General features: G+C 41.8%; 3 protein-coding genes across 3 annotated transcripts; 1 reads left to right on the top strand and 2 right to left on the bottom strand.

The window, feature by feature from the left end:
- Nucleotides 1-1419: 1419 nt before the first annotated feature.
- Nucleotides 1420-28198, bottom strand: LOC137659559 (striatin-3-like). Its single transcript, XM_068394424.1, has 7 exons — nt 27940-28198; nt 15104-15207; nt 12414-12572; nt 5929-5988; nt 2196-2317; nt 1867-1951; nt 1420-1554 (listed from the first exon to the last, which is right to left on the bottom strand). Exons 1-5 carry the CDS (start codon nt 28156-28158, stop codon nt 2224-2226), a joined length of 636 nt encoding a protein of 211 aa, XP_068250525.1. The 5' UTR covers nt 28159-28198; the 3' UTR covers nt 1420-1554; nt 1867-1951; nt 2196-2223.
- Nucleotides 28199-29481: 1283 nt separating this feature from the next.
- On the top strand, nt 29482-37724 carry LOC137659558 (AP-4 complex subunit sigma-1-like). Its single transcript, XM_068394423.1, has 3 exons — nt 29482-29659; nt 31248-31409; nt 36119-37724. Exons 2-3 carry the CDS (start codon nt 31272-31274, stop codon nt 36410-36412), a joined length of 432 nt encoding a protein of 143 aa, XP_068250524.1. The 5' UTR covers nt 29482-29659; nt 31248-31271; the 3' UTR covers nt 36413-37724.
- Nucleotides 37725-42490: 4766 nt separating this feature from the next.
- On the bottom strand, nt 42491-95475 carry LOC137614340 (ruvB-like 2). Its single transcript, XM_068344110.1, has 11 exons — nt 95384-95475; nt 93612-93746; nt 76123-76298; nt 75594-75822; nt 65123-65232; nt 56832-56950; nt 55766-55878; nt 54094-54314; nt 47605-47743; nt 43055-43157; nt 42491-42668 (listed from the first exon to the last, which is right to left on the bottom strand). Exons 1-11 carry the CDS (start codon nt 95390-95392, stop codon nt 42640-42642), a joined length of 1383 nt encoding a protein of 460 aa, XP_068200211.1. The 5' UTR covers nt 95393-95475; the 3' UTR covers nt 42491-42639.
- Nucleotides 95476-108858: the final 13383 nt, after the last annotated feature.

Genomic DNA, 108858 nt, shown 5'->3' with positions numbered 1-108858 from the left:
TAGCAGGAGATTACAGTCCTCTCTAATCTCCTTGGAGATTGCGTTAAAGTTAATTCTAGGACGCGTCCTTCTCTGTCATTAAACTTAGGGAGAGGTGAAGGAGAGGGTTCAGAAGCTTGAGTACTAGAGGAAGGAGAGAGGGGTTTACCAGAACCATTCAACTTCATGGAAGATCTTGGAGGAGAAATATCTTGCTTAGCCTTCTTTTTCCTTCTCTTGCTACACTCAAGCCCCTAGATTGAGAGCCACAATGAAAATGAATAGAAAAATTATCAGCCAAGTTCACTATCACCATGAGTATGTACGTACACATCAGTTGCTCAAGTCAAATATGCTACTCGCTGAGATGGCAGGGGGGACGGGGCTTCCCCGCCACTGGCCTGTAACTACAAAAACCTAGTTATAAAATTTTAAAAGAAGTTTCCAGCTTTGCTGAAATCATACTCTTAATAAAGGACGAGGGTTTGTATCAATGTAGGAACAAAGGTCTATTATATTTTGAGTTGGTTAGGTTAACAAACACCTCACACACCAAAGCAACCTTATTATCATCTAATTTAATTCAACTTATCTTCTAAAGTTCTAAAAGAGGTTACTGTGCTGTACTACATATTACGTAAACAGTAATGCACATAATCTGTATTAGCTTTCTTGACTTCAAATATATTTTACAACCTTGAAAGCATCACTAAAAGCTGAATGTCTTCATTATATAATTAAGATTTAAAGGGCAAGAAACAAAAATTTAAGTAATATCATGAGACTATAATGCAGACATGATCCACAAAAAGGTAAAAAACCTAGGTAACATGCAAATTTTCATTAACTAGCCCTATCTTTCAAAAGATTGACAATTCAAAAAGAAATCTAAAAACGAGGTGTTGGAAGAGTAACAGGAGTAATGTTTTAACTTGTAATTCTATAACCCCATTGATGAATTCTTCCCTGTTCCTGAGAGAGGTGACAGGGTAAAACAAGATAGAAAAAAATACGACAACTGACTTGGGAAACACGCAACTAGCCTCTGCAACCGCAACAGATAGAAAATTCTACTTCATATCATAATGAACTTGAAAAGGTATACTGTACAGAACTAAGAAATTAACATTTCAGATAACTAATAGAGCTAGCATTGACTAGTGAACATCTCTGAAAACTGTTATAAAGAAACACCCATACTCTCATTTCATACCATAATAAGCATTAAATATACAAGGAAATAAGGAAAATGGCTTCAGGAAAGAGAAGCTGCAAAACACTAGTGAAACGAAACAAGAAAGTAATTAAGGGCACCTGTGACCACCAATCACAGGCAAGATCTTATAGAATATTGCTCCAAATAAACAGCCACTAAAGAAAATTTTCAAACCTCTGCATTGTAGTAAAATGACATTAAAAAAAAATATGTTTATTAATGGTGTGCATCAAATCTACAACACTCCCAAATAACTGTTCACATATTGCTTACCACCTTTGCTACATTACTCTTTATTCTATGTACATCGTCATCTTCGTCTGGCTCATCTACATCGTCGTCATCATCCATCTCCATACCTGTAAAACAGGAAAAATTAATTATGGCAAGCTAACATTACTTCAGTGTCAAGTGGAATAAAAATCAGACATTTTTTCATGTAAATAACCAAGAAACGTAAAAATGCAAGACAGAGCAATGTAAAAATTAACACTAAATCTTGGGATCGACACGACCAACAGAAATTAACAAGGTAATCCGAGAAAATAATCACATTAAAGCCCAATTCTAGTAAGTTTAGGAACATTAATTACTCTACTGTACCATAACCAAACAAAAAAAAATTAAACTCATTGACAATCTTCAACTAAAGCGAAGAAAAAAATACCTACCTTCTTGCTGTAAAAAGTCAAAATTGTCCATAACCGCTTTCTCCGCATCTCTAATCTGTGCCTCTAAAGTAGATGGTGGCTGTCCCTACATAAAAATAGAAGGTGAATGAAAATATTCAATTTTAAGTTTCCAGTTATGTCTCAGTCAAGATGTCAACTCACAAGCAGATTTTAAAATTCTTTACAGTAATCAAAGTTACTTCACAAATACAGTATGAAAAAGACTTTTAACATTTCTTTCTAATCTAAATATTTTGCATTGATGACACTCACTCTCACTCTCACACACTCTCTCATACTTATAGAAAATATTCATATTATTCACTCACTTTTTTCTGAACATAGCATCGGTTAGGATCAGGCTGTCGCTTCGTCGTATCGGACCCATTCATGGCCGGCGTGTTTGTTATGGTTTTCTTCATTTTCTCCTCCAGAAATGCCTAATAATGACCTGTCAAGAAAAAATTAAAATAACCAACTTCAAAACCAAGAGCTAAGCAGGGATGAATTAACTGTGAAAATAATTGTCTTATTTACTAAACTTTTCTACTCTGGTAAGATGTGATAAGATTTAAAATTTTTCTTCCCTGGTGAGATACTGTTAGCAATGTCTTGGAGCAAATTTTTTTTATGCCCATTCTTTCTCATCCATTCATGTACAGTAGGGTCCCGAATTATGCGAGAATTTGGTCGATTAATGACCTCGTGTAAATGGAAAATCGCGAATTTCGAAACACACAACTAACAGAAATAATTCCATTGCGGCCATGGCAACCAGCAATTTGCCTATTCAAATGTGTTTACTACCCATTTCCAATACTTTCTTTGTACTATACTGTATTTCTTTATAATATCAAATTGTTCTTGTAAATAAATAAAACATTTAATATACTTTAAAGTTCTAATAACTTGAAAAATGGTTAAAATTACAACCAGGATAGGTGTAAACACCATATATTTCCCGTTATAACACAACCCAAAATACAGACAAATTTTAATGTTTGTCATATCTATTGTATAATACAACTGGGGAATAGCAAAACCATCATTCTATAGACTAGCTTGTTGTATGATTGAAAATCCAGAATTATCAAAATAAAGGCGATTTTATATCATGCGTTTCCTAAACACGCTAAAAAAGCACAATAGAAAACGACAACCAATGTTTTGTTTACGTTTATCTCTGATCACAACGAAGAAACAGACGCATTTATACATCTGTGTTTTTGAATTGACAGCAATTTTACCAAGTATAGATTATATGTTGAATTTGTTATTACCAATGATCTAATTATTTTTTATTAGAACTTTCAAATAAATGAAATGAATGCCATTTATGAAATGTTTTTCTTTATGACGCCGCCTGAAACGGAAACCTTCCATTTGTTTACGCTCCATCTTCGATCATAATAAACAAACGAATGCATTAAACACACATGATCTAAGTCATAATTAATGATATTACAAACATTTAGTAAACATTATGTTATTACAAATATTTTACTTACCGTATCCATATAAATTCCTAAATTCGTAGCAAAGCTGGAATTTTTTTTTTCCTTATGCGTTTAATCCACAATAGCAAACTGCCGCTAATGACAGAGTGATAACTTACGATAATTCTAAACTGTTACGAAAGATAATTGTCCTTTCCATATCCAAAATACTTTTCCTAACTTCAGTTATAAGTCAACTTGTACCCACCTCAATTATGGATCCATATGCAAAAAAGGTAAAAGAAGAAAGTACTAGGCCTATTTTTAAAGTCACCGAACAATTAGGTTAACGCTATAACGTTCGATGAGAGAGAGAGAGAGAGAGAGAGAGAGAGAGAGAGAGAGAGAGAGAGAGAGAGAGAGAGAGGGGGGGGGGGATGGTTTTAAAGTACTAAACAATAAATATGATAGGTTATAACACATTGGTGTTTATGTAATATTAACTGTATAGATGGTTTGAATAAGTTAAGAAATGGTGTAAACAATTCTTTGTTATTGTATTCGCGCGGAAGCTAGACATCAGCTGATGTGATCACAGCCAAAAGTAAAACAAAAATAAGTTAGCAATACTCGATTTTTAAAACACACCCGAAATTTAACAACATAAGTACATGTTTTATTATAGCGCAATTGACATTTAAAGAGTAAAAATTTTCTGGAATAGAATGGTGTTTCCTAAAAAATAGTGGTTTGCGGACGAAATCGGTTACCGTATTTTAAGCTATGATTGAAATGGATGTATACACGGTATCATTTTTTCGTTTTGTATTTAATTGACTTCAAGAAAACCGATTTTGGTTTCTTCATCTATTTGTAAGTATTGTATAACGAGAGAGAGAGAGAGAGAGAGAGAGAGAGAGAGAGAGAGAGAGAGAGAGAGAGAGAGAGAGAGAGAGAGAGAATCAGCTGTTGTAATTGAATGTCGTGTTTTTGTTTCGTGTACCCCCTGAAGCGAGGAATTTATCGCCACAACTAACAATATTCATGTTAATTTCATTCTTAAATTCAAGTTGCCATATGTGAACTATGGTTTTATTTCTTACGGAGAGAGAGAGAGAGAGAGAGAGAGAGAGAGAGAGAGAGAGAGAGAGAGAGAGAGAGAGAGATTTCTGCCATCAAATCTCTCTCTCTCTCTCTCTTAGATTTTATTTTACCGTCTACTCTACAAAACCAATGTTTGCAAATCAAATGTATACTGTTTAAAATATGACAAAATATTGACGACTCGTTACCGAAGTTTAGGCTATTCACTGCCGATAAACGAACCCAGTCTACTCGTGAAAACCTTGAACGCCCAGAGGGAAAAATAAGGCTTTTAAATATACTGTACTAAACAAAAATAATGCTTTAATATACCATCATTAACACTACCATTACAATTATCGTAAGGTTGGAGAAAGATAAAGATTGCCGAGAACGTAACCACATTTCTGTTTACATTTTGTCAGCTGGACTCGCACAGTTAACAGTTGATTTCATTGTTGATGTGGAATTTTATCCTTAAATAGGCTACAGTATTCATTATGAAATTATGTTAATGAAATGTAATGTTAATATTGTTTTCTAACATTTATTATAAATCACCGTATTTAGGGCTACCAATATACTTAAAAAGACAATAGATTTGATACATTTTGTAGTGCTTGACTCGCGAACTTTGAACAGCCTCGCAGATACAGAAAATTTATTTTTGAAAAATAGCGATCGCGGAAAAGGGGAATCGTGTAATTCGAACACGCTTAATTCGGGACCCTACTGTAGGTAGCCGCCTCTAACTGTCTACCTGTCTACCTTACTGACGTCTCTCTTAATATTCTCCTTTCGGCACATGTCATTAAACAATCTTTCAGAATTGACCAAATTCTGAGACCCATTCCAGGACTATTAATGTAAACCAACCACTACCAACACGCATTTTCAACTTACTGTACTCTATCACCCTTTTAGCTTTGTCAAGCTGCATTTCATAAGGTAAATGCCTTGAATAACAGCATGAAAACAGGTTAATTGCGTAAACAAATCATGATAAAATTAGTGACAAGATCATCATCATTAAAATAAGGTTTAGGAGAAAAACAAATGCAGAAATTACATTCCAAATATCACAGAGAAAAAACTGCAAAATTTATACCCCATCTAATTAATGACAGCAAAACCAAGGAAAATTTAATCCACATAACTTTGAAATAGAACATAAATCAAAAATGCTTTTCAAGCAATTTGCATTTTCCATAACCATAAACTTGTGTGTGTTGAACATCTCTGCAGCTAAAATTGAAATGGTGTGTGCTAACAGGGGCACGGGGCTTCATCACCCCCATGCTGTTAACTACTGACACCTCATAAAGAACTTTCAACAACCATATTCCAGCTAAACTGATAAGATATTCCTATCAATGGACACAGGTTTGTTTTATATGTGAGAACAACTCCCAATTTTAATCATTGAACACAATCCACATATCTTAATTTTGCCTACTAAAATTTTTTACTTTCATTTCATACAATCTTTCAAGGATTTCCACACTTTTGCGAGTACAGAATGAAAAAATAGGAACTAGCTTACCTTACTCTATTACTTCTTAAATCTATAATTGTATCCGTGTAACCAATTTCTTGTAGATACCTGAAAAAAAATTAATTTCATTCAATAAAAATTAATCAGGAGTACAACAAAGATTAACAATATTAAACAGGAATTCCCCATGAAAGGAAGACAAATATTCCATGAGTTTATTCTTGTTTGTATTAAGAGGCCACAAAGAAAAGATTACAAAAAAATGGAGAATAAAAAGAAAAATACTAAATTATATTGACATTAGGGTAAAGGCCAGGAAAAAATAAAAATTCAAATTGGAATTAAAAGGGATAAATAACAGAAGTAAATAATATTGAAATAAAAAATAACCTTCGGTTTGGCCAACTACAATTTGATAGTCAAGAAATTAAGAGGGAAACTAAAAAAATTTATAAGGAAATGTTCCAGATTAATAATCAAGGTAAACCTTCATGGTCATAGGACACAGATCAAGAAAAAAAATTTACTAATCCCACAATGCTCAACTGACAAACTTTTACTCAAATATCTAAAGATCATGTAAATTTAAGACTTGAGAGATCAAAATGAAAAATCAGGCTCAATAAACACTTAAAATTTCAATATTTATTGTAAGTAAAAATATGACAAATTTGGAAAAAATCGGTATTTTTCCTTAACTAATATAAAGCTGTAGTTGTTTACATAGGATATCTCTTTTGGCAAAGCTGGAAGGCAGCCAATAGAAAAAGAAAATGTGACGTGGCAACCCTACCTTCCCACTGTTGTGGGTCACTAGGGTGTGCTGGGGGGGTATCCCCCACTTATCTCTACTGACAGCTCACGGAACTGCCTCACTTTTTTATTGCAGGCAGGACTTCAGGGGGACAGGTGATGGCGGGACAATTTTTGTAAACAAATACAGGTTTGTATTAGTTAGGGAAAAATACAAATTATTTCCAAATTTGTTACTTGTTCCCACGCTAACAAACCTTCCGTTGTTTACATGAGACGACTCACTCTTGGGTGGGTGGACATCCAGCTTTTGGCTAGCCATTGAAATGGGTTGCATTAGAACAATGTTGGATTGTATCTTAAGGTCCACCTTAACACCTCGCTAATAAACCACATGTGTGAGTTATTGCAGCCTATGCAAAAGAAAAAGGAGTTTGTAGAAAATAGCATCTGAACATCTGGGGAAGTTGAGTGTTCCCAATGATCCATCGCAAGAAAACAGTGGGGAAGTGAACAGTTAATTAGTTATTTTGTATACTCAAATACACAAGGGAAGTAATTCTTACCTGCAGAGGTTTGAATCCAGCCTGCAGTGGACCCAAGGAGCTGTACCCTAAGAGAAGGGAAAATGAAGAGAGGAGAGCCAGACATACTCTCATTCACTCCAGACTTAGCCTGGGTAAACAATGCCCTCAACCAGCTGCTGCTTGTCCACCAAGGAACCTGAGGTGTCAAACCCTTTATTGTACAGCCACCTAAGAGCCGATAGTAAAAGTATCGAGCCTTCTGTGGGGTAACGTCTTTGAGATAGTGGGCGGTGAAGGTTGTTTGCCGCTTCCACACACCCACTTGTAACACTTGAGAAACTACTCAAGACCAGGGATGTGCTGATGCCCCTGACATCATTAGCTCTAGGTTGCTGAATTGGAGGAGGGTCTTATTGGAGAGCAAACTCGATGACTTTACGAATCCCAGAAGAGATCATGTTCTCAGTGACCCCTCTCTTCGTTCTGCCCAAGCTTACAAATAAAGCTGAAAGCTGGAGTCGTTATTGCAGAACGTTTAAGATAATACCTCAAACCCCCTTACTGGGCAAATTAACCGTTGATCTGGGTCATTGGTTACAGTACGGAAACTCGCTATCTGGAAGGCCCCGAATCTAGGATCCGTGACTGATGGATTTTGAGTCTTAGCAATAAACTTAGGGACGAAGCCGAGTGTCACTTCCCGCCTTCCCCTTGAATGGGCAATGTCGTACGAGAGACTATGTTGTTCACTAACTCTCTTTGCTGACGCTAAGGTGAGTAAGAACACCGTCTTCAGAGTGAATTTACGGTCAGTTGCATGGCGTAGTGGTTCGTAAGGAGGACCCTTAAGAGACCTCAGGATGCAAACCATGTTCCAAGGAGGTCTAATCTCTGACTGGGGTAAGTGATCTCATAACTCCCTATAAGTCAAGAAAGCTCCAACGAAGAGGAAAGATCTACTCCATTCAATTTAAAGGCTAGGATTAAGGCCGAGTGATAGCCTTTCACCGCCGAAACTAAAAGGAGTTTTTCCTCTCGAAGGTAAATAAGGAACTTCGCTATTACAGGAATAGTGGTATCGAGGGGAGAGATACCCCTTCCATGACACCTACTTGGCCTGGTACACTGCCGTGGAGGACTTGCGTAGATGTTTGGACATTCTTTTCACAGCTTGTAGCGAAAGGCCTCTCTGTGAGAGGAGACGCTGGATAGTCTTCAGGCGTGAAGCCAAAAGAGACTGGACGTTCTTGTGATAGATGTTGGCGTGTGGTTATTTGAGTATATCTGGACGTGGAGGAAGTTCTCTCGGGTGATCTACTACCAGTTACAGAAGGTCCGAGAACCACTCTGCATAATGCCATAACGGAGCTTGAGGGTCATCATTAGACTTTTGGATTCTCTTGTCTTGTTGAACAAGCTCTCATTTCTAAGAGCTTTATGTGCTGGTACCTTAAGATTCGGACCAAGGGCCTGAGATCGTGTGGTGCAGCAAGTGACCACCCATCCTTGTTTTGATGTGTCTGTGAAGAGTAACAAATCTAGAGGAGGGATGAGAAGATCTTGGCCCTTGCAGAGCTTCTCTTCTGCCACCCACCGTTGCAGAGCGGTTAGTTGTTCCTGGCCCATTGGTACTAGGGTGGCTGGTCCCACAAGGACTTGAGATGCCATTGGAGGGAACTTACCTTGAGGCGACCGTTGGGAATAACACGGATCAGGGAGGTTAAATGGCCTAAGAGACACAACCACTGTCAGGCTGGCATGTCTTCTCATCTGAGGAAGGGACAAGCCCCTTCTCTCAGCCTGTGTATTCTGTCGTCTGATGGAAAGGCTTTTTGTGTGACATTGTCTATTAACATACCGAGGTACACTATTCTCTGTGATAGAAGCAGTGATGACTTATTGAAATTGATCACTATCCCTAGATCCTAGCATGTCTTGATGATGAAGAAGGGTCATCTTCGAGTCTGCCAGAACTAGCCAGTCGTCTAGGTATCTTAAGAGATGAATGCCGTTCTTGTGAGCCCATGTTGACATTAGGCTGAACACCCTGGTGAAGACCTGGGGTGCTGTTGAGACCAAAACAGAGAACCTTGAATTGATAGCGTCTTCCCTCGTTTAAGAACATTAGATACTTCCTTGAAGAAGAATGGATTGGGATCTGGAAGTATGTGTCCTGGAGATCCAATGTGCACATGAAGCCATTGGTCATACTACTTGAATGCCCATGTCTGCCGTCTCCCTCCTGAATGGAGTTTCAAGGAAAAACTTGTTCAGGGGGGAGAGATCTATGACTGGTCTCAATCCTCCAGTCACCTTTTTTCAACAGAAAAAGTCGGCTGTAGAAGCCTGGAGACCTATCCGAGAACTCTAGGAGAGAGCTCTTCTGCAGCATGGTCTGGTTTTCGACCCTGAAGGCCAGCTCCCTTGCTGATCACTTCGCATATGAGCTTAGAGGAATTGGATTACGAGTCAGAAGAGGAGGAGATATTGAAAGGGACGAGATATCCTGAACTGACAACTGCAATCGATCAGCGATTGGACTCGTGATGATGCCACCTCTGCCAGAGGTGTTGCAGGCATACTCCCACTGGTGGTCTGATGAAAGGATTACCCTCCCTGAGAGATGGCCGCCCCCCCTGCCACCTTTCCTTCTTCTGAAGGACTTCCCACCTTTCTGGTCCTTGGATTCAAAGGGCTTCTTAGACACCTTAGTCTTTGATATCGAGGGACGGAAAAGAGCTGGACTGATCTCTGGGTGGTCTTAGAGCCCTCCCATATGGCCAAGACTGATAACCTTGAGTCATGTCTCTATGAGGGAGAAAATCCTTGGAGGAGTTTCTCCACCTGTCACCTCCACTTTCGGCATTTGCCTGTGAAATCTTCCTATCACTGTATCCCTTCGCTTCAGAATTGCATTCACTCACAAGTTGACCACGTGGTGCGAAAGGAAATCCAAGGTCCGGGTACCAGACAGAAGGAAAGATTCCAAGGACCATCTGATCGTCTCCTTGGAAAGACCTGCAGAACGAACAATGTGGCTGGCCCAGAGACCCGAACCATAGATCGAGCCACCAAGCAGCCTGTATGGTATATCTTGCACCTCGCTCTATGTTGAGTAGCTCAGAGGTAGAAAAGGAGGCTCTCAAGGAGACTAGTCTCTGCAGTGGAACGTTCGATGAGAGAGACTACACCAACGGGTCTAGAATCTGGGTAGGACAAGGATCGTCCTGGATCTTGTAATACAATACTTCCTTTGGATTACAAATGGAAGTGGCTAAGATAGAGTGGAAGACTGTGCTCTAAGAGAGCTAGAAGCGCCTGCTAGCTGGGTGGCAAGGCGTTCGGATGCAGTAGAGCTGATAGAGGGGCGTTGCATAGGCAAATGCTTCATAAAAACACCTCAGGCTTTGAAAGGCACTGGAGGTAGTCTTGACAGGCTTCTCTAAGGGTTGGTCCATCTCATTTCCTTGTCCAGTCCGAGGTCGATTGGAATGAGGGTCAGGAGATGTAGCGCTATGTGCTAATGGAGAGCGCAGGCATCTATAATGTCCTCTACAAGAGGGTCTCCTCAATCAAGTGTGTTTAGAACGTTTAGATTGTAAGCCTCCGGTCACGGTCTTTCGATCGTGAGCGGATAGCTTGCGATACAGAATGCTTGCCTCGCAATCATGATCGTCTTGATCGAGAGTGCTTAGCGTGAGACTTTAAGCGTGAAGCTCGTGATCGTGAGCACAAAGCCTGTGATATTGACCACGAGCGCGAAGCCTGTGATCGTGATCGTGAGTGTCATGCCGGTGATCATGATAGTGAGGATCGTGATTGTGTGTCTCTAGAGGAGCGCTAAGTGGAACTTGAGCTTGAGCGTGAAGCTCTTGATCTTGAGTGGTGCGCCCTAGATCAAGGGTGTGTCCTAGAAGACTTACGACTAGGCTGCGAAGACCTACAGTCTTTATGGCGTGCGCGCGTAATGTTATCATGTGTATGTCCATGGAATGAACTTAAATTGTGAACAATCTCTTAAACCTTGTAAACAGGGTTCAGGCGAGTGTAAAGCTCATAAAGGTGATCCTGTTACAGGACGGGATGTTGTCACACACCCAAGTGAAGGGCAAGCAGGTGGAGCGCTTGTCATAGGAGGATCACTGTGCTCGCTAGAATCCTTCTGCTTAACCTCGTCAGCTTGCTGGGGCAGCACATGCAAACTTGAACCATCTCTAGTGGAAGAAACAAGGTTTATGTTAGGGTTAGGCGGCGATGTCGCCCTAGGTTGGAAATAGGACATCGTCAGCAGGAGGTAACTCTAAGGGCGAACGAGAGAGATCACGTCCGCGCGTGGAAGGGGCAGGTGAGGGTGAAAGGTGGACTTCACAAAGATTCAGGACAGATGATGTTGCCAAAGGGGACGGTTTTCTCCTTGCGCCCACTGAAAGAGTTGCAGAAGTTTCCCTCAAAGGGGAGCAGAAACCACCAAGGACGGCCAGGCCTGCAGCACATCTGCAAGGGAAAATGGCTCCCAAGCAGCTGTGAAGATCCTTCGCTAGGGAAGCATCAATCCCCCGGTACCCCTAAGATGCCAAGGAGTAAGTCGGTCTGCTCTCCTACTCGACCAACTCTCAGAGAAAGGTGGCCGAGGAGGAGCTTTGGGAAGCGATCCAGGGGTGCGGGAAGAAGAAACCTGAGCTCTTTTCCCTGTGAAGGCAGACTCAGGGGGAGATAGATCTCTCTTAGCTTTCTACTTCCTGCACCACCAGAACTTCTCCCACTGGGAAGCAGACCACTCCCGACACTTGTCGCAGGGCAAAAACTGCTCACAGCAACCCCCCCCTCCCAGTCAGGACAAAGCAGATGGGGGTCTGTGTTCACGGAGGATGTGAAGGTCTGCAAGGGCGACCTTCAAAACCAGGACAGGTATGCATGGGAGCATCAAAAGGAGCACTCTCACACCTCAAAAGAGGAAGGAAGCGCATATGTCTAATGGCAAGCTTTGGGAAGAGGTGGAGACCGGACACGTCCAATTTCAACCAGCCTAAAGAGAAAAGTGAGGCAGCTCTGTGAGCTGTGAGTAGAGATAGGTGGATGGGGTACCCCCGGGCAACCCCTACCAACCCACAACAGTGGGAAGATAAGGTTGCCACCTCTCATTTTCTTTCAGTGTATTGGCTGCCTTCCAGCTTCGTCGAAAGATATCTCCTATTTAAACAACGCAAGGTTTTTTAGTATGGGAACAAATAGAAAAGAAAAGAAGAAACTTACTGTCTCAGTAACTGTCTCGACTGCTTCCAAGACACGTTTGTATTGGTTGAGAGAATAGCATCTGTGTCTACCCGTACTTCCTCACCCCCGTCTTCGGATGGGGGATTCATATCCCCTTGAACCAAATCTGTGCCATATTTCAACTTATGATACTTGGCTCTGAAAAGATAACACATCAATAAAGATTAATCAACAGGTAAATATTAGAAGAGAGAGAGAGAGAGAGAGAGAGAGAGAGAGAGAGGAGAGAGAGAAAGAGAGAGAGAGAGAGAGAGAGAGAGAGAGAGAGAAAGAGAGAGAGAGAGAGAGAGAGAGAGAGAGAGAGAGAGAGAGAGAGAGAGAGAGAGAGAGAGAGAGAGAGAGAGAGAGAGAGAGAGAGAGAGAGAGAGAGAGCAGCTTACAATTATAAATAAGATTAAAAATCCCTTCAATTACCATTACAAAACTGTACTGCATTCATTTCCCTTAAAAAGAGTACAGGGGACAACAAAACTATTCAAATGCTATTCATTTCCCTTAAAAGGAGTACAGTGGACGTCAAAACTATTCAAACGCTATTTATTTCCCTTTAAAAGAGTATAGGGGTCATCAAAACTATTCAAACGCTATTTATTTCCCTTTAAAAGAGTATAGGGGTCATCAAAACTATTCAAACGCTATTTATTTCCCTTAAAAGGAGTACAGGGGACAAAAAACTTATTTTTAAACGCTATTCACTTCCCTTAAAAAGAGTACAGGGAACATCAAAACTATTCAAACACGATTCATTTCCCTTGAAAAGAGTACAGGGGACAACAAAAATATTCAAACGCTTCTTTAGTTGAATGTTTACAATTTTCATTAAATCCTTCCTATTTGTTTCTTTTCTTTCCCAGAACCTGAATTCATTTACAATAATAATTTCTACACTCCAATTTCAGTCTCCTTTTCTTTCTTAGTATACTTTACATCCAGGAGTAGGCCACAACTTACAACTTAGATTTTTAAAATTACTACAAATTCAATAACACATCATTGTGAGAAGTACTTTTAAGAAGCCATAAATTTAGCAGAGGTAATCAATAAATTCCAAATAAATTTAGAACATCCGACCATTATATATTACAACAGTAACTGACATTATCTAGTAACCGTAATCTCTTTACAAGACTGCAATACATTTCAACAAGACACACCAGAAAAAACGAAGTAAAGCAGCCATACTGACCTTTAACCTTCAATTTTAATGATACCGACTTGCAAAAAAAAAAAAACCCTCATTACCTCACATTTAATGCTTTTTATAAACTAACCATACCAGTATGCTACATAAGCTATTATCGACTTATATTGCTAAGTTGTAGTAATTAATTTACAAAGCATTATTGTACTTTACTCATCAAAAGAAAAACTACAATCTTTATAATGTATAAAATTATCTCAAGTTTCTTCTGTATAATCTCCTATCAATGCAAAGAACATATGATCTTTAGAGGATTAATAAAACACCCCCCAGAGATAAAATCCCAAAGCGATCTCCCTATCTCCCTCGACTAAAACGATCCAAATGCCAAGGGAATACAAAATAGCTCAGCAGCTTCAAGAGGGGAAGAGGCAGGAGCCGGGGAGGGGGAGATCCAAGGCTTATGGGATGTTCTACCTGCAGTTGTGATGTCAAGAGAAAACAAAGCTTTAATATTGACTTTAAAGAGCACAGTACGAAGGGAAAAGAACATGCTTCACATTACCTTTGATCTGTCATAACACACACACACACGTACACATGCACACTCAGACAAAATAGCTACTGGATGACTCAGTAAAAAACATGTCATGATGTCAAACATCTATAATGACATTAATGCTGTAGCTGTGCCTGACACAATACGAGAGGGGCTGGAGTTGGAGGAAAGGGTAACCTTTTACAATGTAAATAGAGTAATGATACAGAATGAGAAGAAATGAAATTATTGCAAAATGCATACACCGTTCATAGATTTTAGGAAAAGGGAATACAGTACATTACATAACTACAGTATCAATGAAAAACTGACAGTATTAAATTTCTTTTAATTAAGATTAAATAATCAATTTATATTTGAAAGAAAAAACAGAAAAAGACAGTGGCAATCAACTGTTCTTCTAACATGATGCGACTAAAATGAAAACTAATAACTTTGAATCATAAAAGATGTATGACATAACTAAATTAAAATGTCCCACTGAAAATATATCTCTTTACAAATAACATTTATTTTAATGCAAACTATACTTTAATTATACATTAAACGTCATAAAATATTCAAGTATATTAATGGATTATCTTAAGGTAACTAACAGCCATAGAATATATATCTAGTAGGTGGGGATGATATTTATGATTTCTATATCCACAAGTATGATTGCTAAACTTTACAAAACTAAACTCTAAGAAATAAACAAACTTTAAAAAGAACTGTGCTGTTTCAACCCTTTATGGTTTCCTTATAGCACAGTATAACCAATACTGATAATCTTTAATAGTCAAAGTTAGAATTAACATTAAAATAATCATTATTGAATCAACTGCAAGGTTTCCTTGAAATCAGATTAAAAGAAAATTACTTGAATTACCCTAAAAAAGTTTCATCAACCTAATGTGTGATGGTGGAAGGAAAATAAAAATTACTTGGTGGTATTGCACAAGAAATAACTTTTAAAGGTCTACTCACCTTTCTTGTTTTAAAGCATATTCTAACATTTTTATTCTTCTAACTAGGTCATTTTTTAGATTTTCTTGTCCTTTTCTTTCTCCATTGAGAAACGCTATCTTTGCCTGCAAAAGAAATTAATATAATTTCAATGTTTAAACTTTTGACAAACGGTTCATAAAAACCTTTTATTTAAAATACAGTATACAGTATTAAAAGTTCAATAAAACAATGATTGTACGTACAGTACTAGAACTAACAACATCAGTGAAACTAGGTGGAACTTATCATACATAGGTCTTCACAAATCTCCACAAAGTATAATGTAATAAGCTAACCATGGATTATGAGTATACAAAGGCTGAAATGGAATATGGGATTTAAGCTCAACATTAAGCACTGGTACCCCATGGCCCTTTCAGCACTTCAGTTAATTTCTAATAAATCAATTTGAAGAATGGGGTATAAAATAGAAAAATAAATTATAAAAATCGCAAATTATATAAGAAATTTGTATTTTTCCTAACTATATAAAATTGGTCTCGCAGGATTATATACAGGAGAGGGGGTTCCCAGCCCCCTCGTCCCGTCCCTTTTAGTTGCCTCTTACGACACGCAGGGATAACGTTGGCGCTATTCTAATTGTTTTTATACCCCCGCGGCCAAAATTAGGGGAAGTGCCTTGGTATATGTATATGTAATAATAATATAAAATTGGAAGTCCTCTATAAAAGAGGAGTATGCTTTCAGCATAGCTAGAACTTGGCTGTCAAGATTTATAATGAGGTCTTGGTAGTTACTGGCCGGTGGCAGGGAAGACCCCACCGCACTGGCACACCGAGTAGCCACTTTGACCTTCATCTAGGGCTTGTCATGTGGATGAGGCTTGAAATATAATGTAAAGGACTCAATTTCCAAAACAGGAAGGTAAGCCATTCTCATCATGCTAATCACCTTTATAAGAAAGAGCTAAAGAAGGGGTACACTCGTGGCCACCTGGATTCAAGATCCTGGCCACTATCCCCTGAACCCAGACAATGGAAATCTTTCATCCTTCATAACTATTAGCGACACTAGAAAAGATATGACATTTCCTAGTCACTTCACCTGAGCAAGTTCATTTTCTGAAGAAAGAAAAGTACTTTAAGGCAGGTTCATCTTCCTAAGTATGAAGTGTGTTTTGTGGCAAGTTCATCTTTCAAAGAGTGAAAAGCATTCTAAGGCAAGTTTATCTTACAAAGCACGAGAAGCGCTTTATGGTAAGATCATCTTTCGAAGAATAAAAAACGCTTTGTGGCAAGTTCACTTCCTGAAGTCATTTAGTGCTCAACACTGTAAATTAGGAATACTTACAGAGAGAAGGGTTATAAAAGGGTGAGAGACTTTGGAGAGGGGTGGCTGGAGGTAAATGTGGATGAGACTGAGGTTATGGTGAGAAGTAAGGAAGATATGTACGGCATACGGGATAGCCATACTCTACATAAAAGTATAGGCTTGGTTATAAAACAGGTGGAACAATTTATACACTTGTGAACTACTATAAGCCAGGAGAGAATGTGAGGCTGATGTTAAGAATATGATAAAAGCAGCTTGGGGAATGTGGAGGAAGGTAGCAGAAGTGGTATGTAATATGAAGGAAAAAAAAAAAAAAAGAGAGAGAGAGAGAGAGAGAGAGAGAGAGAGAGAGAGAGAGAGAGAGAGAGAGAGAGAGAGAGAGAGAGACTAATGGGGATTCCATTTAAAACCAGGTGACCCTTCTGTATATAGTATGCCACTTTTTGCTGCATTGAGTATAGTACGAATTACAGGTTGGTACAGACTGGAAAGATCTGTAGTAGTACAGTATTGAATATTATGATGGAGAAGGGAAGAATGTCAGAATTAACTGAACACACAGTTGAGATACTGTGTTATTGGGTCCTTTGACTAGCCAGACAGTACTGTACTACAGTACACTGTATCTTTCTCTCTGGTTACGGTTTATTTTCCTTTTGGCTACACATACACTGGATAGTCTGTCCTATCTTTACATATTCTCCTCTGTCCTCATACACCTGACAACACTGAGATTACCAAAGTTCTTCCTCGCTCAAGGGGTTCACTACTGCAATGTAGTTGTTCAGTGGCTACTTTCCTCTTGGTAAGGGTAGAAGAGACTCTTCAGCTATGGTAAGCAGCTCTTCTAGGAGAAGAACACTGCAAAATCAAATTATTCTCTGGTCTTGGATAGTGCCATAGCCTCTGTACCATGGTCTTTCACTGTCTTGGGGTAGAGTTCTCTTGCTTGAGGGTACACCCAGGCACACCATTCTCTCTTATAGAATTCTCATACTGTTGTTTTTTAAAAGTTTTTATAGTTTACATGCAAAAGATTTATTTTAATGTTATTGTTCTTAAAATATTTAATTTCAGTAGTTAATTACTTCTCTTGTAGTTTCCTTATTTCCTTTCCTCACTGGGCTATTTTCCCTGTTGGAGCCCTTGGGCTTATAGTATTCTGCTTTTTCAACTAGGGTTCTAGCTTAGCAAATACCTAATACTAATATGTGCAGGATGTTACAGGTTGGGAAGATCTGTATTCAAAGGATGACCAGAATTATGAAAAATGTAATACCAGCGTAACATATAACAGATACTTTACAGTACCATATGTCTGTAGGTGGAGTAGATACAGAAGGCACACAGGGGGGTGTAATAACTTCAACAAAGGACAAATAAAAAAAAATAAATAGCACTATAAAAAAATCACCTTCAAAGAGGGAAAATCATTTCCTATGATTTACCCAAAAATTTCATCGCTAGTCTTGAACTACTCTAGAAATAACTTTGGCATATTACTAATTAGCAACAAACTGATTGGGTGTTCAAGTAACTATTTATCTGCTAAAATTTCAAGTCGATATTAAATGCAACTCATAATCTAAAACGGAGAAAAACTGACTGACAAAGTCCATTCATAAATCAATTTTATATCTATAGTTCATGAATCACAACACCATGCCAGCTAATTCTAGATACCAAGCGTTCCTACAATCTTATCAGCTTTTATCTGATCTCTTGCTATCTACAAGGAGTGCCAAGATAAGATTAATACTGATACCATAAAGGTGAGAAATGAAAATGATAAATTTGAAGAGACTTCTACAACCAACTAATATAGGTACAAAACTTGAGCTGATAATCTGTATCATGGTGTCAATCAAGATATCAAATGTCTAACCATAGCAACAAAAATATTTCTTACACAACAGAATAAACTTGGCTGAAGAAACACTTTTAGTAACAACTGTTGATGATAAAAAATGTTTTTGCAAAATATAAAACCGGAATGTAAATAACTATACAGTATTGTATATTGTAAAACCTCACAAATGACTACAGCATTAAGTGTTGAGACAGTTGGTAATTATGAAATTCAACTATCTTTTTAATAGGATACACAACTGGGCACATTTTAGGGAGAACATTCTTAAGGAATCTAAATTCTACTTAGTCTCTTACTTTCTCACTCAGCACTCGCTTTGATTGCAACCGGGACTTTCTGGTGGGTAGGTGATGGCAGGAAAGATTGAGTAACGGACTCAGGTTTGTATAGTTTGGAAAAATACAAATTACTCCAAATGTCATTTGTTCCTACACAAATACACTCTCTCATCATTAAGTGGGAGGAAGTCCCTATTCCAACTGGCTGGTGCTTATCCCAGGCAACCAAAAACTTGGGACTCTTTGTAAGTGGTGCAGAGTTAAGGTTCTTACACTTCACGCTCCGGTGGTTTAGCAATACAAGCGGATCCAAGCCCCATGCAATAAAGGAGGTAGAGCAGAAAATCTGTGTGTAGTAACAATGAGGCATATATATGTCAATGGGCTTGCTTTGTTACAACACACTCCCCATTGTAGGCATGTGGGGAATGACACTTCTATACTATAAAACAGAAAAGCTACAGGATAAGTGGGTATTACCTGCAAGGGAATCAATTCCACCTGACAGGGTTTCGATGTTGTGCTCCAAGAGAGGCTGCTATGCAGCCATTATAGGTCCCAGCAAAAAGTTGTCTAGGGACCTGTGGGTCAATTCCCGCAGGTATGGGCAGTAAATGTAGTCTGCCGTTTCAAGATGGCAGCGCTACAGTGTCTTACAGAATGATAGGGTTGTGCTCACTTCTCTGACAACACAAGCTCTACCTTGAGCAGAATGTGAGGGTAGGGAATGGGTATGGTTAACAACTTTCTACGGTTAATAACTTTCCTATCTCTCCCTGTGTGGACTAAGAGGTGCTGCAGGTGAGGTGGTGGTGTTTTGTATTTAAAGCTGTGCCTCAGAGGACACAAAAACAACTGATCAAGATTTCTAATTACCACTCTAAAAGCTCACTACCCGAAACAAACAAAACCTGGAATTAGGAACCGACGGATTCTGGGTATTTTCCATTAACTCAGGGACGAAGGAGAAAGAGTCCTGTCTCTAGCACTCAGTATAAGGGACGCTAAAGGAGAGATCATGAAAGCTCGCTAACCCATTTGGAGGCGGCTAGGGCAAGCAATAAAACTGTTTTAAGGATAAGGTCCTGTCTTAGAAAAGCCTCAACACTTCATAAGGTGCTCTCTTAAGGAATTGCAAGATCTTAGTAACATCTCAGAGAGTCAGTCTACCTTTCAAAGGCCAGAACTACTATACTTAAAATTCCGTATAAGCATAGCGAGTTCCAACAAAAAGGATATAACTCCTTTCAGCCTAAATATCTTGCACAAGGCTTGAATGATAAGACTTTCCCTGGTAATGAGGAGCAGAGCTTTTCTCTTCAGAGATACAGTAAAAATTCAGCTATCAATGGAATAAAGACTCCGAGTGGGAAAACACCTCCTCCATGACACCAACCACAGAAAATGGCCCACCTGGCTTGACACATGGAAGATGAAGATTTCTAGAGGTAGCCCCACATCTCTAACGCAACTTCACGCAAAAAACTTTTCCCCGAGAGGAGAGGAGAGATGTTGGATAACCTCCATTTGTGACGTCGAAGTGATTCCAGAAGTTGTGGATAACCTTCATGTGTGACGCTGGAGCCACTCCACCGAGATGTGGAATAGCTGTGCGTGTGATTGGCACAACAGGGCAGGGAAAGGAGGCGATTTTCTCAGAATCTCTATTAGAAGAAATAGAAGGTCCGGGTACCATTCTATTTGGGCCCAATTCAGGGCTACTCGTCATAATGAGGTTAGGAGTGGACCAGATTTGGTTCAAGACACTCCTTATCAGGAAGAATGACAGAAAAGCATAGACATTAAGGCCGTCCAAAGTGTGCTGGAAGGTGTCCTCGAACGCTACTAATGGGTCTGGCACAAGTGAGCAGTATATTGGAAGTTTCCGATTTAGCGAGGTTGCGAATAGGTCAACTGTTGGACAACCCACAAAGTCAGGATCTTGTTCACTATCTGAGGATGCAAAGACTATTCTGACCCAACGATTGCATGCTTCTGCTCAGCTTGTCCGCTACAAATAAAGCGAGCTGTCAGAGTGGCCGAGTTCAGCACTACCAACTTGTGAATTTCCACTGCTAGTTAGCAAAGCTACAAAGAAACAGTCCCACCTTTTTGTTTATATATGCAACTACAGTACTGCTGTCATGCATCAACACCACTGACTGACCAGTCTAAAGAGGGCAAAAGTGTGGGAGCACAAGAAGAACCGTTCAATGCTTCAACACGTTGATATGGTATAGACATTCCTGGATGGTCCATTGTCTTGATGCTGGGTGTTGTAGAAAGTGAACTCACCAACCTTCCTTTGATGTGTCCATGAACAAACACTGTTCTACTGGGGCAGTAGAAGAGAAAAGCCCCTTAAAAGGTTAGTCTCATCCAGTCAACATTCCAGATCAGGTCTTGAAATCTCCCCTATCAGAACTGATGATAGAAGAGTTGCTGCCTTGCGATCATTCTCTCTTCAGTGCCCATTGAAGGGACTGCAGGGAGACGATCGTTCGGAACGAGATTTTTCAAGGAGAAGAGGCCTGAAGAGTGGCCATCGCCGTATTCTCCAAGTTCATGGCCCTATCGCAGTAAAAGTGACATGCTGAGCTGCCAAACGGTCCACAGTAACGCCTGGATTCAAAAAGGAAAGCATGGGGTCGAGAGGAATGGGTGGGGAGGCCTCCAAGATGAGGTAATAATACTTCTGACAGAAAAAAAAAAGAAAAAAAAAAAAAAAAGCCAGAGGAATTATCTAGGGGATCTCCCTGCCCTTAGAGATCCTATCGCTGAGATCAGCTCGTCAACCTTTTCTAGGGCTTCTGAGGCCTTAATTAAGCAAGGAAGTTCTAGACGAGGTCTGTCAATGGCCGCTTTCCTTCCATTAGAAGGAGAGCAAAGGGCCTCCCCGAGACCATAAATCAACACATGCAGGCCAACACATGCAGAAAAGTGACCTGGACAAGTGATATCTAATGATGCTAATAGCTTTTGATAAAGATGATATTACAAATATTTCACTGAATGTGTTAAAAATTCCAGAGATTAAAGGCAATTCCATATGTTTTATCTAAACACACCATCTAAAAGGGAAACCATACTTTTTCTTAGACTTTATCGCCAATCACAAGGAACGAACAAACGAACAAATGTACAGATTTACACATTCAAATGATACTAACAGTTTGTAAACTGTATGAAAACTGTTATATGTTTTGGAAATTATATTAAGAATATACTTTTTATTTTTCGCATGTGAGCATATCCTCAATATCGGTGGCTAGAACCAACTGACAGTGCTTACATTTCCTCAGCCTGGGGTTGCATAGAAAAAAGCTGATTTCATCAACATGGAGTTATTCTTCGAAAAGACGTACTGTATTTATTATGATGAAGATATGCTAATAATTTATACCTAAAAATTAATACATAACCTTTATTATTACTTTATTTCATAATGTGAATCTTTTCATGTATGAGTTGCTATCACACTGAGGCCAAGGCTAGACTACCAATAAACATCACTTGGAATTCAAGATTTGAATTTTGGAATGAAGACGACCCCCAATTTTCAGGGGTAAATTATAGGATTTAGGCGTGTCTTTTACGCAGAAATATAACGCACAGTACTTAAATTTCTCACAAAATACATGAATCATATTCTTCTCAAACTGATTACTGGCTGTGCAAACTTTTTACAAGCTTTCTATACAACTTTATACTTTTAACAGTATGCATAATAAATAAGGAGGATCCCCACAGGAAACCAGCGATTTAGTGTTTTATACCCATCAGAAATGCCATGTACGTACGGTACACAAATACATTGTTCATGTGTCACCTATTACAATACTGCAAATACAAATAAAACACAAACTACGATGTTTACAGGGATGTGTGCCACCCTAACCTAATCTATGACAAGTCTTTTGACTGACCAAGGGTGCTTTGCCCCCGTACTGGCCTTCGCTCCTGAAAACATGAGAATTTCATTTCATCCTAACCTTGCATATTACAGTATGCCTGGACAGCTGGGTGCCTGCCTTCATTTAAGCACTGGCATAGCTCAACTTATTCCTTACTTTGGGATTGGTAAGTACATCTAGAAGGATATATTCATTTGTCAAGAAAATCCTGCTGGTGTAGATTTATGTCTTTGTCAGGGGAGCCATTTATCAGCGAAATGGATTACTTCTGGATGGATATAAAGCAGCATCAAGTTCTACTTCAGATATAAACCTTTCAATACATTAAAACACTCTACAAGCACTTCTAAAACACAAGGCTGCTATAGTTATTATGGACATATCTGCTGATGGATACAGAGTACAAAATATCCACAAGTATAAGATTTTAGTTTTCATTGATCAAAAAACTGAGCAATTGATACAAAATACTAATGTGCAAATAGTACCTCATTATTTGGAATACAGTAGAACTCGCCATTTTTTTCTATTGGTAAAATAAGGATAAAATTAATATTCTGTTTTACACTATACAGTACTTTCAATTAAAAACATGTAGAGTACTGTATAGCTTTTGCTGTTACAAGATTTGAATGTTACTTATTCTACAATCAACTTATTTGCGGGATCTTTTCTAATTTATTTAAATCTTCACGATTCAAAATTTCATTTAAGGATGAAGTTTTATAATGTACAAGTATTTATTAACTGGCTATTTTTAATAATTTGCACTCGTTATAGAATAGCTGCCATGCACCGAAGAGCTTACGGATTGAATCCAGGTGATTTGGTCTGTAAGGTACACAGAGATCATTCTCAGTGCCAAGGTGCAACTGGGGCAAACCCTGCAGTTGCAGAATTATTATTATTACTTGCTAAGCTACAGCCCTAGTTGGAAAAGCAGGCTGCTATAACCCCAGGGGCTCCAACAAGGAAAATAGCCCAGTGAGGAAAGGAAACAAGGAAAAATAAAATATTTTAAGACGACTTAACATTAAAATAAATATCTCCTATATAAACTATAAAAACTTTACCAAAACAAGAGGAAGAGAATTAAAACAGAATAGTGTGACCAATTATACCCTCAAGCAAGAGAACTCTAACCCAAGACAGTGGAAGACCATGGTACAGAGGCTGAGGCACTCACTACCCAAGAATAGAGAACAGGTTTGATTTTGGAGTGTCCATCTCCTAGAAGAGCTGCTTACCATAGCCAGAGAGTCTCCTACCCTTAACCCCCAGGGGTTATTTTTTTTCAAGCACATTTTGCAGTATATTTTTTTTAAATTGCTCTAACAGCCTTAATTTTCATCATAGAGAGGTCAGGTTGGTCTCATTCTCTTGGAAAATGCCTGAAGTTTCTCAAAAAATTATAAAAAATATGCAAAAAAAAAATTTAAATAGCAGGTTTTTGCAAGGACGTACCGGTACGTCCATGGGGTAAAAGGATGAGTTTTGTGAAACGTACCAGTACGTCCTTTGGGGGTAAAAGGGTTAACAAGTGCAGTAACCCCTTTGGTGTAGAAGAATTGTTTGGTAATCTGAGTGTTGTCAGGTGTATAAAGAAAGACAGAGGAGAATATGTAAAGAATAGGTCAGACTATTCGGTGTGTGTGTGTGTGTGTGTGTATGTAGGCAAAGGGAAACTCAACCGTAACCAAAGAGAAAGATCCTAAGTAGTACTGTCTGGCCAGTCAAAAGACCCCATATCTCTCTAGCGGTAGTATCTCAACGGGTGGTTGGTGCCCTTAAAAAGTTTGACACTAAGAATAACAGAAGGCATGGATAGTAGGATAAATACATGATGCCAAGGGACGAAGAGATGCTGTATAAAACCTTATAGTAATGCAACAGTGTACCTCAAAACTGCACTACCACCTGTACAAGGGAAAGCTCTTATTGCCAATACTTTAAAAAAAGAAAGAAAAAAAATTACTTAAAATAGGTAATTAGAACTCAAGTTACCCCATACCCATAGGGTAACCTTCCATTTACAAATGGCACGCCTGTCAAACATATTAACAATTTAAACATCAATATTCAGATCTTGGAGCCTCTGCCGTTTATGGGGACAGCCCTTTGACCGGCCGAAAATCGAGGTAAAAAAGTCCGAAATCGGCTCTTTTTTACGGGAATGATTTGTTAAATAATGTAGATTGACGGGACAGTATTAAATTGTAAAACTGAATGTTTCTTGAAATCGAGTAAAAAAAAGTCCGAAACCGGCTCTTTTTACGGGAATGATTACATGACGTGTCCTTAAAAACTACAAACTTAACGAAGGGGTAAATATGTAGATTGACGGGACAGTATTAAATTGTAAAACCAGTATTAAATTGTAAAACCGAAGGTTTCTTAGACTGGGATGACACGGGCTCTATCTATCGGGAAAGTTGGAAACTAAGTAGGAAAATCTGCTCTTTTTCGCGGGAATGATCACGGAATGAAATATTAAATTCACTGGTTTTGTAAATGCTTGTCCCAACAATCTACATACTAGGAACCCTCTGGTCATGGATGTCGGAAATGTGCGAGAAAAATGGACAACTAACCCAAAATTCCCCTCCTAACCTGACCTACAAGCCATGTCCTTACCTTCATCGTGAACTAAACGGGGGGGCTGACGCCCCCCTGCGACCCCCCAAACACTGTTGCTAACATACAAACCCCACAAACCAAACCTAACCAATCCTAGTAGTTCCCAGGTCACTACCCCTACCCGGGGGCAAGCCCCCGGACCCCCTTCGTAAGTATCTCTCCTACAGAAAAGAAGTTCCATGTCCTTACCTTCATCGTGAACTAAACGGGGGGGCTGACGCCCCCATGCGACCCCCCAAACACTGTTGCTAACATACAAACCCCACAAACCAAACCTAACCAATCCTAGTAGTTCCCAGGTCACTACCCCTACCCGGGGGCAAGCCCCCGGACCCCCTTCGTAAGTCTCTCTCCTACAGAAAAGAAGCTTTGGGCAGCACTCAAAATTATATCTTATCCACATGATCATATTATAGGTTACTCAGGCTTACCTTAAATTTCGTAGTCGCTAAAACCACATCAGGGCCACATCACCTGTTTTACACTTTTTACATGTACCTCTAAAATCCCTTAAGAGGCCTTCTCGAAATAGATAGTGAAAGAATTCGGGGGTAACACGAGTGAAATCACGTAGATGTATATATCTGAGGGTCTTGATTGCATCAATCTGATCAATACGGGAGATAAACTCGAAAATATCACTCACAGAGAAACTATACGGAATAGGTCTATCCATCACGGCGGTTAGAGTTGGAAAGGGTCGGCTGTAGGTCAATCTCGGGACATGGGGGGGATTAAAAATTTGAAATCACGCGGCCCACGAAAGGGTTAGTTCGGTTGCTTTGTTTGACACTGGCTTTATCTGACGAAATATCTTAACTAGATGCTGGATAACCTAACCTTTGTTTGTATATAAAACAAAATAGTATTCGGCATAATTTTGGGACGATTTCGAAAGAAATAACAATCTTAACAAGAGATTAAAATGAAAATTGTTGAAATTAGCGAAAACATACGTACGAACATCGAAAACTGTTCATGCTTGCGCGACCAGCTGATATGCGAATCGAGCGCCGCCAAACGGGTGTTATTATAATCAGGCAGGAAACAATGATTGCGGGAAATTTTACGACCGAGTAAGTTGGCCGTGGCTTCAGCGTACGACGCATTGTAACGGCCTTTTTCTAACATAACATTTCATGATAAATATCCCAGCAGTATCAAATGTCACTAAACATGACGTGTCCTTAAAAACTACATACTTAACTAAGGGGTAAATATGTAGATTGACGGGACAGTATTAATTTGTAAAACCGAACGTTTCTTAGACTGGGATGACACGGGCTCTGTCTATCGGGAAAGTTGGAAACTATGCAGGAGCTACCCGTGACTTGTGTACGGACCATGCTGAACTTGGAAAATATTGCCGTGGTAAAGGTAAATTGTGTTATTAGTCAAAACGATAAATTAACATCATATTATGGTATGTTAGAAAATTGTAAAGAACATCAACCCCATAATGAAATACGATTTGGCTAGTAATAAGAAAGATATCCCTGTCCCCATAAACGGCAGACACCCCCAGATCTTTAAGAAAGAAAACAGATGAATACCCTACAGAATAACCATAATTCCTATTTAAAGGAGTGTTACCGATAATACACACCATATATAGGATACGTATTTTCCCTTCCGGTTGCGGTATGATTTAAGCACGACGACTATTTCTGGTTAGTTAAATCAGTAACCTATACAGATAACTTGCTTAGGCATTTTCCTAGACACAAAATCGGGGGGTGTATGTATGATAAGGGCCGGCTAAGAATACGGCAGTGTAAGGGGGGTCACAGGAGGGCATTAGCCCCCCATTAGACAAGTAGATAAGGAAATGGCTTGTTGGTTAGGTTGGGGGGGGGGAGAAGATTAGGTTAGTTGGTGCATGTGGGAGGAACTGGCCGCTGATATACAAAGGCTCCCAAAAAGGAAATGGTGGAAAGTTTGTTGATCAGCGGACACAGGTTGCCTCATGCATTGATATAGGGAAGTTCAATGACCTTTTACTAAATTAGAGAAATATCATAACCTAGGATATCACCCTTAAAATGCCACAGTTTTTGAGTTTGTATGCCTATTTAGGGCAATCATGCACCCGCCCCAGTTACTTCTCCCCAAGACTTAGTTAGTGGGGCATCACCAGTGTTTACCTACCCAAACCAGTTTTCCACATAATTGTTACATAAATATGAATGGAAAACACAAGATGAAGTGGTTAGCTACCATTGTAATGCTCAGGAATATATAACAAAGTTACCAGTTCGAAAATTATATATGTAAAAGTTAAGAGAGAAAGTAATATATATTAAAGAATATTAGCAAATATACCAACATTAAATCCAAAAAGCCTACAACAGTAACTTGTTCATCAAATAACATTGAATAAAAACTTTATAAACCAAAATTCGTTAATCTATGGTAAAGACACAAATGTAAACACAGGCTAACACAAGCAGGCTCACAAACTACGTCCTGTCTCATCCTACATTGACAGACTCTAAATTTGGTATTTGGCTTTTACTATTTGCAAAATGGACGGCACAAAATCTTAATAACTGCCGCCATAGAGGGACGGAGGCAGTTAAAGCCATTATGTAAAAAAAATAGGATGGAATATGGCAACACTGTTAAAAACAGCTGATCACCGTCAATCAATGAGATCCACCCACACCCACCCTTTTCCCACAACGACACCATATTTGGTCTATATCCGGCACAAAACTCGCGGTTTCCGGGGAAAATACCTTCCTCAGGCCTGAAGGGTGAGAGAGGAAGAAATGACGTAGCAAAGGGGATGGAAATAGGGTAATTTTTGCGACGAAATCTCACCTGAAGTTCTGCCCTCTCGAGATCCCACTGGGATCGCTCCATTTCGAACCTGGCCCATTCGTGCTGGATAAAGTGTAATATCCCCGGGATGGAGTATTGCAAACGTTGGTTAGCTTCCTCGAGGTTCTGTCTATTGGCCGCCACACCAGCAGGAGAGCCACTACCTCCTCCCAGCTGGTTTTGACTGGTCGCCTCTTCCATTGTTGTGGGTAGTTTCATACCATGGCAGCCATTACTAACACTATACTGCCTTTTATTCGCTTCGTGGTCCCACAAGGAGGCAGTCTTCTGAAGGATTGGCCATTTTCAACGGCTTTTGGGGTTAAATTCTCTTGAAATTTAACAGAAATTTTTTTATTGTTTTATAATATTATTAAAATATTATATTATAGCATTCTATCTCATAATATTGAAAATTTTAGAAGGGGGAAAATAGTATGGGAACAGAGGGCAGTGTCAACAGCAAAGGCAGCGCTCACAAGCAATTACGCGGAGTTGTTCTTTGTTATATATTCAATTATGTTCTATTTTAATATAAGTATTTGTAATGTATAAAGTAACTCATAAACAATAAACATTATAGCTACTATTTTTACTACAATTTTTGTATATTTAGTCTCACTAAACCTATGCACATTCCTGTCCTGTTCCACTTTCATCCAATATATTAATCACCTGTGAAATAGAATCATTTAAATAATCCTATTATTGCTAATTGCTTTATTATCAGGTGGAACTCTAATGCTCAATGAACTGTTTCCTGTAAGGTTTAACTTGGAAGATGGACACTTCTGACTATAATGTTGGATTTTTACCCAAATTCTGTTACACTAAAGGATAATAAATACATTTCAGATTAGTTTCTAATAATATATTTAAGAAAATTAACATTTTCATTGGTGCAAATAAACTGTTGTCTTCTCTGCAAAAAAAAAAAAAAATATACTTACGACGCACCGAAAAACACTAAAAGGTCCGCAAGTGCGCCGAAGTTTTTTAAGGCCTTATATTTTTAACAATTTTACATTCATTAGTGTAACAAAATTACTTTTTTATTTAATTTACTTTTTTTAATGGTCCCAGACAATAATGGATATTATATTCTAATCTAATGCTTAAATGTTAATGCAAGCTCCAATGAAGGATAGGTTAGTTACCCCTGTGCTTTATCCGATTATGTCATTTTACTTTCATTATCGTTAGATCAGTCTTTCGTTAAATTTTTATCAATGGTAACGACACTAAACAATACTGGATAAAATATCGTTTTATAATTTTATGTTTACGTAAGCCGTGCGACAAAGCGCGTCATACGGCTCACTTGAATGATAGGTTAGTTACCCCTTATCTCGAAGTCCCATGTGATAAGAAGGAAAATAATAGAATTACAGCAGCCGTACGAAGGAGAAAAGATGATGATGATAGGAAACGTGCTGTTTAAGAAAGAAGGAATAGAAAAAAAATTAAAGAATATATTTATCAGATGTGGAAAAAAAAAGAGAATAGAAAATAAAAGAATTAGAATTAAAAAGAAAACCAAAGGAGGTGCCGATGGAAAGGCGAATCGCTCCGCCCAACAACTGAATGAAATGGACTGAAGTTTGTTTACAACTTACGACGATATCAAATACTATCAATATACGACGACAACAACGATTACGAATATACGCAGGAGCCTGCGTTGGAAATAGTAACTCGTTGCGTTTATTACAAAGGTTCTGTAAGTTCTTATATTGTCTTGTATCTGTTTAATTATGGTAATAATTGTTAAAGTGGCAGACTGCATTACAGACAAGTTTCTGCTATACTGTATTTATAATTTACCTTTTCATGACAGAGATATGTTTTGAGGTAAAATTATAATCTGGTCAGGGAAATGGTTTTCAATAGAAAATACATTTTTTTTTCTTGTAGAAAAAAATATTGATCTTCATGAAGAAGAGGTTTGTTTTACCATTAGGTTTTCTCCAGTATATTTTCCCCACCCTAATCCTTATAACCAAATGGGTTGACCCCATTATCGGCGGATATAATTGGGTGTATCTCACTAACTATCATTAGCCCCATAAACAAATTTCATTTTCGAAGAAAACTGTAATTTTCCTTTAGAAATAACAGTATTTTCATTAGAAAATGTTCCCTTGACCAGAATTATAATACTGTTTTTGATTACTGCCCTTAAATATGACTAGCAAGTAATCCATACACTATTGCATGCATCTTAATCTTTAGGCAGGTAATATCGTAATACTTTCTTAAGACTTGTCCAGTTGATTTTCTCAATGGGAAAAAAATTATCTTGGTCTAAAATACAATATTATGAAAGGGGTGTATGTATGATAGCGGCCACCTACTGCAGTGTAAGGGGGCCGTTAGGTAAGGACACAGCTTGTTGGTTAGGTTAAGGGGGGAAAGTTTAGGTTAGTTGATGTCCATTTTTAATGAAGGTGTGAGGAACTGGCCGCTGATATACAAAGGCGTCTAATAAAGTTATTCTTAAGTTTAATGGGCAAGTTTGAAATTTTCAAGGATAATACAACTTCGCAGAATAGGTTAGAAAGGGTTTTAGATGATTTTTCAAAGTTTTGGTATAATCTACTTCTACGTAATATGAGTACTTCTGTGAATTATGACAACTTTTATGTACTTCGACTACTTTTGTGTACTACGAGTAAGAACACAGTAGCCCTTCCTAAGAAAAAAGACGCCCCTCTGTAGTTTAAACGTGAGGGTTCAATGTCTATTAGTGACGTTTCAGTAATATTGGATAGTGCATAGTAAAGACTTACCCCAGTCTCTTTCATATCATGCATTTATGTTAGTTGAAGAAAGCTGAAGATAATATAACCACTTTCATATCTAGTTTATAGGCTTATTAGGTCACAAAAATTAAAATAGGTTTGTAAGTTATAGTTCCTGTAGGCTTTAAAATGTAATTCGTAAGTTTTTTTTTCTTATCCACTGATTTAAGTTGATGTCTCAATTCAGGTAACCAAATATAGCTGAAGATTTTGTTTTATTTTCTCACATATTGCTGCATGCATTATAAGCAAAACAAAAAAAAGTTATTTTTAAAAAATCTAGGTCTTGTAGTATATGAGAGTGGAGTTTTCTGTAAATACAGTATTCAGAAGTATTATAATATAAGCTACGGTACAGTAGATAGGGTACTGTATTTATTTTCCACATGCCTTATGTCTGTGATTTTATATTAAGTGGTGGAGTGTAGCTTAAGATAATATGTATTATCTATTAAGATCATTTTATTTATTATTTTGTAGATCTAAATTTTTTGTTTCCATTTGCAGAGTATTTTTATACCAGCATCCAAAATGATGCAGTATTTACTAATAACATCCAAAGAAGGAAATGTACAATTCTCTCATTATTTTGTACACACACATCAAAGTGTACGGACAACAAACGAAGCAAGAGTCGTTGGCAAATGCTTGAATAGTGATAGAGATTCCGTAAGTAGCTCTTTAAGAAATCTAATTAAAAAAACATTATCAAAAGTTGCCAATTGTCAATTAAACTGTAAATTTTCTTATGAAAAGCTCTCTGCTGTTGCTCCAGGTGTAATTTTAAATATAGCCTGTATATATAGATACAGTATACTGTATACTGTATATTTTTTGTTCCTACACATATACAAACCTATTATCCTTAGGAATATAGGAATTGTCTTCACTGGAGCTAGAATGGCCTTTGAAATTGTTAATGAAGTAGTTGATGCCAGGTGGCGAGTTCGGGCGAGTAGCCCCAACCAATCTCCTGTCAATGACTCTTCACTTTTGTCTTTGGCTGTAACGAGTACGGTCATACTGTTGTGTCTTATCCAAGGCTGTTTAATCTTTTTATCATACTTTTTAGTTTGAATGGTTGATATTGGATTATTGTGAATAATGGAACATAGCAGAAATAGGATTGTAGCCTGGACACTGCATCAGTTTATGGCTAATCTGGCAATAGAGCCACTCACTCTTCAACAAGGGGACAGATTGTTCACAATTTTTCCCTTTTTCAAGTCTAGATCATAGCCTTCTGTTAGTTCAGGTGTATTCTTTGAAGACCGGGCAGACTAAGTCTTTTCCTGCGTCATTCTTAGCAACACTCATGAAAATGCCAGAGTTGTTAGTCAGATCTGTAGATCTAAGAACTCCCTTACACTGTAGTTGGTCCTAGGAACTCTCTCTTATACTGTAGTTGGTGCAACAAGATCATATCCTTGCGCTTATGGCTGTAAGGTTCTACGGAACAGAGTTTTCTGTGACAACACCTCTCAAGTTGACTCCTATTCCCTTGGACAGACTTCGTGCTCTTTTTGGTTTCTGAGTTGGCTGCCATAGAGACTTCATGCCATGGTCACCCTCCAGTCAGTCGGTAGCCATAACATACTTAAAAAAGTCGACGGATTTTTCAACTCCTGACTCTTGGGAAAAATACAGCAGACTCATGCTGTCTGGTGCACTGTGATCCTTTTCATCAAACCAGCCACAAACTATTGGCCCAACTGGAGCAGAGGGATGCTCTGATGTCATGATTCTCAAACTAAGTGGTTCAGTGATAGTACTGGCACTCCAGAGCACTTCAGTGTGTAGGTCCACGATATTCTTGCCGAGGAGTTACATGCAGGCGGAAATGGATTAGTGAAAATCTTTTTCACAGCACTCCCTGATCCACCTCACAGTCTCCTTCAAGGGCTCTCACTGTTCGAGTGTCCTTGGACAAATCTTCAGGTGTAGCCATGCCTGCAGGATGGGTGAGGTTAAAGATCACCTTGACCTTTCCTAGACTCTGACCATGATCACCTGTATCTTCCATCAGAAGGAACCTTCCATAGACACCAATCAGGACCACCTGCATCTTTCATTAGAGGGAACTTTCCCTCCAAGACCCCAATCAAGACCACCTGGAACCATCTGAAGGCACCTTCCCTAGACTTCAAACAGTGCCACCTGTATCTTCCATCAATAGGATCCTGTGCATCTACAGCTCTTTCAAGGAACCCAACCTATCCAGTTTAGTAAGAGAGGCAGAGAAAAGGTAGAAGTGGATGCCTATGTTGGAGTATCCCTGTTTCTGCTGCGGCCATCAGTAAGGAGATGCCTGATACTACTTTGGGAATCCTGGGAGGGAATGGGGTAAAGATAAGTTAGGAGGTGAGTGTCCTTTGAGATGTTCTTATTACTGTACTTTACCTTTTCTGGACCATTATCCCACCCCTTGCATGTAGACTGACAAAGTTTGTATCTATCCTTCAATAACAACAAATGTCTCAGCATTGTTGCATAGGTGAAGGAATGCTGGAAACGATTGTGCTTCTACAGTCAACTCTCAATTCTTCACTCAAGGGGTTAACTACTGCAGTTCAATTGTTCAGAGGCTACTTTCCTCTTGGTAAGGGTAGAAGAGACTTGAGCTTGCTAGGAGAAGGACACTCTAAAATCAAACCATTGTTTTATAGTGTTGGGTAGTGCCATACCCTCTGTACCACGGTCTTCCACTGTCTTGGGGGTAGAGTTCTCTTACTTGGTTACATTTAGGCATACTATTCTATATTATTTCTCTTCCTCTTATATTTTTGCAGTTTTTATAATTCATATATGAAAGATTTATTTTAATGTTACTGTTCTTAAAATAATTTATTTGTTCATTACTTCTCTTGTAGTTTATTTCCTTTCCTCACTGGGCTATTTTTCCCTGTTGGAGCCCTTGGACTAATAGCATCCTACTTTTCCAACTAGCGTTGTAGCTTAGCAAGTTATAATAATGGAGAAGTCAACTGAGGACTGGAGAACAGTTATCAAACTCTCACTTGAACCATTTTGTACAGCAATCAGGTTTTGTAGTCATGTTTCAGATGAACCTGGTTTTTCCCCCGATAACCATAAGCTGAGTGATATCCTAATCTGTTAGCCTATTTGGTGCAGATTGCTGACTTACACGTCGATCTTCACCAAGAAGCTCTTCTTAGTCACAGATATGGAAGGCTGCTGCTCAGCATTGTCTTTCAACTAAAGAGCCAAACCTCTCCTCCTTGTGGGAGTTGCAGCTGTATTCTTGTGAAGAGCTTCTTGTAGTCTTGCCCACCCTTGGACCTCAGGCTAACAGAGTGGGAATCAACACGTATTCCCAAGTCTCTTACTCGTGCCTAATATGAGCTGTTGAGATGATCATCAGACAGAGTTCTGACTCGTAATACTATATTTTTGCTAGTAGTAGTTTTGGCAAAGAGAATAGCCCAGTTGCACAGACTCTTGTTTATCCCAGAGGAGTAGAGGGTTTCTTAGTTTGGGCCCGAGTTTGTAACCAAACTCAAACTCCTCGACACATACTCCAGATGCGAAACCTTATTCATCCTCATGCTTCATGAAGTGTCAGGTGGTAATCAAGGTAAGAGGTTTTTGTTTTTTGTGTAGCTTCTGTTATGCTATCTGAAGAGGACTTGAAAATTTTGGAACTGATAAAGAGGTTTCATGAACACTTTTTTTTGTTTTCGTGAGATAATCATCAAAGAGCATACTCTTCAACCTTTGAAGGGATTGAGGTACCAGCATGGACTAGAGCTCTTGAAGTTAGGAGTATTAATCCCACTTTAGACCCCAAAGAATCTTGCAGTCAGGCATGTGCCAAACAACCTTCACAGCTTTCTTTCTATTCAGTGCCTGTAGTGGCAGCTGTAGTGTTTATGATGTGTTTAATATAAGTCTGGAGGAAAGGTAGAGTGACTTGCTCTTCTGCTTATTTCCATTCCCCTCACTTGGCAATAAAGCATTCATACAGTAACATGATGGTAAGTTACATTTCTTGGGACTATTCTTATTAGAATATATTTATAAGAAGCATTTCTCCCCCATCCTCCCTTTACAAGGGAGAAGATGGTGGAATGAATACCTAACCATTGGCCATCTTGCACAAGGTATTTCATTCCAGATTGCATCTCGCCTACTTGGGCGAAAGTTAACTTCATCGACCGATACCTCGAATACCAGGTATACAGTGTAATCAAGTACTGGCCAGGACCTAGTAGCCTACTCATCTCTAGGATAGACTGATAGGAGATTATGGGGGTCATCTACCTCGCTACCATATGAGACCAGGAAAAAATAGAACCAGCCAGTTTGGTTCTAGAGGGACTTCCTACCCACAAATAAGCAAATCGTCATTTTAAAGGACGAAAGTTTTGTATAAGAGTAGGAACAAATAATAAATTTTAAAAGTATTGTAATTTTCTTCCTCCTTGTTATACTAACCATAGTATTTTATAGATAAACTTCCCACCTCGACTACCACGTTCAGTCCTGAGTTGAAGGTCAAAAGTGAAGAATCTTTGACAGGAGTGGGCAGAATGATTTGCTTGCACTTGCCACTTATTTTTCTCTATATCAGTGTGGGTTTCTTCTCTGCTGAAGACAATTCCCATATTTTGAAGGACTCGTGTTTGCAAAGAAAGGAAAATTAATTCTTTTTTCCTGTATGTATTTTATATACAGGTATACAGTGTACTGTACTGCATATGCGGTATTTATATTTTAAAATACAGTACTGTACAGTAATACCTCTATTATCTAGGTTCAACATACACTGGTTTCGATTTTGTCATAGGTACCTGGTTCTTATAAAATGAAAGGAGATTTTAAGTACTTTTTTATGTTCAATATATGTATAGGGAACTTCTAATTAAATTAAAGGGCAAAAATCTGACAAAGTCAAACATCGACTTTTGTAGTATCATGGAAATAATTAGTGTGCGTGTGTGCACACAAAAACAACAAATGCAACTATCTCTAGTTTACTGCAGGACAGAGGCCTCAGACATATCCTTATTCATATCTGTCTGTTGTTGCTAAGGATTTTGGTTGGCACCTAATTGGGGCCAGGGCCCCGACATCAGATAATCTAGGGTCTGTCCCTTAGTTAAGTAATGCCAACTCTAGTATATTCTGCTTGAACACAATATACAAGAGATCCCCTACCTGATAGTAATTCCATGTAATTTCCAGCCTAAACTAAATTACATTTATTCAGAATGTTATGTTTACTTGTGAAATGCATCGTCAAAAAATTTTGTCAAGTAACATAATTTTCATGTAGCTCATAATTAAAATAGTATGTTAAGAAGTGATCTAATTGTTTTTACAGTACTGTAGAAATTATATTTATCTATCTTTTCCAGTGTCATTTTCTGGAAGATGGAGGTTTCACCCTCATTTTTCGATGGTTTGGTCCCTGCCTCTTCATCGTTGCAGCCGACAAGTCAGAAAATGAACTCATGGTGTACGAGTTCCTCAGCCTCTATGTGAATGCTCTCCATAGGTACTTTGGGAAGTTTTCCGAGCGTCACGTTCTTTTCAATATTGATAGACTTCACATGGTGCTGGAGGAAATGGTGGTGGATGGTGAAGTTGTTGAAACTTCTATTAAAAATGCTCTAAGCCCTATCCAGATGCTGGACACAATGTCCAGATAACAGTGCATTGATGAGACAATTGTAGTTTTAATTTTTCATGACTTTGTAATCATGTTTTTCATAAGTACTGCATTCTTGTGTAGCAAATTGTAAATTATTCCCTTTAAGTGATAATAGTTTCCCTCTGGACTTTTTTCTTGATTTTTTCTGTATAAGAAATACATTCTAATTTGTGTGAAAAGTGATCCACTGAAATACTTTGTGTAAATGTCACACAAAAACCTTTTTCCTCCAAATGTATGATAGTTTCATTTCTATCACCATTTTGTAAATTGTTAATATTGATGAGAACTGCCAATTAAGTGTATTTATTTACTTCATATTTACGTACTATTGTTTTTAATAAAGTATATATTTGTTTACTTTGTTTAAAACTGCAATTTACAGTAAAACATACCTAAGTATACCATATTTCGTCATCACTTAGGCAACATTGTTAGCCGTATCCATCCACATCATATGATTGTAAGCAACAACTTCATTCCTAGGTGAACTAAGGAGTTTATATTGTGTAAAGACTAACTGTTTTAATTTATAATCTCTTGAATGATAACACTTCAGTTTACAGTCTTTACAGTTTTATCCAATATCCGATATGCATTGGGATCCACTATGAAGACATCCGTTCTTATAAAATCTACTGAAGAAGTGGAACTTGAGTGTTTAACAATGACTAGTTTCTTAATAGTTTTCACTTGTGCACACTAATTGGGAGCACTATTTACCACTATTGTCATAATGTAGGTTCTTTCGAACTGCATTGTTTTCTACTTTTTAATCTATTCCTTAATGGTTTGATATCTTCTCAATTAGGTATCCAACTACTTGAACTTGCTCCAATTTTAACCTCTTATTCAAGAAAAAAATTATTTAAGCCAGCCATCTGGGTCTAGAAATGTGACCCACTGGTCTCTACCACCAATAAGAGACCCTTGCAAATAAAGAAAACCATATGCACAGACAATAGTTACTACCAAAAATACTCTGCATTTAGCTATTGGTCTTTTAACAGTACTGTACAGCATTAAGACCATTATATTTAAAAAGCCAGTTCTCCACGCTAAGTCAAATAATATGAGAGCTTGAAATGGTAACTTGATTTAACCTTGATTCTAAAAGTTACGAAAGTCTAACATTGAAAACACTAAAATTCTTAGCAAGGCAAATTTAAGGATAATGGAATTACTTTATAAGAGAAGTACCATAATACTGTAAATTGAAGTAATATAAAATGCTGGTAAATCTTCAAAAGTCCTACCACAGGACAATAAGTGAGTCGTTATAAAACCAAAGTGCACCACTAAGATTGATTGGTTTAGTTCTCCGACATCGAAGGTCATTGACACCAATATCATACATACATACATATACCAAGGCACTTCCCCCAATTTTTGGGGGTAGCCGACATCAAACCAATGAAACAGAAAAGGGGACCTCTCCTCTCTACATTCCTCCCAACAGCCCACCCTCCTCCGTTATCCACCACAGATGAAGCCCCATAATGCAGAGTCCCCTATTGCTCCTACCTCCGCGGTCTTCCAAGGCACCGGAGGAAGCGGCAGAGCCTACCGGAACTGCGTCACAATCGCTCGCCATTCATTCCTATTTCTAGCACGCTCTCACATCTATCCTATCACCCAGAGCTTCCTTCACTTCATCCATCCACCCAAACCTTGGCCTTCCTTTTGTACTTCTCCCATCAACTCTTGCATTCATCACCTTCTTTAGCAGACAGCCATTTTCCATTCTCTCAACATGGCCAAACCACCTCAACATATTCATATCCACTCTAGCTGCTAACTCATTTCCTACACCCGTTCTCACCCTCACTACTTCGTTCCTAACCCTATCTACTCGAGATACACCAGCCATACTCCTTAGACATTTCATCTCAAACATATTCAATTTCTGTCTCTTCGTCACTTTCATTCCCCAAAACTCCGATCCATACATCACAGTTGGTACAATCACTTTCTCACACAGAACTCCCTTTACATTCATGACCACCCCTCTATTTTTTACTACTACCTTAACTGGCCCCAACACTTTGCATCCTTCATTCACTCTCTGACGTACATCTGCTTCCACTCCACCATTTACTGCAACAACAGACCCCAATTACTTAAAACTGATCCACCTCCTCAAGTAACTCTCCATTCAACCTCGCACCACCCTCCCTTCTCATACATCTCATAACCTTACTCTTACCCACATTAACTCTCAACTTCCTTCTCTCACACACCCTTCCAAATTCTGTCACTAATCGTCCAAGCTTCTCTTCCGCGTCTGCAACCAGTAAAGTAGCATCCGCAAACAACAACTGATTTACCTCCCATTCATGGTCATTCTCGTCTACCAGTTTTAATACTCGTCCAAGCACTCGAGCATTCACCACTCCATCGTATTCCTCCGCTAGGCCTATCATGATAGAAAATGGGAGTAGGGTAAACTACACAAAACTCTGGTCGTTTGAGAGGAGGTTCCAGGTAACTCCTATGAAAGTGTTTCGAGGTAAGTCTCTGTGTTGGAACAAACATCCTTTACTACCTTTGTAGAAACTTTTCACTGCTTGCAACAACCTTCCCCAACTCCATATAACCTCATCACATTCCACATTGCTTCCCTATCAACTCTATCATACGCTTTCTCCAGATCCATAAACACAACATACACCTCCTAACCTTTAGCTAAATATTTCTCGCATGTCTGCCTAATTGTAAAAATCTGATTCATACAACCCCTACCTTTTCTAAAACCACCCTGTACTTCTAAGATTGCATTCTCTGTTTTATCCTTAATCCTATTAATCAGTACTCTGACACCAATATCGTTTGTTATAAATAAAGAATAAAAATACAAGTAATGATTCAACAGCATAGAAGAAGATTTGGAATGAAGACAAAGGTAGGCATGTCAGAAAGATAAATTTTCCTGAGATGCTATTTTTGATTATCGGATGCCACTAATATATCTATTAATTATAAGTTATATATTATACAGAGTATATAAATATGTGTGTGTATGTTTATCTCCATTAGGGGCCCAGAGCTCTTCACTGATTGTATCAGTAATAGGAGTTGCAAAAGAAATCTCTAGTATTAGTGCATAGATGACTGTATAATCCAGAGTATAAAGATTTTAGAATTATATAGAAGCCCAAAGGACTGAAAAAATTTTTTGATAACACAATTGTTGGCAAAGTATAAGGCACAGTGGTTGAGTGTATAGAATGGGGAAGGTGTATGCAGTAATGGGCATCAAAGGTAAAAGATGGTGTCACAAAATACCTCTGACTGCAAATTATAAAGGTTTCTAATTGGTTGGCATACTGGATTAAAACGGCAATTAGAAAAATAAACAGCAGTTTGAGTCGAGCGGAAAGAGCTTATTTGTAAGTTTGAGTATTCAGCTGGTAAATAGAAAATTCTCATATACAGTACTTCATATTAAAGGCATGTGCATGTTATAACTTGAACTTGGGAAAGGTACAGATACAAAGCAAATTCATGAGTATACGGGGAAGACTTCATTAAGAATGAGTAGTAGTAGAGACATGTAGTCTTCAAATGCTATATACAACACCGGAGGCAAAGCCTGATGGATAACGAAGACACTAATATTTTTCCTTATTTTAATTTGGAGGTAGCAGGTTGGCCAGGGCACCAGCTGCCCGTCGAGATACTACCACTAGTTATTAGGTCCTTTAACTGGCCAGACAGTATTACATTCGATCCCTATTTCTGGTTACAGCTTATTTTTCCTTTGCCTACACATACAACAAATGGTCTGGCCTATTTTTTCTACATTCTCCTCTCCTCATACACCTTTACCAACCGTGTGTCACACGATCGTACATAAATTATTTTGTATATATTATGCTTGTATCTACGCTCTTCCCTCGCACTAAAAAGAACCAGAGACATGTTGGCGTGTCGCCTATGTAACATTGTCATTTTTTCGAACATGTATTTTCTTGTTGTCTTGAGGTTTTGTATATAAAGGAGAGTGTTCTTTAATAAATATACTCAGTTGATTGCATCCTGCCTTTGAGTTCACAGCCCTCTCGCGGCTCGTCACACACCCGACAACATTGAAATTACTAAACAATTCTTCATTCAAGGGGTTGACTACCACACTATAATGTTCAGTGGCTACTTTCCCCTTGGTAAGGGTAGAAGAGACTTTAACCATGGTCAGCAGCTCTTCTAGGACACTCCAAAATCAAACCATTGTTCTCTAATCTTGGGTAGTGCCATCTCTCTGTACCATGGGCTTCCACTGTCTTGGGGTTGAGTTCTCTTGCTTGAAGGTACACTTGGGCACACTATTCTATCTTATCTTTTAAGGTTTTATAGTTTACATATGAAATGTTTATTTAAATGTTGTTACTCATCTTAAAATATTTTATTCCAATTGTGAGAGTTCTGTGTGAGAAAGTGATTGTACCAACTGTGATGTATGGATCGGAGTTGTGGGGAATGAAAGTGACGGAGAGACAGAAATTGAATGTGTTTGAGATGAAATGTCTAAGGAGTATGGCTGGTGTATCTCGAGTAGATAGGGTTAGGAACGAAGTAGTGAGGGTGAGAACGGGTGTAAGAAATGAGTTAGCAGCTAGAGTGGATCTGAATGTGTTGAGGTGGTTTGGCCATGCTGAGAGAATGGAAAGTGGCTGTCTGCTAAAGAAGGTGATGAATGCAAAAGTTGATGGGAGAAGTACAAGAGGAAGGCCAAGGTTTGGGTGGATGGATGGAGTGAAGGAAGCTCTGGGTGATAGAAGGATAGATGTGAGAGAGGCAAGAGAGCGTGCTAGAAATAGGAATGAATGGCGAGCGATTGTGACGCAGTTCTGGTAGGCTCTGCTGCTTCCTCCGGTGCCTTGGATGACCGTGGAGGTAGCAGCAGTAGGGGACTCAGCGTTATGAAGCTTCATCTGTGGTGGATAATGGGGGAGGGTGGGCTGTGGCACCCTCGGTTGAGTCCCTTGTCAGGCTGGGAGGAACGTAGAGAGGAGAGGTTCCCTTTTTTGTTTCATTTGTTTGATGTCGGCTACCCCCAAAATTGGGGGAAGTGCCCGGGTATATGTGTGTATGTAATAGTTTGTGATATTTTCCAAAACTCTAATGCTTAAAAACTTCTCAAAGATTGTAGGTTATACAGCAGCAAGAATTTGTTTTCGAACTAGATCATATACACATTCACTGCAAAGTTTGCATCTGGCATAATTTTCTTACACAATAACAAACCACTTACTGTACTAGCCATTCATAAATTTCTTGTAGTTCACAGATTTGACAAAAACAGTCCATAAATGGCTTTGGCAATCTTCCAGCTGTAACACTTGTTAAATCATTCAACTTTCATGTTACCATCAGTGCCAAGCAGTTCTTGATGGGAATCATATCTGTGTACTGCAGACTAAATATATCATCTCATCTTAATAAAAAATAGATCAAAATTTTTCAAAAACTCGCATTAAAGCTAATTTTGTCTTCTCATTCATTGAATTCCACAAATACCAACTTGCATTAAAATAGTATGCAACCTAATATACCTAAAGTTTGGTATGTTTCTTTCATATACCGTCTTTTAGAGATTTATGTTCTCTATTACATTGTGAATCAAATATGCACTGTAAGACTGAAAGTTAATAATCTTGTTTATTCTTACTGGCTCAGGTGCCAGCAATACTGTACATGCTATGTCAGTTTTTAGGAATGATCATCAATATATTTGTACCCACACAGTACTGTAAGAACATACAAATAGTCAAATAGTTATCTATGGACGACCAAAAATACTGGAGTATTTCAAAACTGATGACTTGCTACTTCTCAAATGTTAACAATGAACCTATTGAGGCCGTCTCTATTAGAACAGTGGTTGCGTAATATTTACATTAGTTGATCGTTACTTCAGATGATCTATATCGGTCTCATTCATAAATTTGTTCAGCTTTTCAACACAAAAAATCAGTCTCAATTAAAAAGAAGTACAGCATTGTACAGAAAACACGAGGTCCATTCTCAAAAATGATCTCAAGAACTACTACTCACCAAGTGGACTAATATAAAACCATTTAAACAGTCTATAGTTTAATCAATTGACCAGTATTACTCAACATAGTCGAATGGAATGCCAATTTCAAATGCTGATCAAGGTTGTAATGAACTATTTTCTCCTTAACTGTTCTAGGATTACGTGTACACTTGCTAAAATATCTACAATCAACTTGTTTCCATATCATTGTCTGTTCCTGAAAGAAAAAGTAAACATTTATGGGTAAAAATATATCAAAACCAAAGAATTTTAAGCACAATGCTAAAAAATGTACTGTAGTCTCAGCACTTTAGAAACATCATCTAAATTTGTATGATTTTAAATACGTCTGGGCAGCAGTCAAATGTTATCAATTATTAAGTTTGTCATTAATTTAAAAATAAAATTGTAACCAAAGAATAGACTTGCATAAGCTATCCATTATCTCAGAACAAATAAAAAATATTTCTAGTTTGACATTAAAAGTGTTTATACACAAAAAGGATTGAAACTTTACACTGGCAAATTCCTAAGTTTTTCTTTATTACATAACACACTTGAAAATTCCCCTGAAGGATCCCAAAACAATTAGAAAATAATTACCTTCATCAAACATAAATTCATCCTCATACTCCTTGAGGAATTTCTGAGAGCGCTTCTCATCGACAAACAGCTGATAGACTTTTTTCACATCAGGTATTGTAATCTGAAGGAATATAAATATTTAGCACAGATTACAGTACTGTATTCAGGTTCTAAAAGTTTTAGGGTCTAAAAACAATACTTTCTAAATCTAAAAACAACCAAGCACAAAAATAATAAAGATTAAAACACATTCAGATATTAAAAGTGTGAAATTTCAATGTACAATTTAAAATTAGAATTTAATGACAAAATTTATTTCTATACTCACGTGATGTTCATATTGCCTCTTCTCTAGAACTCTGGTTTAATCAACACTCGCCCGTAAAATTTTAAAATTTTCCAATGTTTTTCACTTTAATAATACATACCCTTAACAAAGTAACAGAGCCCTCTACCAATAAGTAGCAGAAAGCCCAGGTTGTTGCCTCAGGAAATATACATTTCAGTTTTGTGACGCAGTTCCGGTAGGCCCTGCTGCTTCCTCCGGTGCCTTAGATGACCGCGGAGGTAGCAGCAGTAGGGGATTCAGCATTGTGAAGCTTCATCTGTGGTGGATAACGGGAGAAGGTGGGCTGTGGCACCCTAGCAGTACCAGCTGGACTCGGTTGAGTCCCTTGTCAGGCTGGGAGGAACGTAGAGAGTAGAGGTCCCCTTTTTATTTTTGTTTCATTTGTTGATGTCGGCTACCCCCAAAAATTGGGGGGAAGTGCCTTGGTATATGTATGTATGTATGTAGTTTTGAAGTCAGGGGAGGAGGGTAGGCATGTACAGTATATGAACATCAAGGGAGTACAGCATAGAAATAAGAAAAATTATCATTAAATCCTAATCATATTGCCAACTCCCACACCCTGTTGAAGGTGGAACGCAACTGAATGAACAAGAGGCATACATTTCAGTACTGTACAAGTAATGCAATAAGGTAAGGTTACAAATCTAGTTTAGATTATTTGTCTACCTTACTTTGATAAACTGTTTAACTTACAGTTTGAAATACAGGATTCCAGATTGTTAAGTAATTGAAAATACAGTACGGTACTGTACAGTGGCTTGGCTTTTCATGATAATGTATTGCGAACCCCTACTTAGTACACCCATGAGCTGCTGGTAAATGCTTTCCAAATGAAAGATTCCTACAAAAATCCAAAAATCAGAGAAGTAGCTGCACTTCTCATATCATGCACCTTCACTCTCAAGCACTGATTATTTTTGTATCAAATTCCTTGTGTGCTTCTGTGATTGCATTTTAATAAGGAATATCTAAACATTTTTTGTTACTGGGCAATTACAAACCCTCAGTCCAAAGAACAAATTTGGGACACTGCATCCAATAAAGCAAATAGAGGCGAGACATTTCAGCAGCTGGCACAGATGGCATTGGATAGGAGTCTGTGGAGAGAATGGCGATATCAGATGCAGGACCCAACCCGGAGAATTCCGGACGGGATTTAGTGAGTGAGTGTGAGCATCCATTACCTTGGTTTGTCCAAATTCAACTATGACTGTTACTGGGCAAATAACTATTTCAACTGAACTATCTACATCCAGTTTAGTGAAGGGATGTGCAAATATTGAGACAGACTTTAAGTCCTAAAAATCCTTTGGACATGAAGGAAGATAGAAGCTAATATATCATATTGTGTTCCTGGATGCCTACCTCAATCGACATCGATTGTACAGTAATTCACTTATGCGTTTAACCGGCACTAAAGCCAGCAAAACACTAGCCTTCACTAAAGTGTAGATGATCCTCTAGTTACTACTTGAGAATCTAGGCCTAACCTATTACTCTAAATCTAGAACTAAGTTGAACTCTGAGCTACCAAAATGAAGTTATTGGTCCTATTCACAACAAAATTAAGGAATTGAGAGTTATACCCCCATATAGCGAAGAAACAGTCTATGCATACTTTGATGAAAAATTGCATTAGATCATACCTTAAAAACTTGATAAGTCAGTTTATTGTAAGATTTCTAGCATGCTAAGACCTATCACCGATCCTGTTTACAGCTGGAATGTTAGGGTTGTGCACCTGCTGAGGTTTATGGCTGAAATGTCAAACACATGTAACAGCACCTACCATGACATATAGAAGTCGCTGTAATGGTACCCCAAGAGGGATTTAATAGCAGAGGGATATTCATGCACTTAATATGAAAATTTATCTTTTATTATCAACTATAATTCCTGACTAAATACAGATAATCAAATGTAATGTTCAAGTCTTTACAGCCTGACTCGTAATGGTAATATAAATCCAAGTGTAAGAAATTACCACACTACAAAAATCAGAGGTGAACAAGAGGCCTCACTTATAAGCGATCGAAAACACAGTTATCCGAAGTGAACAAGATATGTGACCTACCAGCTGTGCTAATACCATAACAATGAAAAAAGTTCGTAAAGAACATCTAAATATGAAAAATCACTTTCTAAATTAAAAATAAATGGTTTTAAAAATGCATGATTTAGAGAGAGATATACTGATCCAGATACCAAACTCTGTCTTCTGCCTCATAATCTAGATGTCATATATAGTGACTAGAATAGAGGAAATACAAAAGATCCAAGATATCTTCCTTTTTTGCCAGAGTAGTAAAGGTACTAACAACCTCAGAGTAAGAAATTACCACACTAAAGTAAACCCGATGATGAATTAGAGGCCAAGAGTGGAAATGAACAAAAATACAAAATCATCTGGAGTGATCATGTGATGCTACCCACCAAGCTGAAAAATCACTTATAAGAAACATTTTTTAAAATTGTTTATCCACTCCTTAAACCAAAAACCCTTATTCAATTGCCAACAGCATCTGGTGTTCCCAGGCAGTCCCCCATCCAAGTACTGACCCGGCCCAGCATTGCTTAACTCGTTGACCAGGCGAGAAGCGCTGATTCAATGTGATAAGGCCGTTCATTTCTCTCAGTAATTCCCCTTGACAGAAATTACTTCCCTCACTCATTATAAATCACGCAAGGCAGCCATTCTGTTAACAGTGTACTATATCCTTAACCCTCCGCAGTGTATACTCTCCATTTCCATAAACACTATGAGACTTTGTACTCCTCACAGGAGATACTTAAACTCAGTGCTTTCCCTATGCGAACACAGTAATCATTAAATGAAAATTCTATAAAAGATAATACAATTTTAGTTGAAAATTCACCAACTCCCTCAGAGTCTTAAAGGATTTATACAATATGCTATGCAAATCACATAAGTAATATGAGACTAATACAGTAATCATTAAATTAAAATTCTATAAAAAATTATACAATTTTAGTTGAAAATTCACCAACTCCCTCAGAGTCTTAAAGGATTTATACAATATGCTATGCAAACCACATAAGTAATAAGAGACTAATGGGAAGCACATACTTTAGCAAGCAGAGGGATATTAGGATCAGAACATCCTGTTCGGTCTTCTGCTTCACAATCTAGCATTTTTATTGACCGACTAGAACTGTGGACCACAAGGGTTTAGTAGCAGAAGGAACTAAAGTAGGTAGAGATTTTGAGGCTCTGTGAGAGGTTTTCAAATATACAGTGGCAGGCCATCAATTGTGTAGCCGGGCAAAGAGGATTATAGCATTCACAGTGGTCATTCCACCTAGCTAAAACCACTTTCCAATGCGCCAAGTTAGGAAGTTCTCCATACATGATGGCATCAATCCAGTGATCCATAGCTATCTATGCCTACAATGGCACCTACATGCTTCATCATGCCTCCATGAGAAATGATGTGGACACTACCCTTCACTAGCTGCCAGCAGCGTTGCCACCTCAATCACACTCAGTGAGTATAAATGCAGTGATGCTACTGTAGTCGCATAGAATTTCCGCTAGCACTTTGTTACGTTTCCAAGCGACACATTATTTTCTTCAGAGTTGACTTAGCAGGAGGACATTAAATTCTAAATTTTGATAGATATACAGTATACTTGAATTCTTATTATTCAAGGATTACATCGAAAAATTATAATCTATATTCATTTTATCTATGGTAATTTTGGTTTCATTATCAAAGCTTAATTTTCAAAATGAAAGCAATATTAGTGTTTTTTTTTATAAAGAAATATAGTTGTAGTCAATGTGACCACAGAGAGATGCCAGATAATGTTATGCAACTCCATTTTGAGAACATAAACCACAAAACGGCATCACTGGCTACCATATGAGACAAGGAGGGAGTGTTGCCATGTACACCATTAATAACAGTTTTTTCTTCCATTTCCATGTCAATCAAATTGTCAATTACTTCTATTTTTCACTGAAAATTGATAATTCTTGTTAATTTCTGATGTTCAGGGATATACTGTCAATTGATCAAAAAATTTGCATTAAGAGACATTTAAAATTGCATGTATATGTGTATTTATGGATGTGTAAAACACAGAGTTAATTTCTTAAGTTTTTAGTTTGTGAGTTTGTAAACAGAGGTACAGAAGATTCTCAAAAACCAGCCAAAAAATTTCTAAATAAAAAGCACATTGTTAACTTTCTTACCTGTTTCTCCTTTCTCTTAATAGCTGCTAAGCTTGCAAGAGTGATTAACTGTATGGCATAACGAAGAGAAGTCTCGACACCAATTTTCGTTAAGACGACAAGAGCCTCGTCACCGATTTCACAATCTTCTTCTTCACATCTGTCAAGTAGTAATCATCATGGGTATTATAATACTACAAATCTATATGAAACGCTATGGAGAAAAGATTATAAAATATGACAATTTTCTAGGCCTTTATATAGTGAACATTGGCTAATTAACCCTTTTACCCCCAGGCTATTTGGAAATTTCCAACCCTTACCCCCAGGGGGTTATCTTTTTCCCAGCACATTTTGCAGTATATTGTTTTTAAATTGCTCTAATAGCCTTAATTTTTGTCATAGAGAGGTCAGGTTGGTCTCATTCTCTTGGAAAATGCCTGAATTTTCTCAAAAAATTATCAAAAATATGAAAAAAAAAAATTTTATAGCATTTTTTTTGCTAGGACGTACCGGTACGTCCATGGGGGTAAAGGGATGACTTTTGTGAAACGTACCAGTACGTCCTTTGGGGGTAAAAGGGTTAAACAAAGGAGCTAAATAACAACGATATATGGTACAGAGGGTCATCAACATACAAACTTAATTGGTTCCAAGAAGCTGTTTGCAAGTTAAATTTTGGACTAGGAAAGGCCTAACCTGAATCCCATGGCTATACTTTCCAGCTACAAAATTCAACAAAGAGCTGGGTTTCATATGAAATAGTTATCAGGTTATTACAAATGTCATTTTGCTTGCAGTTTCAAATGACACAATATTGCTTTATTTCAGTATTTCTTTATCATATATTTGTTATTCTTAGTTGGATTTGTGTTTGTATCTTAGAATGTAAGTTGAGGACATTCTGTATACCCTAAATTGTTAATGTAAACTAAATAAAATGTTTATAGACAAAACTGCTACCCTAAATATCATCTATATCTGCAGAGCTTGTTTTTTCTCTATTGGTCAGGAAGTGTAAGTTTACTACAAGAACAATATCAAATAATAAAGGCTGGGAAACAGAATGCTCATAGGTTTGGTATTGAAATAATAAATCGTAAATTGATTTCTTAGTTTTCTCTATCTCTAATTAAAATTCCCCTCTGATGGTCCAGCACTTTGCTGCAGTAGAGGGGCTTGAGTGTCCCAATGATGGGCTGGGCAATGGCGGTGGGGTAGTTTATCCACCCTGGCAGGCTCAACCATACCGCTAAGGCCAGTTCTGAGAGACCAGACCAAGACTGAACCCCTATAGGCCTTCTCCTTTATTTTAAGATAGGCAAAGGCTAGGAGAAGGAAAACTCCAAAATCAAACCAAAGAAGACCCGAACGGCGGAGCTTCCCAGCACCGGCGGAAGAGGGCAATGCCTGTCGGGCAGGCAACAAGGCGGGCCTTGACATAACAAGAACCCGGCAGCCCGATGCAACCAACATCGGAGAAGCCGCCTGTCTCATATGTCTTGAGCCGCGGTGAAAACGATGTGGGCCAAGTGTGTGTGCGTGGCCGTTGCAAAGCCACGACCACCCAAAACAATATACCCAGCTACTGGCATTCTGTCGTTTCCTCCACCCTTCTTCATCTCTTTCTCACCATCATCATCATCATCACCACCAGCAAGACCTGAGGCGACAGCACCGTGGGTGAAGGGGGCAGGCCTGGATAGCTGGAAGCCCTTAGCCCACGACTGCACTCAGGCGGCGAGTCTAAGATTCAGTCGCTCTCTGGTGACGGTGCCGTGACACCAGAGTTCGGCAGCTGGACCCGTGACTGGGCTGGCCTATTGAGGACACCGCAGCCCACCCCACATGGGGAGGCCCCTAGAAAAGGTGGGGTAAACATCGTACACGGCAAACCCGTCTGGTCAGCTCACCGTGGCTGGCGGACATCCCACTAATGCGGTCGAAACAACAAGAAAAAAATATTAACCTTAGGTGCGTGGAACATCCGCACCCTCTAAGACGTGACGAACACCAACCGCCCGGAACAACGTACAGCCCTCGTCTGCAAGGAGCTAGCCCGATTCAATGTTGATGTGGCGGCTCTTAGCGAGACCAGACTACCCGAAGAGGGCAACATCAGGGAAGCTGGAACAAGCTACACCATCTTCTGGAAAGGCAAGGCCCTAAAGGAGCCTCGCATCCATGGTGTCGGCTTCGCCATCCGTTCCCAGCTAGTGCAGCAGCACAACCTCGCTCCCAAGGCCATCAGTGAGCGCCTGATGACTGTCCGCATCCCCATCACGCGGGACAGACACCTCACCCTGATCTCTGTCTACGCCCCGACTATGACCTCAACCGATGATAACAAAGCTGCCTTCTACACCCAGCTCGACCGCACCATCCAGGCAGTGCCCGCCAATGACAAGCTCGTTGTGCTTGGCAACTTTAATGCCCGAGTAAGCAAAGACTATCGCCTGTGGGAGGGAAACATCGGCCGCCATGGCATTGGAAATTGCAACGCCAATGGCCAACTCCTCCTGGGTCTGTGTGCAGAACACCAACTTGTGGTAACCAACACCATCTTCCAGTTACCAAAGCGACAAAAGACCACATGGAGACACCCACGGTCTAAACACTGGCACACCCTGGACTACGTCCTGACCAGAGCCAGAGACCGAGGAGACGTCCGCATCACCCGATCCATGCCCGGAGCGGACGACTGCTGGACGGACCACAGACTCCTCATCTCCCGACTCTCCGTGACGACCCTACGACCACCCAGAAGGGCACCTGACAGCGTACCACACCAATGCTTTGATTGTAGTAAGCTCCGCAACCCACAGGTGGCACAGAACTACAAGGAGGCCTGCGAACAATACCTCGCAGACCCCGTGGGTCAGGCCACTGTTGAGCACCACTGGACCACCCTCAGAAACGCCATGGCCCGTGCCGCGGAGGAAACACTAGGCTACACCACTAAGAAACGGCAGGATTGGTTTGATGAGAATGATGCTACCATCTCTCTTCTCATTGAAACCAAACGACAAGCACGCCTGACTTTGGAAAACCAACCAACAGCAGCTAACAAATGTGCTCACAAGGTGGCTGAAGCTGGTTGCCAAAGAGGGATCCGTGAAGCCCAGAATACCTGGTGGCAAAGAAAAGCTGCAGAAATACAGAGTTTCGCTGACCAACGTGACCTACGCAGCTTCTATGCAGCAACAAAGGAAATATTCGGTCCCACACGGTCATCAGTGGGCAGCCTGAAGGACGCGCATGGGGCCACGACCATCACCGACAGCGAGGGCATCCTGGCCAGGTGGAGGTCTCACTTTGAGAACCTCCTCAATGACCAAGCAGACACCCCAGACGATCTCCTGCGAATGACCCCGCAGCATCCCGTCCGTCACTGGATGGCACTACCACCCTCCATCCATGACTTCAACAAGGCCCTGCAGCGCATGAAGCCCGGCAAAGCCCCAGGGCCAGACAACATCCCGTTGGAGCTCCTCACTCACGGTGGCCCCGGCTTGAGGAACCATTTGATGCTCCTTATACTGAAAATATGGGAGACCAAGACCCCCCCCAGTGACTTCCGCGATGCAAACATCATTACCATCTTCAAGAAGGGAGACAGGGAGAACTGTAACAACTACCGGGGAATATCACTACTAAGCATCGAGAGTAAGATTTTCGCTCGGATTCTCCTTGACCGCCTCCTTATTCTCGCAGAAGACGTCCTGCCAGAGTCCCAGTGCGGCTTTCGACCTTCCCGCGACAACTACAAGAGAAGAGCAACAACAGCCCATAATGTTCATCTTCTGGGATTTGAAAAAGGCCTTCGACAAAGTACCTCGACCTGCCATGTAGGCTGTCCTCAAAAGATATGGCTGCCCACCCGATTTTGTCAAGCTGGTGCGTGCCCTCCATGACGGAATGGTTGGGAGAGTCTGCCACCAGAACTCTCTTTCAGACCCATTCCCCATCAACGGCGGCCTGAAGCAGGGCTGTGTTCTGGCCCCAACGTGTTTCTCGCTATACACCGCAGCAATGCTCAACGAAATTCCCCCAGACACACCCTCAGTCGACCTACGTTTCCGCATGGATGGAGGCGCTTTCAACCTCGCTAGACTCCGCGCCAGAACCAAGACCACCTTGTGTGCAGTGCGAGAACTGCAGTATGCTGACGACAATGCCACCCCAGGTCAGACGGCAGAGGACCTGCAGTCGTTAGCTGATGCATACAACTCTACCTACGAACGTTTTAGGATGCAAGTCAACACAGACAAAACCAAGACCCTCGTCCAACATCCACCAGGACTGATGCTCCCAAACTTCAATACCACAGTGAATGACCAACCGTTAGAACAGGTGGACCAGTTCTCCTACCTAGGGAGCATCCTAACATCAGCTCCCACAAGCAAAAAGGACGTGGAGAACAGGATCAGGGCAGCCCACTCCGCCTTTGGCCGACTCAACTGCCGCGTATTTAACAACCACGCACTGACAATGACCACCAAAATAATGGTGTTCAGGGCAGTAGTCCTCTCCACGCTCCTGTATGCATGTGAAACATGGACGCTATATAGAAACGATCTTAAAAACCTAGAACGCTTCCAACAAATGAAACTGAGGCAGATCTTGAAAATCCCCTGGGAGAGCCACACCACCAACATTGAAGTCTTAAAACGTGCCTCGCTGACCAGCGTGGAGGCCACCATCATCCACCACCGCCTCCGCTGGATAGGACACGTGCATAGAATGGATCCATCTAGGCTCCCAAAGAAAATATTCTACGAAGAACTGACCCAGGGCACCAGACCACGAGGAGCCCCGAAAATGCGCAATAAAGATCAACTAAAGCGCACCCTGGCTCTAACTGACATCGATCCTTCCTCATGGGAAGAAACAGCCAGGGACAGGAAAACCTGGAGGAGTACAGTACACCATGGCACCGTGGACTTTGAGGATAGGAGGAGACAAAATGAGGAGGCTAGGAGGAGAAGAAGGAGAGAGCGATTAGAACAGCCCCGCCCACCACCTACCCTCCCTTGTGAACACTGTCCGCGACTCTTCCACCACAGACTAGGACTAAACAGCCACATCAGACATAAGCACCCACCCCACAGATAGGAGGCTGATGGCTAACGACAGAACCCAATACTCGGACACGAGTGGGCGACGACGACGACGACGAATTAAAATTATTAGTCCATTGTTAAATTTGTTCAACTCATCAGCCATTCAATTATCTTATGTTGTGTTTGAGGTTTGTGCAGCACCTTACACACAGTAGGGAACCACTTGAGTAGACTGCAATAATTTTTCGTGTTTTGAACTCAATCAATTATGAACCAGAACCAGGAACCACAGCTAACGTGTATTGGAGAGAGCAATAAGGAACTACAAACCGTCACAAGCTGCTTTTGAGAACAAGAGTTGGGAAAACCCACAAACCCTAATACCAATCACTGATACGGCTCAAGTAATTATACCTTGGCGTGAATGTGAGTATGCAGGCAATTGACCAATATACTGCCTGATTCTTGTCATATCAACAGGAAAGACTTTTTTTTTTGTGCATGCGTTGTGTGAGGAGTTTGTGGTCAAGTCTGTGATTCCTTATTAGAAAACTAACATAAACCATGCTTTTCCACTTCTTGAGAGAGATATAAATGAAATTGTGATAATGAAGGTAAATGTAGCATATTCTTTTCTATATATGGTGATAACGCATGCTTGGGGTTTGCCTTAACTCTTCTAGATTCATAACTAATGTTATGTTAATAGCTAGAGGATGTGTTATGTAAAGATTTAAGAACTGTGACCAAGTGATTTGAATTTGTTTGCTATGGAAGATTCCTGGGATATTAGGGTGGTAGAAACTTTTGTGAGATAAGCCATAAGTTTGTGTGTTCCTCTATTATCCAAAGGTGGTTGGAAGAGGTAAGAAAGGAGAAACACTTTTGTATCAATGTATTTGTTGCAAGACATATTATTCCCCTTTACTGCAATTGGTCACTGTGTTTATTGATGATTATAATGTATACAGTATAGGGATAGTTTTTCATTATTTTCCTTTACCAAAGAAATAATTTCATACAATTTGCTTGTATTATCTTTTCATAGTCTCACCATTTTTCTCAATCCGTTGGGTCCCCTAGTCCAGAACCAAACCAAGGGGGAGGGGGAGTTTGCCCACTTATTATTGGTGCTCTTTGGAGTCAGTTAGATAGTTGTGGGTTAGTTGAGAACGGGGTCATTAATCCCGATAGTAAGTTTGTGTGGTATACCCGGCCGCAGCACACTAACCATAACAGCATTACAATATTTAAAGACATAAAAATACTTCAAAAGTAAGCAAATCCGTTTTAAATAAATATGAGTGAAAATAAACAAGTAGTATAAGGTTACAAGGTAAATATAACATACAGGAAATACAAGTAACACAAGACCAAAGAAAAACTGATAATTAGAATCCTTTCATAAGCAAAATGATATACGTGAAAGCATTTCTTGAACATTTACCTGATTTTAAGTATTTCTTTGATTTCCTTATCTTGATATGGGGTTGTTTTGATGATGATCATACGATCCAGCATGTCAATAGGGATGCCGTGAGGAGAAAGATTCCTCGTCCCTCTGATGCGAGTTATCCCACGGTTTGTGGCAACTATGACCACAGGGGCCATGTCGTCTTCCAAAGCTCTATTCAAGAACGAGAAGCACTCTATATCTAACATATGTACCTGGAAGAAAATATATGAATATTGGAACTTACACATTTTATTAAGAAACATATTCTGCCGAGCAGTTTTTAATCTACAGTGATAAGGGATGAAAGTTAAAATAAAAAAAAATTAAAAATCAATAATATAAATGCTTGAACTTACTTCAAATACCCAAATATATTATTAATTCAGTATACAAAGTAAATTTACAAAACTGTTGAATAAAATATGATTCAATATAACTTGAGTATTTTGAGAATACCATGCTTTCCCAATAATGTAAAAGTATGTTAAAACATTCCTGGGTCAAATTTATTAATTCTGATATGGTAAGGCTGAAATATCTACTCTTAGATAAGAGATATAATTTGACAAAAAAAAAAAGGGGGGGGGAGATGCTGAGGCATCAGATGTTAAAAGAGAAAAAGAAAGCAACATATGATACCAAAAGACAGCAGAAAGAACAGAAAGCAATGCCTGTAGCATGACAAGCAGGGTATACTGTGAATGTATATTTATTCGTGGGTACCAATTTTCGTTGTTTTATAAAAAAAAATGTTGGTTCGTGAATACTTAAATTCGTGGATTTCTGTTTTGGAACTTTTACCTTTTTGGTTATTAGTTGAACCCCAATTATGATAGTGTTCATTTGCAATGCAATAATCATCATAATAAAACATATTCACAATAAAAAATCAAAATAATTAGTAATCCACAATGGTTTAGAAAATGTAGGTCACCAACTCAAAAGGAATGTGTCCAAGTTCAATCCTAAATTCTGACAATGTATAAAAATTTTCATTGGGTTTTTAAATTCGTGGATTCGCCCACCCACGAAGACCACGAAAATTGGTACACCACGAACAAAAATACTTTCACAGTAATTCCTTAAAGGGATTTTCATTAGAGAAATACATTTTGCACATTAAGTTACACAAGCCAAGAAACTGAAATAATCATTATGTCCAAATCAATCTTTAATTCAAATTACATGTAAATATTTTTTGTCACGAAATATGACCAAATATAGTTTCCATAGTCTGAAAATAGGAGGGTTTTGAAGGAGAGGGGGAGGAGGTGAAGCATTTTTAACAACATAATTTGTAGACACACCATGAGCAACAGTGCCTAACAGACCCAGTGGTGTAGTAGGGAGAGAGAAATTAATTATTATTTGATCACTCTAACCCCAGTAATAAGGTTGCCACATTTGGGCAAAAATCTTAGATGCAAACTGTTTGATGAAAACAATAAATCTTACTGCACATGCAAAGACCCTGAGAAGACGATACTGTATCATTACAGTAAATAGATTTGTATTCGACCTATTTTTTTCTAAACATTGCTTGGTGTTAGTGAAAGGATCTTAATGGATGAAGTACGGAAATGTCATTGGCATCTCACTAAAAATGGAAACAAAATGAAATGTATCAAAAGAATAGAACTCTAAGTATTATCAATACACTCACCTCATCTATGAACAAAACTCCAGGTACCAACTCAGCCTTTCCTTCCTCTCTCCATTCTGCAACTTTTGCATTGATCTGCTGTCTGACTTCACCTTTAATTTCACCTGTGTCACCTGTTTAAAAGGAAAAAATATTCAGTAAAACTGCAAGAGAACTATTTTCGAACTTGGTCGAATATATATGCAGAATACAATACAATATATGGACTTGTGAATTTGGGCTATAAAGCTCAGTGCTGGGGACTATAAGGCAATTCAAGAAGCCAAGTGCTACATGGAAAAACCCTACTGTTACACAATATAAAGTAAAAACCCTACTGTTACACAATAAAAAGTAAAAACCCTACTGTTACACAATGAAGTAAAAGTTGAAGAGGTTTGACAGCAAGATGAAAGACAGGGAGAAAAAACTGATGTAAAGTAGAAGGATATAAAGCAGGTGCAGCTAGGGGCTGAAGGAACACTGCACATACAGATACTTAAGTACGTAATCCCAAAAGTGAACTTAAGATTATTTTTTGGGTATGACCTCTGATAAAAAAAAAGCAAAAGTATATGGAATGAGTCCCTCACCCTTTGCGGAGTTACATTTGCAAATTTGATTATTAGAGGGGAGGAAAATGAGATAAAGTAATGCTACTAAAAAAAATTTAATGCTCTTTTGGCAAGTTAGAATGGCAATATAATGACATCTTAACCTTTATCATAACAAATTTGCCACAAGGAAATATGGGGCATAGGAGAGCTACCAAAGGAGGGCGTATTTATTTAACAATAATGGACATCTGTCATCTATCCCACACAAATTTTAAAGGACATCTGTACAGCATAGACTTCTACCTTTCAAGATGTGCCACAGCTAATCCTTATTTGCTGCAATTATTAGCCAAAGAAAACATATAGCTTATCATTTAAGTTAAGAGATTTTGCACAAATACATTAATGCATTATATCTAAGGGCTGACTCAAAAAATCTATCCTAATAATGTAGCTGGTAAATAATGTCAATAACAACAGAACTTTCCTAACAGAAAACAAGTTCCACAACATACTGAAGAGATACTAACCTGAGAAAAGGGCAAGAAATCCCTGTGTTCTGTTGTTTATTACGTCAATCTCGTGTAGCGTTACTGTATGAACAACTTCCTTCCGTTTCTGTAATTCGCCTTCAGGACATTGTACAAACCTGAAAAACAAAACAAAGCAATTATGAAAAAGATTATCATGGGTTCTAACAATTGTATCATCATTGATAAATTGTTTAACTTAATAAATATGTTGACATTTTTAACTTTCATATGGTTGGCTAGAAGGGTGTGTTCCTGATGATTAGCCTACATTTAATCAAACCTTAAATATTCCATTACCTAAAAAACCTATTACTTAAATAAACCAAAATTGTTGAATGCTAATAGAATTTTTCAAAGATTTTTCCTCTTACATGAAATTTATTGTTGTTTATAAAGACACATTCTAAGAAGTATAAAAAAGGAACATACAGTAGATAAATACACCAATATATACAATAGACTTACAGTAAATTATATAATTTATATAATTTACACCCAACAGTTGAGTCCCTTGTCAGGCTGGGAGGAATGTAGAGAGGAGAGGTCCCCTTTTTGTTTCATTTGTTTGATGTCGGCTAACCCCCAAAATTGGGGGAAGTGCCTTGGTTCGTACAATTATAGTTCTGGTTATCTATAAAGGAATTTTGACGAAGGAAAAATCTATTTCTGGGCGAGGAACCTGTGTCGCCCCGTGAAATGCTCCTTAAAGCACCATTTCAAAGGTATAAATACTGCTAAATATACCAGAGAAAAAAGTTGCATGGAATGCTAGGAATATATCCAGCTCGCTCACCCCTAAAGGGTGTCGGTATTAAAACTGAAGCGAGTGATACCACTACCACAGATCCCTTTCCAATTAGACTTCTTCCTCCTCAAAATCACCCCCCACCACCACCACTACCTAACCTTCTCCCATCATTCCTTGTTAGCACCCGTGAACGTTCAGACGTGTTATTCGTAGCTCTGTGTTATTTTGTTTTTGAAGATGTCAAACGTTTTGGAGATCCATGCTCCCAAATTGAGTATTATATTTTGTTTGCTTGGGATTTCTAGGTAGCGACACACGTTCATTCAATAACCTTGTTGGGTTTTTCTCAGCTGCTTTGTTGACGCTCCCTTACGGGTGTGTATGCAGTTTTTTGGTGTCGCTTCCTCGGGATCTCTTTGTTTTGTAAGACTTTTTATTAGTTCCTTATACTAATTGTAGTCTTATTTTTGTGGCATAGAACACCTACGGCCCGCAACAAGTTGTGCCGCCAAGAGACTTCCTAGGTTATTGAAATATTTTTAATTATATTTACTTATACTAGTAATCATCATTATTATCATTAGGAAATAATGAGAGATGCCAGTTTTGGGCAAACTTTTATCGTAAGACAAACAAGGAGGAATTTTCTAGAAATTAGTACATATTGAGCAACTAATATCCTTTGGATATAATGCATTATCATGTGGCCCTCATATACTTGGATGTAAAACCTGAGTCAAGAAATAAATCTTTCGTTGCATAAATTTAAAGCTGTTGTTCACAACAGAAAACTTTTAAGAGACAAAAATCATGAGGAAAATCCAAATGAATTAAATATGATATTTTAATTATAAAATAAATTTTTGAATATACTTACCCGGTGAATATATAGCTGCAACTCTGTTGCTCGACAGACAAAAAACTGTACAAAAAAAAACTCGCCAGCGATCGCTATACAGGTTGCGGGTGTGCCCATCAGCGCCAACTGTCGGCCAGATACCAAACTCCATGTAAACAAAGACTCAATTTTCTTCTCGTCCCATTGCGTCTCTATTGGGGAGGAAGGGAGGGTCATTAAATTTATATATTCACCGGGTAAGTATATTCAAAAATTTATTTTATAATTAAAATATCATTTTTAAATATTTAACTTAGCCGGTGAATATATAGCTGATTCACACCCAGGGTGGTGGGTAGAGACCAGTTAAATATGTTTACATCTTATGAGCTAAGAGTTTTTATTTCATTTTAGAAGTTATCAAAATAACAAAAACAAAATAAATAGGTACCTGGTAAGGAAGTCGACTTAGACGATTACTCTGCCTTGTAAGTACGTCTTCCTTACGGAGCCTCGCGATCCTCTTAGGATGCTGACAGACCCCTAGGAGCTGGAGTATCAAGGGCTGCAACCCATACAACAGGACCTCATCAAACCCCTAATCTGGGCGCTCTCAAGAAATGACTTTGACCACCCGCCAAATCAACCAGGATGCGAAAGGCTTCTTAGCCTTCCGGACAACCCATAAAAAACAACATTAAAAACATTTCAAGAGGCAGATTAAAAGGATATGGAATTAGGGAATTGTAGTGGTTGAGCCCTCACCCACCACTGCACTCGCTGCTACGAATGGTCCCAGTGTGTAGCAGTTCTCGTAAAGAGACTGGACATCTTTCAAGTAAAAAGACGCGAACACTGACTTGCTTCTCCAATAGGTTGCGTCCATTATACTTCGCAGAGATCTATTTTGCTTAAAGGCCACGGAAGTTGCTACAGCCCTAACTTCGTGCGTCTTCACCTTAAGCAAAGTTTGGTCTTCCTCACTCAGATGTGAATGAGCTTCTCGTATTAACAATCTGATAAAGTATGACAAAGTATTCTTTGACATAGGCAAAGATGGTTTCTTAACTGAACACCATAAAGCTTCAGATTGGCCTCGTAAAGGTTTGGTACGCTTTAAATAGAACTTAAGAGCTCTAACAGGGCATAAGACTCTTTCTAGTTCATTGCCTACGATCTCCGATAAGCTGGGAATATCGAAAGATTTAGGCCAAGGCCGAGAAGGCAGCTCATTTTTGGCTAGAAAACCAAGTTGCAGCGAACAAGTGGCTTTTTCCGACGAAAATCCGATGTTCTTGCTGAAGGCATGAATCTCACTGACTCTTTTAGCCGAGGCTAAGCATACCAGGAAAAGTGTCTTAAGAGTGAGATCTTTCAGGGAGGCTGATTGTAACGGCTCAAACCTGTCTGACATGAGGAATCTTAGTACCACGTCTAAATTCCATCCAGGGGTAGCCAAACGACGCTCCTTGGTAGTCTCAAAAGACTTAAGGAGGTCTTGCAGATCTTTATTGTTGGAAAGATCTAAGCCTCTATGCCGGAAGACCGATGCCAACATGCTTCTGTAGCCCTTGATAGTGGGAGCTGAAAGGGATCGTCCTTTTCTCAGGTATAAGAGAAAATCAGCTATTTGAGCTACAGAGGTACTGGTCGAGGATACAGAAACTGACTTGCACCAGTCTCGGAAGACTTCCCACTTCGATTGGTAGACTCTAATGGTAGACGCTCTCCTTGCTCTAGCAATCGCACTGGCTGCCTCCTTCGAAAAGCCTCTAGCTCTCGAGAGTCTTTCGATAGTCTGAAGGCAGTCAGACGAAGAGCGTGGAGGTTTTGGTGTACCTTCTTTACGTGTGGCTGACGTAGAAGGTCTACCCTTAGAGGAAGACTTCTGGGAACGTCTACTAGCCATCGAAGTACCTCGGTGAACCATTCTCTCGCGGGCCAGAGGGGAGCAACTAACGTCAACCTTGTCCCTTCGTGAGAGGCGAACTTCTGCAGTACCTTGTTGACAATCTTGAACGGTGGGAATGCGTAGAGATCCAGATGTGACCAATCTAGGAGGAAGGCATCTATATGTATTGCTGCTGGGTCCGGGACTGGGGAGCAATAGATTGGAAGCCTCTTGGTCAGCGAGGTTGCAAAGAGATCTATGGTTGGTTGGCCCCAAGTGGCCCAAAGTCTCTTGCACACATCCTTGTGGAGGGTCCATTCTGTTGGAATTACTTGCCCTTTCCGACTGAGACAATCTGCTATGACATTCAAGTTGCCTTGGATGAACCTCGTTACTAGGGAGATGTCTTGACCTTTTGACCAGATGAGCAGGTCCCTTGCGATCTCGTACAACGTCAGTGAGTGGGTACCTCCTTGTTTGGAGATGTACGCCAAGGTCGTGGTGTTGTCTGAGTTTACTTCCACCACTTTGCCTCGAAGGAGATACTCGAAGCTTTTCAAGGCCAGATGTACTGCCAACAGCGCCTTGCAGTTGATATGCATGCTCCTTTGACTCGAGTTCCACAGACCTGAGCATTCCCGACCGTCCAGTGTCGCGCCCCAGCCCAAGTCCGATGCGTCCGAGAAGAGAACGTGGTTGGGAGTCTGAACAGCCAGGGGAAGACCCTCTCTTAGGTTGATATTGTCCTTCCACCAAGTCAGACAAGACTTTATCTTTTCGGAAATCGGGATCGAGACCGCTTCTAGCGTCTTGTCCTTTTTCCAGTGAAAAGCTAGATGGTATTGAAGAGGACGGAGGTGTAGTCTTCCTAGTGACACAAATTGTTCCAGGGATGACAGCGTCCCTACCAGACTCATCCACAGCCTGACTGAGCAGCGTTCCTTCTTCAGCATCTTCTGGATGAATAACAGGGCTTGATCTATTCTGGGGGCCGACGGAAAAGCCCGAAAAGCTAGACTGTGAATCTCCATCCCTAAATACAGAATAGTTTGGGATGGGACCAGCTGCGACTTTTCCAAATTGACTAGGAGTCCCAATTCCTTGGTCAGATCTAGAGTCCACTTGAGATCCTTCAGACAGCGACGACTGGAAGAGGCTCTGAGAAGCCAGTCGTCCAAATAAAGGGAGGCTCGGATGTCCGATAAGTGGAGGAATTTGGCCACATTCCTCATCAGCCTCGTAAACACGAGAGGAGCTGTGCTTAGGCCAAAGCACAGGGCCCGAAACTGGTAGACCACATTTTCGAAGACGAATCTCAGAAAAGGTTGGGAGTCTGAGTGAATGGGGACGTGGAAGTAGGCGTCCCTTAGATCTAGCGAGACCATCCAGTCTTCCCTTCTGACCGCTGCTAAGACTGACTTTGTGGTCTCCATGGAGAACTTCGTCTTTGTGACAAAGACATTCAGAGCACTGACGTCTAGCACCGGTCTCCACCCTCCTGTCTTCTTTGCAACTAGGAAGAGACGGTTGTAAAATCCCGGTGATCGAAGGTCCGAGACTTTGACCACCGCTCCCTTCTCTAGCAAAAGAGACACTTCCAGTTTCAGGGCTTGTCTCTTTTCTTCCTCTCTGTACCTGGGAGAGAGATCGATGGGAGACGTTGCTAGAGGGGGTTTGCGTACAAAAGGGATTTTGTACCCCTCTCTGAGTAACTTGACAGATTGTGAATCTGCGCCTCTCCTCTCCCAGGCTTGCCAGAAGTTCTTGAGTCTGGCTCCCACTGCTGTCTGAAGTTGCGGGCAGTCAGACTCTGCCCTTGGAGGACTTGGGTCCTTTCCTCTTCCCTCGTTTCCCTTCGGCACGAGCACCTCCTCTGCTGGAGGCTCTGCCACGAAAGGGCGGAATAAAGCGAGACGCTGGAGTGTCTATCCTCGGTCTAGCGGAAAATGAAGGCAAAGGGGGAGCTTTGCGAGCTGAGGACGCAACAAGATCGTGGGTGTCCTTCTGAACTAACGAAGCGGCAATTTCCTTTACCAAGCCTTCAGGAAACAGGCACTTGGAAAGGGGAGCAAAGAGAAGTTCAGATCTCTGGCATGGTGTAACTCCAGCAGACAGGAACGAACAGAGAGACTCTCGCTTTTTCAGGACTCCGGACGTGAATGAGGCAGCAAGCTCATTGGACCCATCACGGACGGCCTTGTCCATGCAGGACATAATGAGCAAAGAAATATCCTTATCTGTCGAAGAGATTTTCCTGCTCAGGGCTCCTAAGCACCAGTCTAAAAAGTTAAAGACTTCAAAAGCCCTAAAGATCCCTTTAAGAAGGTGGTCCAGGTCCGATGGTGACCAACAAATCTTCGAGCGTCTCATGGCAAGGCGGCGGGGAGAGTCTACAAGACTTGAGAAGTCGCCCTGGGCAGAGGCAGGAACTCCCAAGCCGAGAACTTCTCCCGTGGCATACCAGACGCTCGATCTAGAAGAGAGTTTAGATGAGGGAAAGGCAAATGCTGTCTTCCCTAAACTCTTCTTGGACTCTAGCCAGTCTCCTAACAGCCGCAAAGCTCTCTTGGATGAGCGTGAGAGGACGAGTTTAGTAAAGGCAGGTGCGGTAGAAGTCATGCCTAATACAAACTCTGACGGCGGAGAACGAGGAGCCACAGAAATAAATTGGTCAGGAAACAACTCTTTGAATACAGTCATGACTTTTCTAAAGTCCAATGACGGAGGAGTTGCCTTGGGCTCGTCCAGTTCTGACTGTTGATCGTCTTGTTGTTCAGCAACATCCTCATCAGATAGGTCCTCATCCGAAAACTGATGAGGAAATGGCAACGGAGTGGGCAACGTCTGGTTCGCTGAGTCCGGTCGCACTGGTGCATGCGTGACGGAGCCGGACGCAACGTCATGGTACTGCTGCACAGTCTGTGAACTGTCAACAACCATGGTAGCGCGAGGACGCACAGCGTCCACCCGAGACTGTCTAGACCGTCTGGGTTGTGCAGTCGAAACCACACCGGGTTGCGGAGGTTGACGCACCGCGTCAAAACAAGTCACCTCTGATGGTTGTTGAACGTTCTGAACGTCAACAACCACCTCCGAGCGTCGCTTAACGTCAACGTGCGGCTGGCAACCCACACTGGGTCGCATCGGTGGAGGAACCACCTCAACTGGTAGACGCGAGAAGGTTACCTCAGCGTCAACAGGACGCACAACCGTTCGCTTGGAAGGTTGTTGGCCAGAAGGTTCAGTAGCAACCTTCTCCGCATGAAAGTCCTGCATCAAGGACGTAAGCTTGGACTGCATGTCTTGCAGCAAAGCCCATTTAGGGTCTACGGGAGCAGGTGCGGCAACAGACGGGGTTAGCGACTGAAGCGGTACCGCTTTGCCTCTCTTAGGCGGTGAGCAGTCATCAGATGACGGCAACGAGTCCGAACTGACCCAGTGGCTACAGCCGGGACGTTGGACTTGTCCTGAAGGGACCGACTTACGCTTTAAAGGTCGTGAGACCTTGGTCCAAAGTTTCTTACGAGAAACACCTTCAGACGACGAGGTAAAAACGGGCTCTCTCGTCTTACGTAGGTAGGGGCGATCTTGGGGAGATACGCCTGATACCATGGAGGGAACGTCTGTTCGCTGATCAAGGCCTCTCGAACCCATGCGTCGTACGACATTGCTTCTCCCCTGGGCTTGGGAGCTTGCAAGAGGTCCCGGACTAGGAGGACGACAGGCACGAACAGACGAACCCTCAAGCGCAACACTGTTCACAACACTTTCACTTGGCACTTTATCACTTCCCGCGGCACTTTGGCACTTTAGCTCCTTAACATCCGCCATGAGTTGATTGCGGTCACTTGCAAGGGACTCAACTCTCTCCCCCAGGGCATGGATAGCACGCATCATGTCAGCCATCGATGGTTCCTGAGTGCTAGGAGGGGGGTTAGGAACAACCACTACAGGGGAAGGAATAGGTTGTGGGGCATGAGGAGAGGAAACATCAATCGACCTAGAAGAACTTCTCCTAATTCTATCTCTCTCTAGCCTGCGTGTGTACTTTTCAAATTCGATAAAATCGAATTCCGAAAGGCCCACGCATTCCTCACACCGATCTTCCAATTGACAGGTTTTACCCCGACAATTGGAACAAACAGTGTGAGGGTCGAGAGAAGCCTTCGGAAGACGCCTAGAACAGTCCCTAGCATTGCATTTTCTAAACTTGGGAACTTGTGAAAGGTCAGCCATTTTGAATTGGTCAAGGGAAAATTCCAAAAACGATCTAAGTCATCAACAATGAATCCGATACAAAAAAGAGTTCAAGGATTTATTTGAAGAAAAACCCTGCACAGCGAAAGCTCAAAACCAGAATATAGTACTTCACCAAAGATGATGGGAAAAACTCCAGGTTTCAACAGCGAGTAAAGTACGTCTTGTCGACACGTCGACAGAGAGAAAATTGAGTCTTTGTTTACATGGAGTTTGGTATCTGGCCGACAGTTGGCGCTGATGGGCACACCCGCAACCTGTATAGCGATCGCTGGCGAGTTTTTTTTTGTACAGTTTTTTGTCTGTCGAGCAACAGAGTTGCAGCTATATAATCACCGGCTAAGTTAAATATTGAAAAATTAGTACATATTGGGCAACTAATATCCTTTGGATATAATGCATTATCATGTGGCCCTCATATACTTGGATGTAAAACCTGCGTCAAGAAATAAATATTTCGTTGCATTAATTTAAAGCTATTGTTCACAACAGAAAACTTTTGAGAGACAAAAATCATGAGGAAAATCCAAATGAATTAAATTTCAATAGCATACCTCGTCTGTGGTCCTGTGGCATCATAATCTCTGGCACGTGTGAAAGAACGTCCTAGTTTCGTAATCTTGCCAGTGGCTTTGTCAATAGTTATGACATCCCCAGCTTGTACCTATCAAAACTCATGGTTAATTAAAGAATACCAAAATGAAGGCAAAGATTAAAGAATAAAATGTATTAATCTACATCAAAAAGGAAAATGTCCAGTGTATATATTATCATTATCCACAAAAGTCATACATACATACATACATATACCAAGGCACTTCCCCCAATTTTGGGGGGTAACCGACATCAACAAATGAAACAAAACAAAAAGGGGACCTCTACTCTCTACGTTCCTCCCAGCCTGACAAGGGACTCAACCGAGTTCAGCTGGTACTGCTAGGGTGCCACAGCCCAACCTCCCCCTTTATCCACCACAGATGAAGCTTCATAATACTGAATCCCCTACTGCTGCTACCTCCACGGTCATCTAAGGCACTGGAGGAAGCAGTAGGGCCTACCGGAACTGCGTCACAATCGCTCCCCATTCATTCCAATTTCTAGCACGCTCTCTTGCCTCTCTCACATCTATCCTCCTATCACCCAGAGCTTTCTTCACTCCATCCATCCACCCAAACCTTGGCCTTCCTCTTGTACTTCTCCCATCAACTCTTGCATTCATCACCTTCTTTAGCATACAGCCAAAAGTCATACCAGTAATAATCTATGAATGTTTTATTCCCAAAAACCCAAGAACTCTATAATGAAAGTTAAGTTTAATCACATGTCTAAGACCATGAATAACAGGAGGCTACAAAATGAAATATGCAAACCATTCATAAAAAATGGAGTATGCATTTGTTCCATAACAATTCCCATTAATAAAAAATAGCATATTCCTTTAGTATCAGATCTACTTATTGGTATGAGATTATTGCATGAAATGGTGAATTTATTTCTAATACTTCTAGCAATATTAAATACTGTAGTTTTCTCAGAAAAAGCAGTTTATTCCATCTAGATATAAAGATATAAGGGCGGCTGACTGGAGGTGGGGTCGAAGATTGGGTTGTTTGTATGAAGAGAATAAGAAACTGAAAAGGTTGCTAGATGTTGAGGATAATAGGGAGGCCGACTGTTTTTGCAGGTGGTGCTGAGGTGCTAGTGATGGGAGATGAGAATAAGAGAGATTACAAGAGAGGAATTGAAGAGAGCACTAGATGAAACGTGAGTAAGAAAAGCACCTGGTATGGATGGTGTGAGAGCTGAGATGTTAAAGGAAGGGGTGTGACTATTTAATGGTTGGTGAGATTATTATATGTTTTATGTTGTCAATGGTACCAGTGGATTGGGTGTGCGTGTGTATTGTCCCACTATACAAAGGTAAGGGAGATGTGCATGAGTGTTGTAATTCAAGGGGAATTAGTTTGAGTGTGGTTTGAAAAGTGAATGATAGAGTGTTGATGAATAGGATTAAGGAAAAAATGGGGGATGCAATTTTAGACATGCTGGGTTGTTTTAAAAGTAGTAAATGATGTGTGGATCAGATTTTTACCATTAGGCAGACATGTGAAAAATATCTAGCCATAGGTAAGGTGTTGCGTTTATGGATCTTGAAAAAGCTTATGATAGAGTTGGCAGGGAAGCGATGTGGAATGTGAAGAGGTTACATGGAATTGGTAGAAGGTTGTTGCAAGCAGTGAAGAGTTTATACATCAAGAGTAAAGCATGTACTAGGATAAGAAATGAAGTGAGTGAGTGGTTTCCAGTGAGAGTGGGGCTGAGACATGATTGTGTGATGTCGCCATGGTTGTTAATTTGTTTGTTGGAGTTGCGAGAGAGATGAATTTTCGAATGCTTGGACGAGGATTGAAACTGACAGATGAGCAATCATGAGTGGGAGGTGAAACTGTTGTTTGCGAATGACGCTGTATTGGTTGCACACTAAAAGAAGCTGGGTCAATTAGTGACAGAGTTTGGGAGGATGTGTGAGAAGAGGAAGTTGAGAGTTAATGTGGGTAGGAGTAAGGTTATGAGATAAACGAGAAAGGGTGGTGGTGCTAGGTGGTGGTGAATGTCATGTTGAATGAAGAGTTACTATAGGAAGTAGATAAGTTTAAGTACTTAGATTCTATTGTAACTGCAAATGGAATGGAAAATGTACATCAGAGGGTGAATGAAGGATGTAAAGTGTTGGGGGCCATGAAAGAAGTGGTAATGAATAGAGGGTTAGGAATGAATGTAAAGAGAGTTCAGTATGAGAAAGTGACGGTACCAACCCAACTGTGATATATGGATCGAAGTTGTGAGGAATGAAAGAAACGGAGAGACAGAAATCAAATGTGTTCGAGACGAAGTGTCTGAGGAGTATGGCTGATGTATACAGAATATGACAAATTCGAAGATAATTTGTATTTTTCCTAACCATACAAACCTTAGCTATTTACAAAGGGTATTACTTTTAGCGTAGCTGAAATGGCGAGCCATTAGAATTTAACGAGGGTGTATTACCCCCGCGCTAGTTAGCGGGGGGGTAGGGGAGTGGTAGCTAGCTACCCCTCCTCCCCCTCACACACAGGTGAATACTCACTTTCACTTAGAGGTAGGACTTGTCTTGGGGGACAGGGCTGGCGGGCAAATATGTGTAAATAGCTAAGGTTTGTATGGTTAGGAAAAATACAAATTATCTTCGAATTTGTCATTTGTTCCGTAACCGAAATACAAACCACGCTATTTACAAAGGGTGACTTATCCCTTAGGAAGGGTGGAAAGTCCCCAGCCATACTGGCTTTGGCTTTACCCGGGGACTCAGAATCCGAGTGAGTCGCACTCGAGAAAAGGAGTCCCTGCACCTCACAAGTTCCTTGCACCGCAAGGAACCATGTGGCCTACGTAAGCTTGTGTGTGAAGGAAGAAGTGTGACCCGTCTTAGGCAGTTGACCTGGAGTTCCAGAAGGAACTCTGGGTTAGGACGTTCCCAATACCACCTCGTCAGGGTATGGGGGACGCGACAGTATTGACTCAATACTCGGAACACAAGGAAGCATGGTTTACCTGCAGAGGTTCGAGGTCAGCTATGCAGAGACCAGGATGCTGCTTCCCCGTAGAGGGGATGATGAAGAAAGAAGTAAGGGCCAGACATACTTCTTTCGTTCATGCAGACTAAAACCTGATAACAATGCCCTCAACCTTCTGCTACCTGTCCAAAAAGGAGCCTGAGGTTAGACCAGCTGTTGTGTAGCCACCACAGAGCGATAGAAAACGTATCGAGACTCCTGTGGGTCACGCCCTGCAGGAAGCGGGCTGCGAAGGTCATCAGACGCTTCCAGACTCCAGCTTGTAGCACCTGCGTCACAGAGTAGTATTACTCGAAGGCGAGGGACGTTGCGATGTATCCAACATCGTGCTGTAGGGCGACGTGACGGGGGAGGGTCTGAAGACAGGTCGAGATGAATGTCCTTGAGTCCGGGCTGAAGAGGTATACTGGTGACTCTCCCCCCATGTCCTCCTTGTGTTCCCAAATCGGCTGCAACTGAGGCCAAACTGCAGCTGTTCCCAGCGCTAACCTCTCGATTCCTGTACTGGCAAGAAAGAGAAGGTCTTGGGACATCAGACACAGAATGGAGACTCAAAATCTTGAATGAATCGGACCGAAGGGTCGGGACCCTCAGATTCTGAGTCTAGCCAACAACTCAGGAGCGAGCCTGAATGTTGCCTTCCCCTCTTCCTTAGAAAGGGGGGGAGTAGTAAGAGACCAAGAAGATTGCTTACACACTGGCCGTGGCCAGAGTGAGCAGAAGACCCAAGGCGGAATACAATCCGAGGCCTGTCGTAAAAGGGTCTTGAGAAGATCTCTTAAAGGACTAAAAGTCCGAGCCATGCTCCAAGTTGGAGGTCTTCCTCCGACTAGGGCAGGGACGATCGTAGCTTCGCATGAGCGAGAATAGATCCAGCGGGCAGGAAAAAGTTATTCCTTTAAGCCTGAAGGTCAGGGAAAGGCTGAGCGACAGGCTTCATTGCCAAGAGCGGAAAGGAGTTTCCTCCCGCCGAAAGGCAATAAGACCGTTATTGCTGGAGAAGAGGCCTCACGGGAAGAGGTATATCTCCCACGGCACCAACCACCTTAGACTCTTCACTTTGCCTGGGAGACCCCTGTGGATGACTATCGCAGATGACGCGACCTCCGTACCGCGACTGTAGCGGGTTGTCTCTTCTAGAGGAGGAAGCGTAGTGTCTCCAGGCATGAAGCCGAAGCGACGCCCCGGTTCGGGAGAGATGTCGCAGTGTGGTTGCTTGAGTAGCCTGCGCCGTGGGAGAAGCTCTCCCGGGAGTTCCGTCAGGGGAAGCAGAGGGTCCAGAAACCGTTCTGCGCATAGTCCCAGTGGAGCTCTCCCATTGAAAGGTTGACAGACAACCTGGTTTTGTTGAGACCCATTGTCCGCAGACAAAAAGGAGGGAAGACGCAGGCGTCGAAGTTGTCCCACCATCACCGGAATGCATCTTGCCAGAGTCTCGGGGTCTGAGACTGGGGGGAAAACTAGCGGAAGCTTGAGGTTCCAAGCTGTCGCGATCAGGTCCCCCAGATCAGCACTTGCTGGTTACCCAAGGTCAAAGACCCCTAGGTACACTCTCTCTATGAGGCTCTGCTTGGATAGTCTGAGAGAAACATTCCCCTGCCTGGAATGAGAGAGCCGATGGTGGAATTGAGAGAATCTCAATCATCCCGGTATCTCTACTGCAAGATGTGAAGGTGTGAAAATGCGTCCCCTGCTGGTTAGCATGAAGTCGACACGCAACGGGGCGACTTGGCAGGAGCGGTAGGACTGAAGAGGGGCCAGACTAAGGCCCTTAAGCCTGCCTGAATGATGGAGAGGTATCCTTCAGGTCTTGACCATAGGCCTGGACCGGAACATGCCCCCCCCCCTTTCCTTTGACGAGTCCGAGAACCGCATCAAGAATGTGGGGAAAGGACGAGAATATCCACTACCATCAAGAGGCTCCATAGGTCAACACCCATTGCAGGTTTAATAGTTCCGCTGGTCCCATAGGGCCAGGGAGTCCGGTTAAACATTGCCTGAAGCCACCGGAACTTGGATCGCCCCACATGGAACTTATCCTGAGGCGACCGTTCGGACTATAAACGGGTCAATGAGGAAAGAAGAACTAGGAAACGTTCCAAGGTAGGGCTGAAAACTCTGCTTGACTGAGAACAGGTACTGCGACTCTCCTCAGTCTTGCCACAGTCAACCGAAAGGAAGGCTCGGAGGATGTGGTAACAGAATCTGGCGTCCCCAGGTGGTCACCCATCCAAGTGCCGACGTTGCTTAACCTCGCTGGACGGACGAGAAGCGGGGTTTCCAACGTGGTAAGGCGGTTGACTCAATATCATGGCCAGATACTCCAGATGTTGAGGCAGAGGAAGAGAAGGCTCCAAGCAAAATACCATGAGCCCACACTCATGGTCAGCATTCGGAAGCTTTTCCCGGCGCTGAAGAAGGTCGAAACCCGAGCCTACCGGAGTTGACCAGCCCTCCAAACAGCAGAGGAGGCGGAAGTCAGCACCTGAGCGGCCAAGAGGAAGGCAGGGAGAGTTCTCTGGGGAAACAAACCTGCTATGCCACGGCGGGATAGCCACACTGCATCATAAGCAGGAATACTTGCAGTTTAGGCTGAATTCGACGAGCACCCTGGAAGATGGATGGAATGGAAACTGAAAGTACCCGTCCTTCCGATCCAGGGTTAAAGGAGTCCTGTCGCCTCGTTACCAGTCTGATCGATTCTGCTGGTCTACGCTGGCCGAAGTTTGTTCGACAAACTTGATCAGGGCTGAGAGGTCGACTATGGACATCCCCTCTCAGATCCTTCCTTACAAGAAAGGATCGACTGAGGGGGCCGGGGGTGAAGCCGTCGATGATCCTAAGGAAGACCTTCGCCTAAGGTATGGATCATTCTGCCCAACCGGGCAACTCTGCTGATGCTATGGCATAGAGGTTCAGAGACACTGAATTCGCTGACAGAGACGGCAGGCGCGATATCCTTGGCTACTCACAGAGATTGTGCGGGAATGGGCATTGGGAAGCTGTCATTCGGATGAGTAACCTTAAGCATCCTCCCAGCGAAAAAACCTGCAATCCTAGAGTTCGTGAACTCCTTTTAGGACTATGCCCCCCCGGGGGAGTCTCCCGTGCCATCTGTTCCTGACAGGAGGAAACTGCAATTGGACACCTTGTCCCAGTTGTCGTAGCCGATAACTTAGGCCGACGTGGTTGAAAGAAAAGGGAGCTGGAGCCCTGCAGAGTCTGGAAGAAAGCGCCTTGGAGGAGTGAAACCGGAAGTCGATTTACTCCGCACAGCAGATGTTTAAGTCTCTGTCCTTGGGCAAAGACAAAACTCTTCTCAAGGATGGAAGGGTGTCTGAGGTCGTTGACCTCCACAGATGAGACACCCGAAGGAAGCCTTCAGTCAGTGCGTCCAGATGGTAAAACATCGAGCTTGTCCGCAAGTAGATACTTAACGACGAAAGGCCAAGGTGCCTGAGCTCGAGAGGAGGAAAGTACCCTTGATCTTCCTGTAGCTTCCTTGAACCAAACCTCGGGCCGTAACCGAGGAGGGAAAGAACCTGGTAAGCTCCCAGAGGAAGAGGTAAGCAGTCACCCCTTGTCCGATGGAGAAATCTTCAACGGAAAGCCCCCCCGCCAAAAATCCTTCCAGGGCGGGAGAAGGAGAGAGTACTCGTGCAGGAGAGGGGACCCTCGAGACCGACCTCTTGGGAACCAACTTCGCCCTGGGGGAAGTCACCACGAAGTCCACTCCTCTCTTTCTCTTCAGCGTAGGAGAGACAGCCGCTGGTTTGTTACCCTGGCCGGTGAGTGCTGGTTTCATAACCCTCATTAACGCCCGTGCCAGCGGATCAAACCATGTCTGCTGCTCCAAGGACACAGAGTCCGAAATCCTCGCTAAGGTGAAAGGGATCGGGCGATCCTTTGGAGAGGACACGACGGTTCCTGCCTGAAAAGAAGGTGGGAAGAATGCTGCACTGACCTGTCTTCGTCCTGCACTACCAACCTGTGCTTGGATGGAGGTGATCCCGAGTGCCGCCTAGGAGCACGCGTCCCTGCTGCTACCACCGGCTGTGGAATTCGCCGCGAACTATGGTCGCGCGAGGGCGAACGGTCGCGCAAAGGCGAATGGTCGCGCGGGCGCACAGGCGAGTGGTCGCGCGGGCGCGCCGGCGAGCGGTCGCGAGGGCGCGCAGGCGAGCGATCGCGCGGGCGCGCAGGCGAGCGATCGCGCGGGCGCGCCGGCGAGCGATCGCGCGGGCGCGCAGGCGAGCGATCGCGCGGGCGCGCAGGCGAGCGATCGCGCGGGCGCGCAGGGGAATGGGCGTGACGGCGAGGGATCGTGCTGCCGCGTGGGTGAAGAAGATCGCTGGCGGTAAGCGATGGCGAGCAGCATGTGTAGGTGAATGATCGCGTGATAGGGTGCGATGGTGATCAGCATCCGCAAGAGGGCGAGCGTTCAGGGTTGTGCGATGAGGAGCAGCATGCGTAAGCGGGCTATCGTGCAGGGTTGTGCGATGGCGAGCAGCATGCGCAGGTGAATGATCGCGTGAAAGGGTGCGATGGTGATCAGCATCTGCAGGAGGGCGATCGTTCAGGGTGGTGCGATGAGGAGCAGCATGCGTAAGCGGCCAATCGTTCAGGGTTGTGCGATGGCGAGCAGCATGCGCAGGTGAATGATCGCGTGAAAGGGTGCGATGGTGATCAGCATCTGCAGGAGGGCGATCGTTCAGGGTTGTGCGATGAGGAGCAGCATGCGTAAGCGGGCAATCGTTCAGGGTTGTGCGATGGCGAGCAGCATGCGCAGGTGAATGATCGCGTGAAAGGGTGCGATGGTGATCAGCATCTGCAGGAGGGCGATCGTTCAGGGTGGTGCGATGGCGGTCAGCATCTGCAGTTGAGGGTCGCGCGATGGCGGTCAGCATCTGCAGTTGAGGGTCGCGCGATGGCGGTCAGCATCTGCAGTTGAGGGTCGCGCGATGGCGGTCAGCATCTGCAGTTGAGGGTCGCGCGATGGCGGTCAGCATCTGCAGTTGAGGGTCGCGCGATGGCGGTCAGCATCTGCAGTTGAGGGTCGCGCGATGGCGGTCAGCATCTGCAGTTGAGGGTCGCGCGATGGCGGTCAGCATCTGCAGTTGAGGGTCGCGCGATGGCGGTCAGCATCTGCAGTTGAGGGTCGCGCGATGGCGATCAGCATCCGCAGTTGAGCTAGTAGCTGGCGAACCATGTTCCTTCAGAAGTGTTGGAGAACGTTGGCGTGCCAGCTGTAACACACGTGGGCGATCTGGAGATCGCTGGCGAGCTGATGATCGCTGACGAGCTGACGATCGCTGGCGAGCTGATGATCGCTGACGAGCTGATGATCGCTGACGAGCAGAAGGCTACGCGTGGAAGCCTGCGCAAAGAAGAAGAGTCCTTGACCCCGACCTGAACCGAAGTTCTAGATCGCGAGGGCGAACGTGGGCGCACAGGGCACGTAACAGGAACCACAGGGAAGATCATCTTGAAAGCGCTGACGAACAGGAGAGCGCTGACGAACAGAAGGGCGCGCAGGGAAACCCTGACACACAAGGGAAGAACCCCCGTGGGGGCAACCCTTTGCCCCGAAGGGATCGTTGTCCGCCGGGAGACTGATGTCCGTCGGAAGACCGCTGTCCGTCGGGAAGACCGTTGTCCGTCGGGAAGACCGTTGCCCGTCGGAAGACGAGATTAGACTGCTGTCCATCTGCACCAAGACGGAAGATCGAGAAAAAGAAGTTGTAGGCTGCAAACGGAGATTCAAAAAGGCGCCTCAAGCACCCTTATAGGGAGATGAGAGGCCCTTACGACGAGGCGGACGGAGGGCCTTACGGCGAGGGAGGCCAACAGCAACAGCAACAGAAGAAACCTCCGAAGAGGAGTCTCTATGAGTGTACTCTCTCGCGAACGAAAGAGAAACACTTCGTGGAAGAGACAGGTCAGCCAGTGACCTAAGAGGGGCAATCCTCCGAAGAGGAGCTCCTGCAGTTGCCCAGCCCCTTGAGCGAAACTGCAGGTGCGACCGCTCAGCACCAAGAGCATAGTCGCACGAAAAAAAAGGCAAGAGAAGAACCCCCCAAAAGAGGAAAAGCTCAAGCCTGGACAGGAAAAAAACTTCCCTCGGAAGGAAAGTTATCCGCCCAAGGAGGCAAGCCTCCTGACTGTTCTAAAATGAACTGGAGAGCTGTCCGTCGACACGGGAGTACTACCAGTAGAAGGAGACACGCCCCTGACGACAATACAAGGGGGGAGGCAGCAATAGCCGAATCCCCAGGACTCAACCAGACAGCTCACACCGTTGCTATATTACAGAAACGAACTAGATCGGTAACTGTAAAAAAATAAAACAAATAATATTAGTACACATTCATTCCCCCGGGAAGGCTCCGAAGAGGAATCCCGAGGAAAAGGAACAAGAATTACACAACAGGCACGTGCCCTCACAACCACTTACACTCGCGGAAGGAGAGCTGTAACCAAACAGAATTATAACAATTATAATTATGTAACTATGTAATTATGTAATTTAAAAATGAATGAACACTAAAGAAAAAACGAAAACCCCGAAAGGAATCGTTCTACAAGCTGAAAAATTAACAACTACAATTAGATTCATAAACTAATTGAGACAAAATGTACGGCGTAGCAACCCCACCCACACGGGAAGGAAGCTACAAGGGCGTAGTAAAACATAGTAAAAGGGTGAACGACCTCAAGAGAGAGAGAGAGAGAAAGACCGAAGTCAAACTCGATCGCAACCCATAAAATTAGGCCGTGGTGGCCTAACTGCCGAGGCCTCCACGTAGATATCGTACACTACACACACACATCTGAAAAGGAAACTTACTTATTTCTATACTCAAATATATATACAAACATGAAAACATGTTTACATATATATTGAGTAAAAGAAAAGTAAGCGATTAAGTAAAGACAAAACAGACAATGGCTGCCAAGCGAGGACCAAGACAGAGACGTCTGTCACAGTCCGAGCCAAAAGTGAAAGTGAGTATTCACCTGTGTGTGAGGGGGAGGAGGGGTAGCTAGCTACCACTCCCCTACCCCCCCGCTAACTAGCGCGGGGGTAATACACCCTCGTTAAATTCTAATGGCTCGCCATTTCAGCTACGCTAAAAGTAATACCCTTTGTAAATAGCGTGGTTTGTATTTCGGTTACGGAACAAAGACTGATTAGGAACAAAGTAGTGATGGTGAGAACAAGTGTAAGAAATTAATTAGCAGCTAGAGCAGAAATGAATGTGTTGAGGTGGTTTGGCCATGTAGAGAAATTTGAAAATGGCTGTCTGCTAAAGAAGGTGATAAATGCAAGAGTTGATGGGAGAAGAACAGTACATGTATAGATTTCTCATAGAAATCTATATACATTATGTTCAATATGTAAAATATTTACCTTTTCTTTTGTCAGTGCCTCAATTAGTTTGTTGCCTAAGTCATAAATGGTTTCCATTTCTGTAGTTTTCAGGGTAAGCTTCCCTACTTTAGCACCTGTGCCAGTCGCAGGTCTGTCAATCTGGACTTCTACCACCTCACCTTCAATTATCTCCGTCTCTTCTTTGATACGAACACCAATGGATCGACGGAATGCCTGTGTCAACACCTCAGTCTTGGACATGCCTAAACTGAAATGAAATACAACTCCCTTACAATTCATATCTCCATATGCAGTACTTATATAATGTAATACGAGCTTAATATCAAAATTACATAATTTGAGAATTAATACACAGTACATACCGTTATATACAACAATCTAAATACTGTTTGCAACATCAAAGAAATTTTTACGGAATAATCATCATGATAAAATTAGATAGCATATACTTTACATGAAATATTTTCACTGACTAATCCTAGTTTCAATTAATTAAAGCTTAATAAATATAGAGAATCCCCAATCCTTATGTTGTTCAGTAGCTAACCTGTAAATTTCCGTTGCAGAAATTGCTGTAAACGGTGTGTCTGGCCCTAGGGATTGGGACAGCCCCATGGCTATGGCAGTTTTCCCGGTACCTGGCTGGCCAGCTATGAGAACGGCTTGACCAGCTAGCTTTCCTTCTTTGATCATACTCTGTACCACTCCGGCTGCTCTCCTTGCCTGAAATGCAAAATTCATTATGAAATTCTGTTAACTTTACTCACATAGGTAACAGGAGCCCTAAGGATGTAAGTTCAATCAAACTTTTGTACAAGGCAATTAAAGCACCTTTAACATGGATGGCGAACCAAAACACTGTCATCACCAATAACTGACTTTTAACCACTTTAGGTAACACAAACACTTTATCATAGCTATATCAATGACAGCATGAATGACTTTCAAGATTATTTTAATTATTTACTCAATATATATTAGCTTTGTCATAAATCATTTTTGTTAAACACAATAAGAAAACTATCAAGCCGAATCTCAATATCAAAAGTCAAACTAACAATTCCTATGGCACCTACAAGCATTGGAGCTCTTTCATAAGAATTCTTTAATACACGGAAGAGGGAACGTAACATCAGTGCCCTCTTTCTTAACTTTCCCAACTTGTTAATTTTCACTTGAAAATTTATCCAAATTTTGGGAAAGTACATCAGCCACTGAGTTTAACAATGGGTCTACTTGCTGTAGATTGACTCAACTCATGCCATTAGATCAACTACTGGTCAAAGGCTTACACACTAATCCATAGTTATGGTTTTGCCAAGATTTATTTTGGAATCCATGTTAATTACACTACCAAAAATCATTACAAATTTAAGCCATGGTCTATACATCTATATCAGTTGCTGCCACTTACTTCAGATGATAGCATCTACCAAAGGTGGGTTGGTTATATTTAAAAATTAAACAAAAAAATTAGGAATAAAATGACCACTTTGTAGGCTTTTATAGATATATCTTACCCAATATTCATATAAGTATTCTTTTCAAAAGTAGATTTATTTATCTACACTATTACTAGAGGCATTATTAATTCTATTAAAAGTACCTAAAACCACAATGTTGATACTATGACTGTATTACCGGTATGTAATAGACTACGTTTACATTATTACCTCTTTACTTCATGCCATAAGCTGCTGAACTATTGATTAGTAAGCTCCCAGCTTTCAGTGGTTTTCATTTCCCAAGAATATAACAGCATTATTCTAACAATACAACTTCGCTGGTGCTTGGTATTGTCCTTTTTTTTGTTTTGTTTTCTTTATAGAATTTTTAGAATATCATCTTTTGACCAGATTTAGTTAAGTAAAGAGCAGTGTTGTACTGTACGGACCTTTACAAAACTTAAATATAAAGCCTTAAGTGTGATCCTCCTTCTAAATGTCTATGTGTAGAAGTAGAGCATATGGTCTACAGAATGCAGTAGGTATAAGGAGTCTAGTAATTATTCTGAGGGCAAGTGTTTAACTTTTCTCAAGGATAAAGAGAAGGATAATGTTCAGACAAGAACGTGGAAAGAGTTGGAGAGTTGTCCCCAAACCATTCAGTAGCTCATATTACAATCACTAATCCTTCCATCTCTCCAACACCTAATCCTGATCTCTCTCTAAAGCATTCATTTGTCTTCATCTCAAGTTCCTCCGAGGTTCAAGTTAATATCTCAAGAGACAGACATTTTGAAGAAAGCAGTAAGAGATTTAATTAGCTTTTGTTTGCTGGTTCCCTCCAAAGCTTGCTTGCTAGTGAGATAAATGCAAGCTGATTAGTGATTCCAATGTAGTCTCTCCACTTAAATCGTTTTTGGAAGAATAAGTTTAGATAACGGATTGTTCTAGGTTAGCTAGATACTTCAAAATGCTTCTCCAGTAAGAAGAGCGATGGTAAGCGTTACATCATCGATAGACCCTCATCCATTGGTCTCCTGTTCCTTATTCCCAAAACCTTTGATCTTCCCTAATGACTTGCAGTTACAAGATGCTTTCACTTGTTTGTCATTAGTACTCAACATTTGAAGACTCTCAAGTATCCGACCGTTTTTACAACCGCTTTTATGACTCCAGTCACTTTCATTTAGGAGACGAGAGCTGTTTGCGCATATGTTGTACAATGCTTACCTTTCATGAACTAGCAAGCCATTTAGCATCTGCCTCTCATGTTATAACCCATCACACACCACTTCTCAAACCGTTTACCACCCATGTACCCATGTGCTACCAAAGAGCCACCTCTCAGGCACTCATTCATTCTATTTCCTCCTCCTCTGACCAGTTTTGAGGTGTGACTTCCTTTACATCAGTTTCAAAGACAGTTTATCAGATTTTTTTTGCTGATGTCCAAGACAGTTCCTGCTAATTTGACTGATCAAGCTACTACTATCTCGTAGGAACTTTCAGGAGTATCTCGTGCTTTGCTTGAAACCTCAACTACTAATTCTTGAAACAACTGAAAATTTTCACACACTTTTCGGAGACCATCTACTTTGTTCCTTTAGTAGAGATTCAACCTTATACAGTAGTCTTCAGAAATAGGAAAAATTACAAATTTGGAAGTAATTTGTATTTCTCCTAAAGATACAAACATGACAAACTTATAACAGAGTTTGTATTTTTCCTAACATACAAACACAAATTCTTTACTATACGAGATATTCTAGCGCGTGCTGGAAAATACGGAAGAAAAACCTTAACAAGGTCGTTAACGACCGGGCAGGTAATTACCCACCTGTTAGTGGTGGAGGACCGCCGGTCGGTAGCTGTTGTTTACCTTCAATCGGATTCTAGCTAGGACTATCCTAGGGGGGCGGTGATGGAGGGAAGATTTGAGTAAAGAATTTGGGTTTGTATGTTAGGAGGAAAAATACAAACTCTGTTATAAGTTTGTCATTTGTTCCTACACTTGATACAAACCTCATTCTTTACTATAGGAGACTTAGTCTTGAGGCCAGGGTGGCCAAGGAGTTCCCTATTCCTAGCGAAGATAGTCCTCAGACTAGACTCTTTTGAAGCAACAACCTTCCGTTCATCTTCTTTCTTTGTAGGTCCCCCTAATCTTCAGCACAACTGAAGGTTTGCAGCCTCGAGGAAACAAATGTTTCAAGATGAAGTGGGTCAGGAACCTTCAACTCAGACCCCTTCAAACTTAGGATTCCCCCGAACTTGCAAAGGGGAAACCTCGTGATCACGAGTATAACTTATACCCTGTGAGAGGAATCAGACGAGTATCAACCTTATTTCCATTGGTGAGTCCAGCTGAAACTGGATAGGAGACAAAGAAGATAGATGGATTATTATTATTATTATTATTACTATCCAAGCTACAACCCTAGTTGGACAAGCAAGATGCTATAAGCCCAGGGGCTCCAACAGGGAAAAATAGCCCAGTGAGGAAAGGAAATAAGGAAATAAATAAATGAAGAGAACAAATTAACAATAAATCATTCTAAAAACAGTAACAATGTCAAAACAGACATGTCATATATAAACTATTAACAGCATCAAAAACAAATATGTCATAAATAAACTATAAAAAGACTCATGTCCGCCTGGTCAACAAAAAAGCATTTGCTCCAACTTTGAACTTTTGAAGTTCTACTGACTCAACCACCCGATTAGGAAGATCATTCCACAACTTGGTAACAGCTGGAATAAAACTTCTAGAGTACTTCTTAAAACCTAGTGTAACCCAGAATCCTCAACCAATGGTTACTGTCCCCTGAAAGGGCATAAGGTAGCTACAGCACCTGTTGACCTGTCACAATAGGCCCTATAGAAAGAGTGTCTAGAGACCTATGTGTCACGTTGCTCAAATAGTGAGCGGTGAATGTAGACTGGCGTTTCCAGACCCCACCACTTAAGATTTGGGAGACTGAGAAATTTCTCTTAAATGCCAGTGAGGCAGCCACTCCCCTAACTTGATGGGGTCTGGGTTACGCTAGCTCTGGGTCTCCGTGAAAAGACCTCGCAATAACTTTCTTGAGCCAGAAAGGGATGGAGTTGCGAGAGATTCTCTTCTTTACCCTGTTGGTACAAGGAAGAGATGACGGAGACGTGGTCTGAAAAGTCTGGTGCGCCTCAGATATTTCTTTGACGCCCTGACTGGGCATAGTAACGACTGGTCTGCATCCTGTGTTACCTTATTGAGTGTGGAAATTCTCGAAATCTCTCATCGGTAGATGAAGGATTATGAGTCTAGCCACCAAGCCCGGAGCGAAGTTGCGAGACACTCGCCCCCCCATCTTTTAGAATGGGTGACGTAAGACAGACCATGTAGCTAACTGACCCTTTTAGCGGAGGACTGAGGTACGAGGAAGACGGTCTTAAGGTTCAAAGAGTAGCCTGAGGCCCTTAAGGACTCATAGGACAGACCCTTCGGCGAACGTAAAACACGTCTCAAGGTGATGGTCTAATCTCATCTGGGGACAAGATTACTCAAAACCCCGAAACAACCAAGGTGATGTCTTCTGAGGCGGAGAGGTCAACCCCTTCTCAGTCTACAGACGAGGCTCAAGGCTGCGCGATAGCCCTCAATTGCCGAGACTGAGAGGAGCTTTCCTCACTGAGGTACAAAAGGAAGTCTGGGAACTACTGATCCTTCCTTTTGAGAACCCAATTGCTCCACATTGTCGCTGTTGTAGCGGGTAAGAAGTCCAATGTCTTGGCCCCAGCAGTTAGGACTTCTTGTAGGGACTGCCTGGAGTTTTGGTTTGACAAGTCCTCGTGGCTCGCAAGGTAGCCGACTTTATCAGACCACGTGTCAAGCCAGAAGGGGCATTGAAGTCGCTTCCCTTACCGAGGCTTCTGTGACTGAGAAGAGCCTGGAAGAGTAGAGAGTCTCTTCGAGGATTAGCCTGGTGTGAGCCTCGCTGTGAGGGGATCCAAGATCAGGGGAGAAGGTTGACGTCTCTGATCTCGGAGAACAGACTAGGTTTAAAGGTCGGTCAAGAAAGGCAGAGGCAAGGGACAGTGGCATTGCACTAGCCATTAGGACAATGTCCTAGAGAATGACCATATATGGTCAACGACCAAGCCTCCTCTCAATTCCAGCTAGGACCAGGGAAGGCCAGGCAGTGGCTGCTGAAGACTCAGCAGATAGATCTATAGGCTGCCCCAAAACCCCCCAACCTTAGCTTACAAGGATGGTAAGGTTGTGGGCACTGATGGCACTAACGAGTCTGAGCAGGACTCGAACCCCAGACTGTCACTAGATAGCCTGTCTAAGGCTGGAGTGTCAAAGGGTCGAGGAGACAGATGCAAATCGCCGAGGCATGAGATATAACACATAGTTCTTAGAGTCCTTAAATAGGAGGATTCTAATTCCCTCGACGGCAGCTCTCTCGAGGAATCCTCAGGCTGCGATAATTCCTCGCGTGTTATTATAGGTAAAAGTGGAGACACGAGTAGCAGACAAACCTTATGTCTTACCCCTCGTATCTTTCTTATCGAAAGGGGAAGAATGGTAGAAGTCGGAGCGTCTAGAGGTAATGGCGAAGACTCTGTCATAAGAATAAAACTCTTAATGACGATGGTCGCGTGCACAGCGATAATTGCGTGAGTGCACGGACACTCTGAGCTAATTGTTGTGAGAGCCCGAATACTCCGCGTAACTGATACTCGAAGGTTCTAAGTCCTGTGAACTCGAAAGTCCAACACGACAGAGGCCCGGAGGACTCCTAAGGTCACGAGAACCTGTAGGATAAACATGACGAAAGTTTAAAGGCTCGCGATCACGCCCGCCGAAAGGGTGATCGTCACGAGACCCCGAGGGGTCAATGTGAGGAGAATCAGCAGGTTCAAAAAGACGTCTCCTTGCAACACGAGGGGGAGAACGTCATGGATGAAAATAACTCCTCCACAGGGTAGATTTGTTCTCCCGAAGGAGAATGTCGCTTAATACAAGGCTCTCGCTCCGCCCCTGGAGGAGAACCAAAAGCGTAAGAGGGAGGAGCATGGATCAGCAAACTCCTACAAGATTTCACTCATGAGTGGTAAGAAGGTTCTCCCGAAGGAGATCACCTAAAACAAGCTTTCTCCCTGCTCTATGGGAAAAAGCGTAGGTGTAATAATTTCTCTCTCGCGAACGAGGGAGAAGTCCTCCAAAAGGAGGACATCGCCTAAGGCAAACTTTCTCCCAGTTCTATGGGGAAAAAGCATAGGCGTAATCTCTCTCTCTCTCTCGCTAACGAGAGAGAAGTTTTCCCAAAGGAGGACATCGCCTAAGATGACAAATTCGGAGATAATTTGTATTGTTCCTAACCATACAAACCTTAGCTATTTACATTGGGTTTACCTTTCGGCGTAGCTGAAATTGACGAGCCAATAGATTTTAACGAGGGTTAACTACCCCCGCGCTAGTTAGCGGGGGTAGGGGAAGGGGTACCTTGCTACCCCTCCCCCCCACACACCAGTGATTTGCTTCACTTCACTTAGAGGTAAGACTTGACTTGGGTGACAGGGCTGGCGGGCAAATATGTGTAAATAGCTAAGGTTTGTATGGTTAGGAAAAATACAAATTATCTCCGAATTTGTCATTTGTTCCGTAACCGAAATACAAACCACGCTATTTACATTGGGTGACTTACCCCTTAGGAAGGGTGGAAAGTCCCCAGCCTTACTGACTTTGGCTTTACCCGGGGACTCCGACTCCAAGTGAGTAGCACTCGAGAAAAGGAGTCCCTGCACCTCACAAGTTCCTCGCTTCGCAAGGAACGTGTGGCCTACATAAGTTGTGTGTGGAGGAAAGAGCGTGACTCGTCCTATGAAGTTGACCTTGAGACCTTTAGATAGGAATCCAGGATAGGACGTTCCCAATACCACCTCGTCAGGGTATGGGGGACGCGACAGTATTAAGCTTAATACTAGGAGCACAAGGAAGCATGGTTTACCTGCAGAGGTTGAGGTCAGCTATGCGGAGACCAGGATGCTGCTTCCCCAAGAGAGGGGAGAATGAAGAAAGTAGTAAGGGTCAGACATACTCTTTCATTCACGCAGACTAAAACCGGGTAACAACACCCTCAACCTACTGCTACTTGTCCATAAAGGAGCCTGAGGCTAGACCAGCTGTTGTGCAGCCACCACAGGGCCGATAGAAAAAGTATCGAAGCTCCTGTGGGTCACGTCCTGCAGGTAGTGGGCTGTGAAGGTTGTCTGACGCTTCCAGACCCCAGCTTGAAGTACCTGCGTCACAGAGAAGTTTCTCTTGAAGCCCAGGGACGTAGCGATGCCCCTGACGTCGTGTGCCCTAGGGCGACGTGACGGAGGAGGGTCCGGATTCAAGGCGTGATGGATAACCCTTCGAATCCAAGCCGAGATGGTGTTCTTGGTGACCCTCCTCTTCGTCCTGCCTGTGCTAACAAACAATGCTTGCACCTGAGGACGAACTGCAGCTGTTCTCTTCAAGTAACACCTCAGACTCCTCACTGGACATAATAGCAGCTGGTCTGGGTCACTTGTTACAGAACGGAGACTCGCGACCCTGAAAGAGTCGAACCGTGGGTCCGGCACTCAAGGGTTCTGAGTCTTGGCAACAAACTCAGGGACGAACCTGAACGTTACCTCCCCCCATCCCCTTGAATGGGCGACGTCGTACGAGAGAACATAAAGTTCACTAACTCGTTTGGCAGAGGCCAAAGCGAGCAGGAAAGCCGTCTTCCAAGACAGGTGGCGATCAGAGGCCTGGCGTAATGGTTGGAAGGGAGGTCTCTTAAGAGCCCTGAGGACCCGAACCACGTTCCAAGGAGGAGGTCTCACTTCCGACTGAGGGCAGGTAAGCTCATAGCTACGTATGAGTAGAGAGAGTTCCAGCGAGGAAGAAATGTCCACTCCTTTCAGCCTAAAAGCCAAGCTTAAGGCTGAGTGATAGCCTTTCACCGCTGAGACCGAAAGGCGCATTTCCTCCCGCAAATAAACGAGAAACTCCGCTATTGCTGGAATAGTGGCATCGAGTGGAGAGATACACCTCCCACGACACCAACCACAGAAGACTCTCCACTTCACCTGGTAGACTCCCTTAGAGGACTTTCGCAGGTGCAGAGACATTCTCTCTGCAACCTGTTGCGAAAAGCCTCTCTCCGTGAGGAGACGCTGGACAGTCTCCAGGCGTGAGGCCGAAGCGAGGCTACGGCTCTGTGGAAGATGTTGCAATGTGGTTGTCTGAGTAGCTCGTGTCGAGGGGGAAGTTCTCTCGGGAGCTCCGTCAGGAGCTGCAGAAGGTCCGGGAACCATTCCACGTGATGCCACAGCGGAGCTATCAGAGTCATCGACAAGTTGAAAGGTAGTCTGGTCCTGTTGAGCACTCTTCTCATCAGACAGAACGGTGGGAAGGCGTACACGTCGATATTGTCCCACCGTTGTTGGAAAGCATCTTGCCAGAAGTGCCTTGGGGTCCGGGACTGGGGAGCAGTACAGAGGCAGTTTGAAATTCAAAGCTGTCACTTACAGATCCACGGTCGGGGAACCCCACAAAGTCAGGACTTTGTTGGCTATCTGAGGATCCAAAGACCACTCGGTACTCACTATCTGCGAAGCCCTGCTCAGACTGTCGGCGAGCACATTCCTCTTGCCAGGAATGAAGCGAGCTGATAGCGTTATCGAGTGGACTTCGGTCCACCTCAGAATCTCTACTGCAAGATGGGATACCTGCTGCAAAAAAGTACCTCCCTGCTTGTTGATATAAGCCACTACCGTGGTGTTGTCGCTCATCACCACCACGGAGTGACCCGCCAGGGTCCGTTGGAACTGTTGAAGAGCCAGGAAAACGGCCTTTATTTCTAGCAGGTTGATGTGCAGGTACTTTTCTGATTCTGACCAAAGGCCTGAGGTCCTCTGGTTCAGAATGTGCGGCCCCCACCCTTCTTTTGACGCATCCAAAAACAGTGTCAATTACGGGGGGAGGACAAGGAGATCCACTCCCTTTCGCAGGTTCTCGTCGACCAGCCACCACCGCAGGTCCGCCTGTTCCGAAGGTCCAATCGGGAAAAGGAAGTCCAAGGAATCGGATCCTTGATTCCACCGGGACTTGAGCCGCCACTGCAGGGATCTCATCCTGAGACGGCCGTTTGGAACCAGACGGGCCAGGGAGGACAGGTGACCTAAGAGACGCAACCACGATTGGGCAGGAAGCTCTTCTCGCCTGAGGAAGGGTTCCGCCACCCTCCTCAGCCTTGCTATCCTGTCGTCTGATGGAAAGGCTTTGTGGAGATTGGTGTCTAACAACATGCCTAGATAAACCAGTCGTTGGGACGGCTGCAGAGAGGACTTCTCGAGATTTACCACGATCCCCAGATCCTGGCAAAGTCCCAGAAGCCTGTCTCGGTGTCGAAGAAGGGCCGACTCCGAGTCTGCTAGGATCAGCCAGTCGTCCAGATAACAGAGGAGACGGATGCCGTTCCTGTGCGCCCAAGACGAAATCAGGGTAAACACTGGTGAACACCTGAGGTGCTGTGGAGAGACCGAAGCACAGCACCTTGAACTGGTAGGTCTTGCTGTCTAGGCTGAATCTCAAGTACTTCCTGGAAGACGGATGGATTGGGATCTGGAAGTACGCGTCCTTCAGATCCAGTGTGCACATGAAGTCTTGTGGTCTCACTGCAAGTCTGACCGTGTCCGCTGTCTCCATGCTAAACGGAGTTTGCTTGACAAACTTGTTCAGAGCTGAGAGGTCGATGACGGGTCTCCAGCCTCCAGACGCCTTCTTTACAAGAAAGAGCCGACTGGAGAAGCCTGGGGAGCCGTCGACGACCTCCTGGAGAGCATCCTTCTTGAGCATGGTCTCGACTTCTGCCCGAAGGGCTAGCCCCTTTACCGATCCCATGGTATAGGAGCTCAACGACACTGGATTCGCTGTCAGGGGAGGTGAGATGTCGTGAATGGGACGCGATACCCTTGGCCGATCACGGAGACCGTCCAAGCATCGGCCCCATGTTGCTGCCACCTGTGCACGCAACTTTGAAGACATCCCCCCACAGGTGGACACGCGGGGGGACTGCCACTCCTAGCGTTTGCGGCCGCGGCCGCTCCCTCTAGGAGTCTTGCCTCCCCTGGAGGACTTACCGCCCCTCTTGTCCTTGGCAGGAAAGGGCTGGGGCTTAGACACCTTCGTCTTAGCTACCGGCGCCTGCTTCGGTGTCTTGCGAGGCTGCTGCGGAGCTGGAGGCTTGTAGGGCCGAGATGCAAGGGCCCTTTGGAGGAGGGAGTCCTGACTAGACTTCCTCCACCTCTCAGCTGTACGTTCCATGTCCTGGGGCTCAAACAAATTCCCCCCGAGGAGGGAGGCGTGTCTGAGCCTGTTGACGTCCACGGTGGGGACCTTCGGATGGATCTTCTCGGTCACCGCATCACGACGCTTGAGCACCGAGTTGGCCCACAGGTTGGTAACCTGATGCACCAGGAACTCGATGAAGCGAGTGCCCGAGAGGAGGAAGGTCTCCAGGGCCTTCCTATTGCTCTCCTTAGACAGATCCTCAGAGCGCAATAGGATGCCCAGAGAACCTAGCCAGACATCCAGCCACGAAGTGGCCTGCATGGCGCACTTCGCGACCTTCTCATGGCTTAGAATCTCCGACGCCGAGAACGTCACCTGCCGGGCGGAGAGCTTCTCAAGAGGAACTCCCCTAGTAAGCTCTTCTATCGAATGGTGGAGGGGAAGAGCGAGGCTAGACTCCCCCATGATCTCAAAATACCTCCTCTGCTGGAAACGAGGAGGTGGGAGGAGTTAGTTCCCGGCAGAGGAACGACTGGAGGTAGCGAGTACTGCGAGCTGAGCGTTGGCCCTGGCTCTGGCACTCTTCAGCCCCTGGGACCAGGGCAGAGCCGCGCTGGCCTTTGGGGGCTTCTGAGTTCCATAAACCTGATCCAGGACCGTGTCCTTGCCTCCACGGGGGGTGATCACAGGGTCCATGAACCCGTTGAGCTGTCTCATCAGGCCCAAGACCTGCCAGAAGGCATGCTCAGACTCTTGCTGCTCTCCTCCCTGCGGACTGGCAGCTAAGTCTCCTGTCCCCGGAAGCTCTTCCTGGGGAGACACGTGGACGTTCTCCCGGGGTCTAGCTGGTTCCTGACGAATATGTGCAGAAGACTTCGGCAACGTCTTGGAGTCCTTGGGTTCCCTCCTGGGCGGGATACAAGACTCCAGCAAGGTTATCTGGTAGGCACCTTCCGCACGAGACGATTCTCCTCCACGAGGAGGTAACTCCCCCCTTGGTGCCGAGGGGGAGACCGCCGCCTCACTGGACTCTCCCGAGGACGGAAAAGCCTCGTCTACGGGAGAAGGAGAAAACGACTGCGAAGGGAACGGGGCCTTCCTGACGGACCTCTTAGGAACCAACTTCTACCTGGGAGAAGTCACCACGAAGTCCACTCCTCTCCTTCTCTTCAGCGGAGGCGAGGCCGTCGCTGGCTTGTGTCCTAGATCGGCGAGTGCCGGCTTCATAGCCTTCACTAACGCCCGCATCAAAGGACCAAACTAGGGCTGCCGAGACACGGACACATAGTCCGAAATTCCCGCTGAAGGGAAGGGGATAGGGCGATCCTTCGGAGTGGACACCACTGGACCTGCCTGCAAAAAAGAAGGGGAAGAAAATTGCCTTGACCTCTCCGAAGGTCCTTCCTTGTCCTGCAAAAGAAACCTGTGCTTAGGTGGAGGCGATCCAGACTGCGACCTGGAGACACGCGTCCCTGCTGCTGCCGCGAGCTGCGGAACCCAACGCAAACGGGGGTCGTGCTGACGCTCGCGCAAGGGTGACACGAAAATCGCGCACGAGGGGCTGTTGGAGCGCGGGCGCGCAATCGCGCGAAGACAAACGAGCGCGGGCGAACGGGCACGTAGGAGAGTGAGTGCGTGGGCGAACGGGCGAGCTGGCGAGTGAGCGCGCTGGCGAGTGAACGCGCTGGCGCGTGGGCGAACGAGAGCGCTCAGGAGACCGCTGAGGGCCAGGGGACCGATAGTGTCCTGGAGACCTGTGACGCGTGGGCGAGCGATGGCGCGTAGAACGCGCAGGCGAGTGACGGCGATTGCGAGCTGATCGCAGGGGACCTATGTTTCTCCGGATCTGCTGGGCGCTGACGCGTAGGAGAGCGCTTGCGCGCAGGCGATGGATCACAAGGAGGATCTGGCGATCGCCGGAGCTCAGGGGAACGCTGACGCGCAGATCGCTGACGAGCAGGAGAATGTCGACGCGTCGGAGATCACTGTCGCGCTGGAGAACGCTGGCGAGCAGGGAGACGGCGCGTAGAAGGCTGCGCAGGAACTGTCGGCGCGACGCGCAAAGTCGAACACTCGCGAGTGGACTCAGGAAGAGGAGGCGCGTGGGCGTGCAGGAACTCTAGATGTACGCGCAGGAGAAAGCTGACGAGCAAGATCGCGAAGGCGAGGAGAAGTTGAGTCCTTGCCCAAGTCCTGAACCGGAGTTCTAGGGCGCGTATCAGGAACTGGAAGCGCAGGTGCGCGTTGACGAGCAGGAGATCTAGTGCGCTCAGGAGACCGTTGGCGCGCAGCAGGAACAGGAGGATGTTCGTTGTCCTTAGGAGAGCGCTGGCGAGCAGTAAGGCATTGATCATCAGAAGAGTGCTGGCGAGCAGGAGAGCACTGGAGATCAGGAGAGCACTGACGAGCAGGAGAGCGCTGACAAGCAGGAAAGCGTTGGTGTGCAACTACGCGTGAACGCGCAGGGGAACCCTGACGCGCAAGGGAAGCGCCCACACCGTGGGCGACATCCCTTTGCCTCGAAGGGACCGGTGCCCGTCGGCTGACGAGATCAGACTGCTGGCCGTTTGCACAGGAAGTAGAAGGTCTGGAAGGCGTAGGAGAACGTGAACGATCCCCGGAGAGGTCTAAGGACGTGGCTGCTACAGACTGCTTCTGGTGAGGAGAGTCCCCATCGGAGGACGGAGGAGGCGAAGACTCGAAAAGGCGCCTCTTGACACCCTTATAGGGAGACGGGAGGCCCTTGCAGCGAAGCGGACGATGAGCCTTACGGCGAAGGCGGCCACGAGGGAGGTCATCAGGATCATCAGTCCTCCGAAGAGGAGTCTCAGTCAAAGTGCTCCCCCGAGGGGGAGACAGCCGCAGGAGAGCCCGTAGGATCCCCTTTCCCCTCCGAAGGATCTACAGAAGGGGGAGGAGAGCCTTCAGCAACGTCATCACCAACAGGAGCCGCAGAGGAATGACCAGACTCGTCGGAAGCCTCTGCCACCACGACGTCGACGATAGACAGAGGATCTACCTCTGCTATCACCGGCGACTGCTTGACAGCGGCCCCTAACTGAATAAGGTCAAACAGGGCTTCCTTGGAGGGCAGGCCCTTAAGCCCCAAGGAACCCCAAAGCTGAAAAAGATCATCATTATACATAGAGTTAACATTATCAAAATCCTCCCCCGGAGGAGGAGGGGGAACCGCCCCGCTATGGGAGGCGACGCCCTCTCCTGCACCCCGAGGTCGGGAAACAGAACTAGGGCCTGCGCTCCCACTCGGCGGTCTCTCACTAGGAGCCGGACTAGGGGGAGCTTCGGAGGAGGTTTGGGCAGCGGAAGAAGAGTCCCGAGAGCCTTCCTCCTTCAAGGCAACCCTCGAAGGAGAACGGTCTCTCTTGGACCTCTTCTTACGCCGGCGGGCAAACCTCTCCCACTGGGAGGCAGACCACTCCCTACAAGTATTTTCACTATCACACCGTCGGCCTCGACACTGCGGGCAAAGGGTGTGAGGATGGTATCCACCGCAGACATGAAGGTACCGCAAGGGCGGCCGGCAATCCCAGGGCACTTGCGCATGATGAACAGCAAAGCGAGGCCAACTTCAAACACACAAAGCTGAGGAAAAGCAAAAAAAAGATTAAGGCTGTCAAAAACGAGGACGATAGACAGACGTCTGTACATCGTCCGAGCCAAAAGTGAAGTGAAGCAAATCACCGGTGTGTGGGGGGGAGGGGTAGCAAGCTACCCCTTCCCCTACCCTCGCTAACTAGCGCGGGGGTAGTTAACCCTCGTTAAAATCTATTGGCTCGTCAATTTCAGCTACACCGAAAGGTAAACCCAATGTAAATAGCGTGGTTTGTATTTCGGTTACGGAACAAACAAGTTTTCTCCTAGTTCTAGGGAAAAAATGTAGGCGTAAAAATCTCCCTCTCGTGAACGAGAAAGGAGTCTTCCTGAAGGAGAGCCTGGCCTAAGACAAGCTTTCTCCCAGTTCTATGGGAAAAAAGCATAGGCTTAATAATCTCTCTCTCGTGAACGAGAGAGAAGATCTTCTGAAGGAGGGCATCGCCTAAGGCAAGTTTTCTCCCAGTTTTACGGAAAAAACGTAGGCGTAATAATCTCCTCTCGTGAACGAGAGAGAAGTCCTCCCGATGAAGGACATCGCCTGAGCCAAGCATACTCCCAGGGAGAAGTTCCCCCCGAAGGAGGAACAAGCCGTAGACTTGCTTTTCCCCAGCTCCAGGGGAGAAAGCACAGTCTTCGGGGACGAGATAGCAGAGGTAAAACTCATTGAGCTGTTCGCAACTCCTCATGAAGGAGGGAAGGTTGCTGAATGGCTGAAGTTGGGAAGCTTTCCCTCGGAAGGGGGGTGGATCTCTCACGCACTCCAATTCCGAGGAAGGTTATCATTCCCTCGTAAGGGAAGGATCTCTAATCCCTGGAAGCCAACCTCCTGTCAGCAATCAAAGTTTCTCAATAAGTTGATCAAGTTGCAGGATGACAACGAGTGTTACCTCGTAACATGGGCAGCTCATGAGCTACCACATGAAGCGCAGGATAACGAACAGAGCGGCCGAAGCCCTCGGCATTGCATTCTACGTCGCTTCTATCTGGGCATTTTCTTTTAGCCTAACACGTTTCCCCTATCCCTTCTGCTTTCAACCGAAGAGAAGAAGTGCCGAACCCCTGCATCTTCTTTCGAGGTTTCCGAGAGACTCGAAATCCTCAACTCATTAGGGAGGTTGTCCTGTCTGAAAAACGGGAGCGAGGGATTGACCCCGCTAGTGTATGATCGGAGATTTTCGTGTGTAGCACTAATTGTGTGCGAACACCTGCGTGACTGGGGTCTGAAGACTCTGCCATAAGAGTAAAACTCTTGATTGTCATGGGCGCAGTGTTGGATGGCCGTACGCGAAAACTCCGCGCGACAAGAGTCCGAAGACTCTCTGACCTAAGAGTAACACTCTTGATGACTTGTGTCACAAAAACCAGAAGTTTCAGCGTGATCGTGCGTGCTTCTAGAGGTTGTGTAGCGAGAACCCGAAGGGCTAGAGCAACAGGAAAATGGAAGTCTCCCTTGTTACGAGACACCGAAGTGTCAGCGAGACTAAATGCACGAGAGCCCGAGGTTTCAGCAACTTACTGTGAGAAAACGAAGGGATAGCACACCGGGAAACCGAAGTTTCCTTGTCACGAGACCCCAAAGGGTCAGAGATCGAGAATTCAAAGGCGAGAGCGATCTCTCTAAAGATAGAGAGTGAAGCGAGGAGAAGCGCTCTATCTGACTTTTTCTAGAGGGGACCGAGACCCTCAAACTATTATGCGAAGAAGAGGGTTCGAGGTTAGGACGTGCTTTGCCCTTGGCCGCGCTCCTGGTTTCTTAGATGATCCCTCGCACGACGACGACAGCGAGGCAAAACGATGACGAGAGGGAGCGTTCTTCTCAGGTTTGTGGCACGAGCGTATATAGTCTCGAGACAAAAAGTCTCGGGGAGAGACAGAAGGCGAGAAAGAGCAAGAACGATAAAGTCTCTTCCTATTTCGCATGTCTCTTTGGTGAGAAAATTTAGGTGAAGGCGTAAACGGGCGTGCAGTAGGGTGTTCTCGCACGTCTGTGCCAGCCGTAGGGCGCGCGCAGGAGAAAATTCCCTAGCGCGCGTACAGTGAAATCATATGGGGCGCGCGGGCGTGTGCGCATATCTTTGTGGATGCGGGAGAAGGCTGGAGCGCCAGTAAGCACTGGCGCGTTGGTAAGGGTTGGCGCGCGGGAGAAGGCAGCATGGCTAACTTGTCAGAAGTCCTTCTAACAGAAGAAAGTTGACGCGCAGGTTTTACCTGGCGCGTAGGATGGTGCTCAGTATGGCGGGCAGGAGAGTGAGATGTAGGGCGCGTAGGATGGTGCTCAGTATGGCGGGCAGGAGAGTGAGATGTAGAGCGCGTATGCGCACGTGCAGGAGAATGTTGGTACGCGGGAGCGCAGAGGAGAGCACTGGCGCGCAGGAGAACGTCATTGCACAAAAGATTGGTGGCGCGCAGGAGTTTGCGCGCAGGTGAGCACATGGCGCGTGATGGAGCTATGCTCTTGTTGGCGCATACGCTCTTGATGCCCTATGTTAGGGTAAGGAGGAAGCCCTCTTAAGTTTGTGACGAGAGCGCTTAGACTTGCGGCAAGACATCTCGTGAAGAGACAGAAGGCGAGGAAGAGCAAGAACGATTATGTCTCTTCCTATGTCGCCTGTGTCTCCGGAGAGAATGACTGGGCAAAGGAGTGCGAGCTCTCCTTTCCTCTTCTCTCTCTCCCTCCTAGCCTCCAAAGAGGGAAGGACAATGAAGTGGAGGAGGAGGAGGAGGTACTGCGAAGACCACTTCTACATACTTGGCAGGGGAACCTTCAGAACACCCATGACCTCTGTAACAGGGGATAGGGAAAAAGGATCCACATCCAGCGGCGACATTAAGGTGCCATGAACACTTCCTCAAAATAGAGGACATCAACTAACAAAGAAAAAGGATTAATCAAAACTCAAAAAAGAAAGGCTAGTCTGCCAGGCAAATAAAGCAGGAGCAGTGGTGTTACCACTGCGACGGCTAGAATTCGATTGAAGGTAAACAGCAGCTACCGACCGGCAGTCCCCCACCACTAACAGGTGGGTAATTACCTGCCCGGTCGTTAACGACCTTGTTAAGATTTTCTACTGCATTTTCCAGCTCCCGCTAGAATATCTCCTATAGTAAAGAATTCGGGTTTGTATCAAGTGTAGCTATTTATACAGATTGGCCCACCAGCACCAGTCCCTCTTGAAGTCCTACCTTCAAGCAAATTAGGGTTCTCAACCCAAATGTGTAAGTGAGAGGGATAGCTACTACACCGCTACCCCAGGGTAACTAACGGGTGGGTGGTTAACCGTCGCTAAAAATCTAACAACTCGTCTTTTAACTTTGCCGAAAGTAATACCCCTTATAAATAGCGTTGGTTTGTATTTAGTGACAGAACAAACCATATTTCATTCATCCCAACTCAAGAAAGAAAGTGCTTTAGCCTAAGATTTGAGAACTAAGGGGGTACAATAAAAGCTTCCTACAGAAATAATTCTGAAGTGTATGCGTTTACCCATTAATATCAGGTGGGATGCCAGCATCTCAAGTATTTGATTTTCAAGGGAGAGGAGGGGTAAATTATGTGAGCATTGCAAGCCATCTAGTGATTAAAAAAATTTGGAAGTATGGCATGCAGATTAATGCAAAAATAACCTCACACTTATAAGAAGAATAAAACTTTCCATATCATACCTTGACTTGTCCAACCATTCCTTGTGCAGATGGTTTAGCATTTAAATCATCTGTCAGTCCAAGACCCCGGATGTGGGAATGAGCGCCAATGCGCTCTATTCTCGTCACTTCATGTTCTTCTCCAGTTAGGCTTACCTAAAAGGAAGATATTTATAAACAAACAATTAACTTACACATATATGACTCTTATTTGCCAAGAACTTGAGACATTGTGCAATTCTACTACTGAGGATATACAGTATGTCCTAAAGTTACATCGGAGATCCGTTTCTACTTGAAGTAATTCAAGTTTTGATGGAAGTCTAAACCCATCTACTGTATATACAAAACTTCACTCTAAGAGGGTATCAAACTCACTCACCTATGCTAAATGAGTAGCAGTCATAATTTATAAAATTGAAACAAAACTAGGACTAAAAAAACATGGAGGATATAAATATAGGATAAAATAAAACAATAACAAATTAATAGAATTCCTTTAAGGCAGCTGTGCTCTATCCACGAAACTTTACAACTTTTGTAACCCAAGGACGTACTGAAAAAGTAATGAGATCTTTTTTTATTTCAGTATAAGACTTTTAAATGTACTGTATGTAAAAAAGCGATTAATTTGCAACATTGTATTCCATAACCTAATAATGGCTGAGAAATTTGTGAGCCTAAATACAAAAATATGGTGCAGAAAGAAGCTAATAGCTTTAGGTGATACAAAAGGTGATACATCGCTGTGTGACTGATGTCATTCACCTGCATGTATCTCGACACGCCAAGCAACAGCGTTGGTGAATCTCGCTACCGCACCATATTGGAAACCAGAAAAATAAGCTGCGGTTAAGCGTGAACTAGGCTATAAGCTAATATTGAACGATCAACTGTGCATATCACATTGAGTGGTGGAAAGTGGCCTGTGAGAACCAAGCGAGCGTAGCAAGCCATAGCAGAGTGGTGACCAGTCAGTGAATTAGTGTTAATTCATTAACCAACACACTCATAGATACAATTATCAATATGGGTGATAACAGACACGAATAGGAAGGATTCGGTAAAATTATAGTTACAGACAGAACCACATTATGAAGAAAAAGGAAAGTTTTTCCTATTGTAAATGTGCTTTCACTGAATTTGACCTTCATTTCAACAGGAAATTAACCAAAAACCAGTTAAACCATCTAAAAAGGGGACACTTCTTAGAAATCTAATGGTTTTTGCTTCGCCGCCCACTCGCGGAAAAGAAAAACTTCAAGCTCCTATGTACTGGCAAGCTAACACAATTGATTAGTATTTCTTAGATAATCAAGTTTTTATTTGCAGTGAAAAAGTGTCAATTTAGAGAAATACTGACGTTTTTCTAATGGAATCACATGTCTTTAAGTAGAAAAGTTTTATCCGTCCGTAACTATAATAAAACCAGGGATTCTTGTTCTCTATGCGAATCATCCCATATCGTAATAGAAATTAGGTGACATAAAGATTGGAGAAGAAATTGGATTGGCTGTAAGGTAGAAAATTAAAAATCTGGTGTTGTTGGGATATCGTGAAAAACTACTTTATTAATTGAGCACAGACAGGGGTTAGCATAAACAGGCGTGTGAGGGGCTGTGCGCCATGGCAACGGAGCATGGTGGATCCAAACTTTACTCCCAAAGCCATTTTAAGAAATAAATTTATGTAATACTGAATAGAAATCAAAGTATAGCCTTAAAACATAAAGGGTTTTGATTGGGCTACAATTACTAAGCTTATATCGTACAATATCCTTCCTAAATACTTACGGCCGCCATGTCGATCACTATTGAAAACAAACAAATCGTGCTGCGATTCTTCTTCTTTCAGTTCTAGATCTAGACTAGTCTAGAAATTCTGCCTTCTCGTTTACTTCATGATAAGCTTAATATTAAGTAGTATCATATTTAAACATCTTTTATATACGATTCCTGTTTTTTAATATTATTTCTGAATTTCAGGGATGTATAAAATCTACGAAAGTTTCTCAGAATACGAAGAGTCATCGTTATGTTGCCTTTTCATTCTGCCATGATGTTATAGTACATGTAAGCTATTATACTCAAACGAAGTAGCATACTTATGTATATTAAACCATTTGATATACCAGAACTGTGAATTCTGCGTTGTTTATTGTTATATAGAGATAAAAGTGATGGCATTAGGGTTCTCTTTTAAATAACGGCAGATTAGCCTTTGAAAACGAGTTTATTGTATACTCTTTTTTCATATTTAATTCTGAAAGCCCCATTATCAGCCAGCTACATTTGACGCATAAAACATGTTTTATTTATGTGTCAGTTATCATTTGATGGTTGATTTTCAGTAATAGGTTGTTCTTTCATATCTGCTTTTGATTGGTCTTAGGCTGAAGTTTGAGTACCATTAATTTGTAAGGAACGAAGTAAATGAAGAAAATTTGTAACTTTATTCTAGAACTGGTGACTACAATGGAGCCTAGTCATAAAATATTTGTAACAAAAGGCCTATACTATGGGACATCACTTTATCTGGTCAAGCTTCAGCCTTGGCCCCTGCAGGAACATCTACCTTATATATATATATATATATATATATATATATATATATATATATATATATATATATATATATATATATATATATATATATATATAATATTGCAAATGAGGCTATATGAGAATAACTATATATTCGAGTTAATCTGCTTTATTCAGAATATCACCACATTTAGTAAAAAAAAAAAAAAAAAAAAAATATTTATTCAAGGCGACCATATTTACACGGAATATTAATATCCAAATACTTCCTATATATAAAATCCAATTTAATGTGTTATAATTCAAACAGGAATTGGTACGCAAAACATTAACATTCATATCCATGACTGTACTCAAAGCAGCGAGAAAGGACCGATAGGGGGAAGCAAATGGTTTGAAACGGATTCCTCCACTGATGCCATATCTCTACAGATCGCCAGCCTGCTCTCTAACTCCTCCCCTTACTCTCTTTTTCTCTCCTTTCTTTCTTACTCTGTTTTACTTCCATTTCCATTTGCTACCACTGTTGTGGTAGGGCACCACAGTGGGGGGTTGGGCTTGCCCGGCTGACGTTCTGGTGAGCATGTATTCTGATGGAACTGGAACTGAAACCAGACACCTTTAACCTTTAACCTTTTGTTACATCTTGAATCCACCATGTGTTTCGAATCTTGTTTTGTTTCTGTCATCAGTTAATAGATTTAACGAGATCCGAAGTATGTAGTTACCAACCAAATTTCCACAGATTCTGCAATAATTTCAAAGCTTTCATTCTCAGTATGACAGTAAGAGGAGGTAAGCATATGACAGTGGTTACATATGCCGCACATGTACTACCGTAACAACTTAATAACCATTATCACAAACGGCTTTTCTCATTTCAAGATCCCATTCTAGATTGATAAGGAGAGTCCCACATGTGACAAGTTTCTGGAATAATGTACTTATCTTCTCCATAACAATAGAATTTGATTGTAGATGTTAACTTTTGTTAACTAATATACCAACTACATCATCATCATCATCGTCGAGATAAACATAAAATAAGATTTTTGCCTTCAGCTTCACAGTCATTTTTTTTTTTACTGTATTTTCTACTTTATTACCTCCACTAACGAAGTTGGAAGGAGGTTATGTTTTCACCCCTGTTTGCGTGATGGTTTGTTTGTGTGTGTGTGAGTGTTTGTATGTGAACAGCTTCCTGGTCAAAATTTTAATCGCAGAGTTGTGGAACTTGCACGGATAACTGTTATGTAAAAGGGTGGAAATGATTAAATGTTGGAAGGTCAAGGTCACGGTCAAGCAAAATGTCCAATTCACGTAATCAGCCATAAGTTTGGACATCGTTGTCACAGACTTCAAACTTGGTTCATAATTCAGTGTATGAAAATCCACGCCAATTAATACATGTTAAGAACAAAGGTCAAGGTCAAGGCCGAGAAATAAGGTGCCACGGTGGAGGTCTGTGCTCTACTGAGTACCCCTATCGTGATATAATCTAGTTACGGCATCATCTCTGCTGGTTCTATCAGTGAAATTAACAGCAGCATTACCCTTCTCCTACTGAAATAGAAGAGGAAGAAGAAGAAGAAGAAGAGCATTCCTCACTTAGAGAGAGAGACCTCGTGTCAACAATTTGAAAATTTTCAAGTACATTAGCAACTTAATTTATCCTCTGTGTGATTTTACTTGAAGCTTGAGGAAACTTTATGACAAACAAATTTTTTTCATGAACTTTATCCACAACAGCCCCTTTTTTTTTGGAGCAGCTTCATCTAATAATTTATTTATTTATTTATTTATTTATTTTGTGAGATTATAGATTCTCGAGTTAATTTCTTTTAATAAGATGATTACCGGTCAGTTTTATGTCGACGCTAAGGAAAAGTTTGTTTAGTCACCTACTGGCTCTTCCCATAAATGCTCTATTTCAGCAATTCTAGCAATGAGTTCAGCAAATGTGGCATCAATTTCAACGCTGTACAGTTTCTTCTTTCATTTCGGTTATCATCATCTGAATTTTATTAATTTCTGTGGATTTTAAATACAATCTATCAAAAATATACGACAGAGGTTTTTTTGTTTTCTTGATATTAACATCAATGGTTTTATCTAGGGAAAAACGTATTCTTATACCAGTCATCACATTCACATCTCGCACAATCTACGCTCTCTTTATTTCTACAAATAGTGAATTCAGTTGTGGGGGCCGATATGGTAACGTCCCTGAGTGGTGAACGCCAGACTGGGGTTCGAGTACCGCTCAAACTCGTTAGTTTCTTTGGTCGCTGCAACCTCACCATCCTTGTGAGCTAAGGATTGTGGGGTTTAGAGGACCTTATAGGTCTGTCTGCTTAGTCATAAGCAGCCATTGCCGAGCCCTCATTGGTCCTAACTTGGGTGAAGAGGAGTTTTTGGCGTTGATCTATTGTATATATGTTCAGTTTCTAGGGCATTGTCCAGTTTGATAGGGCAATGTCACTGTCCCTTGCCTCTGTCATTCATGAGTGGCCTTTATACCTTTAAATCTTCAGTATCTCTTCAAAAGTCTTTCTGAATTTGGTCACTGGCAGAGTTCGGTACAGGATAGGTTACAAAATTCATCAATTCACGTAATATTCCGAGAATACACATTAATACAACAGTTAGAAAATTTCTGGCCGCCATGTTATTGTCAGCTGATCGATTTTGTTTAAACGCTTCCTATTTGCTCCTTAAACCACGAGATCCTAGTGTGACGCTACATCACTTTCGCTTGCTATCATCGGCTGGAGGTTGGCGAAAACCTCGAGCAAGAAATGGCTAGTGTGATTCCACCATAACTGGCTGCTACCGTGCTACGTCATCATTCACTAAGTTTATCTTGTATTTTGCTTCAACGAACACTGCGTATTTTCCCATGAGAATCTTAAGAATTATGGAAAAAATAGAAGAAACTATTGAAGAAAAAAAAGAAAATAATGAAAAAATTAAGATTTATTAAAGGAAATGGCCCACTGCCTTAGATCAGAGAAATGAATCTGGATAAGGTATCCCTTGTGATGAAAGCAAGATTAAATATGCTCAACTTAAAAGCAAATTTCAAGGGAAAATATGAAGATAATTTGTGTGACTTGTGCAAAGAGGAAGAAGATACTACCGAACATTTATTTCTATGCCCAAAATTAGGACAGCTAAAGAATGTAGAAATAAGTTTAGGTACGCTAAAAAAAAATCCTAGCAGGGATCTGGCTGCATTTATAGGTAGGGCAATGCATATAAAAGAAGAATTTAAGAAGTTCAAACTGACCACAATAGGTTGCCAAAACTGATGATAGCAAGGTGTTATTCTATCTAATTTCAAGGTAGAAGGGAATAAAAGTAAAGATTGAGAATCTCATTATGATATTAATTTATTTAAGGTACAGGTGAAATAAACTTAATAACAATAATAAGAATAAGCTTAGAAGCTTTGCACCTATCTAAAAGAGATAGAGTGCCCGCAAACTTATTTTGCGGAGTGAATAATAAGGAACCAGGAACCAGCAAGAGAAATAACTTGAATTAATCCGTAAACAGCTGTTGCCTTTACAATATCCCAATCTCGTGAATAAGAACACTCAATGCAGAGCTAACCAAATCGTTCACCGTGTCTTACTATAACGCAAATGTTATTCACGCACAGCATCATACGTTTACATTTAACAAGTATGTATGTATGTATGTATGTATGTATGTATGTATGTATGTATGTGAATAAATGGGTTCTTAGAAAAAAAGTAATTCTTATTGAGGATATTGGTACAATTTGGGCTCAGAGAGAGAGAGAGAGAGAGAGAGAGAGAGAGAGAGAGATTATCACATAATTTTAATTGTCTTTGGTCCATTGAAAATGAGAAATTAGGAAACAATATATGCCTTCTGAGAGAGAGAGAGAGAGAGAGAGAGAGAGAGAGAGAGAGAGATTATCACATAATTCTAATTGTTTGTGGTCCATTGAAAATGAGAAATTAGGAAACAATATATGCCTTCTTTGAGAGAGAGAGAGAGAGAGAGAGAGAGAGAGAGCGAGAGAGAGAGATTATCACATAATTCTTATTGTTTGTGGTCCATTGAAAATGAGAAATTAGGAAACAATATATGCCTTCTTTGAGAGAGAGAGAGAGAGAGAGAGAGAGAGAGAGAGAGAGAGATTATCACATAATTTTAATTGTCTTTGGTCCATTGAAAATGAGAAATTAGGAAACAATATATGCCTTCTTTGAGAGAGAGAGAGAGAGAGAGAGAGAGAGAGAGAGAGATTATCACATAATTCTAATTGTTTGTGGTCCATTGAAAATGAGAAATTAGGAAACAATATATGCCTTCTTTGAGAGAGAGAGAGAGAGAGAGAGAGAGAGAGAGAGAGCGAGAGAGAGAGATTATCACATAATTCTAATTGTTTGTGGTCCATTGAAAATGAGAAATTAGGAAACAATATATGCCTTCTTTGAGAGAGAGAGAGAGAGAGAGAGAGAGAGAGAGAGAGATTATCACATAATTCTAATTGTTTGGGGCCCATTGAAAATGAGAAATTAGGCAATAGTATATGCCTCTTTGAGAGAGAGAGAGAGAGAGAGAGAGAGAGAGAGAGAGGTCTGTTTATAGTTATCGTACACCTTCCCCTTACAAAATAAAACGAAAATGATAAAAATAAAATCGAGCATAAACACTACATCCCATAAATGAATCACCTTCCTTCGAATCTTACTTGGAGATTGATACACGGAGAAAATCATCTCCTATGTTAAGACGGATAAAATCTTCCCAGACGACATATTTTTTCCTTACTTAGGAATCGAACTTGGTGCATCGGACAATAGGCTTGGCCTCCGAAGCTGGAAACTTATTAGAAAGTTGCTGCTAACTTGGTAGGAACTTGGGAAGGACTTGTGATGGAAAGCAGATGGTGAAGAAAGCAATTTGATGCTGTGGTAAATAGAGGAAGAAGAAGAAGAAGAAGAAAAAAAAGAAGATGAAGAAGAAGGAGTGTGTAATGATATACATGGGATTAATTACGTTGTTACTCATATTTTCTTTATTTTTCATGTACCTGTAGCCTACCTTATAACGTGAAAAATCACATGACAAAACCTTTTATCATTAATTACTGTTAGGCCTATATACAAAAAAAAAAAAAAAAAACAGAAAATGTGATAGCCAATCTTTCCAATTATTTTGTCAAGTTTATAAAGACTCGCATATCAAAGGAATGAAATAGCAATGTGAATATAAATTCAAAGCCACGAGTAATTAATTTCTAATATAAACTACATTTAATTACAATATTTTAATTAATTCGGATGGTCATGATTTAGAATAAGTCTAAACGTGATTATTTATCATAACAAAGTTCTCAAACTAATGCTGTCAACACCATCGTTTTGATAACTCAGTTTGTGATAATATTGACGTTTAAATTCCTTCTGATTCAGGTAGGAATGAATTACTCATGGCTTTGAGTTAAATCTACATAGTTCATTATTCTTTGTAATTATGTTTTCATCAAGTGCTTAGCATAATTTTGAGCAATGATCTGTGTGAAGTGGGGCTCACTTCATTTGATTTCATCGAGCAAATGAAACAACGTTTTACTTCACTTTCAAAATTTCAACGGAGTTACTACTCACGATTTCTACTTATTTCCGAGCTGAAATCTTAATTTTATCTAGGAAAAAAATAAAACAATTTGTGAAGCTATAAACAAAAAGAAAATTACGAATACCCGATGATAAATGGTCAATGAAGGGAAATGTATACGAATTTAGCAATAAAAATGTTGAGGAAAACATAAACTCGAGATATCCAGGTTTTATTACTTAAGGAGTTTCTCACGAATGCTATGCGGAATGAACAGCAGCAGCAGCAGTAATAACGAGCCAATCACAGACAATGTTTACATGGCGGAACTGAACTCTGTTTTTTGTTTTACTTCTGATGTGCGATGTATTTATTTGCATATAAAAGCTTCCCTAGTGAATGAAATGCGATTTCTTCACTTAAGGTGATAAACTAACAGTTCAAGAAGAGAATGTGAATACTAAGAAGATGAAAGTGATTTGTTTTAGTGAGATTAGCTTTCTTCTTTCCCGCCGTGATCCCTACACTAAGGGGTCGGTTGCATGGTGAGCCCTCTCCAATGCCTCCATAATCCACATGAACATTCTTATCTCTGTTCTTTCAAGATTTGATTCGTTGGATTCAACCTGTATCATCAAATCAGCTGCTCCGGCGACCCTCGTGTATAGGAGGTAAGCTTGATGGCGAAGACGTGCATGTAACATAACATAAAACTCATGAACATTGAAGCAAAATGTTTTAGAGGTAATTTAGAATAAATGGATGCATTGCAAGTTGAAAATCACGTGCAGGCCTATCTAAGATAATCACAGTATAGGCTACATTAAGAAGATAGTTTAATCAATGTATGCAAATAGGTTACGTTTTGCCAGTGCAGTAATCTTGGCCTACACACATTATATATATATATATATATATATATATATATATATATATATATATATATATATATATATATATATATATATATATATATGTGTGTGTGTGTGTGTGTGTGTGTATACATACATACATATATATATATATATATATATGTATATATATACATATATATATATATATTTATATATATATATATATATATATATATATATATATATATATATATATATATATATATATATATATATATATATACACGCACACACACACACGGGGAAATTACTGGTGAACATCTAGTTCTCTTGAGTAGACTATACAACATTCTTTATATGACTAACTGCAGCCTCTTCATCAATCCTTATAAAAGTATGACTAGGCTGTTCATTACTGTTTCGGTGGCACTGTATGTTGGTATAAACTTCAATAACAGAATAGTAATTTTTGAAAAGTTTTCGTTTCTCACTGAAATATAGAAATATATGCCTCAGAACACACTTGTTTTTTTTTTTTTTATTAATTTCTAGTTATTAAGAAAAAATGAATTGCAAATGTGTAGAGTTGTTCGAAGAACATCACGTAAATTATCGTAATTTTAGTTTTTCCTTAACCTTTTTTTTCTTGTTTTTGTTAAATGTCGTATGTCCTTTAAAATAGGATTTAGGCCTATGCGAAGGGCCCTGTTGAATATTAATAAATGTATTCCAATCAACTCTTGAATGCTAGATTTTACTTAGGTATGTATATTAGGATGTATTAAAGAATAATTTTTTATTGTTCTAACTTAATAGATTTATCTTGCTCTCCAGCTTAAGAATGATTTTATGTGGTAAAATTTTCGTGACTGAGTTTGCATGATAGAATATGATTCATCTATATTAAAAACTCTTACATGACGTTTTATTACATAGAAAGCCCATATAAATTAATGTACAAAGTTTATCAATCGCAAAACCAGAACTGATTATAGATGTGCAAGAAAATAATTGCCATTTTTTTTCTTGAATGGCAACAATAGAGGTTGCTGCGGCCTGATTGGTAACGTCTCTGCCTGGTGTTTGCCAGTCGGGGGTTCGAGTCTCGCTCAGACTCGTTAGTGCCATTAATGTCTGCAACCTTACCATCCTTGTGAGCTAAGGTTGGGGGGTTTGGGGGAGCCTATAGGGCTATCTGCTGAGTCATCGGCAGCCACTGCCTGGCCCTCCCTGGTCCTAGCTTGGGTGGAGAGGAGGCTTGGGCGCTGATCATATAATATATGCTCATTCTCTAGGGCATTGTCCTGATTGCTAGGGCAATGTCACTGTCCCTTGCATCTGCCATTCATAAGCGACCTTTAACGTATTGGCGTCCCGTGAGTCATCTTCGCTGTGTTGCTATCGGATGTCGTTGAGTGAGACTGAGGAGACGGGCTGTTATTCAAATTACTTGATTTATAGGTATTGTCAAGTGCTGATTTGTTTAAGGGCATACTTGATTATCATTTAAGCTTGTCAGTGGAGGAGGGCGTAAACTTAACAGCCTCACATTCTAAAGAATTGTTCGAATTTTGAAAATTCTAGCTTTAAAATTTCGTTCAGATATGGACAGAACACTTGGTTGGAATAGCCCTTGCAATCCTAAATGTTTGCCATCGTAAAATATTTGAATTGTTGCAATACGAAAACAAAATTTATTTTACCTTGTTTCCTTTCCTCACTGGGCTATTGTCCCTGTTGGTGCCCCTAGGCTTATAGCATCCTGCTTTTCCAACTAGGGTTGTAGCTTAGCAAGTAATAATGAAAATAAAGGTCCAAATCTTCGTCATTTCAAGACCAAAATTTGTGGGATTACGTACGTAGGCCCAAGGTGGAAGAAGAGTGAGTAGGCCTATACATAAGTAAAAATCATCTTGAGGGAATTTTCCTTTGCTGCTTAGAATTAGGTCTAAAACGTGCAAACAGAACCTGTTGCATTCCTTCACTACATTAACCCTCTTTAACAAACGAAAGGGAATTGTTTAGCTATTACGAATATCGTTAGCATTTGAGTTTGAATACCTTAACGTGGTGAAAAGGTTTGTGTATCGCCATGATCAGCAAAGCTGTACTAGTCAGGCCCACCCATGCTAGGTTTGTTTGCTGTGAGCGATCAGACTAAAGTCTTCCACCAACACCAATCCGCAGTGGAAAGCTTGCAGACAAAAATGGCTTAACACCAGACATGACTAAGGGCATGCTGCGGCCTTTGTCCTACAGTGGACTAGAAATGGCTGCGATTGTTGTTGCAATGAAAGGCAAGAAGTTTACATTTCAGTAATATATGGGGCGTTGTTTAAGATTACGTGGACCTGCCTGACCCATTCTCTCTTAAGGCCTATCATTTTCAGCAGACTAAGCTACAGGTACAAGTTCTTTGAAGTCTTACTTAGGGATCATGAGCCTGCACTGCACGTGTTTCGTACACGCTCGTACACTAAGGTTTTTTTTTTTTTTTTTTTTTTTTTTTTTTTTTTTTTAAATCTCGCTCTCCTCCCCGGACTGATAATTATTATTATTATTACTTGCTAAGCTACAAGCCTATTTGGAAAAGCAGGATGCTATAAGCAGTGGCTCCAACGGGGAAAATAGCAAAGTGAGAAAGAGAAACAAGGAAATAAACTACAAAAGAAGTAATTAACAATTAAATAACACAGTAATAAAACAAATTCATAAATAAACCATAAAAACTTCAAAAAACAAGAGGGAAAGATAAAGGACAGAATAGTGTGCCTGAATGTACCCTCAAACAAGAGAACTCTAATCCAAGACAGTGGAAGGCCATGGTCAGTGGCTATGGCACTACACAAGACTAGAGAACAATGGTTTGATTTTGGAGTATCCTTCTCCTAGAAGAGCTTCTTACCATAGCTAAAGAGTCTCTTCTACCCTAGCCAAGAGGAAAGTAGCCACTGGACAACTACAGTGCAGTGATTAACCCCTGGAGCGAAGAAGAATTGTTTGGTAATCACAGTGTTGTCAGATGTATGATAACAGAGGAGTATATGTAAAGAATAGGCCAGACTATGCGGTGTATGTGTAAGCAAGGGGAAAATAAACCGTAACCAGAGAAAAATCCAATGTAGTACTGTCTGGCCAGTCAAAGGACCCAATAACTCTCTAGCGGTAGTATCTAAACGGGTGGCTGGTGCCCTGGCCAACCTACTACCTTGAAACTTTAAGCTTCTTATCGCCTGTCTTGCACTATTTGAATTTCGTGTCATTCTTGCTCGCAACTATCTGTATATAAGCTCGTTGTCTTGCTGAATAAATTCGGCTCACAGTTACGCTGCCACAAGCCGAAGGATCAGTCGTTTTGGGCGTTTGTTTTCGACCTTGTTCGATTCCTTAGTAATAGTTTCTTACGTTAAAGGCGTGGTGGCCTTTTTAATCATCATCAAAAGTGGATCAGGATATTTACTTAAAATCCTCAATTCTGTCTGTCTATAGATTGCCTTACCTTGTGTAAGACCCGGGCTCTTGCCTTTGGGCAGCCCAGAAAAGAATGTAATTTGAATTGTAGAGCGTTATATGTGTATAAAAGAACTTGTAACTTGAATAGGGTAATTTCCTCAAGATCAAGCTAAGTGAGAGAGAGAGAGAGAGAGAGAGAGAGAGAGAGAGAGAGAGAGCTTGATAAGAATCTCTCTCTCTCTCTCTCTCTCTCTCTCTCTCAAAATCCTCAAGATCAAGCTAAGTGAGAGAGAGAGAGAGAGAGAGAGAGAGAGAGAGAGAGAGAGAGAGAGAGAGAGAGAGAGAGAGAGAGAGATTCTTATCAAGTTACTGGAAATTGGATCTACACTTTCTTTTAGTGTTTTTTTGAGTAAGGTTCTTGGACCGGGAGAAAGTGTTTACTTGAAGTCTTGAACTGTTTACTTTTAACTCTTGGATGAAGCTCGAAAGTCAAGAAGAAGAAGAAGAAGAAGAAGAAGAAGAAAACAGCGGCTTAGATTTTGTTCGATGACTTTAGCCTACTGAATTATAAGTTTCAATGACCCATCTCAAACGTGAGTTCGATCTCTCTCTCTCTCTCTCTCTCTCTCTCTCTCTCTCTCTCTCTCTCTCTCTCTCTCTCTCTCTATATATATATATGTATATATATATATATATATATATATATATGTCTTTTTGAGTGGGGTTTGATAAACTATTATGTATGGCATTTATAGACTAGGAGAAAGCTTTTGATTCTGTAAAAAAACCAGCAGCAATGAAAGCCCTTCAAAGGCAAGGAATAGATTAATCTTTTTTTTAGAAGACGCAAAGATATCAATACGGGAAGTACAGCAATCATAAAACTACAAAGATATTATTATTATTATTATTATTATTATTATTATTATTATTATTATTATATATATATATATATATATATATATATATATATATATATATATATATATATATATATATATACATATATATATATATATATATATATATATATATATATATATATATGTATACATACACAGAATATATATATATATATATATATATATATATATATATATATATATATATATATATATATATATAAGATTTTGGTTGTACCCTCTTTCTCCAATCTTGAATAAAGCCAAGGAAACAGACGGACACAACGGACCGAAGTCCTTCTTCCAGATCGGACAAAGGCGGAGCGGTTGACAGATTAGCTCCTCGTGTGAGGGGCGGGAAGCGGTCCCCCTTTTTTTCCAGGATTCCAGCTAGACGGGCGGCACCTTTCCAGGGAAGTTCATGTAAAATTCAACATTTTCTTCCTTCCTTTTCCGGGTTCGAGGGTTGGGATCTTTTTTGGGGGATCTTTTCGTAGAGGGACTACGTCCTGAGACACACGTTCTCACGCACACATGCACATACAGACACACATACAAAAGTTCAAAGTTGGAGCAAATGCTTTTTGGTTGACCAGGCGGACATGAGTCTTTTTATAGTTTATTTATGACATATTTGTTTTTTTATATTGTTAATAGTTTATTATATGACATGTCTGTTTTGACGTTGTTACTTTTTTAGAATGATTTATTGTTAATTTGTTCTCTTAATTTATTTTTTTCCTTATTTCCTTTCCTCACTGGGCTATTTTTCCCTGTTGAAGCCCCTGGGCTTATAGCATCTTGCTTTTCCAACTAGGGTTGTAGCTTGGATAGTAATAATAATAATAATAATAATAATAATAATAATAATAACAATAATGGAATCCGTTTGGGAATCAAAGTATTTAATTATTATCTGTGAAATTTTCATCTGCAACTTTACCATTTTATTACTTACAGATTTTTATAGTTTATTTGTATGAGTTCAGACGTGCGTGTGAACACAAGTATATTATACACATACGAATTAATTTTCATTCAGATTGCTAGATCTACCTTCTGAACTAACACAAAAAAGAAAATTTTCAAAAGGATAGTGTGTGTGATTAAAGTTTATTCCCAGATCATATGTTTCTTTCATTTTTTATTATTATTATTATTATTATTATTATTATTATTATTATTATTATTATTATTATTATTATTATTATTATTATTATTAAGGATTTTAAACAGGTTTTGTATTTTCTCTTTCACTATTTCACCAACTATTCATTTTCATTTTTATATGTCTCCATGAGTTTTTTTTCCTAAACTGCTTCCTTATTTTGGTAGCCACATAAGGAATCTTTCTTACTGTGACCAACAATGGCCTATTTGTGATCATTATAGAATATACTTTAATTATTATCAAAGGATATGTTCTTCTTTTAAATCTTCTTCTCTTGCATATTTATTGAGAGAAAAGAGAACCATACTAACGAAAGTAAATTCATGATACTTAATGTTCCAATCACTTATATATGACGTCTAAAAGTGCAAATCGAACACGCAATTACTTATAATTTTGTTGCTGTTAAGTTGTGAAAAATATTGTTTTCTGACTGATACTTACCATTCCCATGAACACTTTTTTTTTTTTTTTTTTTATTTATTTTTTTTTTGAAAGAATATAGTTTTCTGACCGATACTTACCATTCCCACAAACACATTTTTTTTTTTCTTTTTTTGTGGTGTCAAATTGGGAAAAATATGGTTTTCTGACCGATACTTGCCATTCCCACGAGAACACAGTATTTTTTTTTTTCTTTATTTTTTTTCTTTGTAATTTTGGTGGTGTCAAGTTGGGAAAAGATATTGTTTTCTGACTGATCCTTACCATTCCCACGAACGCAATTTTTTTTTTTTTTTTTTTTTT

The sequence above is a fragment of the Palaemon carinicauda genome, chromosome 20 (genome assembly GCF_036898095.1).
Source record: "Palaemon carinicauda isolate YSFRI2023 chromosome 20, ASM3689809v2, whole genome shotgun sequence".
In the NCBI taxonomy this organism is placed as follows: domain Eukaryota; kingdom Metazoa; phylum Arthropoda; class Malacostraca; order Decapoda; family Palaemonidae; genus Palaemon; species Palaemon carinicauda.
Note: the sequence above shows the minus strand (reverse complement) of the source record. Positions and strands in the feature narration are given on the sequence as shown.

Bases quoted from the DNA above. Each gene is read 5' to 3' on its own strand.
- LOC137614340 (XM_068344110.1), bottom strand. The intron at 75,823-76,122 runs GTTAGCTACTGA...ATTTCATTTCAG, and splicing joins TCTGCAACGGAAATTTACAG to TTTAGGCATGTCCAAGACTG. The intron at 42,669-43,054 runs GTAATTATTTTC...TTTTTCTTTCAG, and splicing joins TGAATTTATGTTTGATGAAG to GAACAGACAATGATATGGAA.
- LOC137659558 (XM_068394423.1), top strand. From the start codon at position 31,272: ATGATGCAGTATTTACTAATAACATCCAAAGAAGGAAATGTACAATTC. The intron at 31,410-36,118 runs GTAAGTAGCTCT...TATCTTTTCCAG, and splicing joins TGAATAGTGATAGAGATTCC to TGTCATTTTCTGGAAGATGG.
- LOC137659559 (XM_068394424.1), bottom strand. From the start codon at position 28,158: ATGAAACTACCCACAACAATGGAAGAGGCGACCAGTCAAAACCAGCTG. The intron at 15,208-27,939 runs GTGAGATTTCGT...TTTCTTTTGCAG, and splicing joins TCGAGAGGGCAGAACTTCAG to GCAAAGATAGCGTTTCTCAA. The intron at 5,989-12,413 runs GTAAGTTTCTTC...ATTTTTTTTCAG, and splicing joins TCGAGACAGTTACTGAGACA to GTATCTACAAGAAATTGGTT.